The sequence below is a fragment of the Anabrus simplex genome, chromosome 4 (assembly GCF_040414725.1).
Source record: "Anabrus simplex isolate iqAnaSimp1 chromosome 4, ASM4041472v1, whole genome shotgun sequence".
In the NCBI taxonomy this organism is placed as follows: Eukaryota; Metazoa; Arthropoda; class Insecta; order Orthoptera; family Tettigoniidae; genus Anabrus; species Anabrus simplex.
Genome location: NC_090268.1, coordinates 373,241,590 through 373,385,768, shown reverse-complemented (window position 1 = coordinate 373,385,768; position 144,179 = coordinate 373,241,590). Strand labels below are relative to the sequence as shown.

The 144,179-nt window shown below is 38.3% G+C and overlaps 2 protein-coding genes across 3 annotated transcripts; one reads left to right on the top strand and one right to left on the bottom strand.

Moving 5' to 3' along the window:
* Nucleotides 1–47,590: 47,590 nt before the first annotated feature.
* Nucleotides 47,591–51,180, bottom strand: mEFTu2 (mitochondrial translation elongation factor Tu 2). Its single transcript, XM_067145819.2, has one exon. The coding sequence runs from the start codon at nt 51,178–51,180 to the stop codon at nt 49,741–49,743; it is 1,440 nt and encodes a 479-aa protein (XP_067001920.2). The 3' UTR covers nt 47,591–49,740.
* Nucleotides 51,181–51,466: 286 nt separating this feature from the next.
* Nucleotides 51,467–143,413, top strand: PIG-O (phosphatidylinositol glycan anchor biosynthesis class O). Of its 2 annotated transcripts, XM_067145817.2 has the most exons (5): nt 51,467–52,340; nt 75,196–75,266; nt 77,195–78,967; nt 110,999–111,396; nt 140,830–143,413. In XM_067145817.2, the coding sequence occupies exons 1-5, from the start codon at nt 51,514–51,516 to the stop codon at nt 141,025–141,027; spliced, it is 3,267 nt and encodes a 1,088-aa protein (XP_067001918.2). In that variant the 5' UTR covers nt 51,467–51,513; the 3' UTR covers nt 141,028–143,413. The 2 variants fall into 2 exon arrangements, with proteins under 2 accessions (XP_067001918.2, XP_067001919.2); XM_067145818.2 differs by lacking the exon at nt 110,999–111,396 and having other exon boundaries at nt 140,830–141,004.
* The last annotated feature ends 766 nt before the right edge of the window (nt 143,414–144,179 follow it).

The following is a 144,179-nucleotide window of genomic DNA, read 5'->3' as shown; positions in this document are numbered from 1 at the left end:
TGTTTTCAGGGCTATTAGGCCATGGTTCGGGAGCATGTGATGGTCCCAATGTTTCACCAAAGACTGCGCTCTGCATTATCAAGGGTTCCAACTGACTTCAATGGCAGCGAAGCTCGCAGTGGAATGGACTGGTGTTGCAATTCCACTTCATTATATTGTGGCCGAAGACCAGCCAATCAGTGACCACCCCTCCAACATTGCAAACCAATAGGTGAGCAGCGCATCTTAGCCTGCCACCTTCTTTGCCCCAGGGGCTCTCAACTTGGGAGCGTGGGTTGGCAACTACAGGGCCCTTAGCTGAGTCCTGGCATTGCTTCCACTTGCCTATACCAAGCACCTCACTTTCATCTATCCTATTCAACCTCCCTTGGTCAACTCTTGTTCTTTTCCTACCCCGACGGTATTAGAGCACTCGAGGCCTAGGGAGTCTTTCATTTTCATGCCCTTCATGGCCCTTGTCTTTCTTTGGCCGATATCTTCATTTTTTGAAGTGTCGGATCCCTTCCTTTTTTTTTCTCTGTGATAAGTGTTTTATAGAGGATGGTTGCCGAGTTGTACTTCTTAAAACAATAATCATCACCACTTGCCACCTCCCAGATTCTCACTCCCTACCACTGCTCTGGTTCACCTCATAGCACTAGAGTCGGAGGCCGGGGAACAGGCAACACCCAACCTGTTCCACTGCCAGTATTTCGGCAGGCCTAAGTCCAAAAAAGTGAAAATCCTTCAGATTTTTAAAGGTAATGTTTAAGAACTTCACTCGCAATATATTACCACAGGAAAATACTTCTGAGCTCAACTACTTTCTGAATTATCACAACATAAATAAATAAGCACGAGAAAACAACACACACTACACTTTCAATGCTCCGGGACAGAACAGGCCAACTCTACAACTTCCAATGCATTTGAGAAACCTCGTATTCACTTGGGCTGACTACCACCTCCCAGACTCTCACTCCACACCTCAAGCATTGCCAGGGAGCAGCAAGAGAAGGAACCTAAAGGCAAAGACATCATTCAATTTTGTATAGCAGTGTGTCTGCAAATTATAGCTTATTTTGTTTTTTAGTATTGCAGAATAAAATATATTGTCTGTTAGAAGCAATGTAAGGAAGCAGAGATGCATATATAATTCGTTCAGCATAACACGACCATTATCCACATTTCTAATCCTACACTTCTTATCACATATCTACACCAGTCATGTTATTTCCACTGTACAAGTACTAAAAACATTTAGAAGAAATATTCCTGTTCCGTCTGTTCTATGGAGGAATCACCACTTTAAAGAATCCCACATGTACTGAAAAGTTTTTGCTAGATATTTGTGCAGTGTAAGTGGTGTGTACTCTGCTACAAAAGAAGGATGACTGTGAAGCTGTACTTTGTGTGGATAAATGTTGCTACAATGCTGTAGTAGTAAACCTCCCACGTGCGTAAATATATTTTCGAAATGTTTTTAGTGTTTGTACAGTGTAAATAACATGACGGATGCAGACGTGTGATAAGAAGAAGTGGTAGGAGTAGAACTGTGGATAGTGGTCATAAATGTTATGCTCAACGATTTATGTATGCTTCTCTGCCCTACATAGATATGATTGCTGGGCTGAGTGGCTGAAACAGTTGAGGCTCAGGCCTTCTGACTCCAACTTGGCAGGTTCGATCCTGGCTCAGTCTGGTGGTATTTTGAGGTGTTCAAATACGTCTGCCTCATGGCACATAAAACAACTCCTGTGGGACTAAATTCCGGCATTCCAGCGTCTTCGTAAAAGTAGTTAGTGGGGCGTAAAGCAAATAACATTATTATTATTAGATACATGAATAGATGAGGTGAGTAATTGTGGATTTTTTACCCTGTACATCATTTCAATCAATTTGTATAAATATATAATAAAGTTGGTTGGAAATTAAGAGATATGGTATTATAAAACAGATTACCGAGCTCGATAGGTGCAGTCGCTTAAGTGCGGCCAGTATCCAGTACTCGGGAGATAATGGGTTTGAACCCCACTGTCGGCAGCCCTGAAGATGGTTTTCCGTGGTTTCCCGTTTTCACACCAGGCAAATGCTGGGGCTGTACCTTAATTAAGGCTACGGCCGCTTCCTTCCCAGTCCTAGCCCTTTCCTGTCCCATCATCGCCATAAGACCTATCTGTGTCGGTGCGACATAAAGCCAATAGCAAAAAAAAAAAACTGATTGGAACATAGATATGTTAGGATTTAAATGCCCAGTGAAAGCTCCTCCCGCATCCAGTGAAATTCCGATTTTTAAATGCCCCTGCTCAGAGGAGTTAACACATTGCAGACCAAGTGCTCATCACACTGCGCAACCCCTGTGCCTGGCCATTTTCTGTGTAACGTATTGCTACAGCGCTTGAACATAAATATATGAGTCTAGCTTCACTAACGTTGTACTGATTATAGTGAAATTTACAGGAGACCTTTGGTAAGAGTCCTAATAATGTTTCCTGGTATGGTAGGCTGTGAAGCAATGACCTCTGCAAAGGGGCACACAGCGAAATTTGAGGGGATCAGTTGACCAGCAGTCTTTCCAATGTGACCTTTTTTTACTTGTCCCATCAATATAAACAAAGCAAAATTTTTTTTGCATCTCACTACTAGTTACATCAGTCCACTTCAAGCTCTTAGTGGATATTTTCTGTGATGAAGCACTTTGCTAGTGATACAAGTTTGTCTGCTCGGCAACAGTTCAAAGAAATCATCACAAAAATCCAATGATTTGAGGTTCATCAAGTCCTACTGCTATGCCTTTCTGGGAAATCCTCTAAAGTCGGTGATCTATTATTTTCTGCCCATTCACCAGAAGAAATTGATATCACTTCCAATTATACTCTCATCACTTTCAGCCCCGTTCTTGACCACCACTGCTTCACTTAATTTTGGAGGGCGTATATCATTATTATCACCCGAGACACTTTTGTCAGAATAGCTTTCAACATCAAACTCACGATGTCAACATCACTGGGGCAATCCAAATACTTATTCACACATAATTAATTGAAAATCTCGTCTGCATTTAAGCTTGTGTTCAGTCTGCGAATCGCCATCTTACCCACCACATGGCTGCTTGAACGATGTAAACTGAGCTCAGAAAACTTAGGAAATGGATCGTAAAACAGAAGAAAAATGTAAAGCAAAGCTAGCATGGAATAATCAAAAGTTTCAATACCGAGATCCTAGTAACCTTGACCGCCAGCTCGTTTCAGAAGTTTTGACAGATGTTGTCGAACGTTCCAATATCGTGAAGACGAGTTAACTTGTCTCCCGTCCGCAACGCTCGGCCAGCCAAATACGAGTATACTCGTCTCCCATCCACAATGTGTTAACATTGTTCTTATCCGACCCCTCCCCCCCCCCCCCCCCCGGCGGTATTATAACATTCAAGGCTTAGGGAGACTTTCATTTTCACAACCTTCGTGGCCCTTGCCTTCCTTTGGCCGATACCTTCATTTTTTGAAGTGTCTGATCCCTTCCTTCTCTCTGATCAGTGTTATATGGAGGAAGGTTGCCTAGTTGCACTTCCTCTTAAAACTATATTCACCACCACCACTGACAAGTTAAGTATTATAGGGCAGAATTATGATTTCCTATGTGCATTTTTTCACATTGCTGCAAACCTTTCTCGGGACAGGTACAAATATCTACAGCACTTCTTTTAAATTTGCCTCTTTCATTTTCTCTTCATTCAGGGTAGAATGGCTCCAACAGTTGAGGTGCTGACCTTCTAACCCCAACTTGGCAGGTTCGATCCTGGCTCAGTTCATTGGTGTTTAAAGGTGCTCAAATACGTCTGCCTTATGTCTGCAGATTTACTAGCACGTAAAAAAAAAAATCTTGCAAGACAACATTCTGGCACCTTGACGTTCCCAAAAACGTTTAAAAATAGTTAATGGGATGTAAAACCAATAACATTATTTTTTCTCTCATGAATAAAGTAAACCATGTACGTATGAAGTAAATACTGACTGAGCTCGATTTATTACTTTTCCCCATTTGTTTCACTCTCATTGATTGCGAGAAATGCACACTAAAATTGCACTCTTCTCCCTCCCCCCCTCCCACTTATCCCTACTTCTGCATAAATCCCAGCACTCAACAAACGTGCACATACAGTACTCAGAAGGGCCTTTTTCCTAAAATTTTATGGACGAAGGTACTCTTCAGAAGCAATATGAGATTTCTTACATTTCTCCTTCAGAGTAGTCTCCTCAAGCAGCAATGTGGTTCCAACGGTGATTAAGGTCATCAGAACAGTTCTGCAACTCCTTTGGTGACAACCACTGTCTATCTTCCTTGTCTTGGTTATCCTTGAAACTTTTCACCTGGTTGACCAAATTTCAAAACCCTCCTTTCCCATTAATTTACAGCTGGATTTGAGGAGTTTAATAGTTCATCAAGCCAGGAACAATTACTAGAGAAGGATGAAGGTTGTACAGAATCTGTGGTCAAGTATATATCACTCTTGATCTTTATGTATTTGCTGTTTTCCTTTTCACTCTCCTCAACCATCCACCTTTCTACTATTGCTGGAGAATTGATATGTGAATAGATAGATGACTGCTTAACAGTTTCAAGTAAACAGTCATATAATTACCAAGCTCGATAGCTGCAGTCGTTTAAGTGCAGCCAGTATTTGGGAGATAGTGGGTTCGAATCCCACTGTCAACAGTCCTTAAGATGGTTTTCCATGGTTTCCCATTTTTGCACCAGGCTGTACCTTAAGGCCACGGCCTCTTCCTTCCCACTCCTAGCCCTTTCCTATCCCATTGTTGCCATAAGACCTATCTGTGTCGGTGTGACGTAAAGCAACTTGTAAAAAAAAAAATCATAAAATGACATGAGAGAGATAGAAGTTAATTTTCTAATGCTTATAAGATCAAGAAGTATAAAATTCCTTATGCTCAGGCAGCTATGACTAAACAAACCACTGGTTATCCCTAACTTGTTAGAGGAGAGATCCTCACCGGGACTATGTTTAAGTAGGGTAGCATACGGAGCTCAGAATATTTTAAGCAAGCCTCGGAGTAACGGAGCTACACTTCCAATTGACAGGTGAAGGTAGTCCTTGGAAACAACTTGGCAAATGAAGTGGAATTTGATGGGGCTTATGGAAGAAAGAAAGTAGACTGACTGAGTCAGCAAAGCGAATGCGTCCGGATGTGATAGGAGATAATGATATTTGGGTAAGGGGAGATAACGAGAAGAGAGATGAGATTTTATTAAGGCCATGGCTGCTTCCTTTTCACTCCTAGGCCGTTCATATCCCATCATCGCCATAAGACCTATCTGTGTCAGTGTGACATAAAGCAAATTGTAAATAATAATGAGATGAGATTATTATTATTATTATTATTATTAACAGGTGTTAAATAGGGACGGGCAGAGTATGGGGCAGGACTGTTTCATCAGCAATACTGTTTCACGCAACATAGTTTCTGTTAGGTATGTAAATGAGTGAAACAGGTGAGTAGATTTAGCTGTTGGTAGGAGTTAAGACAAGAATTGTCTCATATGAGGGTGAAGTTGACAGATTTTACGAGGCAATGTGACATCGTAGTGAGGGTCAAGAGCAATGATAGGATAGTACTAATGGGCGATTTCAATGCGAGAGTTGGAAATGGAACTGAAGGATATGAAAAGATGATGGGTAAATGTGGGGAATATATGGAAGCTAATAGGAAGGGGAAGAGTTTAATGGACGTCTGTGCTTGTATGGGATTAGCAGTTATGAATACACTCTTCAAGCATAAGGCTAATCACCGTTACACAGGGGAGATCACCAGATCCATAACACACTTTGAATTCAAGAAATCTGTTGGACATGTGGAGGTATTCTGGAGGTATTTAGATATTACCAGTGTTTGATCTGTAGTGACCTAAGACTCTCTCTAGACCTAGGATAGAGTAAGTAACGAGCTCGATAGCTGCAGTCGCTTAAGTACGGCCAGCATTCGGGAGACGGTGGTTTCGAACCCCACTGTCGGCAGCCCTGAAGATGGTTTTCCGTGGTTTCCCATTTTCACACCAGACAAATGCTGGGGCTGTACCTTCATTAAGACCACGGCCGTTTCTTTCCCACTCCTAGCCCTTTCCTTCCCCATCGTCACCATAAGACTTATCTGTGTCGGTGCGACGTAAAACCACTAGCAAAAAAAAAAAGATAGAGTAAGTGAAATCTGTCTGCAGACGAACAAAAGTAGGGAATCTCCAAGATGAGGAATTTAGAAGTACGTAAGGACATGATAGTGAGAAGTTCCAAACAGCAGACACTAAGCATGTTCAGGATATAGTAAGAGAATGGGTGGTGTACAGGGATGCTGTAGGTGAAACAGCAAGGGATTGCCTAGGAACCACTGTATGTAAAGATGGGAAAAAGATATCATGTTTGTGGAATGATAAAGTGAGAGGAGCTTGTAAACGTAAAAGGAAAATATATCAGAAATGGCTTTAAAGGAGGACTGATGCAGATAGGGAATGAAAGAAACAGAGCGAAATAAATAATTGTTGAATCCAAGAAGTCGATTTTTGTAATAACCTGACAAGCATACGTCAAGTGGTAGGGAAACTTATCAGGACAGCAATAAAGAATCCTAGAAAGCGAGAGGAAAAGGAAATGAATACTGTAGTTTTGGGTAAATCAGGTGAATCAGCAAGGAAACAGGAAGGATTGTAACAACTATCAAGGTATTTCACTGATCAGTATACCAGGCAAGGTGCTGATGTTTGCTGTATAAAGGGGCCTAACAGCTAGGTCATCGGCCTCTAATGGAACAAGGAGAAATGAAATAATAATTAATAGATCCCAGAGATTCACTGGACATGTAGAAGGAATATTTTGAAAATCATCTCAACGTAAAAGGAAATATTTCTGGTGATGTTGCTAACAGCATAGCCCATGGGGAGGAGGACAATGAATTTGGAGAAATTACACTTGAAGTGCAAAGGATGGTAAATAAACTGCATCATCATAAAGCAGCAGGATGAAATGAAATCAGACCTCAAATGGTGAAATATAGTGAGAAGTCGGGGATGAAATGGCTTCATACAGTAATAAGATTAGCAATGAGTGTTAGTAAAGTACCTCCTGATTAGATGAAAGCAGTAATACGACCTATCTATAAGCAAGGGAACAGGAAGGATTGCAACAACTATCAAGGTATTTCATTGATCAGTATACCAGACAAGGTGCTGATGTTTACTGTTTAAAGGGGCCTAACAGCTAGGTCATTGGCTTCTAATGGTGCAAGGTACAACGAAATGAAACAATAATTAAAACTTCAAAATGTATCCACTGACTAAAATATAAAATGAATGATGATGATGAAAAAATGACCATGAAACCAAAACAATCAGTGGATCCAATTCACAATGCCTTCTTTTCTGAGATGGTGCTTGTTATAAAAAGGAGTCCAAAATCCAGGTCACCGGCCCCTCGTAACAGTATTAATCACAGGTAACGTAGAAGATAGGAAAAACTAGAAAGGTTCTACCTTTTCAATACAAAAATGTTATAGGTTTATTTATAACATGTATTTGCACTTGGGACTAGTTTCGACGCTGTGTTGGCGTCATCATCAGCCAAAAAATGGGAAAATAGGCCAGTGTGTAGGCATTCATATTACACAAGGTGTTACATTAAACAATACAAATCTTGCAAGGAGATAAAAACATGGATGAATATAGAAACAAATGAATCGTTGAGAAAGCAAAAGTTATACATGTTAAAAAATAACCTTAACCACACATCTTGCAGTGCGAAAATATTCTTCTTGAATGATTCTTGAGTATAAAACACACGCGCACACATTTCTGAAGAGCCAGCGGGCAGGACAAAGTAAAGTGAAACCTTAAGAGATCTTCTGAGAAGAGTTCATCATTTTTCTATGTTCCGATTAAATAATGAAGTCTCCCTTGAGTTCCTGATAAACATACACAACAGGAAATTCTCCTTCACTCTCAACAATAGCTATAAAGACCAACGGTAAATTTCATTTTTCAAAGACGTGAAAGCATGATCTTGAACGTGATGTAACTCCTTTCATTTAACCCATTTTTACACTAGGTGTTACATTAAATAATATATCTCACGAGGAGATAAAAACAGGGACGAATGTAGAAACACATGCACCGTTGAGAGAGCAAAAGTTGTACATATTAAAAATAAGCTTAAACACATAACTTGCAGTGCGAAAATATTTGAATTTGAAAGATTCTTGAATAAAAGACGCACGCGCACACACTTCTAAAGAGCCAGCAGGCAGGAAAAAGTAAGGTGAAACCTTAAGAGTTCTTCTGAGAAGAGTTCATCATACTTTCAATGTTCCGACTAACTAATGAAGTCTCGTTTGAGTTCCTGATAAACATACACAACAGGAAATTAAACAATATACATCTTACAAGGAGATAAAAACAGGGAAAGTTATACATATTAAAAATAGTCTTAACCACACGTCTTGCAGTGTGAAAATATTCGTCTTGAATGATTCCTGAATACAAAACACACGCGCATACAATTCCGAAGAGCCAGCAGGCAGGAAAAAGTAAAGTGAAACCTTAAGAGTTCTTCTGAGAAGAGTTCATCATTTTTTCTATGTTCCGACTAGCTAATGAAGTCTCCCTTGAGTTCCTGATAAACATATACAACAGGAAATTCTCCTTCACTTTCAACAATAGCTATAAAGACCAACGGTAAATTTCATTTTTTAAATATTGTGCAGAGACGTGAAAGCATGATTATGAACATGATATAACTCCTTCATTTAACCCAATTTTTAACACAAGGTGTTACATTAAACAATACACATCTTACGAGGAGATGAAAACAGGGCCGAATGTAGAAACAAATGCATCGTAATGCGTATTAAAAATGAGCTTAACCACACAACTTGCAGTGCGAAAATATTTGCCTTGAATGATACCTGAATATAAAAACGCACGCGCACACATTTCTAAAGAGCCAGCAGGCAGGAAAGAGTAAGGTGAAACCTTAAGAGTTCTTCTGAGAAGAGTTGTATTTTAAATACTGTGTAGAGATGTGAAAGGATGATCTTGAACATGATATAACTTCTTCATTTAACCACCTATGAAAGTCTCTCTCTATATTACATAGCTTCAATAACAACCATTCTGTAGATGCACAAAATAATCTTGTAATCTTCACAAGTCCGGTATTCAGCTTGACAGGAATATAAAATTGGTATTCAGGAATACGTTTTTGAGAGTTTGGAGGTTGACTGTGCCAGTATTTGTGGTGTATTGTTGCAGCATTACGTGTAGGGGGGGGGGGGGGGAGGTTTCTGTGATGTTTATTGCGGGACATGAGGCGGAAAAGCTATGTCGCGAGATGAAGAAGAAACAGAGCGTGTTGTATAGTTTAGGTCTGGGGAGCGGCCATTGTTGGATTGGGAGGGGTGGTAGGGGAGGAGGAGTGGAAGGAAGGGAAGTATGGAGGGTGATGTGGTGAAAGTGTGTGGCGTGACAAAGTATTATGCATAATCTGAAAGACCGATCTGTTTTTCGGGATATTCATGTTTTTGAAAAATTCAATGAGAAAGTCGAATAGGATCTTTGGTTTCTCTGAGATATCATTTAAGTTTAGGTTGGGATTGAAATATTGGTCTAAATGAATATAGAGGTTTTCAGTGACGTCTAGGAGAGAACCTTTGTTTAGAATATCTAGTACCTCAAGATCTTGATTTATTTCAGTAAAGTTGTGCTTAAATTCTTTTATATGTAGGCCGACCGCGGAAAAACGGTTGTGTTTTATGGCATTGACATGTTCTGCATATCTGATTTTAAAGCTGCGTCCTGTTTGCCCTAGGTAAGAACTTTTGCAGTCTTGGCAAGAAAACCTATATACACCTGATTTAGAAAAAGGACTACTTTTATTTATTGATGAAGAGTTGTGTAGAATCTCTGTGCTTCTATTGTTAGTACGAAAGGCTATTTTAACGTTGTGTTTTTTAAGGACGTTAGTGACGTTGTAAATTTCTTTATTGAAGGTAAATGTGGAAAACGTGGCAGTGTTAGTATTGTCTTTTATTAGGGTGGTTTTTGGGCGGTGTCTGAATTTATTGATTATTCTTTCAATAAAGGATTCATTATATCCATTGAATTTTGCTATAGAGCGGATGGTGTTCAATTCTTTATTTAAGTTTTTTCTTGACATCGGAATTTTGAATGCTCGGTCTACTAAGCTATTATATGTAGCCGCTTTGTGTGTTTGGGGGTGTAGTGAGTCATTTCTTATAGTAGTGGCCGTTTGAGTGGGCTTTCTATAGATACTATATGTGAACGAAGAGGGGTGCCTATTGATTGTTAGGTCTAGGAAGTTGATGGAGTTGTTTGTCTCTGATTCTAAGGTAAATTTAATGTCATGATCAATGTTATTAAGGTTTTTGAGGGTGGATGGTGCGTCTATGGAGCGTTCATCTAGGATTATAAATGTGTCATCTACGTACCTCGCCCAGAATTGGATATTAGCAAATTTGATGTTATTGTCGATGGCGGTGTGCTCTAGGAAATCAAGGTAGATCTCTGCTAAAATTCCTAAGGCTGGTGAACCCATAGCCAAACCATCTTGTTTGTAAATGATCTTATCGAATGTGAAGTAGTTATTGTTAATTAGTAATCTTAGTATGGTCATAAAGTCTTGAACTTCTAGTTTACTTAGTTGATTGTTGGCAAGTAAGTTCTTTTCGATGATCGGGAATAATGAGTTGGTTTTTATACTGGGATACATGTTGACTATATCAAAGGAGTGCATTGAATGATATGGTTGAAGCTTGAAACTGTTTAGTTTGTTCACTAATTCTATAGTGTTCCTGATAGATTTATTTGATGAGAATTTATAATGTTTATTAAGAAACTGTTGGATAAACTGAGATAATTTATATAAGGGGCTTGGTCTGTAGTTTATTATGGGTCGAATAGGGACACCGGTTTTGTGGATTTTGGGTAGTGCTTTAGCTGTTGGTAGGCCTGGGTTCATGGTAATTAACTTTTGTTTTTCTTGCTCAGTGAGGAGAAAAGATGTGCTTTTTAGAATTTGTTTCAGTTGCCTTTGAATTGATTGTGTTGGGTCCTTCTTAACTATCGAAAAGGAGTCATTATCTAAGAAAGTTTTGGTTTTTTGAATGTAATCTGTTTTATCCATAATGACTGTTGTGTTGCCTTTGTCGGCCTTTGTAATGATGAGGTGGTTGTCTTTGACTTTCTTTTTAAGATTGAGAATTTGTTTTCTTTCAGTACGGGAATCTTTATTGATTTTGGTGATAGGGGTCGCAGTGCGATTATTTGAGAAAAAACTTTTGTTTAATTGTTTTTTTACATCCATTCTGAGTTCGTCTTGTAGTTCATGTGGCATTTTGCTGATAGCAACTTCTGATTCAACTACGAGTTTGGAGGCTGTAAGGGCCGAGTTGAAACAAGGCCAGTTGTGCTTTGGACCTTTTGGACCTTGTATTGAAAAGGTGGAACCTTTCTAGTTTTTCCTATCTTCCATTCTCAGTTCAATACGGACCAAAAATGAAACTCTTATGTTTAAATGAAGCAGCCAACCAGGCAAAGTCGGTAGCCTATCAATACTTGGGCTTAAAAATCAAAATTGGGAAAATAGGCAAGGATATAGTATTCATCAAACAATGCATTACACAGAATTTAACCCCTAATTTTTTGAAACGCGTCACGAAACAACGTTTCGTCCCTCCCCATCAACAGGATGTTCAGGTTAGGACAAACAAACTTTGGTTAGAAAATGAACTAAAATTTCTCTATAAGAAAAAGTCGTTTTTAAATCATCGATTATATGAAACTCACTTAGAGGCAGCCACCTTACTCTCAAATGCTCAATGGAATCTTTTTCAAGACGAAGTCCAACTCAAGTTGCTCAATATTTTGTCCAAAAAACAGACAACACTAGAGAAAAAACTTGAAGCACTTAAAAATAAGGTAAAACACAGCAACTCCCCTCCAAAACCGAACAGCAAGCCTAACCTCGCTAATGACACTCTACAACAATTCCACCCACCAGTAATTAATCTTTCCACCACCAACTTAGATGAGGACGATATAAGAATTCTTTCGAAAGGTCCAAAGCACAACTGGCCTTGTTTCAACTCGGCCCTTACAGCCTCCAAACTCGTAGTTGAATCAGAAGTTGCTATCAGCAAAATGCCACATGAACTACAAGACGAACTCAGAATGGATGTAAAAAAACAATTAAACAAAAGTTTTTTCTCAAATAATCGCACTGCGACCCCTATCACCAAAATCAATAAAGATTCCCTTACTGAAAGAAAACAAATTCTCAATCTTAAAAAGAAAGTCAAAGACAACCACCTCATCATTACAAAGGCCGACAAAGGCAACACAACAGTCATTATGGATAAAACAGATTACATTCAAAAAACCAAAACTTTCTTAGATAATGACTCCTTTTCGATAGTTAAGAAGGACCCAACACAATCAATTCAAAGGCAACTGAAACAAATTCTAAAAAGCACATCTTTTCTCCTCACTGAGCAAGAAAAACAAAAGTTAATTACCATGAACCCAGGCCTACCAACAGCTAAAGCACTACCCAAAATCCACAAAACCGGTGTCCCTATTCGACCCATAATAAACTACAGACCAAGCCCCTTATATAAATTATCTCAGTTTATCCAACAGTTTCTTAATAAACATTATAAATTCTCATCAAATAAATCTATCAGGAACACTATAGAATTAGTGAACAAACTAAACAGTTTCAAGCTTCAACCATATCATTCAATGCACTCCTTTGATATAGTCAACATGTATCCCAGTATAAAAACCAACTCATTATTCCCGATCATCGAAAAGAACTTACTTGCCAACAATCAACTAAGTAAACTAGAAGTTCAAGACTTTATGACCATACTAAGATTACTAATTAACAATAACTACTTCACATTCGATAAGATCATTTACAAACAAGATGGTTTGGCTATGGGTTCACCAGCCTCAGGAATTTTAGCAGAGATCTACCTTGATTTCCTAGAGCACACCGCCATCGACAATAACATCAAATTTGCTAATATCCAATTCTGGGCGAGGTACGTAGATGACACATTTATAATCCTAGATGAACGCTCCATAGACGCACCATCCACCCTCAAAAACCTTAATAACATTGATCATGACATTAAATTTACCTTAGAATCAGAGACAAACAACTCCATCAACTTCCTAGACCTAACAATCAATAGGCACCCCTCTTCGTTCACATATAGTATCTATAGAAAGCCCACTCAAACGGCCACTACTATAAGAAATGACTCACTACACCCCCAAACACACAAAGCGGCTACATATAATAGCTTAGTAGACCGAGCATTCAAAATTCCGATGTCAAGAAAAAACTTAAATAAAGAATTGAACACCATCCGCTCTATAGCAAAATTCAATGGATATAATGAATCCTTTATTGAAAGAATAATCAATAAATTCAGACACCGCCCAAAAACCACCCTAATAAAAGACAATACTAACACTGCCACGTTTTCCACATTTACCTTCAATAAAGAAATTTACAACGTCACTAACGTCCTTAAAAAACACAACGTTAAAATAGCCTTTCGTACTAACAATAGAAGCACAGAGATTCTACACAACTCTTCATCAATAAATAAAAGTAGTCCTTTTTCTAAATCAGGTGTATATAGGTTTTCTTGCCAAGACTGCAAAAGTTCTTACCTAGGGCAAACAGGACGCAGCTTTAAAATCAGATATGCAGAACATGTCAATGCCATAAAACACAACCGTTTTTCCGCGGTCGGCCTACATATAAAAGAATTTAAGCACAACTTTACTGAAATAAATCAAGATCTTGAGGTACTAGATATTCTAAACAAAGGTTCTCTCCTAGACGTCACTGAAAACCTCTATATTCATTTAGACCAATATTTCAATCCCAACCTAAACTTAAATGATATCTCAGAGAAACCAAAGATCCTATTCGACTTTCTCATTGAATTTTTCAAAAACATGAATATCCCGAAAAACAGATCGGTCTTTCAGATTATGCATAATACTTTGTCACGCCACACACTTTCACCACATCACCCTCCATACTTCCCTTCCTTCCACTCCTCCTCCCCTACCACCCCTCCCAATCCAACAATGGCCGCTCCCCAGACCTAAACTATACAACACGCTCTGTTTCTTCTTCATCTCGCGACATAGCTTTTCCGCCTCATGTCCCGCAATAAACATCACAGAAACCTCCCCCCCCCCCCCCCCCTACACGTAATGCTGCAACAATACACCACAAATACTGGCACAGTCAACCTCCAAACTCTCAAAAACGTATTCCTGAATACCAATTTTATATTCCTGTCAAGCTGAATACCGGACTTGTGAAGATTACAAGATTATTTTGTGCATCTACAGAATGGTTGTTATTGAAGCTATGTAATATAGAGAGAGACTTTCATAGGTGGTTAAATGAAGAAGTTATATCATGTTCAAGATCATCCTTTCACATCTCTACACAGTATTTAAAATACAACTCTTCTCAGAAGAACTCTTAAGGTTTCACCTTACTCTTTCCTGCCTGCTGGCTCTTTAGAAATGTGTGCGCGTGCGTTTTTATATTCAGGTATCATTCAAGGCAAATATTTTCGCACTGCAAGTTGTGTGGTTAAGCTCATTTTTAATATGCATTACGATGCATTTGTTTCTACATTCGGCCCTGTTTTCATCTCCTCGTAAGATGTGTATTGTTTAATGTAACACCTTGTGTTAAAAATTGGGTTAAATGAAGGAGTTATATCATGTTCATAATCATGCTTTCACGTCTCTGCACAATATTTAAAAAATGAAATTTACCGTTGGTCTTTATAGCTATTGTTGAAAGTGAAGGAGAATTTCCTGTTGTATATGTTTATCAGGAACTCAAGGGAGACTTCATTAGCTAGTCGGAACATAGAAAAAATGATGAACTCTTCTCAGAAGAACTCTTAAGGTTTCACTTTACTTTTTCCTGCCTGCTGGCTCTTCGGAATTGTATGCGCGTGTGTTTTGTATTCAGGAATCATTCAAGACGAATATTTTCACACTGCAAGACGTGTGGTTAAGACTATTTTTAATATGTATAACTTTCCCTGTTTTTATCTCCTTGTAAGATGTATATTGTTTAATTTCCTGTTGTGTATGTTTATCAGGAACTCAAACGAGACTTCATTAGTTAGTCGGAACATTGAAAGTATGATGAACTCTTCTCAGAAGAACTCTTAAGGTTTCACCTTACTTTTTCCTGCCTGCTGGCTCTTTAGAAGTGTGTGCGCGTGCGTCTTTTATTCAAGAATCTTTCAAATTCAAATATTTTCGCACTGCAAGTTATGTGTTTAAGCTTATTTTTAATATGTACAACTTTTGCTCTCTCAACGGTGCATGTGTTTCTACATTCGTCCCTGTTTTTATCTCCTCGTGAGATATATTATTTAATGTAACACCTAGTGTAAAAATGGGTTAAATGAAAGGAGTTACATCACGTTCAAGATCATGCTTTCACGTCTTTGAAAAATGAAATTTACCGTTGGTCTTTATAGCTATTGTTGAGAGTGAAGGAGAATTTCCTGTTGTGTATGTTTATCAGGAACTCAAGGGAGACTTCATTATTTAATCGGAACATAGAAAAATGATGAACTCTTCTCAGAAGATCTCTTAAGGTTTCACTTTACTTTGTCCTGCCTGCTGGCTCTTCAGAAATGTGTGCGCGTGTGTTTTATACTCAAGAATCATTCAAGAAGAATATTTTCGCACTGCAAGATGTGTGGTTAAGGTTATTTTTTAACATGTATAACTTTTGCTTTCTCAACGATTCATTTGTTTCTATATTCATCCATGTTTTTATCTCCTTGCAAGATTTGTATTGTTTAATGTAACACCTTGTGTAATATGAATGCCTACACACTGGCCTATTTTCCCATTTTTTGGCTGATGATGACGCCAACACAGCGTCGAAACTAGTCCCAAGTGCAAATACATGTTATAAATAAACCTATAACATTTTTGTATTGAAAAGGTGGAACCTTTCTAGTTTTTCCTATCTTCCATTCTCAGTTCAATACGGACCAAAAATGAAACTCTTATGTTTAAAAGGTAACGTAGACTCACGGTGTTCCTTGCATGGTGGTACTAATCACAGGTAATGCAGACCCATGAGAGGTCACACATAATGGCAATACAGACCTATGGTGTTCCTCACTTAAGGGCACCACTCGCAAGCAATGCAGATCCATGATGCTCCTCACATAGTGGAACTAATCACAGGCCACATATACTCTGTGTTGCTTACCTGGTGGTACTAATCATAGGCAATGCAAACCTACGGCGTATCACACATTATGTAACAAAAACTTTTCAGTCTGTCAAATACACTGCAATTACAACATAAATTATAACACTATAAACATACATGTAAAATACACACTATTATACAAAGAATGACATGTTTTGTTCTACAAGAACATCCTCAGATTCTATCAAATCACTTAAAACATGCTTATATATGTACAGTATTGTTTACGTTGCATAAATTGCCAATGATAAAGAGTTTAGTGATAACATGAACCAGCAATGACAAAAAGTAGACTGCCGATGCCAAGTCCATTGTCACCAAACACTATTTCAGGACTGTGGTCATGGAAAGTTTTGGGTCAAGCACACTGCTCGTGGAGATGGGAGGGGAGGTGTGGTGCGTCTTGGATCTCTCCTATTGGATGTTGAAATCTAGTATAATGTACCGTGGAGAGGAGAGGGGGAAGTAGGGTGCAGCGAGTGGAGTGCTGTGGAACTTCTATCAACACTGGAGAGGGGAGAGAAGATTATTAACCTACTTCATGTTAAAATGTACTTTTATGTAATATGGATGAATGCAAGTTAATGACTTTAGGTGAAAAAAGTAAGGAATTCAATAGAGACTAACTATTAAATGTTATTATTATGATAAAAGCTAATTTAATGAGTAAGTGTTGTCCAGATGTTATGTGAGTAGAGCGAAGAGGGGGGAATTGTTTAACTGTGTATGGTCATTTAGGTTAGTTACATTAGCATTTTTTGCAATGTAAATTTCAATTGCTTCCTTTATATTCAAAGATTTACTTTTATTTTTGATGCGTAAAATGTTTAGATCTGTGTTGATGTCAGTGAAATGGTCTGAACAGTCGTATATATGCTCCCTGAAGGCTGAATGCAGATCATATCTGATCACGTTTTTGTGTTTTTTGTATCTTGTGTGGAAATTATGTTTCGTGTGACCTATATACATATGTGGCATTGCAGTTAGGTACTTTGCACTTGAGCTCATATACTCCTGACTTTGAGAAAGGGTCTTTTTGTTTAGTTTGCACTTGCTAATGTGTCTCTGTAGTGTGTTGTTCATTCTAAAGGCTACTTTTAAACCTTGTCTCTTGAAAATATTAGCTACTTTGTATGTGTTTTTGTTAAGTAGTTGAGAACCACGCATTTTTCTTTGTCATGTGTTGTGGTTGTCCAGCAATATTTCTTACATTTATTTAATAGTTTATCTACTGTGCCTGGAGGGTGGTTGTTTTCTTTCACGATTTGTTAAATGATTTGTATCTCTTCATTGAAATCCGTTATGCTCATTGGTATGGAAATAGCTGCGTGTATCGTATTATTCAGTCCTGCTATTTTGTGTATGTATGGGTGGTTCGACTCGTTGTCAACAGTGTGCGACGTCTGAGTGGACTTTCTGTATACTTTGTAAGATAGGTTGTCATTCCTGTTGATTGAGATGTCTAAATAGTTTATTTTCTTGTTAGTTTCTGGCTCCATTGTGAAAGTGATGGACTTGTGTAAAGAATTTAGTGTGTTTAAGAACTGGTGTGCATTAATGATGTCCTTATCATATATGCATATGACGTCATCCACGTATGAAATAAGTAGGTTTGGGACCTTTTTAACCAATATAAACATACCAATATATACACTATATACAGTATATACATTAAATACAATATATACAAACATTAAGGAACTCTTAAGATGGGTAACATAAGTTAATACAGTTAAGTTTTTTGGTCCTAATCTATCTAATATGAAAAATGTCCAAAACTAAAATGGATCTTCTTTTTGGTAAAGTGGATTACATATCGGGGTTTATGTGACCCCTATATCATATCATGTTCTTGACGTACCATGTCACGAAAATGAAAATCGTGGGTCAAATAAGCCCCAGTTTTAATATCATCCTTTCTCAAGACTTATTGATAAAAAAGAAGATCCATTTCATTTTATTTTTGAACATTTTAAGTTAACCAGAATAGAACTGCCAAGTTAAAACACATTTAATTTAAATTTATATTTTCAATCTTGACCAACCTACAATCAACAATCAGTTCAAATCTCCACTTATTGTTGACGACACATCCTGTCAACAGACATACTCTTCCATGTTTCACTAAAATTTGTATGGCCACCAATTATGCTTGACATCATGTTATCCTTAGCTGACTTCTTTGCTAGATTCAATTTCCTAGTAAGTTCCTTCAATTTCTCCTTAGATCCACAGACATTTCTAACTCTATTTCTTTCCAACCTGCACCTCCTTCTTAGTCTCTTTACTTCCCTGTTATAAAATAGTGGAACTTTACCATTCCTTACCACCTTTAAAGGTACAAACCTATTTTCACATTCCTTAACAATTGCTCTAAACCCATCGCAGAGTCTGTTTACATACTTATTTACCGTTTTCCACCGATCATAGTTACTTATTAAAAACTCCCTCATGCCTGTTTTATCAGCCATATGGTACTGCCTAACAGTCTTAATTTTAATCTCTTCCTTTCTTTCACATTTATTTTTAACTACCACAAAAACAGCTTCGTGATCACTAATACCATCTATTACTTCGGTTTCTCTATAGAGCTCCTGTGGTTTTACCAGCACCACATCTAGAATATTCTTCCCTCTAGTTGGTTTCATTACTTTCTGAATCAGGTGCCCTTCCCATATTAACTTATTTGCCATTTGTTGGTCATGCTTCCTGTCGTTCGCATTACCTTCCCAATTGATATTTGGTAAATTGAGATCACCCGCTGCAATCACGTTCCTTTCCTTATCGTTTCCCACATAGCTGATTATCTTATCAAATAATTCTGAATCAGCATCTGCACTACCCTTTCCTGGTCTGTAAATTCCAAAAACATCAAGTTGCCTATTATCTTTAGACATGAGCCTTACCCCTAGAATTTCTGTTTGGTCATCTTTAACTTTTTCGTAGCTTACAAATTCTTCTTTCACGAGAATGAATACTCCCCCTCCTACCATTCCTATCCTATCTCTACGATACACCCTCCAGTTCTGTGAGAAAATTTCTGCATCCATTCTATCATTTCTCAGCAATGATTCAACTCCTATTACAATATCTGGTAAATATATATCTATTAAATTACTTAATTCTATTTCTTTAAAATACTTTTACAGTTGAGCACTAACAGTTTTACGTTATCCCTACATGATTTCCAGTTCCCTGTTCTTTTAACACCGCTCCCTAGGCCACTCTGTTTCCCTGAATGTACCTCCCTATAACCCTTCTAAACAAATTTCCGTACTTGTATGTACCACTGTGGTTTAAATGAAGGCCATCTGAGCGCAGATCCCTATCTCTTACCCACCCATTAGGATCTAGAAATCTCACTCCCAGTTTCCCACATACCCACTCCATAGTCTCATTTAATTTAATTCCCCAATCACCTTCCAGTCAGGATCCCTCCTAAGCAGTATTCCAATGATAACAATCTCTGCTTCCTTAAACTTCACCCTTGCTGCATTTACCAGATCCCACACATCCCCAACTATGTTGGTACTTATACCTGTTTGTCTTACATTGTTAGTACCAACGTGAAACACTACCACCTTGTCCTTTCCCTTCGCCTTCTTTTCTACTTTCCTCAACATCTGCCTTAACCTAATTCCTGGATAACACTCTACCCTGGTACCCTTTCCTCCACACACTTTCCCGACAAGTCTAACGATAGAATACCCCATGACCAGAGCCTCAACCTTACCCACCTCATCCTCTCTCCTCCTGGTCAGTCCTATCTTTCCTGATAGCTGCAGAAGCTACTTCCTCCTCCCTTTTCTCCATCCCATGACCCTTTCCACCTGTCTTTTCCTATCCACTACTCCACATTTCCCTTTCCTACCTCTTCTCTTTCTCCTGCTTTCACACTTCTCGGCAACAGTTCCCTGTAATAAATTATTATATTTATAATATATTTGAAGAACCACCTTTCCAATACACAAAATCCTTATGTTTAGGATGAAACCATTAAATCACAAATTGGACATGTTTCGCTCAATCTTAGTGAGCATCATCAGCAACAGAAAACCTACAACATTGGTAGGTCAGGGCCCTGATCCTGGTGTATATCACAAAAGAATGTCTAAAATACATTGGTAAAATGTATGAATTTAACACTAAAAATAATCAATAAGATTATTTATGTCTATTAAAACAAAAATTAATCATTCAAATTGTTTAAAATGTAAAACGGAATGGATGGCTTAAATGTTAAAAATAGTTTATAGTAATTAGATGTTCTTAAAAATCGTTGTCCAATATATCTATGTTCGATTGCACTAAACTGTTTATGATAAAACCAGTTTTTTATATCTGGGTGAGCTCTTATTATAAACTATGTTGCTGTTTTTTAAAAAATAAACATGATGAGAAACGCCAAAAATCACACATAATGGTTGAAAAACGAAGTCCACTGGTAACAAAACGTTGTGTAGATCTGCGTAAATTAGCCCTTATGGGATTCCTTGCGCTGTAATTTCAGCCATTATTTTGTGTAGTAATGTGTTGATTGTTCTCCTAACGGAGAATTACATCTAGTATGTGAAATTAAATCGGATGTATCCCGTGTGTGAACTGGTCCCTTGGTTGTTTATTGAGGTTTGATGGTAACTGGCTTACTGCTGCGTGTGTTGTACGAATGCGGTCGTGTGTTATTACTCTGAACTCCAATACGGTTGAAAAATGAGATTTATAACTTGTAACAGTTCCCCGTTCCTCATATTCCCTCGGTTGTTCTACCTGCAGTGACTCGTACCGATTTCTCACCAACACCTGTCCTGAATTTTGATCCTGAATGGATCCCTTCGCGTGCAATCTTAAAACATTAGACCACCTGTCTTCTACAAATCCCCCCTTTCCTTCCCATCCCTCTATTACACCTGCTGTATCCTGTACATTGTTTGGAGGCCTACTTTCCTTCTTGTCCTCTGAGAGAATCCTAATTATCTCCCTCAAGCTCTCCAACTCCTCCCTCATACTCTTTAATGCCTGGCCACACCCACAGTTCCCACACCCGCACTCCTTAGCCATTCTTTACTAAATAATGAAAAGAAAAGGAGAAATAAGATAACTTATTCTGTGCAAAATAAAAATGAAAGGAAAGAAATATTGTCTAGCTTAGTTCACAAAGATCACACGACACTAAGTTAATTAATATAGGCTACTACTACACTACAATACTACTTAATTGTATGATTTTTTATTCCTACAGCACTCTAACAGGATGAAAATTGCAGTTAATTACTGGAAACAGAGAACAATAAACAAGAATTACACAGTTCTGAACTGCAGTTAAGTCTACCCTAATTACAACAACAGATTTTTAGTAAGAGAGTTACTACAAATACCACAGAAACAGTACTATAATACACTATAATAATTTTAAACTATGTTCAGATAAGTACAGATACTACAATACACTACAATAATTTTAAACTACGTTCAGACGTATTCTAATTACAACAGGTTATTACAAAGCAAAAACAGAAATGATAATTACCATTAAAGTTCAAAATTCGCAAAACTACTCAAATATAGAATAGGCACTCTAATTTCTAATAAGTTACTATATTACACTACAATAATGTCAAAACTACGTTCAGACATATCCTAGCTTACTAAGCACAAATAGAAATGAAAATTCCAATTAGGCCTAAATTTAGATATTCGCAAGAACTACCGGTAGGTACTCAAAGATTACCAACAAAGTTAAACACGTATACAGATTAATATTAGTACTACTTTGTTCTACTATGCTGTAATAGAAATGAAACCTGTCGCTTGCACAAAAATACACACAAATATAACAGGCAAGATACTATCTGTCTTTCCAAATGTATTCTGCCTGTTCTTGTAGGCTCTATCATCATCACATGCCCATACCACCATAGTCTGGATGTGCCGATTCGGTCTAATAGGGATTCTTTATTCCAGCTTCTTTCCTCACCTCCTCATTTCTTAACTTGTCTATCTTGGTCTTCTGGATGGTGGATCTAAGAAATTTCATCTCTGATGCTTGCAGTCTTGATGAATCTCTTTTTTGTGAGGGTGCACACTTCAATTCCATAGGTCAATACTGGTATGAAATAGCTGTTAAACATCATCAATTTGACTGGTTTTGGAATCATGTCATCCCATAAAAGTGTTCTTACTTGTTGGTAGAATTCTGATCCCTTTTGCACTCTGTTTGCGATTTCCTTTCTGACCAAATTATCACTGGAGATAACACTTCCAAGGTAAGGAAAACACACTCTTGCTGGTAGTCTTCTAGTTTTACACTTGCTGGACGCCCTTCTCTGTTGACTGCCATCACAATTGTCTTGGTCGTGCTGATGTTGAGGTTATATTCCTGGAACTGGGATTTCCATACATTGAGTCTGGTCTGTACTTCCTCTTCTGTTTCACCCCAAATCATGATATCAACAGCAAAGGCCAATGCATTCAGTTAACCTAACATTTCCTTGACGTTCTTCATTATATTGTCCATAACAGTGATGAACAGTAGTGAGGACAGTGCACTTCCTTGTTGAACTCCACTCTTGGTCTCAAACCATGATGGCCGATCGACCTTCCCCAATTTCTACACAGCTAGTACAGTCCTTGTACAACATCTGAATTTTCCTTACCAGTCCTTCAGGCACATTTCTTTTCCTCAGGCACTCCCAGATCTTATCTCTTATAACACTATCATAGGACTTTTCTATATCCAGGAATACAATGACCAGGTTCTTGCCTTTCTCCCAATACTTTTCCATCAGCATGCGGGTGCTAAAAATGAGATCTATTGTTGATCTGTTACTTCTGAATCCATATTGTTCCTCCTCTAACTGTGGTTCAATGATTGTTCTCAATCTCCTTTCTATGATCATCGCTAGAATTTTTAGCCCATGAGACAGCAGCATGATTCCTCTATAGTTGGTGGGTTTCCGTCTGCTGCCTTTCTTAAACAGGGAAATTATAATGCCCTTGCTCCAATCTGCAGGTATTTTGTTGTCTGTCCATATGGAATTTAGTACTCTGTGCATCCATTATATACTCTGGATGCCTGCTGCCTTTATCGTGTCCGCATTCACTTCATCTGCACCTGACGATTTTCCTTTAGGCATAGATTTTAAGGTTGTCTCAGTTTCTGTCCAGGTGATGGGAGATTCCTCATTGTAGGCTTGGATTTCCGGTTCTGTATTTTGTTCTTAAACTGGTCTATTCAGTAGGTGGTCGAAATGGTTCCTCAGGACTTCTCTCATGTCACTTTCTGTCGTAACCAGATTTCCATTTTCATCTTCAAGTGCCTTTATGGTATTCATTGGTTTCCTTTTACCTCTGATAACACTATACAGTTGTATCTTGTTGCCTCTGCTGTCTTCCTCCAGTTTCTGAGTGAATATATACCATGCCTTGGACTTTTCTTCTGTAACTATTCTTTTAACAATCCAGTTTCTTGTTTCGGTATAATTGTTCAAGGTTTCTGATCTTTGCCTCGTCTCTAGTAAGATCCAGTTTATTTTTCTCCTGATCCCTTTCTTTCCGCAAGAGATTTCTTTCCCTGATTGCTGCTTTCACTTTTTCATTCCACCACGATGTATCCTTCTCCCTAGTTTTCATACTTGTCTTTCCACAAACTTTGGTTGCTTCCTTAACCAATGTGTCCCTTAGTCTGGTCCATTCTGCCTTTCACTTCTTGGTAACTGGGTTTTTATCCAGTTCTGATACTCAGTTCTCTTATCTGTTTTCTAGAGTTCCCATACTTTGATTTTTGGCATTTTCCTGTTCTGTACTTTTGGCACATAGAAGTTTCTCAGGTCCGCTACTAATATTCTTAATACCACTCCATATGAAGTTTACAAGAAAGCATTGCAACACCAAGGACACTGTGACTCCACATCACAACAAGACGCTGTGCTCAACCCACCTTACTATAATAGAGAAATAAAGAGACTAAGAAGGAGGTGCAGACTGGAAAGAAATAGAGTTAGAAATGGCTGTGGAAGTAAGGAGAAATTGAAGGAACTTACTAGAAAATTGAATCTAGCAAAGAAGGCAGCTAAATATCATGATGGCAAGCATAATTGGCAGTCATACGAATTTTAGTGAAAAATGGAAGGGTATGTATAGGTATTTTAAGGCAGAAACAGGTTCCAAGAAGGACATTCCAGGAATAATTAATGAACAAGGGGAGTGTGTATGTGAGGATCTTCAAAAGGCAGAAGTATTCAGTTAGCAGTATGTAAAGATTGTTGGTTACAAGGATAATATCCAGATAGAGGAGGAGACTAAGGCTAAAGAAGTATTAAAATTTACATATGATAACAATGACATTTACAATAAGATACAAAAGTTGAAAACTAGAAAAGCGGCTGGAATTGATAAGATTTCTGGAGATATACTAAAGACAAATGGGTTGGGATATAGTACCATATCTGAAGTACTTATTTGATTATTGTTTGGTCGGAGGAGCTATACCAGATGAATGGAGAATTGCTATAGTAGCCCCTGTGTATAAAGGAAAGGGTTTTAGACATAAAGCTGAAAATTACAGGGCAGTAAGTTTGACATGCATTGTATGTAAGCTTTGGGAAGGCATTCTTTCTGATTATATTAGACATGTTTGTGAAATTAATAACTGGTTCGATAGAAGGCAATTCGGTTTTAGGAAAGGTTATTCCACTGAAGCTCAACGTGTAGGATTCCAGCAAGATATAGCAGATATCTTGGATTCAGGAGGTCAAATGGACTGTATCGCGATTGACCTGTCTAAAGCATTTGACAGGGTGGATCATGGGAGAATACTGGCAAAAATGAGTGCAATTGGACTAGACAAAAGAGTGACTGTATAGGTTGCTATATTTCTAGAAAATAGATCTCAGAGAATTAGAGTAGGTGAAGCTTTATCTGACCCTAGCTGCCTCTGTGGATCAGCGGTAGAGTGTCGGCCTCCGGATCCCAAGATAGCGGGTTCAAACCCGGCAAAGGTAGTCGGATTTTTGAAGGGCGGAAAAAAGTCCATTCGACACTCCATGTCGTACGATGTCGGCATGTAAAAGATCTCTGGTGACACATTTGGTGTTTACCCGACAAAATTCATTAAATCTCAGCCATAGACGCCCAAGAGAGTTTCGGTTTACTCGGTCTGCCATCTAGTGGGGGCCTAGAGTAAAACGGAACGTCTAAATTGACGAGCAGACAGCCAGATGGCATCAAATTGAAATGTCTGCACACGGTAGCTGAGGCCATACGATTATTATTATTATCTGACCCTGTAATAATTCCTCAAGGCAATATTATCGGACCTGTATGTTTTCTTATATATATAAATGGTATGAGTAAAGGAGTGGAATCAGAGGTAAGGCTTTTTGCAGATGATGTTCTCTATAGAGTAATAAATAAGTTACAAGATTGTGAGCAACTGCAACGTGACCGCGAAAATGTTGTGAGATGGACAGCAGGCAATGGTATGTTGATAAACGGGGTTAAAAGCCAGGTTGTTTCACAAATAGGAAAAGTTCTCTCAGTTTTAATTACTGTGTTGATGGTGTGAAAGTTCCTTTTGGGGATCATTGTATCTAGGTGTTAATATAAGGAAAGATCTTCATTGGGGTAATCACATAAATGGGATTGTAAATAAAGGGTACAGATCTCTGCACATGGTTATGAGGGTGATTAGGGGTTGTAGTAAGGATGTAAAGGAGAGGACATATAAGTCTCTGGTAAGACCCCAACTAGAGTATGGTTCCAGTGTATGGGACCCTCACCAGGAATACCTGATTCAAGAACTGGAAAAAATCTAAAGAAAAGCAGCTCGATTTGTTCTGGGTGATTTCCGACAAAAGAGTTGTGTTACAAAAATGTTGCAAAATTTGGGCTGGGTAGAATTGAGAGAAAGAAGAAGAGCTGCTCGACTAAGTGGTATGTTCCGAGCTGTCAGCGGAGAGATGGTGTGGAATGACATTAGTAGACGGATAAGTTTGAGTGGCGTTTATAAAAGTAGGAAAGATCACAATATGAAGATAAAGTTGGAATTCAAGAGGACAAACTGGGGCAAATATTCATTTATAGGAAGGGGAGTTAGGGATTGGAGTAACTTACCAAGGGAGATGTTCAATAAATTTCCAATTTCTTTGAAATCATTTAGGAAAAGGCTATGAAAACAGCAGATAGGGAATCTGCCACCTGGGCGACTGCCCTAAATGCAGATCAGTATTGATTGATTGATTTTAATTCAAATAGACCTTATCATATTGTGTTTTATTGTACATGACAAGATGGGTCTTCAATCTTTTTATATGTTACATTGTAATGGCCATAGTTTTAGATTTCTTAACTGGGGGCCCCCCTCTTTTAATAGGTCATATTGTATACTGGAATTTTAATTCAACTAGCTGATGAAGAGAATGTACTAGACATGTACTAGACGGAATGTTGAGGTGAAAGGTAAATAAAAATCAATATATAGTATTGACTAGTCGGATCATTTACCTACATATTTGTTGTAATAGATGGTGGTCACTGTCAAGGCTCTCGCTGGGTATTAATCTGACATCTGTTACCATTCTGTTCCTTTCTTCACCTGAGATGACATAATCAATTACAGTCTTTTGTAGTCCATCCCTTATAGCTCTGTCTCTTCTTGAACCAACTATTTTTTACCACCAACCCATTCCTCACACAGAAGTCAAGGAGATGTTCACCCTCTATATTTCTTCCACCATATCCATGAGGTCCCATTATGTTCTCATATCCTGTTATATCTGTACCAATCTGTGATTCAGATCTCCTATAATGATTACTCTCTCTTCACTAAGAACTTTTTCCAAATGATCAAGGAACTGGTTCTTATCCTCTTGACAACATCCAGTTTGAGGTGCATACACCTATACCAAAGATAGTTTTTTTTTTCTTTTTCCTAAATGCACAGTCACCTTTATTATTCTCTCACTAACATACTCAATATCAGCAACTCATGATGAAACCAACACCGTTCCTCATCTCTCTGTCATTTCTATGCCAATACTGTGTATACTGTTTTCTTAATTTCTTCATTCCTTTCCCTCTCCATTTGGTTTCACTCAGCCCCAGTATCATTAATTTCCTCCTTTCCATGAGGTCCACTAGTTCTTCACATTTTCCTGTGAGACTGAGTAAGTTGATGGTGCCAATCCGTGTTAGTCTGCTCCAGGATTTTTGCATTTTTGCAAGACCCTGTCTATCATCAGGCCATAAACCATCATTCCGGACATGAGTCTGCTCATGCTGGCTTCTTAATTTGGTTGATAAATGAATTTTGAGACACTTATGCATTTTGAAAGCAACTACAAAGAAGCTCTTTTACTGGCTTGCTAGGCCTAACGTAATTGAGGATTTTCTTTTGGGGTTTACTCCCTTAGCCTTTGAGAATCCTTCCTCATCCCATCCTAAGTTTAATTAAAGGTACTTTTCCGAAACACCCTTTCTTCCACACCCTTCAGCTCCATCTTAAATTCCCCCCCTCCCCCAACAAATCCACTACCACTCTGCCCAATCCGCATGCGTCTGCCCCTCACCTTCCTCCCCTCCCATAAATCTCCTTCCGCCACCAGTTGCACACTACCAGCTAAGCTGCACACACACTGCCGCACAAGGTGAGTGTCCATTCGCTTTGTTGTTATCTATTCTACTTTCCGCGTACTTTGTGTTTTTACTGGCTTCTTTTTCATTTTAATAGGTTCCATTTGATCCGCCATGAATTGAGAGTTCCACCCATTCATATCACCACGCGCAGTGTCTACTTACAACTCCAGGAGTTTTTCTAAAACTTCATATTCAGTCTGCACATTTCCAACAATCAATCCTGTCGTCATATGAACAAGGCTTGGTTACCTAACACACCAAGTATCAACATTTCTGCTTAAGCTGATACAGTGTTAATCAACTCATCACAGATTCTTCTAGAGAGAATCATGTACACATTTGTTACTCAAACATAGTACATACTTGTATACTTTTGTTATATTGCGTTCAGTCTTGACACCATAATGCTCGGTCCACAACCATAATGTATTGCCAGGACCTACTGAATTCTATCTGAAACACCATGTATTAAAAAAAATTTGACTCAAATTGATCCACAACATAGAGCATCTCATTTGTACTTCTATACCCAGACTTAACATATTTGTGTACTTGTATTATATATTACTCACCTATTGTCACATGTAATATCTCACTTTCATATGCAACATTTTTAGCACCATAGCACTTTGCCTAATTCAACCACACATCATAGTGCTAATTGTATATTTGTTCCATACTGTTCTTACTGCTCATTAGAAACATGTTTGGGATTTCTTCAAATATTGTGTATAGTTTAAATATGGCTGATGATGACCCCGAGTAGGGTTGAAACTAGTTGCATGTAATGTAAATACACGCAGTGTAAATAAAACTATGTATTGAATAGGTGGAAAACTTTCATGTTTATAATTTATATGTCATGCCACAAGGCAGTGGGTTCCACCTGTACTACCCCCAGAGGAATGGGTTGCCTCATCCGCCAGCTCCACCATACCAGATCATATTCTCCACTTTTGCTGCTGTTGAGGTCTTCACTCGTTACCCTTAGCTGGGACATTTTACCAGATGTTACACTCCATGTCAGTGTGCTCTGGGGCTCACATAGGCAGGGGCACCACTCCCTGGGCAGGGCTGCCTCTGAGAGGGTCTCTACCTGTTACTAGCAATAATATATGCTTAATAATGAACATCATCATTGTTACCATGTCACTGGTTTCTTTCACAGAGGCTTGCAGACCGAATGCTGAAAGGCATAACAGTCTTTAATGATAATGTATGTGTGTGTGTGTATATATGTATGTATGTATGTATGTATGTATGTATGTATGTATAATGAACATTTTGAAAAAGAAGGGAAAAAAAAAAAAAAAAAAAAAAAAAAACAAGAACACCAAATACCTCAATGTTAGGACAGCACATCCTAACTTTTTAAAATAATAAATAATATTAATCAATATTTACAAGACAAAATAAAAATCTATGAGTGTGGTGTTAACAATACATACATAATCAATGTGACATCAATATATTTTTAAGACTATATACTAGATATTAAGAACATTTACAAGTTAATAAGTAACAGCATCATTACCAGCACTTCATCATGTATTCTTTTGTACTATAGAAGCAGCTACTCAGCAGGAGATTTTTTAAAGCTGTGGCAAATGAACTGATGGGACTAATTTCTTTAATCTTATTTGGAAGCTTATTATATAATCTGATTCCAAGGCAATGTGCTTGATAAAAATATTATTTCTTTTTCACGTCTGGTAATTGTGATTGTCAAAATTCTTTCTGAAGTGATTTTTTTTTTTTTTCACATGTACAATGCATTGCATGATGTATATGCTTGGTACTGGGAGTATCCTTAGTCTCTTAAATAATGGTCTGTTACGTCTCGATATAATTCTGATACCGGTAGCTCATTTCTGTATTCGAAAAATAACATCAAGATTTGATTTGCGGCAGCCCCAGAGACCAATAGCATAAGAGATGACTAAATGGAAATATCCGAAATATGCTATTCTAACATATTCTTCACTACAACTATTAAACAAAATCCTTAAGGCAAAACAAACAGAAATCAGAGACTTGCCTATTTTTTAATATGACAATCCCATCTTAATTTTTCATCTATATGGACACCTAAAAATTTTGTGGTCAACATATTTTCAAGTGCATTTGCATTTAGGTTTGTTTTTTTTTTTTTTCAGTTTTGTCATGGTAGTTAGATGCCTTAAATTCCATGTATTGGGTCTTTTTGAGGTTCAGTGTTAATTTGTTTTTTCTGAACCATGATTCTAACCCTACGCCGGCCCCGTGGTGTAGAAAGCCAAGAATAACGGACGAGAGGATTTGTCGTGCTGACTACACGACACCTCGTAATCTGCAGGCCTTCAGGATGAGCAGCGGTCCCTTGGTAGGCCAAGGCCCTTCAAGGGCTGTAGTGCCATGGGGTTTGGTTTGGTTTTATGATTCTAACCTAGACAGGACTGCATTTGCTGCAATTTCTATAGACACAGGATCAGGATTATTAATAATTATGTTTGTATCATCAGCATACAGAACTGCAGTTTCTACTTGATTATTGCGAGGAAGATCATTCACATAGATCAAGAAAAGAACAGGCCCCTAAAATACTACCCTGCGGAATACATTAGTCTATGTTCTTCCCCTGAGAGTGATATGTCTCATTATGCCCTTTACTGTTACAATATGTAATTTCAACAAACTGGGATCGTTTATCCAGGTATGATATAATTTGTGCAACAATATTTCATGATCAACAGTATCAAATGCTCTGAAAGGTCAAAAAATAGTCCGATCACAGTTTCATCATTATCAAGAGCATTTATGACCAACTGTGTAAAATGTGATAAAACGGACAAGCTCTGAACCTGTGTTGTGCATGATTTAACAAGTTGTATTTTATTAAAAATTTAGTAAGCCGATCTTTCATAGCACATTCAAATATTTTTGAAATAACAGTAAGTATTGATATTGGTCTGTAATTATGAAAATCATGCAAGTTTCCACTTTTTTTTTTGCTAGAGGTTTTACGTCGCACCGACACAGACAGGTCTTATGGCGACGATGGAATAGGAAAGGCCTGGGAGTGGAAAGGAAGCGGTCATGGCCTTAGTTAAGGTGTGAAAATGGGAAACCATGGAAAACCATCTTCAGGGCTCCCGGCAGTGGGATTCGAACCCACTATCTCCCAGATGCAAGCTCACAGCTGTGTGCCCCTAACCGCACGGCCAACTCGCCCGGTGTTTCCACTTTAAAAGACTGGGATTACTTTAGCTATTTTTAAGAGGACCACTAGAGAATGATTCATTGATGAAATAAGTTAAAGGCTGTACCAGATAAAGAGCGTATTGGTAGTTGCCACAAGAGAAAATACCTCATAACCCTGTGACTGTATGGATTCTGGTGCTAGGTATCAGGCCTATTGTATTCGTATTATGTTAACAGATCTATCCGTTTCAGTACCTTGTGTGTAATATACTGTAGTTAAATATCTACAATATCCACGGATCTCCATTCGCGGATGTGCCAATGCGTATAATATTTTCTATATCCGCGCAGGGCTCTATCCATGGGGTACCCTGTCATATGCTTTTTCAAAATGTAGAAAGGCCATATGGACCGTTATTCTCATCTCTCTGTACCTCTCTGTCAGCAAACAGACAGTATGGATAGCATCTGTTGTTCTGGAGCCCTTAACGGGGTCACATTGATTTGATCGCACAGTGACTATTCTTCTAGGCGTACGTCAATCACCCGCTCAAAGATTTTCATGGTGTGGCAAGTGATTAGAATTGGGCGGTAGTTGGAGCAGAAAGTAAGATCCCCCTTGCCTTTCCAGAATGGCTTGGTGATACTGGTCTTCCAGGTGGATGGTACATCATTGTTCTCAATGCATTTGTTGAATAATTTTGCTAGTAATTCAGTCCTACATTGCCCCATCTCCTTCAAAACTTCAACAGGAATGCATCAGGTCCAATTGCTTTGCTGTTTTTCATTACGTGAATAGCAGCTGCAACCTCGACAGACATGATGGGTCTGCACTCTGCACTGGATTGGCTGTGAGGATAGTTGGTTGTGGGAACTCCTCATTACAAATGGCATCAGTATCCAAGTATACACACTGGATTTCGATGTCCATGCTCGTCCTTGATGTGGATGACATGACCAATATCTTCAGTGGCATGATGAGATCTGGTGATCCTATAGACGGACAGCATTGGCTCCTCTGGGTTGATCTAATTATTCATAGAAGTCACGAAAATAATTGTCCTTATTGGTTGCTACTATTCATTTGGTAACAAATTAGAGTTCTCTATAACGGACCAGATCGATGTCAGTTTCTTTTTGGCAGTCTTTTTGGACTTGACTGCACACTGAATCTTGCCATTCCACCACCAGACTTGTTTGTTCACTAACCTCTTCCTAGAATAGTCACTGTGCGATTAAATCAATGTGGCCCCGTTAAGGGCTCCAGAACAACAGATGCTATCCATACTGTCCGTTTGCTGACAGAGAGATGAGAATAACGGTCCATATGGCCTTTCTATATTTAGAAAAAGCATATGACAGGGTACCCCATGGATAGAGCCCTCCTATTTATGCTTGGCAAGGACTTTCTCACTCGACCTTGGCCGCCAGTGACGGTTCAGTTGCTGGCTACCGCGCGTGTGTATGTACGGCAGAATACGGTGCTCAAAATCATTATCATGCATTTTATTCATATGCATTATCATGCATTTATCATACATTTTACTCACCATTTTTACAATTTATGCTGAAAATGTTCCCCATGCACTGCCAAACATAATCGGCATCTCCTAATGAAGTTTTCGGTTAATCTACCAAGTTCTTCAGCACTGATGGATGCAATTGCAGCTCTTATATTGACTTTTAAGTTCATCTAGTGGGCGAGGGTTGTCCCCATAAACTACATTTTTTTAACATTCCCCACAAATAAAAATCACATGCCATTAAATCTGGGCTGCGAGGGGGCCACAGATTTTTACTTATAATCCTTGTACAAAAAACGCTTCAGTAAGGAGACAACGACCTACACGTCTATTTTTATTGTTTACTGAACCTGTACATTTGAATCTCTTGGCCAGCTGTTTATTGTCCGATTGATAGGAATAGGTCTCCATGGAAATTTCGCTCGAAACTTTTGTCTTGTCCTAGCGCACAATTTTCTGCACTTAATGTAAGTATTGTGCAGATATACACGTTCACATAACAAATATTTCACATACATTACAGCACTATACACAATCACAATAAAACACTATACAGTACGCAGTAGCTTCATTGAACACTCTACTATCTCGGAGCTCAGCTCTCAGCAACTGCAGGAAGTGACGGAAACCGCGCACGCCAGCGGCCTGTCATCGGCGGCCAAGGTCGAGCGAGAAAGTCCTTGCCAAGCATAAATAAAGACCCTATTTTTCTTTTGCATTTGATTGAATTCTTGCAGCGATCACATTCCACATATCCTTCACGAGGCAAACAGTATTCAGAAGTTGACAGATGGTGTCAATTAGCACATTGCTGCTTTTTCATGAAGCTTTCAGCACTTGATGCATTCTGGGATGATGACAGGTAGGAATGTGGGCAAAGGTGAAGCTAAAATGCAAGAACCAGGAGTCTGTGCTGAGGAGCGATATTGTCTGATATCACTTTGCAGTCCACTACTACTTGCAGATCTTTCCTCTTCACCATCCAGTAATTCATATGCGACTGTGACAACCTCTCCTATATGTGATAATGAGGACAGGCATTTCTTGAAAAACATGTATACATTTGCCAAGTCGCATTTTAAGTCACGTTCACCAGCTTCATTATGCATGACAAACTCGAATCCACTATGTACTCATTTGAAACCATCATTTGAGTAGCCAGTATAGTTACTGGGGTTTGCACCAATTAACAAATGTTTGCTGATGTCAATAGAGTGGAGGTTTAATCCAATTCTGTCCAAAATCTATCTTCTTCCTCTATTGAACATCCTACCTGTGGTACACATGAAGGGATGGTGCGTACTATTCTTCATCTGGTAACAACTCTGGTGCCAATCAAGCGATCGGATATACAGTCTACGGAGGTGATGTTATCTCACAATGTCTCGGAGACAGCAATTGCATGCTATTTTGGCAGAATGTTTGTGAGCTTGTATCTTTCACCAATGTCACAGGCTTTCACACCTTTCTATTTGATCTACTGGGTACAGGCAATGTCTACCCGACGTAGCTTGAGTGATTCGGCCAGCTTGCAGCTGCATCCAGTCATTACCCCCATGTTAATCATGCAAATCAGATAATTTGGCCTTGCTTTTTTAACCTGCTCCAGGCTTGGGCAGGAAGCCCTCGCACATTTCTCATACAGATTAGGCGGCATCAGATATCTGAAGGCTAAAAGAAAAAATCCTCAGCACCCCACGTCGTACAATGTTATGTGAAGGATATCTAATATCACATTTGGTATCTACCTGACAAAATTCATTAAAAACTGAGCAATAGGCCAACCAATAGAGTTTCTGTTCACTATTGTGATCTGGCAGAGTAAAACGGAACGTCAAAATTGACATGGAGGTAGCCTAGACAGTGTTATCTCAATATGGTGGCTGAAGCCATTCAATAATTATTTACTTTAAATTTACTGCTATTTGCTAATATAGTAGATATCGGGCCAGCTAGGAAGATGTCTGGGAGCACATGCGCACATTGGACAATCCTGCGTAGCACATCCCCTCCTAACAGAGCTCCTGCTACAAGGACAGTTCAGTGCATAAGTTTACACTCAGCTGCCGCTCGCTGCTTTCTAATTTCTTGTTGTGTAGTAACTGTGGTTAGTGGTGGTGTGCGTTAGGCCTATCTGTGACAGTATGTAAGGCGCTAAAAGTAGCCTGCATCGTAAGGTGCTAAAGAGTCAGACTCGTGCAGCAATCTTGAACGTTATAGGCTTTATAGAAAGGGAGGCAATGGAAGAAAAGTTTGTGATAGATTGTAAGGAAGTGCAGGAAAGAGTAGCAGCAGCTGTTGGAGTATCAGAAAGTTCTGTGGCACGGATTAAGAGCGAAAAACTAAAAGCGATAGAATTAGGAAAACCTATGGATAGTCTGTTGAAACACCAAACAAAAACAGAATGCGCACAAAGAATATTACTGGACTGGACGACTTTGACAAAAGTGCTGTACGTCGTATTGTTAACAATTTTTATTTAGATGAAAAATATTTACCTACAATTTCAAAAATTTGTGCAAAGTTAGATAAAGACTTAAAGTTCAAAGGATCCAATACTAGCGTCAAGTGAATCCTTCGATCATCAGGATATCATTGGGGAAAAACTAACACTAACAAGTGCATCCTAATGTAAAAACATGACAAAATACAAAATATTTATTTCAAGAAAAAAATTGCCCAGTATCGGACGGAGGATAGGCCTATAGTGTACACGGATGAAACCTATATGCATATGTCCCATGTATCCAGCAAAGGCTGGTCTGATAATTCAGTATCCGGTATATCAGCGCTCATGTCAAAAGGAAAAAGACTTAGAGTTTTACATACTGGCGGTGAAATGGGTTTCATCGAGAACTGTCTGTTAATCTGGAAGTCTGGCAGCAAGAGTGGCGAGTACCACGATGACATGAAGAGTGACAATTTTTTTAAGTCGGTGAAAGATATGCTTACTCCTAATCTTCCACCGCATAGTGTTTTTGTGATTGACTATGCGTCATATCACAAGGATCGTGCTCCAACCTCCAGCTCACGTGAAATGACAATGACCTCCTGGCTAGTGAATAGGAACATTTCACACCGTGAGACAATGTACAAACACGAGCTTCATGAGCTTATCAAATTGCACAAGCCGGCACTCAAAACCTATGTCCTAGATGAACTTGTGGGACAGTACAGACACTCGGTCCTTCAACTGCCTCCATATCACCTTGAATTAAAGAGTATTGAAATAATGTGGGCAAAAGTGAAGAACTGGGTAGCTCCTCACAACATCAACTTCACTATCAACGATGTACAGAAACTCACTAGACAGAAATTCATGTCAATACACGCCGAAGACTGGAAGCGTAAATATGAACATACAAAGAAGGTGGAGAAAGATTTCATGAGGGATGAGGAACCTCTTGACATTATAGAGTCCTTTGCGATCCAGCTGGGAGCCGACGGCACGTCATCCGGTGATGATGACAGAAGTGATGACGGAGGACTCAGTGGAACTGAAGAGCTGTAGTGGACATTATAAAACAAGTATGTGCTCATTTTGTGAATATAATGTCATTATTTTTATTATTTATTATTTCAAGTGCCATTTAAGTTCCTTGTATACATACGTTGTTGCCTTTTGCTCACCATTTATAGACCCTTTATGGTGTTTCTTTTTACGAATTATATTTTGTTTCTGTATCTGAGAACAATTATATATGTCATATCGTTAAGTCACATTTCTTATTTTACAAGAGAGCAACAAAATATTGATATTAAGGAGCTAGGGATGAACGATCATATAGTCTAACACTGCTTTCTCGGCTTATAGCAAAAGTACTTATTATTATTTCGTTTCACCCTCTTTGGGGTACGTTGAATCAATTCTTTTTCTGTGCGTTTTTCTTTTCTTAGTGCCCAGTATTTCTTCATTCTTTCTGATCTTCGTTTCCGCTTGTCTTCTGAGATAATAGGTTTGGCTTTTAATGTAGATTTGTTTTGGAACCTTATATTTTTCTTCTTTAGTTATTACTTTAGCTGTTCGACCAAATAGTGAATTTTCTGTCATTTTTAATTTTACCAAGTCTTTTTCAGTTTCTTTAAACCAGTTTGGTTTTGTTTTGGGTTACGGAAGAAGTCAAAGATTTCTTCGGTTAATCTCTTAAGAGTTCATTCTGAGGAGAGGATGACCATAAAAAATTATCCTTCTTTGCATGGTATCTGAGAGTTTTTCAATGTTCTTGTAGTGTGTTTCATTCTTGATGTATATTATCTTATTTTTATTGTCATTATTATTATTAATATTATTATCGAGTTATTTTACATGATGTGGCTCAGGTTATGAAGCCTGGTGTTATAGCAAACCATATTCTACACTGTACATCTACAGCATCGTAAAGTTAATTTTATATCAAATTATAATTTAAAAAAGGACTACGCAAATTGACATACGAAAACGATTTTGACAGCTACTATAATAAGAGGTTAAATTATGTTCCAACTCCTTAAATCTATCATCTGTAACACTTCTAAATACATTCATTTCAGCTAGGTATATCTGTAATTTACAGCTGGAAGGGAATTCCACTAACTGAAAATCTGCGGAGTGTTACATGTCAGTTATAACAAATATTTCGGGTCAACTGTACGTCGCCACAACACTGAGCGAGAAGGGGAAGTCAGTGCTCTCGCTCCCATGGCTCTGCTTTATCACTCGCACACTTCGCTTCACCGGGTATCTTCCTAGCTGGCCCGATCTCTATATTGATTGACTAATTAATGGATTTACTTTCTGGTGTCTAGAAGTACTTTCAAACACTTTCAAAGAGTAACCTTAATTATATTTTGGGATTGCATGAAACTAGGGCTGATGGTTGAAGTTGTCCCCCACCCCCGAAATTTTCCCTGGATCCGCCCCTGACTATTTGCACTAAGATCATAAAAATAAAACAATCTGCCATTGAGATTTCAAACTTCTCTACTTTTATTTTCTTAGTATCAATAAAACTTTGTGCTCAAAAACAACTTTCTGATTATTGCCGGGAGCTCTGTGTGGGCTACATTTGTGAATAATGTTAATAGATTTACATACCACTAATTGCTTTTACAGTTTGTTTTTTTTCTTTTTCTTTTTGCTGGTTGTTTTGCGTTGCACCGACACAGATAGGTCTTACGGTGACGATGGGACGGGAAAGGGCTAGGAGTGGGAAGGAAGCGGCCGTGGCCTTAATTAAGGTACAGTCCCAGCATTTTCCTGGTGTGAAAATGGGAAACCACGGAATACCATTTTCAGGGCTGCCGACAGTGGGGTTCGAACCCACTATCTCCCGAATACTGGATACTGGCCACACTTAAGCGACTGCAGCTATCGAGCTCGGTTTTTACAGTTTTTCAGAGACATCAAAGTGTTGGTAATGTTATCTCATAGGGGTTCTTTTACATTCCAGCAAATCATACTGACACTAGGCTGGCGTATTTGAGCATCTTCAAACATCACTGGACTAAACCGGGATCAAATCAGGAAATTTAAGTTAACATTTCTGAAGTATTTGTGATGGTAGTTTTAGGTAATAATTCCGTGTGGCTATTTCTAGCCGAGTGCAGCCCTTGTAAGGCAGACCCTCCCATGAGGGTGGGCGGCATCTGCCATGTGTTGGTAACTGCGTGTTATTGTGGTGTAGGATAGTGTTATGTGTGGTGTGTGAGTTGCAGGGATGTTGGGGACAGCACAAACACCCAGCCCCCGAGCCATTGGAATTAACCAATGAAGGTTAAAATCCCCGACCCGGCCGGGAATCGAACCCGGGACCCTCTGAACCGAAGGCCAGTATGCTGAGCATTCAGCCAACGAGTCCGACGTAGTTTTAGGTGATCATCCTGTACATTTATGTTACAATTGGTAAGAGATTTTTTTGTTAACCAATAGTGCATGTTTCTAAGTGTGACTAAGTCATGATATGTCAACATTACTTCATTGGTTATTTGTTCAGCTTATTGATTTTAGGGTATGAGGACAAGTTTGGCACAGAGAAGATGCCTGGACGATTCCTTGTGGTGGAGGTTGATCAGACGAATGGAAGCAGGACAGTTGCAAAATGAAGTGACCAGATGGCTTAATGTGCATTGGTCTGTTGTTTTTTGGACGTAGCACCAGTGTTTAGAGTCCGAAAATCAGGACAAGGATGACCAAGAGCGACATCCAAAAGAGAGCAGTATTATATGGCCATAAAGGTGAGGCAGTACAACAGTAGAACTGCACAGCAGCCACTGCAAATTGTGTTCAGAAAGCTTAGACAAATAAGCCTTTACTGTCACCGACCAGCTGTATGTGAACCCGTAACGTGTGCACACAGACAACTTGTAGAGCGGAGTCAACATATCACCTGGACAGCCAAACAGTGGGCCAATGTTCTGTTTGTGGACGAGTCCCAATTTGGTCTTCAGAATAATTCACAATGGATTCACATCTGGCGAGAACCTGGAACACTTTGGGCCCTCCAACATTGTGAAAAGGGACCGGTATTGAGGTGGATCAATAACGGTGTGGGGAAGTATTATGATATCCAATCAAACACTTTTCCATCAAGTTGTATAGGTAAACAAGCAAGATTTGATGGCTGTAAAGTATCGCAGCGAGATCTCGGTACCTCATGTTCGTTTGTTTCGAAGTACTACGGGCCCAGATTTTGTACTGATGGACGACAATGCACGCCCTCATAGAACACAGCTGGCTGATGTCTTCCTGCAAACTGAAGATATTGCTCGTATGGTTTGGCCTGCTTGTTCTCCCAACTTAAATCCAATAGAGAATATTGGGGATGCTCTCAGGAAATTATTGCTTCACATCCGACTCCACCTAACACTCTCCAAGAGTTAAGAGTTGCTGTACAGGAAGAATGGGCATTAATACCACAAAATGACAGGGTATTTCAAATAGTAGTTCAACGGTCCCACCTATCACGAAGGTAATAACTTATTTAAATAACGCGATACTGTTGTAAATTTTGTTTAAAGAAAGGATTTAAACAGAATAGACAGTATTTCACTGGCGAAATAGTTAACAGTTGTAATTGTTATTGATTATTGTCGCTCTTCGTATTCAAATATTGGCATTGTTGGCTACAGTCATGAACAAAGGGTGTAGTGCATCAAGAAAATAAACATTTCAGTATTTATGAGCGGTTAGCTAATAATCAAGTTTCTACATTCAAACAATTGCAATTCAAGTCCCCGGCATAGTTTAGACAGAAATACTTTTGGAAATTATTGTAAACAACCTCATATTTTTCAGCATTTAAAGACACTTTTATTCTCCGTCCCATGGAGTAGGGAAAATAATAGTAATCCACCATCTGTAACATAACCACATTTCAGTTGAGAATTGTAGTGTAGATACGGTAGATTGGATGGTATCTTGCCTGTTATATTCGTGTGTATGTTTGTGCAAACGGCAGGTTTCATTTCTATTACAGCATAGTAGGACGAAGTACTACTAATATTAATCTGTCTATGTGTTTAACTTCGTTGGTAATCTTCGAGTACCTACTGGTAGTTTTTGCAAATAATTTAGGCCTAATCGGAATTTTCATTTCTATTTGTGCTTAGTAATATGCTAGGATACGTCTGAACGTAGTTTAAACATTATTGTAGTGTAGTATAGTAACTTATTAGAAATTAGTGCCTATTCTATAATTTTGAGTAGTTTTACAATCTATTACTGTGAAGTACTGGTTTTTGTAGTGTAGTACCGTCTCTGTGGTACCTTTAGTAACTCTCTTACTAGAATATTGTTGTTGTAATTAGGGTAGACGTAACTGCAGTTAAGAATTGTGTAATTCTTGTGTATTGTTCTCTGTTTCCAGTAAATTAATTAACTTACTGTCGTGTGATCTTTGTGAACTAAGCTAGACAATATTTCTTTCCTTTCATTTTTATTTTGCACAGAATAAGTTATCTTATTTCTCCTTTTCTTTTCATTATTTAGTAAAGAATGGCTAAGGAGTGCGAGTGTAGGAACTGTGGATGTGGCCAGGCATTAAGGAGTATGAGGGAGGAGTTGGAGAGCTTGAGGGAGATAATTAGGATTCTCTCAGAGGACAGGAAGGAAAGTAGGCCTCCTCAAACAATGTACAGGATTCAGTAGGTGTAACAGAGGGAATGGGAAGGAAAGGGGGGAATTGTAGAAGACAGGTGGTCTAATGTTTTAAGAGGAAGGAGATGCAGGCTAAGGGCTCCATTCAGGATCAGAATTCAGGAAAGGTGTTGGTGAGAAATCAGTACGAGTTACTGCAGGTAGAACAACCGAGGGATGATGAGGAACAGGGAACAGTTGCCGAGAAGTGTGGAAGTAGGAGAAAGGGAAGAGGTAGGAAAGGGAAATGTGGAGTAGTGGATAGGAAAAGACAGGTGGAACAGGGTAATGGGATGAAGAAAAGGGAGGAGGAAGTAGCGTCTGCAGCTGTCAGGAAAGATAGGACTGACCAGGAGGGGAAGGGATGAAATGAGGTGGGTAGGGTTGAGGCTCTGGACATGGGGTATTCTATCGTTAAGACATGTTGGGGAAAGTGTGTGGAGGAAAGGGTACCAGGGTAGAGTGTTATCCAGAAATTAGGTTAAGGCAGATGTTGAGGAAAGTAGAAAAGAAGGAGGGAAAGGAGAAGGTGGCAGTGTTTCACGTTGGTACTAACAACGTAAGACAAGCAGGTATAAGTACCAACATAGTTGGGGATGTGTGGAACCTGGTAAATGCAGTATGGGTGAAGTTTAAGGAAGCGGAGATTGTTATCAGTGGAATACTGTGTAGGAGGGATACTGACTGGAAGATGATTGGGGATTTAAATGAAACTATGGAGTGGGTACGCGGCAAACTGGGAGTGAGATTTCTAGATCCTAATGGGTGGATAGGAGACAGGGGCCTGCGCTCAGATGGCCTTCACTTAAACCGCAGTGGTACATATAAGTTAGGAAATTTGTTTAGAAGGGTTATAGGGAGGTAAATTCAGGGAAAAGGGGTGGCCTAGGGAGTGGTGTTAAGAGAACAGGGAACTGGAAATCAAGTAGGGATGACATAAAACTTTTAGTGCTCAACTGTAGAATTATTCTAAAGAAAGGAATAGAATTAATTTAACAGATATATACTTACCAGATATTGTAATAGGAGTTGAATCATGGCTGAGAAATTATATAATGGATGCAGAAATTTTGTCACGGAACTGGAGGGTGTAAACTCTTTCAGGATTAAAATTATTGTGTCCACCTTTTCAATACAAATATATATTTTTAGTGTTTAAATTCTACATGAATTAAAAACACCAGTTCGGGACGTGTTTCGCCCTAGTTATGGGCATCTTCAGCCTATATTAATCTTAAGGTCAAGAATTAAAACTATAAACATTGGAACTTATAGTAAACTAACTTAATACTAAATACAATTGTCTTATGCTATTTACATAGTTTACAATATGTACAGTATGTACAATATGTGCATTAACTTTGCCAGAATTTATGAACAATGAATTAACTTATTTTATAATGACTAGACTTTCAATTGTGGATTGGATTGATCACAGCGTGAATTGGGATTTCTCAAACTGTATTGACTAGAATTTATCACTGCGTGAGTTGGGGTTTCTTCAACTTTTATGGTTGCCTGAGTCGTAAGAATTTTTATGCTTATAAGCATAACCATGCTTCTTTCTAAAAGAATATTCAAACTGATTCAAACCCTAACATGAACGACTTTAACCAAGGTTCCGGTTTTGTAAAAATTGATTATATAGGCTGAGGATGCTTGAAATTCAAGCGAAACATGTCCCTATAAAGCAGTGTTGTAGCATTATGATCTAACAACATAAAACCAATTGTATTGAAAAGGTGGAATAAAAATTCACAACTTTGTAAGCATATTATAGCAAATTCAATACGGGTCTAATCATGAGATTAGTTACATGTAAATGGTATGTTCCGAGCTGTCAGTGGAGAGATGGCGTGGGAGGACATCAGTAGACGAATAAGTTTGGGTGGTGTTTTTAAAAGTAGGAAAGATCACAATATGGTGATAAAGTTGGAATTCAAGAGGACAAATTGGGGTAAATATTCGTTTATAGGAAGGGGAGTTAGGGATTGGAATAACTTTCCAAGGAGATGTTCAATAAATTTCCAATTTCTTTGCAATCATTTAAGAAAAGGCTATGAAAACAGATAGGGAATCTGCCACCTGGGCAACTGCCCTAAATGTAGATCAGTAGTGACTGATTGAAATGAGATTGATGACATTATTCACAGCATGCCACGTCATCATCAGGCCTGTATTACTGCCAGAGGTGATCACATGCCCTATTGAGATGGAGTAACCCAGGTTCTGATGCTTGTGACAGTGAATACATTTTGCAGCAAAGGAGACAGTGGTAGTTTGTGACTGTTCTTTCATCAACAATGAATCACAAAATGATGTTACAGCTATTACTACAAAAGACAACCCTAACTTGTAGATCTAGAATACCTGGCAGTAAAAAAGCCAGTATAATTTGAAAAGATTTAAATATCACAATCTGGTTGTTCATTGCATAAAATGACTCCCTTTATGTGTATGTAAGAATGTAAGATGGGAGAGAAATAGAACCCTTCGTAATTGGGAAGCAAAACACCAAGAAACAATGTTTTTTTTAAATAAGTTGTTTTACATCATACCGACACAAATAGGTCTTATGGCGACGATGGGAGAGGAAAGGGCTAGGAGTGGGAAGGAAGCGACCGTGGCCTTAATTAAGGTACAGCTCCAGCATTTACCTGGTGTGAAAATGGGAAACCACTGAAAACCATCTTCAGGGCTGCCGACAGTGGGGTTCAAACCCACTATCTCCCGAACACTGGATACAGGCCGCACTTGAGCGACTGCAGCTACCGAGCTCAGTGAGAAACAATGTTAACTGGACTGATATCTAAATTTAATGTGCATTCACATCTGGGTTGAAGATGTTTCTCCCAGATTAGGAACCATCATTTCATCACATTTAATAACTGTAAATTCTTTGTTGTAATTCAAAACACTTTCTAAAATATATTCTGAAACAGAGATTTGGGAGACACATCAAGGAAGAGAAAAGAAGACCAGAATCATGAGAACGAAGGACTTGGAGAGGAGAGGTACAAGAGAATAAAATGGACGCCACTGATCCACAGCCCAACTCAGGTTTCTGGACACGGATGACAGAAGAAAGAGAAGAAATTCTAAAAAAATATACATAGTCCATAATTTTTAAACATTTTTCTATAATTCTCTTCTTTCTGCTTGCTTAATATGTATCTACTACAAGATTACATATTTGGACATGAGCTACATGTTGACAACATAACTAGGAAAGAAGTAGGTTAAAATGCCATACTTGGCCATTACTGGAAGTACTTTTCTGCTGCTTCCCACTTCAACTTCAGACAAATGCAGAGATGGTACATAATAATAGGCCATGGCTGCTTTCAATCTTAGCACCAATTGATTATAAATACACCAGTACAAAAAAACACATTAGCACCAGTTTTGACAATAATTCACATACCAGTACTAATTAGTAATTACACTGGACTATGATCACAATGTCCCAGCCGACTTTCAGAAATTATTAAGGCAGCATGTTCTTCATAAGGTGTCTGGTCCTAGCTCCAACCTTATCTGCAATTTCAGCTTCATTGAAATAAGTCATATCTAGCCAATACAAATCGGAAACTTATACTAGTATGTTTTACCAAAAAAAGTACCATAAAATTAAATGTGCCTTAGTGCCTCTATGCAAAATGAGTGTGGATAAATCCAGGGAATTCCACATTTAATATAGTCAGCACAGGGATACTGACTGATTTCTGAGATACAAAATGAAGCCTATGTGCCTGCTTTACAAGTTATCTTTACCCTGCTCCTGTAAGCATAGGCCTAATGCAGTGAGAAGAACGGTAACTTAATGGAGGGTCGCTGTCACAAAGCCTTTATACGAACACCCAACCGCACAAAAATTGGTCTTCGCAGGAGATAACTTTCTTTCAAAATGGCTCATCTACTGAAAGGTATAAAGTGGCAGGGAGGGATTCAGTTAGGTGGAAATGTAGTAAACAGTTTGGCCCATGCCAACGACTTGGTCTTAATGGCAGATTGTGCTGAAAGCCTGCAATCTAATATCTTGGAATATGAAAATAGGTACAGTGAGTACAATATGAAAAAATTGAATCAACGTGCAGAAAAGCTAATGCAGTGAGCTTGCAGTTGCGATAAACAGTATTCTGTAAGAAAGAAGTCGGCTCCCAGATGAAACTATCTTTATACCGATCTGTTTTCAGACCAACATTGGTTTACAGGAAAGAAAGCTGGGTGGACTCAGGATATTTCATAAGTTAGAATTAACAGAGATGAAATTAGCGAGAATGATTGCTGGTACAAACAGGCAGGTACCGGTGGGTGCTCAGAATGAGGAGATAATGGCTAAGTTAGGAATCATCTCAACTGATGAAGCTGTATGCATTAATCGGCTCCAGTACTGAGGTCATGTGAGGCAAATGGAGAATAATGGACTCAGCCATGGAGGTAAGAGAAGTAGAGGGAGACCAAGATGGCAGTGGTAGCAGTTGATTTCTAATGATTTAAAGATAAGAGGTACAGTATAGAACTAATGAGGCCAGAGAGCTAGTTACAAACAGGACTGTGGCAGTATTTAGTAAATGCATGGAGGTTTGCAGACTGACTGCTGAAAGGCATAACAGTCTATAATGAAGATGTTTGTATGCATGTTGAAATAGGATGAACATATTTTGCAGATGGTAGGATTCCAAATATAATCTCTTCGACCACCAGCTTTCCACAATTTATGAATATCCTTGCGTTTCGAGAATATAAAAAATGTAATATTTCTTTGCCAGCCAATTTTTGTGCAGTTCAGTGTACAAGGCATAGCCTACTGAAAACGTGTTTAAGAATGTTGACATACTATTTACACTGTTTTAGCATCCTTTTATCAACCAGGTTTTTAAAAAAGATAAGAGAGTCAAAATTTTGCCTCAAAAGATATATTTTTTAAATGACAGTGAATCTGACACAGGTCTCTCTTATTTTGACACACTCTTATCCAATGATCTTAATAGCAAAAGATGGTGAGGACATAATCAGCTACACTGAGAGTAAACTGATCAATGTTGATATTTAACTAAATTCAAGTAATTTTCAACATTTTCAAAATGCTTTTATCCAATTCAAATTCCAAGTCAGGCACTTTGAAAGGATTTTCAATTTTAATTATAATGATATAAGCTTCTTGGTAACATGAATTAATAATGATGGAAAGCTACCAAGATGTGGTGGTTCAGACCTCATTTCCATCCAACTGAAATAAAAATGAGTAGAACTCGCTTATATGCATCGCAGGCGAGTTGCTATCAACTGTCAACAAGATGTCTCTTAGTGACAATCCATTAGTCTAGACAGACCTGGCTCTTAGCAACATTCCATTGGCACATATTTTTTTTTTTTTTTTTTGCTAGGGGCTTTACGTCGCACCGACACAGATAGGTCTTATGGCGACGATAGGATAGGAAAGGCCTAGGAGTTGGAAGGAAGCGGCCGTGGCCTTAATTAAGGTACAGCCCCAGCATTTGCCTGGTATGAAAATGGGAAACCACGGAAAACCATCTTCAGGGCTGCCGATAATGGGATTCGAACCTACTATCTCCCGGATGCAAGCTCACAGTGGCACATAATTAATAACCATAGAAGCGATTGAGGTACGGCTTTGGTCTATTCATTTGTCACAGTTAGCAATCACACCTTCCTGTACTGAATTCTGGGAGCAGAGCCATTCTATTATAATTTTCGATCAATGGAAGTGACTGTTAATTTGGGAAGAATGAAAAATGTTGAATATTTTTTAATAGTTCCCTATAAAAGTAAATATATATTTTGGGCGACTTGGTAAAGAACACAACTCTCAGACAAGTACTACAAGGTAAGATTTATATGATTTACCTTTCAAAATAATGTAATTTGTATGTAGTCAATGCAGTCAAAAGGAACAACCAAAACACTGTATAAAAAAATATATATCAGGGCCTCTCAAACGCCCAAAATCTCACGCATGCAAGAGGCACAGAGGTTCTGTGCACACTGCATCGATCCGACTCGGCCCTGTTCGGACCAACGTTTTGTCTCGGCGTGAATCAGCTAATCTCTGCTTGGATTGTGGAGCGCTGCAGAGCAAGTGAGGTAGAGGGGAGACAGGCGGAGCAAGCGAGACAGACACAGGGAAAGAGAGGAACAGCGCTATTGATCAAAATCGAAGATTAGGGGTCTGTGCTTTGGTCAACCTAGCCAAGTCGTCTTTTGCACCTTGCACTGTGCAATGCACTGGTGCATGCACTCTGAGAGGCCCTGATACATATCTACGCTGATGACATGGTCTTTACTTCTAATGGACCTGCAGGATGCATTGGAAAATCTTGCAACCTGGGCAAACCTACATGGCCTACACATACACTAAATAAGGCCAAGGTGTTCAGAAACATTGGAAAGCTAGGACTTCACGATAAAGACATATCCTTAGCAAGAGAAAAACTACAGGTAGCCTACAATCATCCTGCAAGTATCTAGGTATAACACTGCAACCGCTTATAGAATTATTTACGACGCACCTGAAAGAAAGGATCACATGTGCATTACTGGCCACGAACTTCCCGCGTTTATCCCTGGAAACAGCTATGCAGTTGTTCTGATTAAAAGATTATCCCTATATCATGTCTGTAAGTACGGGCCGTGAAAGCATCAATGGCAAGATTATCCCTATTATCACCTATGGTCTAACACTGATATGGGGACACCTGACAGAACGCAACATGGAACATACTGAAAAAGAAGACTTCTGTGAAGAAAAAAAGCACTATGCATATCAAGATTATCAGACTTAGTGGATAGATTACCTGAGGAACAACTTGGTTTCCGGAAGGGTCGTTCAACAATCGACGGCATAAAATGCCTACAAAATGATGTTGATAGATCATTGAGACTAAAAGGTGGCAAATTACATGCCATATTTATTGACTACTGCAAGGCCTTCGACCTGGTGATCAGAAAACTTATAATAGAGAAGCTAAAATCCCTAAACGGACCTCAAAACTACATATCAATGCTTATAAGGAGTATTCTTGCGAACGTGGTCCAGATCGACGACAACAGATCAGTATCCAATGTGTTAGAACAAACGAATGGTATATTGCAGGGCGACCCACTAAGCCCCCTACTGTTTAACATAGCTGTTCTGGATGTAGTATAAGTAATTAGCATGAACAACGTCACAATCTATATGTATGCGGACGACATGGTTCTAACTTCGGAATCGATTGAGCAGTTACAAGTAGCCTTTGACAAATTACTGAAATGGTCTAAAGAGAATGGGCTAAGGATGAATAAAGTGTAAACGGTCATGATGACCTTCAGAAAGGGAGGGAGACTAGCTACAAAACAAGTTATTAAATTAGAAGGGACAAACTTGCAAATAGTGAACAGTTTCAAGTATCTGGGTCTGACATTCCAAACCCATAGCGATATCTTTTCCATACATATTAAGGAGAAGGTAGTGTCCGCAGTGGCTTCAATGAGTGAAATGAAGAATATCAGTCAACTTTCGCTCAAAACGGCTATGGACCTATTTAAGCTGAAAGTGACACCCGTCTTGATGTATGCTCTGGAATGCATATGGGACCACCTGAAGAAGAAAGACCTGAAACTATTAGAAAGTGTCAAAGCATTTGGAAAAGGCTATGAATCTTTCAAAATTCACCCCTTCCCGCCTGGTGTATGTTCTGGCTCGGCAGGAATACTACATTGAAGAACTTCGCATGCAGTTGCATCTGCCATCTACTGAGGCCTATCAACAATTATTGCACAAGCTGCAAGAGAAACGGAAGGAAATATGGGACGATTTCTATGCGACCGAAGCAATGATGTCGACTGACTGGATGGATAGGCATAGATATCAAGGATAATTAAATAAAAAACCACCTATTCAATACTTTCCACGTTTTATGTGGTTATTATCTACATGATTTTATGTAGACTTATTTGTGACTGGATGGACTCGAACTACGAACTTCGACATGTAGTTACCCGCCTTGCAGTCCATGGGTTTCACCATAGAGTATGTAGCATGAAGAAGTTCCACGTCCCGGATATACAGTGTCTGTGTGAACTATGCGGACGGCCATGTAACAGATATCACGTACTGTGGTGTAATCGACGCGGTTCCTCTCTAAGAAAGTTCTGTGAAAATTAATTATTCCATGCACATTGTGCGAAATTCTGTACTATTATTTTTATATCAAAGATCACCCTATCTAATCTAGACTTGTATATGTAATGGTTAAAGGAACCTTTTTCCTAGAAGATCTGAAGAATCACCTCCAGCTACCAGTAACAGCAACACAGGATCAAATGATTCAAGGACAAAAAGAGAAATTGACCAGTGTAAACCTAGAATGTTATGCTTCAGATACCACGTTACACCAAGACTGGACTAGAGTTATGAACTAGTGATCAGATTAAATATCCATGGTTTTCAACAGAAATTATATACACTTAAACTATTCCATGAACCCACCAGCAAGTGCATATGTGAACTATGCAGGCGAGAATGTGGAAAGTATCACATTCAATGGTGAACAAAAGTGTCAAAATCAGTAACAGCTTACAATACGGAACTGTAAAATAGCAAATGCACAAGACAGTCCATAATAAATTATTGGTGTAAAGTTAAACCATTTTTGGCCATTGGCTACAATAAATGATTTTACTGTTTATGAGCAAGTTTCATCATGAAAATGGGTTCATGTTCTGGCAGAAAGCCAAAATGATCTGCAGGAACATGACACATTAGTACTGTGGACTGAGCACATATTTTTTCCAGTTGGAAGTACAACACATTAAATATTGACTTATTTTGGGAAATCACATTTTGCCTAGAATAAGGGTTTAGTCATTCCCAAAAGCACTACAGTGACACAGATTCTCCATGAACCAACATCTGATAGGTTGTTTTGAGCACTAGAAAATTATACATTAGGTACTTGTACTTTAATTAATTTCATATTTCCAATCTGAATTCTATTTAATACTTCTGTTATTATTCCTGTAATAACAGTGGAGTTATTTTCACGAATTGTAAATGGTTGCCCTCTTGACATCACCATTGATCTGAGTAAAGTAAGGTATACTGTTCCATGTTCGCCTGGCATAATCATTCCAACATCACTCTCCAAGTCAACACGACATTGAATATTCCAAGTTTTACTAAAGAGCTGCTGGATAAATTTGGTTGTCAGAGGCTTACTCCGTCCACCCTCTGACTTTGAAAGACAGTATATCTTAGCTTTGAAGTGATTACTTAAAGTTTCACTACCACTTGCACATAAAAGCATACCCCGTTTTACAGCATCTATACGAATTCCTCGAAGCAGGGCACCTAAATTATCACCAGCTTTGGCACTAGGGACAGATTTCTTGAAAATCTGAACATCTGACACAGTTGTCTTCAGTTTTATATCAAAACCAAGAAGTTCTGCTTCTGCATTCTTATTCAAGATTCCTTGTTTCAAAGTTCCAATTACTACAGTACCTCTACCAGGGACAGTGAAGGCGTTGTCAATAGGTAACATGAATGGTGATTTGAAATCCCTTTCAGGAGTGGGTATATGTTCATCAATTGCATCCAATAACTTCCTAATTGCCGGTTCACCAAATTCACTTGTATCTCCTTGTAGAGCTAATAGTGCAGAGCCACATACTACAGGTGTATGAAGACCATCAAATCCAAAATCAGTCAATAATTCTCGAATCTCAATTTCAACCAGGTCTACCACATCATTATCAACTAAATCTACTTTGTTTATAAATACCACTATCTTCTCGATACCTATTTGCTTAGCCAGCAACAAATGTTCCCGAGTTTGGGGCATCTGACCATCAGTGGCAGCTACAACTAGGACTGCACCATCCATCTGAGAAGCACCAGAGATCATATTCTTGACAAAGTCAGAATGACCAGGACAATCTGTATGGGCATAGTGCCTGCTTTTCGTATTGAATTCTATGTGCGTAACATTAATAGTTATTCCCCGAGCTTTTTCTTCCGGAGCCTTATCAATTTCGTCGTAAGACACATACTTCGAAAAGCCATCTTTATTAAGGACTTTCGTTATTGCAGCAGTGAGAGTGGTTTTCCCGTGGTCAACATGCCCAATTGTTCCAATATTGCAATGTTTACGTTCTCCCGAGTCTTCTCGAACCACTTTACTGGAACAGAATAAACGTGCCGCAATTTTGAGGATGTCATGTCTTTTGAACAAATAATTTATGAAATGAAGCTGTGAATATGAATTAACATGTCCAAAACAACTTCCTCTAGTCGTTGCGAAGCTCTTATTTTCTTCTAACCTCCAAAGGATAACACCAATATTTCTAACGCGGGACACCGCATATACTCGAAGCGCCATTTCTTTCTCAACTATATGAGCTATGAAGTTCAAGGAAAGATATATCCCCAGATCCCCACCGTTATCTAGATATAGCAATCTATTTTTAAATAACGTAAATCATATAATAATATAACTTTATAATTAATAGTGTTTCATAGTATTTAACAAATGGAGCCATTTCATGCACGACGAAATTTGAGCAGTCATATAAATGATGAAAGTTTATATAGTACAGCAGGTGGTGTAACTTTTATCCTGTTATCTTTGCCAGCAATTGCCCCGCCTCCAAATTCAGCATGGATGCTGTGTACATGTCATGATAGTGTGTAGTGTCGAAAATGTAAATGAAAAATGGGGAGACATTGGAAATATTTTTTCTTGTTACTGTGGTTTTCTTATTTACTTGTGTCTGGAGTTCTATTATTTGCTCGTGGATTTCTACTCAGTCGAATATCTCTTCCATATAATGCGACATGTATAGCTACTGATATGTGCAGTATTGTGGACACTCATTCTTACGACTTAAATACCACGAAATTAACATCACAGTGTTTGAACGATGACCAGTTTAGTGCTACGGACAGTGAGGTACGATGTGCGCCAAGCAGAGCAAAAGTGATTTTAATTGTTATAGATGCTTTAAGGTACGATTTTGTTCTGTATGATGAAAGTGCACAAGATTCTCAACGATTTGCGTACCAAAATAAACTAACTGTTGTTAATGATTTGTTAATTAATAAGCCTAATAACTCAAAGCTTTATAAATTCGTTGCTGACCCTCCTACTACTACTATGCAGAGACTCAAAGGTATTACGACGGGGAGTTTACCAACGTTCATCGACGTTGGGTCAAATTTTGCTACACCTGAAATAAACGAAGATAATATAATTGATCAGTTGCAGAAATATAACAGAAATGTTGTCTTTATGGGTGATGATACTTGGGTTGGACTTTATCCTTCGAGGTTTGTTAGAGAATTTTCATATCCATCATTTAATGTCTGGGATTTGGATACTGTTGATAATGGAATAAAGGATCATCTTATACCTGAAATAAAGAAGAGCGACTGGCAGTTGTTCGTTGCACATTTCTTGGGAGTGGATCATTGTGGACATCGATATGGACCCTATCATTCAGAAATGAGCAGAAAACTGAAGGAAATGAACAATGTTATAAGGTAAGAATTTATTGACATGCTGTTTGAAACGAGTTCAACAACAGACATAAAATAGGCTTGAAAAATAGGGATTTTTTTTTTTTTTTTCACAATCAATTTGCCTTACGTCGCACTGACACAGATAGGTCTTACGGTGACGATGGGACAGGAACCGGCTAGGACTGGGAAGGAAGCGGCCGTGGCCTTAATTAAGGTACAGCCCAGCATTTACCTGGTGTGAAATGAGAAAGCACGGAAAACAATCTTCAGGGCTGCCGACAGTGGGGTTGGAACCCACTATCTTCCGAATACTGGATACTGATTCACAATTAAGTATTTATTTTCCACCTAGTCGATACAATGATTGCTTAAGGCAATTTTTAATGGTCAAAAGTGGTACATGTTTCGTATATTATCAACATCTTCAGCCACATAACACTGTTTAGATGAAAAATGTATAAAATTGACAAAGTAATGCTTTAGAGGAAGTGTCCTTAAAATTAACATCTATTAACAGCTATTAACAGCTATCGAGCTCGGTAAATAAGGATTTAGGGGTGGGGACGAACGGTAAAATTCTCAAACAGTAAGCTAAGTGCTACTGGCTACCCATCTCTGCCTTAGGCAGTATATTTTTAATACTGGGCACGCACACACTCTCACCCACTCTCTTTCTCGGTAAAACTCCAGCCCTAGAGACAAGATATTTCTAATGTTATAAGTAAGTTGAAATTAATGAAATCTTACTTGGAATGCGTCTCAGAGGAGAGATGTGTTCATTGCGATGTCCAGGAACCCACCATCCTGCCCCAAGAACTAATTTACTTTTATAACCTAATGAGTATTGCACGCCATTTTCATTTCTGAAGTAGCTACTTGCATTCCTATTGGCCATTCTGAAGTGGCACGTGATCTCATTCCTGTCAGTAATGTTAGTCGTAATCTGTTACCAACCCCAGCACAATAAAAGCACAAGGATATGTAACATGTTAAGGAAACAATGTACAATACAGAACAGCAATAAAGTTATGTGAAACTTACCTTAATGTAGAGGAGGGTATAGCGTTGCTACAGCCTTCAGGAATTCGTGCACCTACACGAAACTAGAGACCTAGGGCCGTTTTTACGGCTTCCAACCTGGAGGCTTATGCCCCCAGACCGTCTTTGCTTGTCTGTATGTCACTGGTCTTGTCCAGGTCCTATCCTAACCATCTGCATGGCAAGAACAAGTCCTCACCAATCGTGTAACAATAATCACCACCACCACTTGTCGTGATAGACAGGATTAGAGCTTGTAGGAGAATGTCAGATTGGTTGGATCGTTCCCGAGCGGATGGAGCGTTAGGGTTGGGAAGTTTCAACTAAGGTACAGAAAAGAAGGTTAGCCAATGGAGTAGAATCCCACGATGATATTTTATTCTCAACTGAAGTAATTACAAGTATGTACACTTATGTACAAGTATATTAAGACTTAACTCTGGTAAGTCTTGAGCGAGAAGTTTTCAAACGGCCTTTCTGTTCAAAGTTAAGTTAAGAGAATTATTATTATTATTATTATTACTTGCATAAGCACTCTGTCGACCGACGGGAGTTCCGACTGCAACTCATCCGCGAATTAGTGGTAGACGCCCTGAATAACGGCTTCTCTGCCCTTATATAGCCTCTGTGGCCCCACCCAATGTTCTAGAACCTTGTAGATTATCTTTCTGCGTGACTACCGAACTTTCTGTAGTTCTGACCGATCAGATGCCTGTATTCTCTGTACATTTCCTGCACGTGTTAGCATTGCTCATGGCCTGACCTATGCACCGGTCAACATGACTCGCGTCCTCGTGCCTGTGATTCTATGCGTATGACAAACTTCTCTCGTACAATATTAAATAGATGGAAGGATCCACCTTTCAATACTCCGTTTTTAAGTTGAACCAAATAAGTTACAGCATGTTCATTTGGGACCGGTTTCAACACATTTGAAGTGTCATCATCAGCCAATTAGCAAAGCAGTGCAAAAATTAAGGTATAAAGGTCTGCTTGCTCACAGTCAAATGGTTTTGCTCACTAACCAGACCTAACCAACCCAAAACAATGATTTTGACACTAGCCGGACCTAACCAATCCAGAACAATCTCTTTCTCACTGACCCAAAATATAAATTAATTCAGCTTTTCCACACTGTGTAATATAGAATGCGCTGCTATCAGTCCAATATCACTAGTCTTATTTCCCAAATGAACAGATTGGCAGCATTGTTAGATCATCCAAGCACGAACTCACGTCCTCAGTGAGAAGACCGCGAGAAGTAAACTAACGACAGTCATTCCACGCGCAGCTGAATGTAGTGAGTATTGGGTGGTGCAGCGTCAACTAATGATCTGCAGTCACTTAAGTGTGGCACCACTCAGTATTCGGGAGATGGTTGGTTCGAACCCCACTGTTGGTAGCCCATGGTTTCCCATTTTCACACCTGGCAAATGCTGGGGCTGTACCTTAATTAAGGCCACGGCTGCTTCCTTCCCATTCCTAGCCCTTTCCTGTCCCATCGTCGTCATAAGATCTATCTGTGTTGGTGCGACATTAAGCAACATGAAAAAAGTAATGTGGAATTGCTTTTAGAAGAGAGCTGTATACATTCTGTTACCAACCAGCTAAGAATAAATGTGCAAGTATATAACTTTTATAACTTATGGCTGCGGCACATACTGTCCACATGGCAAGAAAAGAGTTCATTTAGTAGCATTTACCTATATTTGTGCTCGTCTTAGTTCTTAAGTAGTCAGGTTTGCAGCCTTGTGCACCATGCGATCACGTTGTCCACGAGAAATAAACATACGACAGTCATACCGCACCTAGATGTTGGCGATGCAAGTGGTGGCCCATGGTAGTAATGTTGCATTAACTGGGCTGGAATTATGCCCAATCTTTTGTTAATAATAAGAGAGAAAAGCACACAACGTGCATAGGGATTCTATAGTTGAAGCACCGCACAGTTCAGTTATTGATATTAATTGTTTTGTGCATTATTATTATTCTCGTGTCAGGAACATCTAGAATATACAGTTACAATTACACTCGGTCACATTACACACATTTTGACCATAACTTTGCTACAACAAGTGCATTCTGTGTGCCTTGAATTAATAGTAGTAGTAATAATAATAATAATAATAATAATAATAATAATAATAATAATAATAATGTTACTGGCTTTACGTCCCACTAATGGTTTTCGGAGATACTGAGGTGCCGAAATTTAGTCCCGCAAGAGTTATTTTATGTGCCAATAAATCTACTGACATGAGGCTGACGTATTTGAGCACCTTCATATACCACCAGACTGAACCAGGATCGAACCTGCCAAGTTGGGGTCAGAATGCCAGCACCTCAACCGTCTGAGTCACTCAGCCCGTCAGTGTGCCGAATTCATCTTCTGGACAGGAGACATTGAAGCATGTGCTGTAGAGTATGGTCTGCCCCACATTTACACTTGATCTGTTTACCATCAGTGTAGGACTAACCCCAACTCGTCACTTAGGATCTGCCCACACCTGATCTCAGCCTAGTCAGGGATTTCTATGTTGTCCAGTTCTCTTTGTAGCCAGGTGATAAGCATTCAGCTACTGTTATCTGTGCAGGGATGTTGGGAGATCTTGTTATTCATGGCTGTAATCTTGCTGGGGTTGTACCTTAATTAAGGCCATGGCCGCTTCCTTCCCATTCCTAGGCCTTTCCTTTCCCATTGTCGTCATAAGACTTATCTGTGTCGGTGCGACATAAAGCAAATAGCATCTATGCTATTCGACCTCTCTTGGTCAACTCTTGTTATTTTCCAACCTGACGCTATTAGGTTTGTGAGGGCTAGGGAGTCTTTCATTGTCACGCCCTTCGTGGCCCTTGTCTTCCTTTGGCCGATATCTTCCCATTTTTCGAAGTGTCGGATCCCTTTCATTTTTTCCCTCCGATTAGTGTTATATAGAGGATGGTTGCCTAGTTGTATTTCCTCTTAAAAGAATAATCACCACCACCACCCCAGAGAGTAGAGTTGGAGGCTCGGTTCTGGCTGATACTCTTGTGTTGTTATTTCATGAGTGTGTTGATGCTGAGTGATGCTCTGATGCTCTTTTGTTGTTAGTTTATGAGAGTGCCATTGGGAGCGTTGTTAGGTGCTACCAGCTGTTGAAGAAACTACATGTTTATTGTGCAAGGGTGCCAACACCTATTGGTTTGCACACATCCTGACTGATGACAAAAAGACGTTGGTTTCTGGCTGATGACAAAAAGACATTGGTCTCACATGTCAGAGTGTTTAGCAGAAAGCCTCTCGAAGGGCACGGGGCCTCTGTTTTGTGTCGGCCAGTGGCCACGAGAAATAAATTATGTTTGTTGTGCGAGGGGGCTGACATCTAGTGGTTTGCACATGTCCTGGCTAGTAACAACCAACCATTGTTCTTAACATGCCAGGCGTGCTTAGCAAAAAGGTTCTCGAAGGAAATGAGTCCACACTGTTTCATTTTAGCCATTGGCCCACCCTGTCGGTGGCTGCGATGAATTCAAAGTTATAACTTTCTTGTTCAAAAGATCCAGTAGCGAGGTAAAGTTGGCTATTACCTCTAACTGCATTGAATTATATAAAATGCATCCAATTGTAGTGAGTGTTCAATGGAGAGTTATGGGTAATGCTGCAAAATTTCTCTGTATTTAATTATAAAAGCAAGTTTCTTCTGAGGGCAGGATGGTGGGATTTGATCATTGGCAATGATCACACCTCTCTCTATAAGCATTTTCAGGTAACATTAATATTTATCATCTCGCACAGTAATGTGTAAGATGCTGGGGGCTCCTGTCATAAGATTCTACCCTCCTCTGAGTGACTGCATTCATTGTGAAACAAGGGATGGTAATGATGTTATCGATGAGCTTCTTTCTTGTCAGCTCCTTGTTTCTATGGGTGGTTGCTGCCTCCTGCTGACAATCCTTCGTCAGTTGGCTGCATTGCCAGCAGATAATTCCTCTGGAGCCTCGGCACTCCTAACTAACCTAACCCCATGGCATTACAGCCCTGAAGGGCCTTGGCCTACCAAGTGACCACTGCTCAGCCCGAAGGCCTGCAAATTACGAGGTGTTGTGTGGACAGCACAACGAATCCTCTTGGCCATTATTCTTGGCTTTCTAGACCGGGGCCACTATTTCACCGTCAGATAGCTCCTCAATTGTAATTACGTAGGGTGAGTGGACCTTGAACCAGCCCTCAGATTCAGGTAAAAACCCTGAACTGGCCGGTAATCAAACCTGCGGCCTCCGGGTAAGAGACTGGCACGCAACCCCTACACCACGGGGCCAGTACAGCCTCAGCACTCCGGTGGAGATGAACAGATCTCCAGGTTCACCCTTGACTGCTCAAACCCTTGCCAAAGGAGTCAAAGTTGCTGTCATCTTCGCCGCTTCCATCCTCAGGGTGATGGTGAAGGCCTCCTTAAGGCAATGCTCCCCACTTACCAGCAGTTGCTGGTGGATCGTGGCATCACAAAAGCACGTCAATGAAGGTATATGCAGCCTCTCCTTGTGTATGCTCTAGTGCCTTATAGGTTTCTGTTCTACCTCGGTAACGAATTCCTGCAGCAACTCACGCTGTATCCTCTTCTTCAGTTGGATTCTGTAGACAGCTGCCAGCTGATGGTCACAATAGTGTCCCTCAAGCACACTCGCATCTTCTTGGTACACAGCACCCGCCTGGACACTGTAGCACCTCTGCCACTCGTCCGTGCAGCCTGGCATTTAGCCTTGATTTTCCCACGTACTGTACACTTATGTAGTCTACTGCACAGACTACTTTCCAGCTTCTACATATTAACACATGAATTGAATAATTCGCAGAATAGACGTAGTCTATGTAGGCCTAAACTACACTAGTGTCCGAAAGTTAAGCATAATCACTAAACGAGGCCATACCGCCTGGTAGGAATGTCAGACAGATTGCTGAATCACACACCATGTGTCACACAACTAGTCCAGAAAACAGTGTCAGGAAGGTTCTGATAGCTAAGGTACACCTTTGACTACAAATAACAAAACTTGGCATTGTCTTCCACAACGAAAAATGCTGTTAATAGTGTGTATGAATACCCACATGCTTCACAGAGATGTGGCATGCTCTCTATTAGATGGTCCAAGAGCTTTTGTGGCAGTCGATCCCGTTCCTCCAAAAGGGCAGTGCGAAGGTCTTGGAAGGTCGTTGGTGGAGGCTGACGGGATGCAATTCACCTCCCCAGTGCTTCCCAAGCATGTTCTATAGGATTCAGATCCACAGACCTCACTGGCCAGTCCATGCAATGAATGTCCTCCTCAGCCAGATATTCATCCACCAGAGCAGCACGTGCAGTCGGGCATTATCGTCCATTAAGAGGAAGTCTGGACCAACCGCACCTTTGAAGAGTCGAACATGTGAATGTACTTGCTCTAGGTATCTTACAGTAAAACTGCGCCCTGTTTGCCTGACATAAGTTTTTTCACATTGATGTACTTCAATTTGTAAACTCCTGATTCTGAATGTTTGTTTTTTCCTAGGGAATTAACACTATTGTAAATAAAGAATTTTTGCTTTGTATTATTGCTGGTTGAGTACGCGATCTTATAGTTATATAATCTAAACAAATTCATTACTGTATATAAGTTAGGGTTATTGAACGTGAACTTGGCATATTTATCTTTCTTTTTTATTTCGGGTGTTAGATTAGTTTGTAACTTCTGTTTGAATTTTCCAATTATTTTGTTTACCATTTTTAGTTCAAATCCGTTGTATTGGGCTTGTTTACGGATAAAGAGCAGTTCTTTTTCTCGTTCCGTGTGTGTGTAAGGGGTATTTTAAATGCTCTATATATGTAACTGTAGTAAGCTGACCTTTCTTGTGATTCCGGATGCAATGAGTAGTTTTTTATTGTAATGGGAGTAAAAGTGGGTTTCCTGTGTATCTTGAAGACAAACTCTTCCTTTTTCCGTGTTATATTTATATCTAAAAAATTTATGGAACCTTCTTTTTCTTTTTCTACTGTAAACTTTATTCTAGAATCCAGTGTATTTAATTTATTAAGGATATCATCACTGTTGTTCACTCTTCGGTCTACTACTATAAAAGTGTTGTCTACAAAGCGTATCCATAAATTGAGACCTTCTATTTGTCCTATTATTTTGGTATGTTCGAGGTAATCAAGATAAATATTGGCTAAAATGCCCGAAGCGGGAGCACCCATAGGGAGGCCTTGCTGTCTATATATCTTCTTATCGAAATTGAAGTAATTGTGCCTCATAACGAATTTGAGTATATTAATAAAATCTTCTATTTCTGGTAGGCTGAGTTGGTTGTGTTCTATTAGATTCTTCCTGATAATTTTTATTGTTTCATCCACTGGAATATTTGTATACATGTCCTTGATGTCAAAGGAACATGTTACTTGATGTGGTGTTAATTTAAAGTTTTTGAGTGCTTTGCAAAAATCTGCAGAATTTTTTTATTGGTGTCTTGTTGTAAAAAACGTAATGATTGGTTAGGAATGTATGTACGTATTGCGATGTTGTATAAGTAGGACTGCTGCGGAAGTTTATTACTGGTCTTATGGGTATTCCTTCTTTATGTAACTTGGGTAAGGCCCTTGCAGTTGGAAGACCGGGATTCATATTTATCAGTTTCTGGACATCTTGTTCACTTAAAATGAAGGTTGCATTTCTTAATAATGTTTTTAACTTTTTCTGAGTATTAGTTGTAGGGTCTTTGGCCGTGCGCGTAGAGGCGCGCGGCTGTGAGCTTGCATCCGGGAGATCGTGGGTTCGAGCCCCACGATCGGCAGCCCTGAAGATGGTTTTCCGTGGTTTCCCATTTTCACACCAGGCAAATGCTGGGGCTGTACCTTAATTAAGGCCACGGCCGCTTCCTTCCAACTCCTAGGCCTTTCCTGTCCCATCGTCGCCATAAGACCTATCTGTGTTGGTGCGACGTAAAGTAAATAGCAAAAAAAAAAAAAAAGTTGTAGGGTCTCGATCTATTTCCGAAAAAGTGCCATTGCTGAAAAAAGTTTCTGTTTTCCTGATATATTCCTCCTTATCTAAAACTACTGTTGTCCCCCCTTATCAGCTTTGGTAATTAATATTTTCTCTTGTTTTATTTTATGTGATGAACTTAAAGTGGGTTTATTTCTGTTTTGGGAAACTTTTAAGCCTTTTACAAGGTACGGAATTTTCTTCTTTACCTCGTGTCTGACGTCATTTTGAACTTCGTTAGGGAGTTTTTGTATAGCCGTTTCAACGTCTGCAATGGTAGTTATTAGATCTTTTTCTTTGTTCTTTCTTATCCAATTGAAATTAGGGCCTTGACTTAGGGTTTTCATTTCCTCCTCAGTGAAATTAACTTTAGAAATGTTCTTAACGGGAAAGGGGTATTCTTTAAATTCTGTTTCTGAATTTGAAGAGTTAGCCTTGCCTTTTTCCTTTTTTTGTCTTGGCATTTTTTAACGATATTAATATATTATTAAGTGTTTCTTGTTTTTTGCTTAAAATGTTATCCATTTCTTCATGGGTGTATCTTTGAAACGAATCCCACTCCAAGGGCAACAGTAATATTGGACTTTTGAGATGTGCCAAATACATTTTACCATTGAGAAATGCTTTCTTCCTATAAAGGTATTTTATTTCGTTTTTTAACCATATTTGAGTAACTCTTTTTTTGTGTTTCATAGTGGTGCCTAGAGGGTACGTGTTTCTTTTAGGTTTTACTTAAAAATTTTGGAACTAGGTTATCTTCGTGACAATTCTTTAAGAAATCTAAGTCCTTAGTTATCTTAGCTACCTTCCCCTTTAGATTAAAATAAATGTTGGCTTGTTTATTTGCCTGGTTGGCCTTAAGATTGCAAGTAATCAGCTTCATTTTCCGTATCAAATTCTAATCACAGAGACTTACAATAATTGAAAATCTTCCAACTTTTTGATACTTTTTATCTGCTTTTTAGCAAATTATTAATTATAAACAGTACATGTTTCGTTCTCACTTGAGAACATCTCCAGTTGTTGTTAAGCTTAGGTGAATCGCTGAGTTTCTGAATACATTATTTTCAGGTACATTGTTCTTTTTAAAGACTATTTGAATATAAATTAAATTAAAATTAAAATTAAATTAATCCAATTGCAAAATGCACTTGATTCACTATCAGGTTGGTGTACTACATGGCGTCTTAAACCTCATCCCTCCAAGTGTTCCACCATTTCGTTCACACTTCGTAAATCCCCCGTTCTACAAGGATATCACCTACTGAACCAACCGATTGCTCTTGTTGACAATCAAAAAGACTTGGGAGTGCATTTTGACAGTAAATTGTTGTTTGTCTCGCACATAAACAGGGTTACCTCACGTGCTATGTCACTCCTTGGTTTACTCTACAAGTTTTCTGACATCACAGATGTAAATGCCCTCAGAGCATTCTACGTCTCCTGTATCTTACCTATTGTTGAATACACCTCCCCAGTCTGGTCCATTTCTGCTTCTTCAAACCTCAGCCACCTTGACCGTGTACAATCTTTTTTCTGTGCTATCGTCAGAGCCAGGGTCCCTGCATGTCGCAATCTAAGCACTATCCAAGTGCTTGGGAAACTGAACCTCAAGACTCTTTCTGCTCGGAGGAAAGTAGCCGACCTAAAGCTGCTATACAAAGCAGTTAATGGTCTGTTTAGGTCTCCAGATTTAGCTTCCTTATTTCCCCTCCACGTCCCGTCCCGTAATACCAGAATGAAGACCCTATTCCATACTCCTTACTCCCGGCTTTCTCTCACCCAAAGGTCCCTTTCGGTACGTATTCCAGCAATGTTTAATACATTATCTATCAACAACAACCTAGATCTCGTCGTAACGTTTCCTTCCTTCTGTCATGATATTTATCATATAACTTAATTTTCCTTCTTGTTCTTTCCCGTTCTGCTCCTGTATTTACTGTAAATGTACTTTTCTTTGTTAATGACGTTGTTTATGTAAATATGTATTATATATGATTGTACAGTTTTTATTGTGTATATTCGTGTCCTTTGTGAGTATTTATATATCTTTCATTTTAGATTCATATCTATTGTACATAGCTCAGATCGTTGTAATTCGGCGTTATGCTGTTGCTGATCCTGAATAAATAAATAAATAAAAAAATGATGTTAAAACAATGTGGGGGTTAATGGGTTGATGAAATGAGACAGGATGAATACATAGTTAGCCCGCTTAAAAACTATATCTATTCATTGGAATAGTTGTTAAAATTTTCAACTCTGTTACACTAAAAATATCTATTTGTCTCCCAGTTAAAAGTTTTTTTTTTTTTAAATTTAATTTTATTATTTTATTTTATGATTGGCTTCTTGACACTGTTCTAATTATTGTTGAAGGTTCATTTCTTTTTCTCCTTCCAGGTAGGCTGTTATTTATTTTGAGCTTGCTTAATGTGCCCTAAATTGAGTCTAATGCGGAACTTTGAAGCTGATTGCCGGTCACTTTTTGAGAAGGAAGCTTCGTCTCAATTTCTGAAATGAAATGAGGAAAAGAGGAATTTGGTTTTTTGTAATGAAAACATGTGTCTTTGATAATAACCTAATATATAAAATGGTTCCATACCTTACTGTTGTTAGACTCCCAATTCTACTGTGACCCTGGAGAGGGAACGTTTGAAGCTGCTTTACATCTAGTATAATAATGGTGTGTGTGTTTCATTGTTTGCTCCTCCTTTTGGGGAGGCAAGGCTGCGGAGAGGGGAGGAGGCGTGTCGCTTACTGTCACGGCTTTGGCTTTAGAAGGGGTGGGGAGAGTGGTGGATGTACAAAATGGCGGAGGCTTGTTCTTATTTATCCTTTTATTGTCTGTCTTGTTTCTTTTGCCTAAAGTTTCAAGACTTGATAATATCCCTTCGAATATAGGGTTTCTATTGTCAATTGTATCATTCAGGTTATTGTCCTGATTACTTTTTTGTTCTAAATAAATATATAGATTTTCTAATGTATTTAGAAAAGCTCCTTTGTTTATTTTATGTAATATAGTTAAATTCTGCTCTATAGTTGTGAACTGATGTCTGGTTGTACTCATGTGTTGTCCCATCGCAGAAATTTTTTTATGTCTTTCAGCATTGACTTGCTCTAGGTATTTTACAGTAAAACTGCGCCCTGTTTGCCTGACGTAAGTTTTTTCACATTGATGACATTTCAATTTGTAAACTTTAAATTAACACCACATCAAGTAACATGTTCCTTTGACATCAAGGACATGTATACAAATATTCCAGTGGACGAAACAATAAAAATTATCAGGAAGAATCTAATAGAACACAAACAACTCAGCTTACCAGAAATAGAAGATTTTATTAATATACTCAAATTCGTTATGAGGCACAATTACTTCAATTTCGATAAGAAGATATATAGACAGCAAGGGTGCTCCCGCTTCGGGCATTTTAGCCAATATTTATCTTGATTACCTCGAACATACCAAAATAATAGGACAAATAGAAGGTCTCAATTTATGGATACGCTTTGTAGACGATACTTTTATAGTAGTAGACCGAAGAGTGAACAACAGTGATGATATCCTTAATAATTTAAATACACTGGATTCTAGAATAAAGTTTACAGTAGAAAAAGAAAAAGAAGGTTCCATAAATTTTTTAGATATAAATATAACACGGAAAAAGGAAGAGTTTGTCTTCAAGATACACAGGAAACCCACTTTTACTCCCATTACAATAAAAAACTACTCATTGCATCCGGAATCACAAGAAAGGTCAGCTTACTACAGTTACCTATATAGAGCATTTAAAATACCCCTTACACACACACGGAACGAGAAAAAGAACTGCTCTTTATCCGTAAACAAGCCCAATATAACGGATTTGAACTAAAAATGGTAAACAAAATAATTGGAAAATTCAAACAGAAGTTACAAACTAATCTAACACCCGAAATAAAAAAGAAAGATAAATATGCCAAGTTCACATTCGATAACCCTAACTTATATACAGTAATGAATTTGTTTAGATTATATAACTATAAGATCGCGTACTCAACCAGCAATAATACAAAGCAAAAGTTCTTTAATTACAAGTGTTAATTCCCTAGGAAAAAACAAACTTTCAGAATCAGGAGTTTACAAATTGAAGTGTCATCAGTGTGAAAAAACTTATGTCAGGCAAACAGGGCGCAGTTTTACTGTAAGATACCTAGAGCATGTCAATGCTGAAAGACATAAAAAAAATTCCGCTATGGGCCAAGACATGACTACAACCGGACATCAGTTCACAACTATAGAGCAGGATTTAACTATATTACGTAAAGTAAACAAAGGAGCTCTTCTAAATACATTAGAAAATCTATATATTTATTTAGAACAAAAAATTAATCAGGACAATAACCTGAATGATACAATTAACAATAGAAACCCTATATTCGAAGGGATATTATCAAGTCTTGAAACTTTAGGCAAAATAAATAACAGAGACAATAAAAGGATAAATAAGAACGAGCCTCCGCCATTTTGTACATCCACTCTCCCCTCACCTTCTAAAGCCGAAGCTGTGATAGTAAGCGACACGCCTCCTCCCCTCTCCGCAGCCTTGCCTCCCCGAAAGGAGGAGCAAACAACGGAACACACACACCATTATTATACTAGACGTAAAGCAGCTTCAAACTTTTCCCCTCCAGGGTCACGATAGAATTGGAGTCTAACAACAGTAAGGTATGGAACCATTTTATACATTAAGTTATTATGTAAAGACAGTCCCGACTCATTGGCTGAATGGTCAGCGTACTGGCCTTCGGTTCAGAGGGTCCCGGGTTCGATTCCCGGCCGGGTCGGGATTTTAACTTTCCCTGGTTAATTCCAATGACCCGGGGGCTGGGTGTTTGTGCTTTTCCCAACATCCCTGCAACTCACACACCACACATAACACTATCCTCCACCACAATAACACACAGTTACCTACACATGGCAAGTGCCGCCCAACCTCATCGGATGGTCTGCCTTACAAGGGCTGCACTCGGCTAGAAATAGCCACACAAAATTATTATTATATAAAGACACATGTTTTCATTACAAAATAAAATTCCTATTTTCCTCATTTCATTTCAGAAATTGAGACGAAGCTCCCTTCTCAAAAAGTGACCGGCAATCAGCTTCAAAGTTCCGCATTAGACTCAATTAAGGGCACATTAAGCAAGCTCAAAATAAATAACAGCCTACCTGGAAGGAGAGAAAGAAATGAACATTCAACAATAATTAGAACAGTGTCAAGAAGCCGATCATTTAAAAAAAAAGACCTTTTAACTGGGAGACAAACAGATATTTTTAGTGTAACAGATTTGAAACTTTTAACAACTATTCTAATGAATAGGTATAGTTTTTAAGCAGGCTAACTATGTATTCATCCTGTCTCTTTCATCAACTCATTAACCCCCACATTGTTTTAACATCCTTTTAATTTAATTTATATTCAAATAGTCTTTAAGAGGAACAATGTACCTGAAAATAATGTATTCAGAAACTTAGTGATTCACCTAAGCTTAACAACAGCTGAAGATGTTCTCAAGTGAGAAAGAAACATGTACTCTTTATAATTAATAATTTGCTAAGAAGCAAATAAAAAGTATCAAAAAGTTGGAAGATTTTCAGTTATTGTAAGTCTCTGTGACATACCACTTAGTCGAGCAGCTCTCCTTCTTTCTCTCAATTCTTCCCAATCCAAAACTTTGCAACATTTTTGTAACGCTACTCTTTTGTCGGAAATCACCCAGAACAAATCGAGCTGTTTTTCTTTGGATTTTTTCCAGTTCTTGAATCAGGTAATCCTGGTGAGTGTCCCATATACTGGAACCATAGTCTAGTTGGGGTCTTACCAGAGACTTATATGCCCTCTCCTTTACATCCTTCCTACAACCCCTAAACACCCTCATAACCATGTGCAGAGATCTGTACCCTTTATTTACAATCCCATTTATGTGATTACCCCAATGAAGATCTTTCCTTATGTTAACACCTAGATACTTACAATGATCCCCAAAAAGGAACTGAGAGGACTTTTCCTATTTGTGAAACTCACAACCTGACTTTTAACCCCGTTTATCAACATACCATTGCTTGCTGTCCATCTCAGAACATTTTCGAGGTCACGTTGCAGTTGCTCACAATCTTGTAACTTATTTATTACTGTATGGCAGCGCTGCCCAACGCGGCGCCTGCGGGTACCATGGCGCCCGAAGTGCCCTTTTATGGCGCCCTTCGCTGTTAACTTCCAAATTAAATTTTACTTAATATTTGAAAATAATGCTTTTGGATTTCCATAAATATTCTTACTTTTCTCTTAAAAATACCGTCCTCAAAGTCAGGAAATTTGTTATATCCGTACCTCCAAATACACAAAGATCTTTGAGTAAGCCATAAATGTGATGGCACCCGAAGTGCCCTTTTATGGCGCCCTTCACTGTTAATTTCCAAATTAAATTTTACTTAATATTTGAAAATAATACTTTTGGATTTCAATAAATATTCTTACTTTTCTCTTAAAAATACCGTCCTCAAAGTCAGGAAATTTGTTATATCCGTACCTCCAAATACACAAAGAGCTTTGAGTAAGCCATAAATGTGATCTAGGCCTAACTGACTCGTGTCCGCAATAGTGAAGAGATAGAAGAAAGGTTCAGAAAAAGAGCTATTCGACATATAAGTAGTTGCGAAAAGGGAAATCCTCCACAAACCTCTCACTGTGGGGGGGTTAGCGCCAGGTATAAGGCCCTCTCTACTCACAGAGCCAAATATAGCCGCGTATTTATTCTGCCAAACAGAACCGCTTCCTTATGATTCACTTGATTGCAATGCCATAAACTACCTACCATGACAGAGTTTTACCAGGACGATAATGGGATACCCAATTTGCCCACAAAGGAACTTTAATCCCAACAAGGCTGTGCCATAAACAATGAACAAACGATTTATGAAAGTCTTGCAGTTGGAATGTTCCCAGTTCCTAGCTTTCAGGCGAGCATTCAGTATTACTTGTGAGCAAATGCAGGGCTTATGGAATACGTTTTGAGTGCCTTGTGTTGTGATAAGTTGTACATTCAACATGTTTCGTGTGCTTTTTTCATTACTATTTAAACTTTAAATTATTCAGTTTATAATCAGTTATATTTCATTAAACATAACTTTTCTTAACATGGCTAAAATGCAAAGAAATTATAACTTTAACAGTGAATGGGAGGACCATTATTGCTTTATTGAAAACAAAGGAAAGTCTGTGTGTTTATTGTGTAATGCTAGCGTGTCTGTTCCTAAAAGAAGTAATGTACAGCGACATTTTTGATTAATCACAAAAAATTTGACAGTGAATTTCCTGTTAATTATGAACTAAGAAAACACAAAGTGAAAGACCTAAAATCTAAATTAGCATTGCAACAATGTGCGTTTAAGAAACCAGTTCAGCAAACGTGTAATGTGACAATAGCTTCTTACAAAGTTTGTTACGTCCTAGCTAAAAAGGAAAAAAGCTTTCAGTGATGGGGAAGTAGTTAAAGAAGCTATGCTAAATGCCGCTGAATCTCTGTTCGAATCTCACAAAGATAAATCTGAATTGATATATTCAATCAAAGGACTTCAGTTGTCTCACCATACGGTTGCTAGGCGGGTTGAACAGATTTCTAATAATATGGAATCTCAATTACATCAGGATTTGAAATCGTGTGAACATTTTTCTCTCCAGTTTGATGAAAGTGCTGATATGTCTGACACTGCTGAGTTGTGTGTATTTGCTAGAATGGTTTTTAATGATTTTACAGTAAAGGAAGAATTTGTCAAGCTATTGCCACTTCATGGACGTACTAGGGGAGAAGACATATTTAATGCTTTCGTTAAATTCACCAAAGAGAGTAACTTACCACTGTCAAAGCTTGTCGCTATAACTACAGATGGGGCACTGTCTATGACTCGTAGAAGTAATGAATTTCTTTCTCTTTGCGCTAAAGATGAATCATTTTCAAAATATCTTTCTTATCATTGTATTATTCACCAAGAAGCTTTATGCGCAAAGGTTTTAAAGTTCGATCATGTCATGAAAATTGTAACTCATGTCTTGAATTATATAAGATCGTCATCTACTCGTCATCGATTGTTCAGAAATATTTTAAGTAGGTCAGATTCGGAGTATGGTGAGGTCATCCTTCATGCAGACGTAAGGTGGTTTAGTAGGGGAAAACCCTCGAATGGTTTTGCTGCCTGTTGGATGAGATACGAGACTTTATGAAATCATCTCCTGGGAAATATCATGAACTTGATGATATACCTTGGCTAATCGAATTAGCATTCTTGGCAGACATCACCTCAAAATTTATTTATTTTTATTATTATAATTTAAAAAAATAATAAAAATAAATAAATAATTTTTTTTAAATGAGTTAAAGCTCGAATTGCAAGGGAAAGGTCATAATATTTCAGGTATGATAAGTATTGTCAATGCATTTGAAAAGAAACTTTAGGTATGGATTGTCCATTTAAATAGAAATTTCCCTTCACATTTTCCAAATTTGAAATCTATAGCAGATACAGTAAATGTCAGCAAGCGTGATTTTTTATCTCTTGCTAAACATCTTGAAACTCTTGGGTTCGAATTTGGTAGCAGATTTAGCCAGTTTTCAGTGCTTGAACCATTGATCACGATTTTCAATAATCCCTTTGCTTCTGTTGACGTTTGTGAGCTTGGATGGAGGGTGTGTGAAATATTCGAAAATTATAATCCTGAAGAATTAGAAATGGGAATTTTAAGCCTTCAGTCAGACCTTTCTTTGAAATCCTCCTACGCAACATGTGGCAATTTCTGGACTCTGGTGGACGGTAAAAATATCCCATTACCTGCAGTGTTGATCTGAAGATTCAATCTTGTTTTGGTTCAACCTATCTTTGTGAAGTCGCGTTTTCGACTATGAACATGATAAAAAACAAATACCGATCCTGCCTGACAGACTCACACCTGGATGACACGTTAAGAGCAGCCTGTTCCAGTTACACACCAGACTTTCCTCAACTTGCAGCAAGCATGCAGTGCCAGATTTCACATTAATTATGTGAGTAAATATATATTCATATAATTTTTAATTCTAGATTTATAATAATAATAATAATAATTATTATTATTATTATTATTATTATTATTATTATTATTATTATTAATATGCCAACGGCCGTAGCCGTGTTGAAACACGGGATCCCGTGAGATCTCCGAAGTTAAGCAACATTGGGCGTGGTCAGGAGTTGGATGGGTTGCCACGCTGTTGGTGGGGGGTAAGGGAATGGAGGAGCGGAAAGGAACTAGCAACCCTACCGCAGGTAAACTCTGGCTCAGGAACACCTCTGCGGAGGTTCAAACCTGCCTTCGGGCAGAACAACCCTTAGGCCTACATTATTATTATTATTATTATTATTATTATTATTATTATTATTGTTATTATTATTATTATTATTATTATTATTATTATTATTATTATTATTATTATTTTTATTATTATTATTTATATAGTCATTGTAACATAAGGCAGCAGGAATAGATGAAATTAGACCTGAAATGGTGAAGTATAGTGGGAAGGCAGGGATGAAATGGCTTCATAGAGTAGTCAAATTAGCGTGGAGTGTTGGTAAGGTACCTTCAGATTGGACAAAAGCAGTAATTGCACCTATCTACAAGCAAGGGAACAGGAAGGATTGCAACAACTATCGAGGTATCTCATTGATTAGTATACCAGGCAAAGTATTCACAGGCATCTTGGAAGGGAGGGTGCGATCAGTCGTTGAGAGGAAGTTGGATGAAAACCAGTGTGGTTTCAGACCACAGAGAGGCTGTCAGGATCAGATTTTCAGTATGCGCCAGGTAATTGAAAAATGCTACGAGAGGAATAGGCAGTTGTGTTTATGTTTCGTAGATCTAGAGAAAGCATACGACAGGGTACCGAGGGAAAAGATGTTCGCTATACTGGGGGACTATGGAATTAAAGGTAGATTATTAAAATCAATCAAAGGCATATATGTTGACAATTGGGCTTCAGTGAGAATTGATGGTAGAATGAGTTCTTGGTTCAGGGTACTTATAGGAGTTAGACAAGGCTGTAATATTTCACCTTTGCTGTTTGTAGTTTACATGGATCATATGCTGAAAGGTATAAAATGGCAGGGAGGGATTCAGTTAGGTGGAAATGTAGTAAGCAGCCTGGCCTATGCTGACGACTTGGCCTTAATGGCAGACTGTGCCGAAAGCCTGCAGTCTAACATCTTGGAACTTGAAAATAGGTGCAATGAGTATGGTATGAAAATTAGCCTCTCGAAGACTAAATTGATGCCAGTAGGTAAGAAATCCAACAGAATTGAATGTCAGATTGGTGATACAAAGCTAGAACAGGTCGATAATTTCAAGTATTTAGGTTGTGTGTTTTCCCAGGATGGTAATATAGTAAGTGAGATTGAATCAAGGTGTAGTAAAGCTAATGCAGTGAGCTCGCAGTTGCGATCAGCAGTATTCTGTAAGAAGGAAGTCAGCTCCCAGACAAAACTATCTTTACATCGGTCTGTTTTCAGACCAACTTTGCTTTATGGGAGCGAAAGCTGGGTGGACTCAGGATATCTTATTCATAAGTTAGAAGTAACAGACATGAAAGTAGCAAGAATGATTGCTGGTACAAACAGGTGGGAACAATGGCAGGAGGGAACTCGGAATGAGGAGATAAAGGCTAATTTAGGAATGAACTCGATGGATGAAGCTGTACGCATAAACCGGCTTCGGTGGTGGGGTCATGTGAGGCGAATGGAGGAGGATAGGTTACCTAGGAGAATAATGGACTCTGTTATGGAGGGTAAGAGAAGTAGAGGGAGACCAAGACGACGATGGTTAGACTCGGTTTCTAACGATTTAAAGATAAGAGGTATAGAACTAAATGAGGCCACAACACTAGTTGCAAATCGAGGATTGTGGCGACGTTTAGTAAATTCTCAGAGGCTTGCAGACTTGAACGCTGAAAGGCATAACAGTCTATAATGATAATGTATGTATGTATGTATGTATGTAACACCGATAGCAGTAGTCGAATTAGTGGAATCGTACCTGGCGCCCGCATACCCTTAGTTATCATGTGAATGTGCTTGCGTAGAAACGAACGTTAGACAGCCCTGCTCTATAGAGAGTAACATCATCCACAAAATGCCTTACCTCTGATTCCACTTCTTTACTCATATAATTTATATATATTAGAAAACATAAAGGTCCGATAATACTGCCTTGAGGAATTATTCTCTGAGATCTATTTTCTAGAAATATAGCAACCCATTCAGTCACTCTTTTATCTAGTCCAATTGCACTCATTTTTGCCAGTAGTCTCCCTTGATCCACCCTATCAAATGCTTTAGACAGGTCAATCGCAATACAGTCGATTTGACCTCTTGAATCCAAGATATCTGCTATATCCTGCTGGAATCCTACAAGCTGAGCTTCAGTGGAATAATCTTTCCTAAAACCGAACTGCCTTCTATCGAACCAGTTATTAATTTCACAAACATGTCTAATATAATCAGAAAGAATGCCTCCCCAAAGCTTACATACAATGCATGTCAAACTGGCCTGTAATTTTCAGCTTACCGAGCTCGATAGCTGCAGTCGCTTAAGTGCGGCCAGTATCCAGTATTCGGGAGATACTGTAGTGGGTTCGAGCCCCACTGTCGGGAGCCCTGAAGATGGTTTTTCCGTGGTTTCCCATTTTCACACCAGGCAAATGCTGGGGCTGTACCTTGATTAAGGCCACGGCCGCTTCCTTCCTACTCCTAGCCCTTCCCTGTCCCATCGTCGCCGTAAGACCTATCTGTGTCGATGCGACGTAAAGCAACTAGCAAAAAAAAAAAAAAAAAAAAAAAAAAAAATCAGCTTTATGTCTATCACCCTTTCCTTTATACACGGGGGCTACTATAGCAACTCTCCATTCATCTGGTATAGCTCCTCCGACCAAACAATAATCAAATAAGTACTTCAGATATGGTACTATATCCCAACCCATTGTCTCTAGTATATCCCCAGAAATCTTATCAATTCCAGCCGCTTTTCTAGTTTTCAACTTTTGTATCTTATTGGCTACCCTACCGCATGTAAACTCCGGCTCAGGAACACCTCTGCGGAGGTTCGGACCTGCCTTCGGGCAGAACAACCCTTACCTTATTATTATTATTATTATTATTATTATTATTATTATTATTATTATTATTATTATTATTTATATAGTCATTGTAACACCGATAACAGTAGTCGAATTAGTGGAATCGTACCTGGCGCCCGCATACCCTTAGTTATCATGTGAATGTGCTTGCGTAGAAATGAACGTTAGACATGTACATTTTAATACTTATTTCGCTTTAGTCTCCTCCTCTATCTGGACATTATCCTTGTAACCAACAATCTTTACATACTGCTGACTGAATACTTCTGCCTTTTGAAGATCCTCACATACACACTCCCCTTGTTCATTAATTATTTCTGGAATGTCCTTGTTGGAACCTGTTTCTGCCTTAAAATACCTATACATACCCTTCCATTTTTCACTAAAATTTGTATGACTGCCAATTATGCTTGCCATCATGTTATCCTTAGCTGCCTTCTTTGCTAGATTCAATTTTGTAGTAAGTTCCTTCAATTTCTCCTTACTTCCACAGCCATTTCTAACTGTTTCTTTCCAGTCTGCATCTCCTTCTTAGTCTCTTTATTTGTCTATTATAATAAGGTGGGTCTTTACCAATCCTTACCTCCCTTAAAGGTACAAACCTGTTTTCGCATTCCTGAACAATTTCTTTAAACCCATCCCAGAGTCTGTTTACATTTTTATTTACCGTTTTCCACCGATCATAGTTACTTTTGAGAAACTGCCTCATGCCTGCTTTATCAGCCATATGGTACTGCCTAATAGTCCTACTTTTAAGACCTTCCTTTCTATCACATTTATTTTTAACTACGACAAAAACATCTTCATGGTCACTAATACCATCTATTACTTCAGTTTTTCTATAGAGCTCATCTGGTTTTATCAGCACCACATCCAGGATATTTTTTCCTCTGGTTGGTTCCATCACTTTCTGAATCAGCTGTCCTTCCCATATTAACTTATTTGCCATTTTTTGGTCATGCTTCCTGTCGTTCACATTTCCTTCCCAATTGAGATATGGTAAATTCAGATCTCCCGCTACAATCACATTTCTTTCCTTGTCGTTTCCTAAATAATTCTGAATCCGTGTCAGTGCTACCCTTTCCTGGTCTGTACACTCCAAATATATCAAGTTACCTATTATCTTTAGAAATGAGCCTTACACCTAGAATTTCATGTGTCTCATCTCTAACTTTTTTGTTGCTTACAAATTCTTCTTTCACCAGAATGAATACTCCTCCTCTCACCATTCCTATCCTATCTCTACGATACACACTCCAGTTCCGTGAGACAATTTCAGCATCCATTATATCATTTCCCAGCCATGATTCAACTCCTATTACAAAATCTGGTAAATATATATCTATTAAATTACTCAATTCTATTCCTCTCTTTATAATACTTCTACAGTTCAACACTAACAATTTTATGTCATCCCTACTTGATTTCCAGTTCCCTGTTCCCTTATCACCGCCTCCTAGGCCACCCTGTTTCCCTGAATGTACCTCCCTATTACCCTTCCAAACAAATTTCCTAACTTACACGTACCACTGCGGTTTAAGTGAAGGCCATCTGAGTCCAGATCCCTATCTCCTACCCATGTCTTAAAAATATAGGATAAATAATCAAAAGATTATGATTGAGGTGGAAAGGTGGATTTTTTATTTACTAAGTTGTGATTATACATACTATATATCCAGTACAGACCAAAATGAAATTTATAAACTGGCTAACCATGGCATCATATGCTATAGGCTTGAACTTTAATGATTATGGCCACTAGGCAGGCACCTAATATATATAAGTAAAATAATATGTTACCATTCATGGATTCATTCTCATCTCATCCCGTTAATAAGTGTTACGGATAAAGCAAGTACCTTCAGCAATCAGTTTCCAATGATATAATGTTATATGACTATCAAAATGCAGATTAAAAATTATTCTAATACAGCTATTTAAAGCCTGGTCAAGTTTCTCATTTCTATCTTTGCATTATTTCCATTAATACAGTATTGCAATAGTCAAGCACAGGTAAGATGAGGGAGTGAACAAATTTTAAGACGTACTGGAAAAAATAGTTGATAGCATTTGTGAATTTTATTATGGGTTCTTGTTACATGTTCATTCCAATTTAAAATATTGGCTACATTGGTTGCTGTAAATGCTAGCCCTGCAGTTTGGGGTAGCGTGCCTGTCTCATACCCAGAGGCCGCAGGTTTGGTTTCCGGCCAAGTCGGATTTTTACCTGGATCTGAAGGCTGGCTCGAGGTTCACTCAGCCTACGTGATTACAGTTGAGGAGCTATCTGACGGTGATATCGCACCCACAGTCTAAAATGCCAAGATTAACAGCTGAGAGGATTTGTCGTGTTGGCCACACAACACCTTGCAATCTGCAGGCATTTGGGTTGAGCAGCGGTCACTTGGTAGGGCATGGCCCTTCGGGGCTATTGTGCCAGGGGGTTTGGTTTAGTTTTTGTTTGCTGTAAATAGAAGGTTCTGGAGTTAACGTTCTTACTTATAGACTGAATGCCCTGAGAAGTAATTGCCTGTTTAATAATAGGAGTGTTATATGCATTATCATTGATTTATATATTGATATTCTGTGTTAATTTTGAACTGTTTAACTTAATAATGAAGTGAATGTTTATATGTTCCAGAGATGTAATAGATTCAATGGATGAATCCACAATGCTGTTTGTAATAGGAGATCATGGAATGACTTCTACAGGTGAGTAGACTGGTAATCCTGTTATCTTAAATAATCCACACCCTCATTCTAAGAAAGTTGGATAAAAACCACCGTATTCATATTTAACCTTTTCCTTTGTTTATCTGCTTTTCTTCTTATCTTATACTTCCCTGATTCTGAAGACCTTGCTTGATGGCCCCTCAGTGAGTGTTGAAGCCTGCCCTTGTGATGAGGCTAGGAAGCAGAAATGAGCTTGTCGGAGGCTGAGAAGAAATGAATGCAGAAGAACTAGAGTTGAAATATAACGTATGTTGAGAATTTGATTTTTGTCTGTAGAGCAGAGTTATGCAGTATGAGGTAACATAGACTTATGTTCCATAAATCCAATACAGTGTTCAACCATATCACTCACTTAAGCATATACAAATGAATACACATGGGAAAAAATAACATATTTTAAATTTATCATTTTTTAACCTTATAATTTAATCTCTTAACATAATGTTCTGTTAAATATAAAACTTGAATTAATATAGATTTCTCTGCATTGAGTTGGTTTATTTTAGTTTAAATAGAAACTACAGTGCTCCAGCTTCAAGTACTTAAGCATATCTTGCAGATCCTTCTTTTTCTCCTTGTAATTGATAGACCCCCTGTGGTTACATAGGAACTAAGTCAGAAATTGAACATTTCTAACCACTTACCACATTTCTTGGTGATAAAACTGCATAATATTGGAATGGAATTGATGTGTTTTGAGATTTCTTGCTGTGTATGCCAAGTTAATTTTCCATTTCCAGCATTTGTTTTGCGTCAGTCTATGCAAATCTCTTCTTGACAAATTTACGATCACCACTCATCTGATTGCATGCCATTCTGTTAATGAGAAATATAAAACAACTTACATAATTCACTGCTGGAAACATCATAAAAACATCATAATAACCTCTTAACTTGAGTAATCACAAACAGTTGTTTTCAATTTACATCCCTGCTGTCATAGCTTGCATGGGAAGCAAATGTAGCGTAGGCTTTTGTCCCAGCATTTTTAAAGTGCATTTCACTTCAGAATTTTGGGTTACTGAGGCCATCTGCTTCAGTATCCTCAAATTAAGTGCAATTATAGATCAAGAGCACATCATAGACTTTTGTTCCATAAATGTAACATAAACATTGTTTATGCATATGGTTCGATTGATGAGGAGAATCCATCTAAATGGAGAAGGTTTTGCATGAAGATGCAGAGAATTTCCTTGTCCTTTTGTGCTTTCATATTTGGTCTTGTCTGCTCTTTCTGTTGCTCCCTCTTTCCACATTGACCTGTTGTTTTGTTTATCCTATCATACCTTTCTGTATGTATGTATGTATGTATGTATGTATGTATGTATGTATGTATGTATGTATATCTTGATTTGTCCCTTGTTTGTTCCTATCTATTACTCCATGGCTAAATGGTTAGCGGGCTGGCCTTTGGTCAGAGGGGGTCCCGGGTTCGATTCCCGGCGGGGTCGAGAATTTTAACCATCATCGGTTAATTTTGCTGACACTGGGGCTGGGTGTATGTGTCGTCTTCATTATCATTTCAACCCCATCACGACGCGCAGGTCGCCTACGGGAGTCAAATTAAAAGACCTGCACATGGTGAGCCGAACATGTCCTCGGACACTCCCAGCACTAAAAGCCATACGCCATTTCATTTTCTTTCTTGAGTGATGTATAGTGTAGTTGCTACTAGGGTTAATAAATGATATCAATCTGTAGATCACAATTGTTAATGAGAAATTAATTAAACTTAAATAATTCACAGCTGGAAACATCAGAATAATCTATTAACTTATGTTACAAAGGCTCTTCAGTTATAATAGTTAGAAATTCAAGTAGAATATCATGTTCTTTTTATGCAAACTAGGAAAAGATTATATTAAAAGTGCACTCCTTTATTAAGTTCTGACTTTATTTGATTTCAGGTGATCATGGTGGAGACACAGAAGCAGAAGTGTCAGCAGCTATGTTTGTTTACTCTCCAAAGCCTCTTATACCCCTTGACTATATGTCTCATTCCAATGTTGTGAACCAGGTTGATTTAGTTCCGACGTTAGCCTCTATATTAGGTATTCCTATCCCATTTTCAAATCTCGGGAGTGTTATCTTGGATTCATTGCCATCTTCTTCTGAGAAAAATGATTGGAAATATGCACTTCATTCCTTGTGGAACAATGTTGAGCAAACTACAAATTACATTCGTCAGTATTCTCAGAATAACAACCAGTTCTCCAACGACAAGTTGGTTCACCTGTACAAAACATACAACAAACTCCAGGACCAAGTACAAAGTGTTACTGATAAATTTAAATTTAAGAATTTTGCTTTTAGAGCAAAGGAGTATTTAACCTCCCTGAAACATATGTGTGAGGAAGTGTGGGTGGAATTTGATCCTATGGCAATATCTCGTGGTCTCTTGCTCACATTTCTTACTATCTTTTTAAGCTTCTTGATTGTTGATGGATTACCAAGTGATGTTCTGAATAGTAGTTTTCTGATTGTAGGTTATTCTAGTGTGGTTATTGCTGCTGTTGTTTGTATAGTTTGTTATATTGTAGAATTGATTCAAAATTTGGAACAAAATCTTTATTTTGTTACTGGCATTGCATCCTTGTTCTGTATGTCCTTAGTTGTTATCCAAAATTGGGCTCCCATTGTTAGTAATTGGTATATACAGACCAAAAGTAAAGATTGGACAAATATATCCAGTAGACTTCTTGTAGTACTGAGTTTGTTTGGAATGTTTTCAAATAGTTACATTGTTGAAGAAGCTTATACACTCTCTTATTTCCTCCTTACTCTTACATGGTTGTTAGTATACAACTTGAAAACAAGAACTGAAGGAATATCCAAAAGTAGATGCAATGATAAGAGTTCTTCTGGTTGGTCAAAAACACTGCTGACTCCTATGAAAGTGAAAGTATTATTAATAGCTGTTTTCTTCAGCGTCTTGATCAGAACTTCTCGGTATTATTGGCGTTGCCGGGAGGAACAAGTAGATTGTGAATCATTTGTTACTCATAAGCCACACTCGTCTGGTACCCTCATTGAAGGGAAGTATCGGAACGCAGAGTGTCTCTTCACGTTAGTGTGTTTGGCCCTCTTTGTCACCGTTGCCCGAATCTGGTTGCGCAGTTGTGGTAACCTGGTTGGCTTCTCACCAACAGTTACTCTGGCCAGATACTCACCAACTGTAATTGTTGTCTGCACTGGAGGTTTCTGGATACTTCATGGATTACCTAGGGATCTTAAATCAAAATTCTTTTTGCCCTGGCAGCTTCAATTTCTTCCTTTGGTTATTTATGGAATCATGCTTGTTGTTTTTATTAGTCTTTTTGCTCAACCTCTATGTATTTACACACTACCCAAAGTGAAGGAGAACCTTGCCTCTGTTTATGGACAAGAAAATGCTATTCCACAATTGTTTCACCAAATAAAGGAGATGATTGCAAAGCACAATAATTTATCCAAAAGGGGCAGCGGAGATGAAGCTCAAGCAGAAGATAAGTTTCCTGTGATATATGGTTTGGCCACTGTGTATAGTGCAGCGTTTGTTATCTTGGGAGTATTTCTCTGCCTGCTTGTGGCACTACTGCTGGGAGATGTATTGGCCCCAGCTTCTGTACTTATGATGTCTGCATGTGTCGCGCTCCTTGCACTGCTGTCATTACTGCAGTATGAGAAATCTTTACTAACAGGTAAGTTTATCATTATTCTAGCTTTTACCCACCACTTCGCCCACATTGATCATGAATATGTCCTTTGAATTTTTTAAAATATCTTGTAAGTGAAACACAAAGGTATTCTAGTTTTAGCTATTGCAGTGAAATGGAATTATTATTTTTTTAGTTTATTAATATTAGCTTTTGTGTTGGACTTCATTTACATGGAAATACCTAGGTAATGATTCATCCACCGGGCAAGTTGGCCGTGCGGTTAGGGGCGTGTGGCTGTGAGCTTGCACCCGGGAGATAGTGGGTTCGAATCCCACTGTCAGCAGCCCTGAAGATTGTTTTCCGTGGTTTCCCATTTTCACACCAGGTTAATGCTGGGGCTGTACCTTAATTAAGGCCATGGCCGCTTCCTTCCAACTCCTAGGCCTTTTCTGACCCATTGTCGCCATAAGACCTATCTGCGTCGGTGCGACATAAAGCCATTATGTAGGATGCTAAATGGTTTATTTTGTCACCTATTCAATACATATAAATTTTACATTTAGGAATTTATTCTTAATTCCGCTTGAGACATGTTTCGCCCTTCATTGAGGGCATCATCAGTCAAAATTATCTCCTCAAGGTAAAAATTAGGTACCTGATTAGTATTTAACATGCACAAATTAATATACATTACAAAGGGAAAATTATGTAGAGAAACTCTTGTACAATGCTGATGGTTAAACAATATAAGTTTAAAGAATAAGAAATTGGCATCAATGCTTAAAATTATTGGGTAATTATAGCAGAGTTCAGCAGTGGTGCTCTGAAGAATAATTGATGCACTCGTAGGAAATTATAAATTTTAAAATTATTTACAGTATGACAGTCAGGGGGAGAAGGGTATAGTGCTCGGCGTCAATGTTTTTAACAAAAATTACTGCCAATGGTTATTATTATTATTATTATTATTATTATTATTATTATTATTATTATTATTATTATTATTATTATTATTATTATTATTATTAATTTATTAATTTATTTATTTATTTATTTTTTATTTTTTTTATTTATTTATTTATTTTCCTTAAGGGGTGGTAGATGGAGAAAGGGCAAGCCCCACATACACGGAAGTGCCTCCATCTCCACATGTATATATAAACTCTACTGAATATTTACATACAAACTTATGTAGACAATTTTAAATTTACATATTTACACTACAAATACTGTATCCTTAGAATAATAATTATCTTGATTATTATCCTGAAGATATTAGTGTAAAAACACCCAGCCATTTATACTCCCACTCAGACCCCTGTATACACACTCATTCACAACCACTCCCACACGTGCACGCATAAACATTCGCCCACATACACCTATACTTGCACCCATCCTTCGTGCAATTCTAATTTATACAAGTTATATACATCACATATGGGTTTCTGTTTACATATACATTTTCTTTACTTCGCGGAGGAAGTGAGGAAGAGGAAGTAGCTTTACCTTAGATGGTATAAGGTTCCAGGTACGAGCAGCCCTTGAGTAAAACCCATTTAAATATGAGGTTGTTCTAGCGAAGGGAGGGACAAGAGTAACTCCTTGGCCTCTTTTAACAGAGCGGTAATTGAGCTGCAGGCGGTGGAAAGGGGAGAGGTGTGTGTTATCTGTCAGGGATTTCCTAAGGAAGGCTACATCTATTTGTGTACATAACGAGTTCACTGGTGGCAATGACCTGGCTGTGTTTAAGGGGATGTGTTTGTTAATTAAACGTTCTGCTCGTCGGTGGATACCTACTAGTTTCCTCATATTTTCCGTTGTAGTTGGATGCCAGGAAGGAAGGCCATATAATAGTATGGGCCGCACAAGGGAAATATAAGCCGTTCGTAGGGATTTACTTCTTCCTCCCAAGAGATATCTACGGACGAAACCTAGCGCCCGGTATGCCTTACACCTCACTTCCTCCACGTGTTTATTCCATTTCAGATTGTCCGTAATGTGAATACCGAGCAGTCTGATGGAGTTAGAAGTCGGCAGTTGGATTCCACATAGAGTAGGTTGGTTCTGGAGTGGTTGTTTAGCTCTGCTTAGTCTTATATATTTACACTTCTTAATATTTATATGCATTCTATTTACCTCACACCACAGAGCTATACTATCCAGATCCGATTGGAATTTTGCAATATCATCACTGTTTTTCACGGCTCTGTAAATGACTGTGTCATTGGTATACTGCGCCATGGTCAAATTTACACAATCCGGGAAGTCGAGAGCATAAATCGTGTACAGGAGGGGCCCTATCACACTGCCCTGAATTACTCCAGAAGTAATTATGGTTTGGTCTGATTTGGCTCCTCCGTACACAACACATTGCGTTCGACCCACCAAAAATGACCTCAACCATGACAGCAGTTTACCCTAAATGCCGTAGTTGCTAAGTTTTAACAGAAGTCTTTGATGTGACACCTGGTCAAAAGCTTTGCTCCAGTCCAGAGTCACACAGTCTATTTGTGAGACATCAGTCTGCTCCAAGGAGAACTGCCAGTCATCAATGACTTTTGTTAGAAGTGTTGTGTAGGATTTTCCCGGAATGACGCCGTGCTGGTTTGAGTTCAGCAGGTTTCTCTCCTTGAAAAAATCCAACATATATTTAGCAACTAGACGTTCCATACATTTACAGACCCCTGATGTTATAGAAACTGGGCGGTAATCATCTACGTTTTCCTTATCTCCATCTTTGAAAACTGGCACTACGTTGGCTTCTTTCCACTCCAAAGGTACAGACCCGGTATTAATGGAATAGTTGAAGAGAGCGCAAAGCGAGGGCGCCAAGGCAACTGCACAATTCTTGAGAATTCTTGCTGGCACTCGGTCCGGCCCGGTCGCGGCATGAGGTCTTGTTTTCAGAAGGCTCTCCTTTACTTCATTTGTTGAGAAATACAGGTTGGTTAGAGGGAAGAGAGGGGTAGATGTTGTCCTTGAATATAGCATGTTCTCTTCCTCAGTAGGTACGGAGAAGTTACTTTTAAATTTCCTGTTGAAGGTGTCTGCAATTTCTTGTGGTGTGGAGACTGCCGTACCGTTATGTTTAAATACAGATAGAGCTCTGTTGCAACCTTTACTTCTGAGAAGAGCCCAGAGTTCCTTGGAGTTGGTGTTGAGACTGTGGATGTAAGAATCGTAGGAATCTCTGATAGATTGTTTAGCCTTGTTCCTAGCCAGCCTGTATTTCTCCCACTCATAATCGGTTGGATTTCTTTTCCATTTCTGGTACAGGCGGTCCCTTCTTCGAATTTCTCGCACTCTCTCCTTGGTAGTCCATGGAGATTTCCGTCTGCTGGTTAGATTTACTGTTGGTGTGGTTTCTTCTACGCATTGAAAGAAAATTTTCTTCCAGTCGTTCCATATCTTGTTTATGTCAGTACTGCCGGTGAAATCTGAGGTGAGAACAGGGAGGCGGTTGGATAGTTAAGTTAATAGATCGTTCCAGTTTGTTCGGGAAAAATTATAAACTGTTCTGGTATGGAGTTTGGGGGATGGTTTTATATGGGTCAGTGTTGCGAGAATTGCCTGATGGTCACAGAATCCAGGAATAGTATTAAGAGATTGGACGGACTGTGGTATATTACTTAGGAAAAGGTCAAGGGTTGAGCGTGTTGTTTGCGTAATACGCGTGGCTTCAAACATTAATTGATGAAGGAATAAATCATAGAAAGCGGAAAGGAATTTATTGGCGAGGGGGTTATTTGGAACAGGTGCAGCATTTCTGGACCACGTAAATTCCAAGTTGAAATCACCAACAATATAAATGGCATTGTAATTTTGTTGTACATGTTGCACACGCTCGAGAGAAAGGATTAGTTCATCGTTCATTTCCAGCGACGACTTAGGGGCGCGATAAATTGATCCAATAAGGAATTTGCGTTTGTTGCACGTCACTTCCACCCACAGTGCTTCAGCTGCTGTCTCCAGGTGATGAACTCGAGTTGGATTACATTCTGGCTTGGCTGCAATTAGAACTTCCCCTGCAGAGCGGTGGGATCGGTCCTTACGGAACAATATCAGCGAGTCAGGGAACACTTCTGAGTCATTAATTTTGCTGGACAACCACATCTCATTGACACATACGATGGTCGGATCAAGGCTTTCAAGCGATGCGTGGATATTTTGTAACCGTCCAGGTCGCATAATACTGCGCGCATTGAAGGCAAAAAGTGATATATTTTTATTTACATATGTACATTTAGAATTATTTACTAAGTCGCTGGGCGTATCACTGGTAACTGTAAAGAACGAGTCTGATAACAGCGGCATTTCACACTTCCAGCATAACCATGTACAGGAACCGTTCTTTATTTTTCTGAATTCAGACACTGAGACTTTTGCGCAGGTTCTATGGCCTTTTAGCGAGCAATTATTACAGTGGACAAATAATTGGTTCCACCTACCACTATTTCCGCAAATTGTGCACTGTTGTGGTTCTGGATTTAGTTCGATGTCCCCACTTAGGGCAAGTGCCAAGCACAGCAGTGGCTGATTATCTACAGGCAGTCTGACAACACCACTCCCGTCCCTTCGCCGAAGCCGACCTATGGCTGCCATCCCGAGACTTTTAGCACTGCACCACTTCAAACCGTTAAGAGTACATTTTTCACTCACCAATAGTTTTTCCAATAGAATTATGTTTTCCAGGTATCCAGGAGGGTTATCTGAAGCGATTGTAGCACTTTTGGAGTATTGCACTGCACTCTTTACCACCAAAAATATAATAATACTGCGCATAACACTCAGCGTCACTTCTGCACACACCGCCATCTTGAAAGTTCAATGGTTGGTTACTATACAGTAAATTTACATTATCCAAATGAACAGTTGAGAATTTACAGTTTATATACATATTTGCAAGAGAGCAGCTTGGTGAGCAAGGATATAAAAAAGTAAATTACCAAGTGCCTCCAGTTGCTTTAATCGTTGGAAGATGATTGTAGCATTGTCATATCAGAAATATGCAGAGTGGTTTAATCTTAGTTAATGATCACCACCACTATTGCAGAAATAGAATCCAACATTAGTAAACAGATCACCACAGAAAAACAAAATGACATCATACACGAAATAAAAAAGAAACTGCCCTCCCTAGTTAATGAGTTAAAAACCAGCAAAAACACTACCCTTTCAAAACAAATCCGTGCTTTAAAGACCAAAATAAACACCAATAACGTCATAGTAACAAAAGCCGACAAAGGTAACACAACTGTACTTATGAACTAACAGGACTACGTCAATAAAATCGAAGAATTCTTTTCCGACATAACCTACACCATCATCAACAAGGATCCTATACCAAAAGTACAACGCAATTTGAAAACCCTTCTCAAAAATTCAACTTACCTCCTAAATGACCATGAAATCTTTAAACTAGTCAATATGAATCCAACCTTACCCACAGCCAAGTCCTTACCCAAAACCCACAAAAAAGACATCGCCATCCGACCAATTATCAACAGTAGAGGCAGTCCAACATACAAAACTTCAAGATTTCTACACTACTTTCTCAAAAAACATTACAAATTCAACAACAAAAACCCCATTAAGAACTCAATTGACCTATGTCAAACCTTAAATAAATTTACACTGCTACCAAACCACATTTTATGTTCCTTTGACATCACTAACATGTATCCGAACATCCCAGTTCTCGAAACCATCAGCATCATAAGAAACAACCTCTCCAAACACAGTGGACTAAGCAAAATAGAAATTGAAGAGTTTATTAAAGTACTAACCTTTGTATTAAATAATAATTACTTCACTTTCAACAACAAGATATACCAACAAAAGGGCTTAGCTATGGGAGACCCTATTTCTGGAATTCTAGCGAACATCTACATGGACAACTTAGAACACAGTAAAACAATAAATTCCATCAATGGTATTCATCTTTGGCTCCGCTATGTCGACGACACATTAGTCATCATCGATAAACAGTGCAATAGCAGCGACAACTTCCTCACATTCCTAAACACTTTAGACAACAATGTAAAGTTCACAAAGGAGGATGAGAACAACGGCTCTATCAATTTCTTAGACATCATCATCACACGAATGGACAATGCTTTTGAATTTCGGATACACAGAAAACCCTCCTTCATTCCGCTAACAATAAACAATAATTCTTTACACCCCAACTCTCATAAACAAGCCTCGTACTACAGTTTATAGAGCTTTAAAAATTCCCCTTGCACCTATCAATCTAAAAAATGAACTTGATTACATAAAAGAAATTGCCAAGTTCAACAGCTTCAACACCAACATGATCAACAAGATCATCAACAAAGTAAAACTAAAATTAACAACACAACTTTCCCCAATAAAACCCAATAAACCCAAATACACAACTTTCACATACACTAATCCAGTCATCCACCAGATAGCCAACCCCCTAAAGAAGCATGAAGTCAACATTGCTTTCAAAACGCATAACACGAACAAGAGCATATTTTGCAACCAGAACTCTGTCAACCCATGGAAAAATCACTACACCGGCTCAGGTATTTACAGACTCACCTGTTCACAATGCAATGTCTCGTACATCGGACAAACTGGCCGAAGCTTCCAAACCCGTTATTTAGAACACTACAATGCCCAAAAACATAATAAATTTTCTGCAATGAGCACCCACATGAGGGACATTGGCTACCACTTCACCACAATAGAACAAGACCTAAAAATCCTAAAAAGAGTTGAGAAAGGTAAACTAATGACTGAGTTTGAGAACCTATACATCTTTCTAGACCAACACTTCAATAAAGACAAAAACCTCAACGAGATAATAGATATTAAAAAAAACCTTTATGAACAAATTCCCACCTTACTACAAAAAATGAATTTTCAAGGCAACAACTTGTCTAAAATCTTTAATACCACATTAACTAACTCACCCAGCACGTCAACAGTTACACCCGTCCACCCCACCTCCCCCATTCCCACCAATCCCCCCACACGCAATGACAGCAAGCCCATACCTCCTCCCACCCACTTCCCCCTCCACTACGACCCCATCGATACAACACGAGAAATAAAGCCACTCGACCAACAGAAATACTACAACACCCAACACAAACGAATAACATTCAGCCGCATTAATAAAAAGACATCAATACTATCCACGTAATTTTTCGTGTCTGTACATTCCCCCTCCCTCTTTTTACAAACCAACACTTTATCAACCAGCACTCCCAACACACAACAAGCTCACCCCTCCACTCTACCTTCCTCCATTCCCACACCTCACCATGGCGCATGATCTCCGCCCATGCTCCTCCCTCCCAAAGCTCCCCACCCTCTCCCGCCGCCATTGCCAACCACATGTGCGTATTACCGACTGTGCCTCCTTCATAGTCAGCCAACATCTGTCAACAAATTGCCTCTCAGCGACACATTAGGTATGTAAAATAACATTTACTCTTCATTACTTACCATGATCTTTTCTTACACACCAACTAATACTATTAACATCTCGATTACAGATAACTTCCACTTCATACAACACAACTGCCAACAACACGCTGGAATTCCAGTGCACATCGGCACAAATATGGCGTACCACTACGGCTCCTCTTCGCAGATCAAATGAAGGGATGCCTCGTCCCAGCTACATCGCTCTGACTCTATAGTTACCGTATATTTTCTAATCTCTCCACTGCAGTTCATAGCATAAACAACTCCATTCTTTTTCACTAGACCAGCAACAAAAAACTGTAACTTCGTCCCGAGGTCCTTCATACATTCATTCACAAAATATCTATTTACGCCTCACCGGCATCTCACACCGATGTTTTCACACATCATTCCAAGCTACAAGAAATCGACTAAGAAAAAGCGAAGGATTCAACCTGCAACACATTCCCAGTAATACATTTACCTACAAATAACTGCCATCATTGTTGCCATTCAAATGCACTGTTTACTCAATGACTCCCATTGAGTCTCCGTCCACGCTGACAAGTTCACCGTACCGAACCCGGTGCTTCAACCAGACAACCTTCTGTTTGATGCCTGTAGAACCTCATTTGGCTATGGAATATTTTCCCTGCCCCCTGTGATCTTTAACTAAGATTAAAACACTCTGCATATTTCTGATATGACAGTGCTACAATCGTCTTCCAACGATTAAAGCAACTGGATGCACTTGGTAATTTACTTTTTTATATCCTTGCTCACCAAGCTGCTCTCTTGTAAATATGTATATAAACTGTAAATTCTCAACTGTTCATTTGGATAATGTAAATTTACTGTATAGTTACCAACCATTGGCAGTATTTTTGTTAAAAACATTGACGCCGAGCACTATACCCTTCCCCCCGACTGTTATACTGTAAATAATTTTAAAATTTATAATTTCCTATGAGTGCATCAATTATTCTTCAGAGCACCACTGCTGAACTCTGCTATAATTACCCAATAATTTTCAGCATTGGTGCCGACTTCTTATTCTTTAAACTTATATTGTTTAACCATCACCATTGTACAAGAGTTTCTCTACTTAATTTTCCCTTTGTAATGTATATTAATTTGTGCATGTTAAATACTAATCAGGTACCTGATTTTTACCTTGAGGAGATAATTTTGACTGATGATGCCCTCAATGAAGGGCGAAACATGTCTCAAGCAGAATTAAGAATAAATTCCTAAATGTAAAATTTATATGTATTGAATAGGTGACAAAATAAACCATTTAGCATCCTACATTCAGTATCTTCAATACGGACAACAATGATTTTTATCACTTATAAAGCCATTAGCAAAAAAATAAATAAATGATTCTTCCCCGTTATTATTGTAAAACAGATATTCGCAGACTTATTTGGTTTACACGGGGGAAGATGTGGAAAAACGTAGCTATGTAGTTGAGGGCTTCTTTTTACACAATATTTCTAGTTTTTACCATTAGGAGCTATAGATCATTCCATGTTAAGAAAACAGAATTGCTCTTATGAACCTACAAGAAGCAAACATACCCCCTCTTTGTCACCCGTTATTTCTCATGATTAAGGAATATTATAACAAGAAGGTACTATAATAAAATGATGAGGCATTTTTTGCCTGTATGTTATTAAAATAACTAATTAAGATTTTCTGTTTCATAAATACATCAACAGGGAGGAAACACAATGGCAGGAACAGCCATTGCTTTGTTGCCTTCCTACATTTCCCTTCTGTGCCGCTGTGGTAAATGCAACACGTAATCCGTTACTCTGTGACTTGCTGGCAGCTTGTCACTGTTGTAGAGAAGTCATCTATTTTTGTGTTCCAAATTTATGTGCTGCTGTCGTCCTATGATCCTGTTGAGCAGAGCCGTTCGATGTGGCAATCCTGTTGTCATAAGAACAATGCTGTTTTCTTAACATGGAATGATCTATAGAATGTAGATTGCAGGGTGAGCTGGCACATGAGAAAGCAATTGTCCATATGAAAAACAGGGCATGTTCATATTCATCCCAGCGATCTGTAAATTCCTCCCCCGGGGTTTATGTATACCGTAGAACCTCGATTATACGTTCCCGGAAACTACACTTTCCCATATTATTTGTTCAAATTGGGTGGTCCCGCGTGCATCCTAATTAAATAACGTTGTAAAAATCCTGCATTATCCGTTCCTTGAAGAAACGATTTCCCGAATCAACTGTCCAGAAATTTCAGTCCCAACAACGCTAAATCCTCGATCACGCATTTTTCAAGAATCTCACGAAAGGATATCAACGGCATACTTACAGATCTTGGTGTTAACGTCCCATCATTGCGATAATTTGAGGAAGTACTGTACTGTGCAGGAAAAGTTATCGGCGGTGAACTTAACATAAGGGACCATCTTAGCAACGCATTCGGATGGTATTATTTAGAGAACCCTCGGAAATCATAAAGCAGAGAGTGTCCACAACAATTGGAAGGAGACAGAGCGTATTTCGACATCCCTACTTGAAGACCGAACGAATTTCGTCAAATGTTCGTACTTGCAAAATGTCCAGGGTTACATGTTTTTTGTTTTTTTTCCCCCCAAGTGTATCGCCAAACAGGTTTCTGGCATTTCTCTCAGGGCACTGGATAGTCACTAGGCTTTCAGACAGGAATCAAAGCTGCTCCTTCTTAAGTAACAAATTTAGTATTTTAATGTTATCGAGACCAGAACAGATGTTGCACCTTGCATACATAAAGACATGGGAGGTTTTGGGACTGCCTATTACTGTTTTGGTCCTAATATGAGACCGGGAATTTCATGTTTTTGTGTTAAAATGTTATAAGAACTGCAGTCGTTTTATTTGCGCATGTTACATTTAAAAACGTTGCATCATTTCACAGTTGTCACGACTTGTACAGCAAGCACGCTTTTCAGCTGAGCTCAAGGTCATGAATAACAGTAATTTCAGAAGTGCTAATGATATTTTTTCTCTTTCCAATTTGATTGTGATTAGCGATGGGCAGAATTGAATATAATGCATTCGATAACTTGAGGATCGATACTCACGTTCCAAACCATATTCTTGAGTTCAGCATAACCTTTAAAAGTCGATGTAGACCTAATTTATTTGGTACAAGGTACAAGATTTCCATAAACTAAGTTAACTACAAACAGTATACCGGTGACCTAAATTACAATGGAAGATTAAAAAAAGGGGGAATTTCGGCATCATGTTGGGTGTTTTTATATCTAATGTGCTTTATTTTATTAGATTAGAGAATTAACTACTTGTGGTCGATTGTTGTTTGGCTTGCCACAATGGGTATTATATTTTTCAAAGAGTTTGGCAGATCAAAGTTGCTGAACTGAACGAAGTTTTCGCGGTAAAACTAAATATAAAGTTTTGAGATTTTTAAGTCACGTACCCATAATTAATGTTTGAAGCCGGCCCCGCATTCTAACTTGCCTGCCTCTCATCCAGAGGGCCCAGGTTCAATTCCCGGCAAGGTCTGGCATGTTTACCTGGATTTGAGGGCCGGTTCCAGGTTCACTCATTCTACAGTTACCTTTAATTTGTCACACTGACCATGTGTCATCTCGTAATCTGCAAGCCTTCAGACCGAGCAGCGGTCGCTTGGTAAGTGGAAGGTCCGTTGGGGCTGTAGTTTGATTTGGTTCAGGGGTGTCTGCAAGATTATAAGTGTACGTATTTCATTTTTGTGATGTTTAGCCAAATTGTTGTGGTTAATTCATTCCCGGATTTTTCAGTCTTCCCGTGTTGTACAATTATTATTTTTTTTTTCCGTGGTCCCTCCCAAAACAGAGAATCGAGGTTCTACTGTAGTCATAGCAAAGCAGGTCATACAGAAAACTGAAGCTACCTGTTAATTCTTACACCTTTGATTTGAAAGTATCTTGAACAGCTAAGACAGCATTCAACCAAACCTCTGGAACTCATACCTACTACAGGATTTCTTCTGTTAACAAGTGTATAAACTGTTATTGTGGGCAACCTTTTAAAGAGAGGTATGTGGTCCCACAGACTTTTTGGTAGTTCACACTTTTTATGCTCTACAATTCTTACACATATAACTTGTGGGTAACTTCAATAGTTTAGGCCATGTAGGCTGAAAGTGTTTGAATTTTGTCATTTTCTTTGAGTTGTTCACAGAAAACACTACTGCTCAGCTTCTTTTCATCACAGTTCAGTATTTAAAACACAGAAGCTTTACTGGGAGATTTTCAAGGCAACAGCAAAAATCCAGATTCTTCTGTGGTTGATGCATATGTTTAAATGTAATATAACCTGTGTTAGATTTAGTGGCATTAAGGATCTTCCAGAGAAGCTTCCAGTTATAGACAGGGAAGATTGCAGGTCTAAAGAAAAGTTGAAACTTCAAAACAAAAGTGCAAAGGAGATCTTCGGAAATAATTTTTATGCTTTATTAAACTGCAGTATCTGGTGTGTGGATTGAATAGCTCAGTAGTTGCTGTTGCCGCTCCCCAGCCCGGAAAAAATGGGGGGTTGGCTTGAAGCTGTAAAATTACAGCCAGAAAATAAACATCTTGAGGCAATAAAGGGCACGATGGTTCCACTTGTTAGTGGCGGTACCCCAGCAGCGTCTGTTTCACATGTTAGTGGCGGCTGAATTATCCTCTGCAGCTAACAACTGTAGTTGTAAATTGGAGCTTGCCCCAATTAAGGTTAACCTTTGATAGATATGGAAAAGTTTTTTTGTAAAAGAATTCCACCATCTAAGGATGGAGAAGACTATATCGGATTTGGTGGGTAGTCACCAATAACATACAAACATAGAATCAAACATAAATATATTAACTACATTGCAGTGCACAAACTCCTTACTGAAAACCGTAAAGCTCAAGAACTTCACAAATGAATTAGATAGGCAAAATATTCTTGTGGTAGGGCTCCAGGAAATGAGAAATTTAAAAGAAGACCTGTTATAGAGTGTACAATGGGAAGCCAGGCCAAAGGGTCATGAAACATTGCCCCCAATTTGGTACCGTACAGGATTTATAGTAAAGTTGAATAGATTCCGTAATTGATTTTAAAGCCATCTCACCAAGAATTGCAATTCTAACTTTACAAACCACAAACAAACTTTACACCATCATAAATGCTCATGCCCCTACCAATGAAAAAAATTTCCTAACAAAAACTCTGTAAGAAGTCGATAATTTCTGGGATCTCCTTGATCAGACACTGAATAAAATAAATATGAATAACATCAAAAAGTTTGGAAAGAGTTTGGGCAAAGAGTTGCAACACTCTCTAACAATGATAATGAATGAGCGTGCGTCATAGGGACGTGTGCACACAAGACAAAAATAAACAAGGAGCAAATGAAACCAAAACAGGAAAATAACACATCAAAATAAAAGGTAGCAAGGAAGAGTGCTGGTACCTACCCATAAAAAAAGGATAGAGGAGGGTATCCTAGGAATCACGAGGCAATTCACCTCAGAATGACACCAGAATTTTCAAAAATAAAATAAAAATATAATTAATAAATAATGGTTACAACTAGTGATGGACAGAAAAACGCCCAACTGTTTGGAGAAAACAGTTTTCGGGTGGAAAACGAACAAACTGTTTTTAAAAGTCCCACCAAATAGTTTTTCCTTCAATACAGTCCACAGTTTGTCTTTCACTGTTCACTAGTGAGTAGACACTGATGTAACCTTGAACCTACCCGCGCGTTCGGAGCTATTCGGCCTGAAATCGGCATTGCTCAGTACTTAACCACTCCCATTCCCTCGCTGTCAAATCGACTGTTTGTCTCGTATTTAGTTGGCAGTGAGCCAAGAGCTGTTTAGAAAAGCAGTTTTTAGCCGAACAGTTCTTCAACGTTTTCGCTTATTGCTGGTTGCGGGCTATTGGCGGGTGATGTACCGGTGTTCTCAAACCAGTTTTAAAACGGAGCGGTGTTAAGTTTGCCGAGTGCTGAGCGAGGCGAGTTCTTTTATAACATGTCAAAATGAAGCGAGGTGTGGAATTATTTCACGAAAAGTGACAATGGTAAGGCGCTTTGCACTATCTGCAAGCAGCTTATTTCTTACAAGTCAACTATTACAAATTTGAAAGGACATTTGCAAAGAAAACATATAGCAATATATACTGAGCTAACGTGTCATAGTGTTAAGGAAATACCTTCAGTGGAAAAACGACCAAGTAGGCCTACAGAGGATAGAGAGGAACCTAGTATTAGCACTAGCAGGCCTGATAGCGAAGCATCGACTGCTGATTCATGTGTTGCGCCTAAAAGACAAAGATTAATTAGGTCTTACGTCACTAAAAATGTTTCATCTGCCCAAAAGAAATTAATTGATCGTGACTTACTTGATTTATTTATTTTAGATTATCAGCCCTTTAGTATTGTTGAGGATAGAGGGTTTTCTAAACTTATGAAGTGGATCCCTGGCTATGAATTACCTGGTAGAAAGACTATTTCAAATGTGATGATTCCAGCACTCTGTCATCAACAGTTTTCTTTAATAAGAGAGACAGTGACGAATGAAGCAGTGAGTGTGTGCATAACAACCGATTTTTTGGAGATCGTTAGTTGCAGAGAGTTACATTGCCGTAACAGTGCATTACATTACGAAAGAGTTTTCCTTCAAGACTGTTTTACTGAAGTGTTCTAGTTTTTCTGGAAGCCACACGTCTGTTGCGTTGTCAAACAAAATTAAGTACATACTATCCGATTGGAAGCTGCATGACAAAGTGAATTTTTCAATTTCTGATAACGCTAGTAATATAACAAACGCGTTTGAGGAAATTCTGAAATGGGAATACTATGGCTGTTTTGCTCATAAATTAAATTTGATTGTCCAGGGTTCTCTTCAGGAAATGCAAGTCACCATTGAGAAAATAAAAAAAGTTGTCAGCTACTTCAGGAGAAGTTCACTAGCAAGCGTAAAACTACTGAAGTACCAGATATCAAGTGGACATACAGTGCCTAAACACCTTTCCCAAGACGTTATGACTCGCTGGAATTCAACTTTTTATATGTTGCGTCGATTTGTAGAACTCGAAGAATCTATCAGGGCCACTATTGCTCTGCTAGATAAACATCTGCCCGTAATAACTGGCGAAGAGTGGCAAGCTTGTCATCAACTTTGCAATGTGCTAGCTCTGTTTGAAGAAATGACTAATTCTCTGAGTGGAGAAGCATATATGACTGGAAGTTCTGTGATTGTGGTCGTCAGGTGCCTGAGAGGTATTTGCGAAAAACTCAGGCAATCAGCCGAGTTCACAGGAGTGAGGGCCGTAATTGCTAGCCTTACTAAAGGGTTAGGAGAAAGGTTCAAGAACGTTGAACACAACAGCACCTTCGCCTTATGCACTTTATTAGATCCACGCTATAAAGACCACGTTTTTCAGGACCCTGCGGCACTAGATAACGTCAAAAAGAGGGTGCGTAATTTAGTAGTGGACCTAGATAGAAACGGCCAGACCAGCGAGAAGCAGAATATTGACATTCCATCCTCCTCACTTCCATCTACAACTGGTGCATTTCAGCCCTCTTGTCCAATAAGCGCTTGGAGCATTTTCAACGACATTATTGGAGATAAACGTCCTCAAACCAGCCCTCTGTCACAAGCCAACAAGGAACTGGATTTGTATTTGAAAGATGACATTTTACCTCGTGTAAATGAAGCAGGGGAATCTAATTGCCCCTTAGATTGGTGGAAAAATCACCAACATGTGTTTCCCAATTTAGCACAAATATTCATAACAAAGTGTAACATAGTGGCCACTTCAGTGCCCTGTGAAAGACTTTTTTCCCCGAACTGGACTGATTGTTAATGGAAGGAGAACAAGGCTGTCATCAAGAAAGGTAGAAATGTTGATGTTCTTCAATGTAAATACGAAGAGTTAGTGCTTGAGTATTTTTCATAACGGGTACCGTGTGAACAGAATAATAAAGTGTAGCATAGTGATCACATCAGTGCCATATTGAAGACCTGCTTTCCCAAATTGGATTGGTAATTAATGCAAAGCTCTCACAAAAAGAGGTCGAAATATTAATGTTCCTTAATGTAAATATGATAATTAATTTTTAAGTGCTTTCCTAATATTGTGCATCTTATGAATACTCTCGTTTTTTGTGTGTGTATTTATCTCTCTTATCTATAACATTCTGTAACTTCTATTTTTTACAGTAGTTCTCGTTGAACATTAATCTTATAATGGTATATGATGAACATAGACACTGTATAATAATACTGCTATAGATACTTCACTCATAACAGACTGGTTAACAAAAACTCCGGGCGTGTGGAACCGTATCGATGAGCAGACCGCCGCGATCACAAAACACTAATGTCAGTTGATAGCCTACTGATAAATAAATGTCTTTACAGACAGTATCCTTTGCTTAACAGTGGAGTCTTCACTCGTCTTATCGTTCTTCCCGTGTATCCTTCATACAGGTATTTCGTCAGCCTTCAGCTTGTGCTGCCTGCCTAGACATTACGAAACAAGGTAGATTGAAAGGTGGTGAAAGATCTAATTTCCTATCCCGCAGCCCCCTTGTGCATGTGACTCACTCGTCCTTCACAGTCTCGTTATGAACAAATGACCTGTTGTATTCAAACTGTTTGGGAAAACAGTTGTTTTTAACAAACAAACAGTTCGTTGGCGTTTTCCTAAAACAGCAGAAATGACCACCACTAGTTACAACTATACACCAAATTTGAAAAATTAAATAATTCTGAGGAATAATAAAAAGTTGCAACCGGGCGAGTTGGCCGTGCGCGTTGAGGCGCGCGGCTGTGAGCTTGCATCCGGGAGATAGTAGGTTCGAATCCCACTATCGGCAGCCCTGAAGATGGTTTTCCGTGGTTTCCCATTTTCACACCAGGCAAATGCTGGGGCTGTACCTTAATTAAGGCCACGGCCGCTTCCTTCCAACTCCTAGGCCTTTCCTATCCCATCGTCGCCATAAGACCTATCTGTGTCGGAGCGACGTAAAGCCCCTAGCAAAAAAAAAAAAAGTTGCAAAAAAAAACAAAAAAAAACAACATAACATTAAGGATTAAAATGAATATTCATTAAATATGACTTGGTTGTAAATAAAATAATATCCCTAATAAATAGTACCTTTCTATCTCCCAAAAAATGTATATACTGATGCATCAGCTTAGCTTAACAATTACCTATGATAAACACATGTTTGAAGTATATTAATTTTAAATGAATTTAAAATTTAACACAGAAAAAGGAAGTGTTGGATTGTAAATCGAGGGCTTTTGACAGCGGAAACAGTGGAAACTGAAATCCCACCAAACCACATATTAATGAAGAAACCCGACATAACACCATTAACACAGAACACAGCAAATACCGACCATAATGTCGTCACAGCAGACACGCCCCGAAAATAAAAATACAATTAATAAATTAATCACCGAAACATAATTTACAGGATAGAACCAGTTCACATAACATCACCGAGACCCAAAAAATAAACACACAGATTCAGAAGGAAACAAGTCATAATAATATACACGGAGCAATCCATAAGATGCTCTTATCGCGCCGGCGATAATTCACAATATCCCAAATAATTGTAAAAGGTTACGTAACCGTCGGGCACGAAGAAATGACACAACAATAATCAGGAGCGATAAGTAGGGGCCTTAATAAAACTGTTGATTTCGGTGTTAAAACTGACACTATTTCGGTAGTTATTTCGTGAAATAAATTGTTACACTGATCGATGTTTCTTGCGAAATCTTCCTTGTAGTAGCGTATGGGGTAAATGTAACTAACTTTGTGATAAGGGGTTTTAAAGTAAACTCTTGTAATGTATCATTGTTATTAAATCTTAGAAAAACCAAATATACAAATTGTTATAAAAATAAATATATAAATCACTGATACTCCGAAATGAAGTTAGGTGATCTGCCCTTTGATATACATTTATACATAGCCTACATTTTTAGATGTTGATTTACTTGTTTCCAAAGTACAAAATAAGCATGGTTTCAACATTATCAGGATGCAGAGTTGTGCGACAGAAAGTGTCTTTGTGTAAGCAGAGAAGCTCCTCTCGCTGACAACATTAGATATCGGAAACCATAATGCTTGCGAACACTTTGATGCAAATTCACTGTGGTCTTTTAGAAAACCTCCTAAAACTTTGCTAACACTGTCTTCTTTCATTTTCTCAACCAGATGTGCTTTCATTGCATTTTGCAAAGTCATATAGCTCTGGAAGATGTTCATGGATATGCTCTTTTTCCCCAGTCGTGGATGAGTAGCTCAGATGGTTAAAGCGCTGGCTTTCTGACCCCAATTTGGCAGGTTCAATCGTGGCTCAGTCCGGTAGTATTTGAAGGAGTTAAAATACGTCAGCCTCGTGTCACTAGTTTACTGGCACGTAAAAGAACTCCTGCGGGACTCTCGGTGTCTCCGGAAAACGTAGAAGTTGTTAGTGGGACATAAAAACTGTTGTAAACAAGGATAAGGTTTACCAGAACACAACTTATTTATTTGCTTCACATATAAATTTACAGGAATAAACATAAAAATGTCTTGAAGCAAAGTGGATAATTACGCTTGAGAGAGAGTTTCTGTCACTATACACTGTGTACACTTTGAATGTATTTACAATAGCTTCTATCTTGAAAAGATAGTTCGTAGGAATGTTCAGTTCATGATAGTCAAAAACTATCAGTTTCACTAGCATTGAGTAGCTAATAGAGTTCCTTCTGACTTGAAGTGTCTGAGTTTATGAACTGGCACTAAATAACAGCTTTGTTCACCATTAGAGAATCTAATGTGTGTGTCGGAGCCTGAGTGAGATTGGGGATGTGTAGAGTACAGCATCGGGGCTCGACTGGAATGAAGGAACGGGAAATTGGAGCAGTGACCTGAGGTGAAACCTCATACTACCAGAATTCAGTCCACCTGGTCGAGACACATTTTTAAGAGGAGTAGCCTCGGTGTTCGACGTACAGTGTATTCTGGAGCAGGACACCGGGGAGAATCCTGGAGAGTGACAGGCAGGGAGCTCGTTTTTATAGTGCACTCGACGGTACAGGCACGCGCACTGAAGGCTGCGCGTCGAGTCTCGAAATATACACGCTGGCGTGCGTGCGGCAGGCTGGCGCTGAGCGGAGAGAGCGGAGGACATTCAACAAAAACAATAACATTATTACTACTCAAACAGGCGATTTATTTACAATAGACCTACCAATACCATCATATTTTACAGTAAAGACAGTATTATTTATCTTTCCTTTTATATTCATTCTCTTCCTCATGCCAGGATTATCCTATTTTTCTAGAGGAATGTTGGCATGCATGAATGCTTTTTTGTGCCTATTACAAATTGCTCACTATAATTTTTCAACACCTTTACAATCTGTAAAGTATCACCTATTGTTATTTGCTGCTTAGAATTATATTCATTTGCTTCATTCTGATTCTCTGCAGTGTATATCGCACGTTTCAACTTTACGAATATTACTGGTATACTATTGATACATTAGAATCTTTCTTGCAGCATCAGATACATAGAACCCCTCACTGTTGTATTCTTCGGCCCTCAAAAAACCTGTTGTGACTTCAGTTTTTGGTATTTTTATACTTAAATGTTGGACATTTGCTGATAAATGTTCGTAAGTAACGAACTCTCATTGCACGCTGCTGTATCTATGACCGGTCTTGTATCTTGTTACGACCACAACGCTATTTGCTGTAATCGATAACAGATATTGATTTTTATCGACTGCCTTAGAGATTTAAAGATAAAAATTTCATTGTTCCATATTGAAAAGTATCGAAGTTAAATTGAAATAATAAATATGGTAGTTCAACCTATTCAATACAAGTAAATAAGAGATGTAGAGATTACATTCTTATTTAATTAAAAGTGGAAATGGTACCGGTTTGTGCCTGACGGTGTATGCAGTCTGGCTCATTTAACTGTTCTCTGCTTTTTGTGAACATTGTAAGACAGTGCCAAACATTGCATGTGCCGTGCTGGTGCTCGGAAGATTACGCATTACTTCTTTTAAGTGACTTACATTCCACTTCGTCTGAATTTTACAGTGCCTACCTCCGTCATTTTTATATCGCCTCTTCAACTGATATTGTGTGGACTTGACTGTTAACTTCTTTCTTACTTATGCATTGTTTTTCGAGTTATAATCGGCTGATGATGACCCAGACTGGGGTCGAAACCGGTACCATTTCCACTTTTAATTAAATAAGAATGTAATCTCTACATCTCTTATTTACTTGTATTGAATAGGTTGAACTACCATATTTATTATTTCAATTTAACTTTGCCTTAGAGATCGCGGAACTGAATACACATACTTTCGATACACAGTACGTACCACTTTGTGTGCATTTGTGTGGAGAAAGACAGCGCTATCAAGCAAATGAGAAGGAAACTACGATAGTCAAGTTCTCAGAAACATTTAAACATTTTATTGAGAGCTCTTTCGGTGCCATTTCACATTTTTTGCACCGCGTGGTGTATATTTTGTGATTATTTGTGCAATTCGTGCAATAAATAAAATTTTGCGATATTTCGTGAGTTCATTTTGCTAAAACACTGTATTTTTAGTACCTGGGAAGTCATATATACACAAGGAAGAAGATATCAAAAAAACTCGTGCATATCGTTATTACCAAAAAATACAGCCCCTAGCAATAAGATAAGGACCAGCCTCCGCACTAGGGGTATCCAAGCCCTCGATTAAATGGACACGTTACAATGACATTGTGGACAAACGTTAATATAAATGCGGGTTTACAGAATAATTAAAACAAGGATCTCGTTAAAAGCCCGCAATAGGGATGAAAATAAACTAAACCCAAATAAATATTCCCAGAGAGAGAATTTTTTTTTCAAATTAACGAAAATAATAATAATAATAATGAACCCCAAAAAAAAACCTTTAGAAACTAGTGTAAGCATAGTGTTAGTTCGAACACGGGCAAATGAAATGCCTAAACACACAGAAAGATGTACAAAAAATTTAGATGAGAATCACTACAAAATCACACGCAGGAATGTGTACCAAACACACAGCACGACCGCAAAATTTTCAAAATATTCAAAATAGTAACGGCACACGCATCAAACAAAGGCCATAATCACATGCAAAAATACAGAAAACAAATAAACCAAAGGGAAAATCAACTTTCAATCAAGGCGGAGGAGAATTTTGAAATTACCTAGGCAATAATGGCATACTTCGTTACAAACAGAACACACAGAAAACATGACGTCTTACCACCAAACTAAGATGTATATTTAAATCATAACGGACACACGCACCAGCATATACAAACTTACACAAGAAAAAAAATATTAGCACAAGGAAATGATAACGGCGTACTTACTTTAATCCATATATGCCTAGGTAAGGCAACCGTGTTTTCAACTATCACTACAACTCACCAGTAAGAAATAAACATTACATATCCACATTCTTACAACTACATTTTTACACTATAAGAACTATAGAACAAAATTACACATTAAAAAAAAACATAATTCCCCAGGTGGGAAGGTTTTAGGGCATCAGCCTATACCAGTCTGCAGACACATAGTATTGGCAGCGGTAATGTAAGCCATTGCTCCGAGATGTCTGTCTTCAAACACCTTCAGGTGTAGACCAGTGCACTTCCAAGTTCCCTGCAAGGAGCGACACGGACTAGACCGATACTCGCCCTGGTGGGCGCTGTCTAAACACACACTGTAGTAGCAACTTAGTCTCATAGATGGCGTAAGAGTACGTGTAGCCGTTCGCAATTCAATAATACCCTTAGAGATAACAACACACAGTATAACCATGTGATAAAAGGTTCACTTTTCCACGTATAGACAGAGTAGATGACCAGTAGGCAAAGAGTTCACAGTGCTTAGGCACAATTTATCCTAATCCACCAGATACAAGGTTTTATTCATCCAATACTTCAAATATAGTAGAATTCCAGTCTTACATAATCGTGGTAATATCACAGCTCCGTACAATCACTAGGCTGTGAATACAAGGTCCATAACAGAATGAAATCATTCACCAAAATTACAAGTGCCGATGAGAGAGACAATTTAAATATATGTCATGTAAAGAGTTGATTGTCCAAAGTATATGACATAACTAGCGTATTTTGTTAAATAACGCTTCAGAGTTTAAAGTTAAAAACTTCATTATTGTTCCGTATTGAATAGAGAAATAAGATGTACAATATAATAGGTTAGGATCCACCTTTCAATACTCCGTAATAAGATGGTAAGAAGTAGTTACAACCTGTTTAATGGGACCGGTTTCAACACATTTTAAGTGTCATCATCAGCCAATTTTCGAAGATCTTAAAACAACTAGCACATTGAATACAGGCAAAAAATTAACAATGTATCATAACGTAGCAATTCAGTAAATGTTCAAAACACAATAATCACAGTCAAGAGAGTAAACAGAACATCACTATCTTGCGCCGAAAACAAATATAGCTGAAGTTCATAAGCAGGTCAAATATTCGCTTATGTAAAGTCGTTGCTAGGCAGGTCTTGTAGGCATTTGTTTTTCCGGCCGAAGAGCAAAAGGTGACGTGAATGAAGTCTTAGGAAAACAGTATAGGATTTAATTTCGTCAAATTTCAAAGTTGAACCTCGTTTTTCTTTCATTATTTCTCCCTATTTTTTTTAAATATATTTTTATTTGGCTTTATTCTTTTTTAACGTTTTAAATTATTTTATAAAACCTATATATCCACTTTGAAATTTGACGAAATTAAATCCTATACTGTTTTCCTAAGACTTCATTCACGTCACCTTTTGCTCTTCGGCCGGAAAAACAAATGCCTACAAGACCTGCCTAGCAACGACTTTACATAAGCGAATATTTGACCTGCTTATGAACTTCAGCTATATTTGTTTTCGGCGCAAGATAGTGATGTTCTGTTTACTCTCTTGACTGTGATTATTGTGTTTTGAACATTTACTGAATTGCTACGTTATGATACATTGTTAATTTTTTGCCTGTATTCAATGTGCTAGTTGTTTTAAGATCTTCGAAAATTGGCTGATGATGACACTTAAAATGTGTTGAAACCGGTCCCATTAAACAGGTTGTAACTACTTCTTACCATCTTATTACGGAGTATTGAAAGGTGGATCCTAACCTATTATATTGTACATCTTGCTTCAGAGTTTGGAATGAAGATAAACATTGGGAAGACTAAGGTGATGAGAATAGGAAAGGAGGATATTGCTCTTAATATAACACTAGCGGGAAAGAAATTGTAACAAGTAAAGTCATTCAGATACTTGGAAAGTTTGTTGACATGGAATGGAAGCTGTACAGAAGAAATAAGAAGCAGAATATCTATGTGAAAAGAAGCCTTCGGAAAGGTGAGAGCGCTTTTGACATCTAAGGCAATCCCTATTGATTTAAGAAAGTGGTTTGCAAAGTGTTTTGTGTGGAGTGTAGTATCATATGGAACTGAAACATGGACATTAAGAAAGAAAGAAACAAAGTATTTGGAAAATTTTGAAATATGGTTGTGGAGAAAAATGGAAAAAGGTGAAGTGGACAGTTAAAGTGAGAAATGATGAAATGCTAAGAAGAGTAGGAGAGAAGAGACACCTGATGAAAATGATAAGGAAGAGGAAAATATCCTGGTTGGCTTACATACTACATAGAAATTGATGGAGGGAAAAATAGACGGAAGAAAAGGAAGAGGAAGAAGAAGGTTTGGAATGTTAGCAGATGTCAAACAAGGGAGATGCTATGAACAACTGAAGCAAGATGCTCAGGACAGAGAATCATGGAGGCTGTCCAGTTAATGCCTGCCTCAAGTCAGATTCACAGAAGAAGTAAGAGCCTGATTGACACCACAATCTGGTGGGACAATGACGTAAAGTAAGTAGCAGGCAAACAGAGATGTTGTACTGCTGAAGGCCAGGAGGATTGGAGAGGTGTACACCCCATAGTGCGTCTCAAAAAGCTGATGGGAAGGAGGTATTGCGTACTCAGTTGTGTACAGTTGTGCTTAATGTTTTCTGAAAAGTTTTTCTATCACTGAAGGTTCCAGGATAATCTTCAAATATAAAAATTATAATTTGTAAAAACAAAATTTCACACAGACAGAGTCGCTGGTACTGCTAGTTTATTGTATTTATGTTTGGCTCCTTTGCTGAATGGTCACCATCAATGGCTTCAGTTCAGAGGATTCCAGGTTCAATTCCTGGCCATGTCAGGAATTTCAACCAATTCTGGTTAACTCCTCTGACTCAGGAACTGGATGTTCGTGTTTGCTTCAGTACATGTCTCTTCATGTATACACAACACACTACACCACACCACACTATCAACCACCACACATATATGCAGCAGTGAATCCATCCCTTCACATAGGGTCGGCATCAGGAAGGCTTGTAAAAGAAAACTATGTCTGCTTGTGCAACACAGTTCACACTTGTGACCCCACCAGGGTGTGGAAAAATTAGAGTTAGAATGAGAAAAAGGTCTACCATAGGTCTCACTTTTACAAGAAACTGTGCAAGTTGGCCATGCGGTTAGGGTCATATAACTGTGAGCTTGCATTTGGAAAATGGTGGGTTTGAGTCCCATCGTCAGCAACCCTGAAGATGGTTTTCTGTGGTTTCCCATTTTCACACCAGTTAATGCTGGGGCTATACTATAATTAAGGCCACAGCCGCTACCTTCCTAATCCTAGCCCTTGCTTTGCCGAAAACCTTTGATGTGTTAGTGTGACTTTAAACCACTAGAAAAAGAAATTTACGATAATGATGCTCTTTGAAAAGTACCAGAAGATAAATAATAAATTATAGCCATATTTCTCAACATTGAAAAGTATATGTCCATGTATATATAGAAATAGAAGTTGTTTGTCCCCAGTTCTCTTCATCATTATTATGGAAGTGGTAAAGCAGTTAAAAGGAAGGACCAGACAATAAATGCCGGTGGTGTCATGGCCTGGGGTGAAATGGAAGCTGATATATAAGCCAAACTGGACCTTAGACAGGAAGAATTTAATTTTTTTTGCAAGCTGCTTTACGTCGCACCAACACAGATGGGTCCTATGGTGATGATGGGATAGGAAAGGGCGACAAGTGGGAAGGAAGCGGTCGTGGCTTTCATTAAGGTACAGCCCAAGCATTTTCCTGGTGTGAAAATGGGAAACCACAAAAAACCATTTTCAGGGCTGTCAACAGTGGGGTTCGAACCCACTATCTCCCAGATGCAAGCTCACAGCTGCGTGCCCCTAACCGCACAGCCAATTCGCCTAGTAGAAGAATTTAAAAGAATGGGACTGATCATCAGCGGAATAAATACATTTAGCTTGGTGATGAGCAGGAATTTTGAAACAGTCCATTTGAGAGTTGGAAGTGATGAAATAGATAACTTTCTGTCAACAATGTTGAATATTTAGGTACCTTTGTTTCCTCAGACTATACCATAAAAACAAGACATTGGCAATAACACAAGCAGCTTCCTAGTTCTAACACTCCATTCGTCAAATGCTGTGGGATGAATCATTTCCACAGCTATCCAAAATCACTCTGTACAAAACATATCTGGTACGGTACCAATCTTGACTTTGTGGACTGGACATAGCAACATTGACAGGACAGGACTAGCCAACAGTTGTCTCCAGGCAACAGAAATGAAGTTCTTCCATTCTTGTCTACAAACAACATTAAATGATAAAATAGAAAATGAAGGTATAAGACAGCAACTTGGATTGCAATGGAGTCTGAAACACTAGAACTGAAGAGATTACAGTCCTGCAAAGAGAATGGCTGCAAATAGGACCCCACGAGCATATTTTGAACAGACCATCACAGCCAAAGTATCTAGAGGAAGTCGTCATGATGTTTGAGAGAAATAAATTTCCAAAGACATCGAAAAGCAATGTGCGAATTGTCACGATCTAATGGACCAACAACTATGGATAGACGGAACAAAATGAAAGAGGCTTGTGTACAAATGCACCCATCTTGCTGGGGCAATGAAATAATGATGATCATGATGGTGATGGTGGTGGATCCCCTTTCAGGATAAGAATTATGATTGTTTTGCTAAAAATGATCAAGCAAATTCTCTTGGCTTAGCAACTGGAGCAGTTTCAACTAGGCTATATGGATCATCATTTTTCAGTAGTCTTAAATACAGTAAATGAGAAATATTTTGAGTATGTGCAATTGTGTGCGTATACCCTGTGGGTCTCTTCATTCCTCATTGGATTAAAATTATTTACAGTTCTGTTAGCAGTAACATAATACTCCGATACATTCCCGCATGATGTCCTCGGTCCCCCAGAATCCGATGACCGAGAAAACCTAGTATGAATACTAGGGCCTGGGGTAGTAGTATCATTAACTGACGTTGCCATCATGCTAGTAAGTTGAAGATAATGGGGAGATTGATCTTTGTCAATCTCATAGTTACAACTAAGGTATTGAGCCTCAGAGGTTGCCTCAAGATGTTTTCTGGCTGTGCCTGTTTTTGGTCCGCGAGAGGTATTTTATTTCCCTCAAGCCCTCCGGACAAGTCTGGCGAGCCCCCCGATCCGCCACCTGGGACGCGCCCGATAGGGGAACAGGCAAAACGAAACCATTCAAGATAGAATGAAATTTAGAAGCTCAGTAAACAAACATAAATTTGCAGAGAAACCAACAAGAAAAAATACAGGCTGGACAGAAACACGCAGAAAGGAACACAGTGAAAAAATGAAGAGATATTGGGAAGAAAAGAAGAAGAAACATTGTGCAAAATAAGTTCAAACGTGCTCCACAGCTGGGCACAACGAATCAAAAAAAAAAAATTTAACATTATTGGTTTTACATCCCACTAACAGTTTTTAGAATTACTGAAATGCCAGAATTTTATCCTCCAGGATTGCGTGCCGGTATATCTACTGACTCAAGGTTGACATATTTGAGCACCTTCAAATACCACCAGACTAAGCCAGGATTGAACCTGCCAAGTTGGGGTCAGAAGGCCAGCGCATCAACTGCCTGAGCCACTCAGCCAGGCTGGCAGTAACATGTAACAGGGAATGACATGATGACTTTGTTCTTTTACGGTCCAGAATGTATTTCTGTAATAGAGTTTGAGCAGAATTTGGATCTGATAATACCAGATATTCAGTAGGTACCTGGTTTTATTTTGTAATGTATCAGTGTCCATACATGTGATAGTTATTAATCCAGACTTGGATATAGTATTTGGCTCTTTGGAAAATCAAACCTAAGGTTGAAATCATTGACAAATACAGGGAGATAATCTATAAGCTTCATTTCCGTATTGATTGTAGCTACAACATAAGAATAATAATGAAGCCTCCACCTTATCAATACATTTATGTATATACTATTAGTTACAGTAATCTCAGTACCGGTTTCGACCCCTCGAGGGTCATCCTCAGCTGTCATATACAAATATAGTTATTAAAACATCACATAAGGTGTTGTACATACATGAAAATTGACCAATTTGACAGGTCGTTTAAAATAAATTATATGTTAAAATGGTAAAATGAGTCCTTTCTTCTTCAATTATAAAAGATTACGTAATGTAAAAGACAAGTCCTTATAATGTTCTTGTTGATTTGATAAGCGTAAATTGAGATTTGTACTATTGTGTATGCACAAATGTTCTTAAGGTAATCACTATTTTACGTTAAATCTTATGATTAATTATTAAAAACATTTTGAAATTTTATTCTTCTGGTAATTATGTTGCTGATTTCACAATGTCCTTCAGTTGGTAGTATGTGTATCTTGAAGTGATCTGGATACTTTCTACGAGGAAATAAGTCGTCGTTTAATGTTCGGTTCGATGCATTGTCTATGTACTATATTCACAGTATATACTAAATGCTGAGTTAATAGTAATGCATATTGTAAGTATAAAAATTTGTTTAGCTTGCGACGTGCACCTTAATATGACGTTATATACTATGTCAGGTGTCAAATAGTTTACATTTTTTAATGTCTTAAATGATAGCATGTGGGCTTCTTTCTATATGTTGTAGGCTGTGATATCTGTAAGTAGAAATGAAATGTATAAGAAACGGCGTTTACTGGATTTGTAAAGAGCAAAGTTGTGTGTATTATACTTACTCTGGGTGTTGACACTATGTGCGTTGCACGGCAGCATGTCGAGTACTGTTACGTGTTAGTCTGTGGCTGCTGCTCGCGGCTGTAGAGGGGAAGTTAGGAGGGGTAGGAGGAGCGGCTGTTGGGGGAGTGGGATTAGAGTGGGAGGTGTCTTCGGGCGGTTCTTTTATATGTATCGGATGTTGTTTCTTAACTCTTTTTAGATAATTACTTTTTAGGAGGGGAATAACTGCATCAAAAACGATGTTGGTTTTTTTCTGTAATTTCATTCAAGTTAAAATATGGATTGACGTAGACATATCTATAACCAGGCTCGATGACCATTTAACATATAAAATATATAGAAAACCCACTCACACATCCAATACAATAAAAATAGACTCTACCCACCCTAACGCACGCAAGAAAGCTGCATATTATAGTATAATATTTAGAGCTTACAACATACCACTAACAAACAAAAGAACTAAATAAAGAACTTAATTTAATCCATGAAATAGCCAGACAGAAAGGATATAAAAAAGAAATGATCAATAAGATCATATACAAAATAAAAAATCAACCCTAATCCAAATTAATCAGAACTGAAAAAAACCAAAAAGGACTACGTAATATTCACCTATAACAACAGCTATATACATCCCATAACGAACATCTTTAAAAAACGAGGCCTAAAAATAACTTATAAAACCACACGCAACAATGCCAATATCTTACATAATTCTAAATCTGTTAACAATATAAATCGATACAACCACTCAGGAGTCTATCGCATGAAATGTAACGACTGCGAGGCCAGTTACATAGGACATACTGGGAGGAACTTCCAAATACGATACAACGAATACATAAATGCAATAAAACATAGATATTTTTCAGCCATAGGACAACATATCGAAGACCATAAACACAAATTTACAAATATTGAAAATGACATGCAAATCCTAAGTACCAACCCCAAGAGCCCCTTGCTCAGTATCATGGAAGAATTTTACATAAACCTAGACCAATACGTCAATCCAAATTTTAACTTGAATGAAATTACAGAAAAAACCAACATCCTTTTTGACGCAGTTATTCCTCTCCTAAAAAGTAATTATCTAAAAAGAGTTAAGAAACAACATCCAATACATATAAAAAAAACGCCCAAAGACACCTCCCACTCTAATCCCACTCCCCCAACAGCCGCTCCTCCTACCCCTCCTAACTTCCCCTCTACAGCCGCGAGCAGCAGCCACAGACTAACACGTAACAGTACTCGACGTGCTGCCGTGCAACGCACATAGTGTCAACACCCAGAGTAAGTATAATACACACAACTTTACTCTTTACAAATCCAATAAACGCCGTTTCTTATACATTTCATTTCTACTTACAGATATCACAGCCTACAACATATAGAAAGAAGCCCACATGCTATCATTTAAGACATTAAAAAATGTAAACCATTTGACACTTGACATAGTATATAACATCATATTAAGGTGCACGTCGCAAATTAAACAAGGAGAAGAATAAAATTTTGAAATATTTTTAATAATTAATCATAAGATTTAATGTAAAATAGTCTTTTTATAATTGAAGAAGAAAGGACTCATTTTACCATTTTAACATATAATTTATTTTAAACGACCTGTCAAGTTGGTCAATTTTCATGTATGTACAACACCTTCTTATGTGATGTTTTAATTACTATATTTGTATATGACAGCTGAGGATGACCCTCAAGGGGTCGAAACCGGTACTGAGATTACTGTAACTAATAGTATATAAATAAATGTATTGATAAGGTGGAGGCTTCATTATTATTCTTATGTTGTAAATACAGGGAGAGTCAGCGAGAAGTTACGGCACTATGCAGAAGACATTGGGGGGGGGGAACGGATCACACACAATCCATTGCCAGACTGACCGGTAAGCTGTAGCAGTGCGGATGGATGTTCACTTTCATTGTGGTAGACCTAAATTATTACTTACCGAGCTCAATAGCTGCAGTCGCTTAAGTGTGGCCAGTATTTGGGAGATAGTGGGTTCGAACCCCACTGTCAGCAGCCCTGAAGATGGTTTTCTGTGGTTTCCCATTTTCACACCAGGCATATGCCTTAGTTTAGGCCACGGCCGTTTTCTTCCCACTCCTAGTCCCTTCCTTTTCCTTTGTCGCTATATGACTTATCTGTGTCAGCATGACATAAAACAACTTGTAAAAGAAGTATATTAGTTACAAGTTAATGAATGAACTTGAAAATTTTGTAAAAAAATATATTAGTTACAGGTTAATGAATGAAGTTGAAATCTAATGTAGATCTTACCTGTCATCAAAACATCTATTTAAAATGATGTCCATTGTTCTCGATACAAATGTTGCTTCAGTGTAAAGAATTCTGAAACATTCATGTATCTTCGCCTCGTCCTGTTTCTCGCCATTTCCTGAATAACTTAGTTGTGTGTTGTCTCAGAGGCATTGCAGCGCCATGGAAACGATGTAGAAATTTGCAAACAGTTCTATCATGTGATTTCTTCTTTGGAAGAAATGTCTCAACTAGAAATATCTGGTGTCCAGTACTGTACATCACAATATTGATAGCTAACACAAATAACGTTCAACAACAAGTGTCGAATTGCAGCGCCAATAACGTGTGCTCAACAAAAACTCCCTTCCTGTACTAAACATTCATTCTGTATGCTTACCAGTAACCATGCGCACTGTTCTGCATGACTGCGCACACTATCCTTTTCACCCAGGAACATAGCAAGCATTCCCCAGACCGCCTGCATAGCAGTACCAGCTAAAGTGGCAGTAATTTTTTTGCTGCCTCTCCCTGTAACATTATAATGTGTGAGTAGCTAAAAGAAATCAGACTATCTGTGGACTGAAGATCTTGAGTACTGTGAACACCCTCTTAACTGGCTGACCTAGTGAATTTTATCATTTCCAGTTTCCCACTGTCAAGAACGCTAGTACTAACTCCTTCGCTGCTCACAGAAAAGGTGTAACTTGTTTCATATTGCTTAAAATAGTGGATGCCATTTTTTAGTTAGTTTGCTAATTTATTCAGTGCAGTGAGCAGGTGTTCTGTTTTAGTGATCCTAAAATAGGTGCTGGAGAAAGAAAACAAAATGTTTGAAACAGTACAACATGATGGAAGGTTATTAGTAAAGGTGAATCTGTGAAGTTAATTTGTAGTGAACTAGAAGTCAGGAAAAGTACAGTAAATGAACAGTAATAGTACTATAAATTGCTGAATAGACCCTTTATTTTACTACTGTTGGTTTAATCAGCCATTTTGTTATCTGGTCAAGGTTCTGGTTCTGAACAGGTGGCATAATTGTAATAAGTGATTTTCCTATATTAATTTTTATGCAAAGAAAAAAATATTTGTGAGGAATGATTGGTCTATCACAGAGCTACAAACTGTGATTAAATAATTATGCAAAGTATAAAAATAAATGTATTATTCTACGAGGGCTGTAAATTAAGTAGTGGCAGTATTGATAAATGCAATATTTCATGAACTAATGTACAATTGCATTATGTAGTGAGATTTCATGAATTACCAACTAATTTAAACATTTGATCTATGTTGGTTCCATAATCATTTAAATTCTTGTTTCAGTGTAATACAGTTCTTGTCCAGAGAGTTTCAAGATATAGGCTATGATTGTAATGAGCATTAGAATTAACTAGAGATATTTTTTCAGCTGATGGTACAGTACCCTGTAATTTAAACTGACCCTTGGCTGCAATCCATCAGGTGACAGGGTGGCGCTTAGTAATACAGGTGTCTTTGCTGTGGTGGTATTGTTGTGTGAATGCTGATAGAGTATGGATGTGAAGATCGAGCAGCGTGTGAAGTTAGGAAAGGCAGCCACGGAAATATGGGACCTTATCGAGCAACCTTGTGGTGAACAGTTGAGATGAGTTCAAGTGTTTCATTGGCACGCACATTTTGTGAATGGCAGGGAGGTTTCCTCGGCTGTCTTTAAACTTCACATGCTGCTTGATTTTCACATCCAAGCTCTATCATCACCTAAACACCAATACAGCAACAGTCAGACACCTGCGTTGCTAAGTGCTGTTCTGCCACCTGGTGGAATTATACAGAATCATAGCCAAGGGACCGTTCAGTGTCACAGGATACCATACTCCCTGCCAAGTAAGCATCTTTAGTTAATTTTCACTACAGTTACAGCCTGCATCTCGGAACTCTCTGGGTGAAGATTGTATTTGAATGCAACACTGTATACACAGTTCTGGAAAAAAGAAAAGTACTGGTATATTTGGATAACGTAATTTTTGAAAGTACTCATCAGTATCAGGATCATCCTGTACTACGATACAGAGATTAGAATATAAATTACTCACTGAATTGACCTAATCTCACAGTGATTATTTGTATGTGGGCATGAGATCCTGTTTGGAAGATTACTGTGGGATACTTTGGAAGATTACTTTGGGATACTTTGTTTCAGCTCAGCTGTTCAATGTGCCTTGGTACTCAGTGGTTTGCTGGGGCTTTCTCTCAGTCTACTTTTTCTACGGAACTGGCCATCAACCTACGTTTCCTAGTATTCAGTGGGATGCTGCATTTGTAGGCACCGGTGGCCAGTTCTCCAATCACATCATACCTGCATTGCTGATTGGCATCAACACATTCTCATCCCATCTCATAATGGGATTGTTGTTGCCTCTGCTGCTTATTGTGCCATTCACTCTTCGGGTGATGTTTCCTAAGCTGTACACTGCCACCACAGATAGCAAAGCTCTAGATTCGAAGAGAGGTGAGCTTGTTTTGGTGGAAAGAGAAGAACTGTTTTTCCGAGGAATGTTCAGCGTATCTACCAAGTACCTATTGTTTCATGGAATAAGGGTAAGACATTACTATTTATTGTTTATATTAGTGGAATCCCACCATGGGCAATAAAATACAGCAAATGTAAATGTTTTTATATTGACCCAAATTTGATAATACTTTGCATTGAAAGCGAGTGTCATTAGTTCTGTCTATGCCATACAGGAATGTATTTTATTATTTATTTATTTATTTATTTATTTATTTATTTATTTATTTATTTATTTATTTATTTATTTATGTTTTTATTTGTGGCGAAGTTAGGGCTCTTGGCCCTCTCTTACACTTAACCACAGTATGCGGCTTGATAATGAATACAAACTAAATATTAAAACTTAATACACTGTACAGTATATAATATAACAATATAACTCAATACAGACTAAAACTAAAAGATCTACATCTTAAGTCTAAAATGAGCAAAATAAATTCAATATTAACTACTCTCCATGAAATTCATATAACAGTAATTTATGTAAACTTTTGGGAACTATTTACTCAAGACACTCACACATTCACACATAACTACATAATATAGCCTACGTATTCAAGAGGAAATTTTTAGACTGTCTTTTGAAGTTAATTAATGAGGAACAATTTCTAATTACAGGGGGTAAAGCATTCCATATTCTAGCGCCCGACACAAGGAAAGAATTACTGAAGGCAGATGTATGATGTGAAGGTATTGCAATTATTGACCCAGAACGCGTGTCACGGTCATGAAAGGAAGATAAAAAACGGGAATTACTGGAGAGATATTCAGGTATATTTTCAGTCAAGAGTCAATAGATAAGGGTTGATACATGCTGATTTCTCTACTGCTCTAATTTTAACCAAGAAAGTTGTGCATTAAAAGGGGATACATGCGAGACAAAATTCAATGAAAAATTAAATCTAATGTAGGAGGTTAAAGCTCTCTGCAGTTTCTTATTTTGTTCACTGGTAGCATCCAGCAACACAACATCACAATAGTTAAAAATTGGAAGTATCAGTGTTTGAACCAGTCTTATTTTTAAGTTGAGAGGTAATACAGTCTGGTGAATCTTAGGGGATGAAGTGATGAATGAACTTTCCTACATACATTAGTGACATGCTCATCCCAGTTTAAAGTTTCATTTATAGTGACTCCAAGGCTTTTTACTGATTTATAGAATGGGATAGCAACACCATTTAGTTGAATAACTAGAAGTTGTAGACTGTGTAAATTGGTAAGCAGTTTTCTCTGCCCTAATATGATGGTTTGTGTTTTTGTTGGGTTGATGGCGAGAGAATTCTCAGCTGCATAACAGCTGATCTGCTCTAAGTTTCGGTTCATATTTTCAATAGCTGCATTTACGTCATTCACTATTCTGTGGCAGAAAATTTGAAGGTCGTCGGCATAGAGATGGTAGTTGCAGTTTTCCAACTTAGAAGAGATGTCATTCAAATATAAAATAAATAACAGGAGGCCGAGTATAGAACCTTGTAGCACACCATTAACTTTGTACTTCCACTCCGTTCTCTTTTCATTCACGACAACACACTGTTATCGGTTATGGAGGTAGGAAGCAAAGAAATTGAGAGCAGCGTGGCTAAGATGGAAGGAATGCAATTTTGCTATTAATATGTCCGTACTGATAGTGTCAAAAGCACTACTGAAGTCTAGGAGAATTAACACGGTCACTTTACGTTCATCCATTGCTTTTCTTACGTCATCCGTAATTTTTAGAAGAGCAGTAGATGTACTATGTCCTTTTTTAAATCCAGATTGCAACGAATGGTGCATCAAATACTGGGGCAATTGTTCATGCATGAGTTTTTCTAAGACTTTTGAAAGTGAAGAAAAAATACAGACAGGCCGATAGTCAGATGGAGAATTTGCTAGAGATTTTTTTGGTACTGGAAAAATTAAAGCATCCTTCCAAACAGTTGGGAAGTAGCCTTCTGAAAGACATGAGTTATATATGTGGGTTAAAATTGGCAATACTACATCTATCAAGGTAATGACAAAGGATATCAGGATGTCGTCCACTCCGATTGCTTGTGAATTGATTGATGTTAGTTTTCTCCTTGCATCAGTTTCATTTACTTTATGAAATTTGAAGAAAGGTCATTGTGGTAATGGAGTAGATTGAATAGAATTTATTGTTGTTTGTATAATATGAGGATGGGTACTAACTATTTCTCTAGTAAAGTGGGCATTTAATTCATCTGGATTTATGTCATGCGTATTGGAGTTTTTAGTTTGCCTCCCAATACCTACGGATCTGAGTTGTTACCAGATACTTTTTGTGTTCAAGTTACTGGCTAATTGTTGGAAGTACACATATTTTTTGTTTCTGATTATTTGTTTAACTCTATTTCTAAGCACATGGTACTTTTCAAAATCGTTAGTTGATAATGTCTGCTTGTAACATCTGTGTAGTGCATCACGTTCAGCCATTGCGGACTTAATGTCATTTGATAACCATGGAGCAGCTTTGCGAGTCACCCTAGCAGTACGTTTTGGTACGTGTTTGTTATACAATCCCAACAATAATGTGTTAAACCTCTTTACTTTTTCATCATTGTCAGTCAAGTGCAGTATTTCATCCCACGGGCAGAGAATAACGTCTTGTATTAATTGTTGAGGATTTAACTTTTTCATGTCTCTGTAAGTTATCCACTTCGGCTTTGTTTTGGGAACTTCCAAAGAATAAGCTAAATATATGAGATCGTGTTACGATATACCAGGTACAGAAGTTTGTTTGTTTTTTAGTATTTTCTGAGGATTGTTTGTGATGAGTAAATCTATTAGAGTGTGTGTGAGGATCAATTAGCCGTATGTATGTGGTGAGTAGGGTTAAGTGCCAATACTGACATGTTATAAGAGGTAAATATGTTCTGTAAACGATTTGCTTCAATGGAGTCTATTAACAGGTTTGTGTTAAAAGTCACCAAATATGAGTACATGTTCGCAGGTAGATTATGAGTCTTAATAAATTTTCTTTGAAGTCGGTGAAGTTTCCTGCTTTTGGTGGTTTGTAAACAACTCCATAAGTACTTTAGTCTTATCAACAGATAGTTCAACAAACATATATTCAGTTAAGGTGTCAGTAGATAATGTCAGAGTTTGTATAATCTTCCCCATTAAATTGTTTTTGTAGTATAGAGCTACTCCTTCTCCACGGCGCTTCGGTCTATTGTGAAAAACTGCATTAAATCCTTCTGTATTTACCGTGTTTAGAGGGACCGAGTCCTTCATCCAACTCTCACTAATTGCTACAACATTTACCATGCTTCCTTCAAAAATAGCTTTCAGCTCAGTGTGATGGGCAATTATAGACTGAGCATTGACATGGGCACACAGTAATGAGCGGGGGAAAGGACGAGAATTCTCTCTCCAGGTGACTGCGGGCAGGGTGAGAAGGAGTCAGGGAAAGAGAAGGGTGGGAGGGTTCAGTATCAAGGTGAAGGTCGTTTACCCTGCCCAGGGAGAAAGCTACATTACTACCTGTGTTAGCCGTAATAAAAAATAAACAGAGGACAAGTTACCATGGTTTCCTCTTGTATACGTAAGCCACTTGAATCATTTAAACATTCACTCACACTAAACTTATAATAAAACCACTTATAATTAAAATGTACATCCATGAGTCATGCACTCTACTAATCACCTAGCCCTGAAATAACAGCGTTTAGTTCTGCTTTAGTGGTCACTGTAAATTTGTTTTTGTTTTTGCCTTAGAACTATGATTCTTCCTTCCTGGGTCCAAATGTTACGCACTCCGAGCTGGTCTCAGACTCGATTTAACAGATCTTTTCTTGTAGCAGTCAGTGACTCCGTAACCAATAGTTTGGTGCCTTTGAAGAGTTTCTTAGCGTCAGACACGATTGCGAACATGAAACCGGACGAATTTAACTATAATCAACCTGTTTCCCGAGGTCACGACTTCCGCAGCTAATCTGCGTAGAGGTTCCAGTCTATGACAGCGATCGATTTCATCCATCGATAAGTCCACTTGCAGGTTAGATTTTACTGTCTCTATCACTTTGGCATAGACATTCTCAGCTGGTTCTTCTTTCACCCCATGTATTAGACAGTTCCGCCTACTGTATTGTTTGGCTTCGTCAGCCCGGGCTTTGTGCTGGTCAAGACGCTGTTGCACAACTAATAACTCTTCCTTTACACAAGAAATTTCGCCGAGATGTACTGGCGGAAGTCTTTGAACTCAGAACAGAGGGAAGTCAGATTTTCATTGGTGCGGTTGTTAGCGTTATCAGCCCTGCCGGCACCGGTTGATGTCAACTGTTCCAAGCGAGCTTGAAACTCATCCATCCGTTTAACAAACTTTGCTTCAAAGTCTGACACATGCTTATTTACACTTTTTACGGACATGTTTTTGCTAGAGCTATAGGTCTTTTCTACTCTGATGGTGGGTGGCCTAAATGCTGTCAGGGGAAGCGGGGAGCATGGGGCCGACCAATCCAGCATGACGCAAGAGGCCGTTAAGGGAGAGAGACAGAGGCCACTACTACAACACTGCCAGGAGCGCCCGCGCGCGTTAAAGTTGTGTTGAAATCCACATAAGAATAAAATACAGAGCTTCGTATGTTATAGTTCGAGTATGGCCCGTGGATGAGTTTTTTATTTATTTTATTTTTTGTTTATTTCTATAATTTTCTTATATATTCGATGTAGTATGATACGAGTTACTTAATAATGCATATAACAAGTGCATTGACAACAGACCGAAAAACAATTTGTTCAAAAGTACAGAGTTACACAACACATTTTCTTATTTTCTTACTTTATCTTACCTTATTCCAGCTGAAGGATCCATGTTACAGCACCCCGACACTCGCCATCGTCACCAGAGCTGTCACCGGAAATATCCTCGTCACTTGACTCCTCACTGTGGCTGCCGTCTCGCAGATTTATGATGATATCGTCTATGACTGTGTCCAATACCACGTCCCTGTTGTAATCGTCCTCTTGAAATTTTTCAGCATGTGACACACAAACCTTCCACTCCTGTTCAGTTACTGTATCCAGCTCCTCTTCCATTAAAGATTGGAGGTCAGTAAGTTTGAACGTTTTGTTCCTTTTCTCTACAGCAGTTTTAACGTTTCCCCAAACCAGCTCTATGGGGTTATATTGACAGTGATAGGGTGGCAGGCAAACAATGGTATGACCCTTTCTGTCAGCAAGTGTATCAATTTCGTACAATTTTGCCTTTGGCTTGAATTGTTTCACAAGAGACAACAGTTCGAGTCTGGTGTGATTGCTGTCATGAGGAATATTCCTAGCAGATAACCACGATATAATATCAGCTTGTTTGTTGTAGGAATTTGTTCTAGCTGTACTGAATGGTAGCTGGCATTGTCTATTACAATCACTGCGTCTTTGATGTTTCTTTCATCAAGAGCGTCTAAAAACTTCAAAAACCACTCTTTAAAAACCATAGCGTTCATATCAGTGTGGTAGTCATCACTGGTCGATTTCACCTTTGGCCTGAAAACCAATTTACATTCCTCTAGAAAACCAGTGTGACTGGAACCTGTGTGACAAACAATAAATCATCCACCTTTCCCCACCCTCTTTATCTTGCCAGATTTTTGTTGGAGCGTAATTCTGTTGAATGCAAGTCTCATCTAAATAAAATATATGGGGCGATGGGTCCTTATTCCTCAGGAGATGCATTTTTCTCAAAATCGTTCTCTGGCTCTCTCCATTAAAAATCTCCCGTCGTTGCTTTTTTTTATACTTGAACCCCATATACTTCAGTATCCTCCACAATGAAGTAACTCCCAATTTAAATTGTATATCTCTTTCTAAGTCACCAGGTAATTTGTTCAGTGTCGGTTATTCACCCTTTACGTAATAACTGAGGAGAGTTCTTCTAATTACATCTTTATGGAATCCGTCGATTGCCTTTTTATGCAATTCCTTTTGATTCGTTTGCGCGGTGATTGAAATGAGATGGACCAGATAACTGGGTACTGTCTTTACCTTCCTTTACTATACGCTGAACGGTTCGCGTACTAACTTGACAAGCTTCCGACACTCTCTGCTGCACTTTATACACACTCACTAAAGGGCCATTATTTTCTGCTTCCTTTTGAAAATATTCATGAACATTGCTGATCATTTTTCTACCCTGGCTCCTTATCTCCTTCCTCTTCGCCATTGTAAGATATATAGTGCACTTAATATATACAAAAACAACACAGAGCAACGCAAATAGAAACAACAGAATAGAAACAAACTAACGTCACATCACATGCCACGAAACGTTAATCGAAGAATGCAGTAAAGGACGCGGCAAGAATTACTCGTAAAACAAGAATAATCCTAAAACAAACCCGTCAAACAAGCTCTTTGTAATACCCAACGCACACTGTAAGACTACTCAACAACACAGCAGTTCATGGAGCAAAGTGAATGGGGCAAACTCCCCGGGCGACTGAATAGTTCTCAGCGCCACCGCTAGGCGACCTTTTGTCTGATTTGGGCAGTGACATACTGCCCACACCCCACTTCCCCTGACAACATGTAGGCCGCCCGCCATCAGAGTAGAAAAGACCTATTGTCTGGTGTAATTATTGACACACACTCACTGGACCTGTCTGCTAAATATCTTGCTAATTTGGGCTGGTAACACAGAGCTCTCGTACACAACACACACCGCCTGAAGATATTCTTTATGAAATAATAAAATCTGTTTCCAGTCACAAGTTTTATGATTTACTCCAATATGCATTCCAGGTGGTGAAAATGATCTGTAAATCTCTAGAGTTTACAAAATATTCAGTTTTATCCCTTTTGGATGTGTGTTAAAACTAAGAGAATTCCATACATATTTTTTTATACTTCATGTCCTGTATCATGTAGATGTGAAGCAACTTATTTAGCTTATTTAGCCAAAGTGTTGATGAGTGTTCTTGAAATCTGATGTCAAATTGTCTTCCAGTTTGTCCAATGTAAAAACTTTTACCATTTTTGCAAGTAATTTTGTATACACCAGTCTGTTTGAATTGATTATTTCATAAAGAATTAATTCACTGCATATGAGATTGAATATCCTATCCAGCTGGAGGGAAGAAATCTTAACATTTCCTTTCAGTTCATCCTTTCATGATCTGGAATTCTAGACATTATAACTTTTGAGTTTATATCATGTAAGAGCATATAAAATGAGACAGTGTATGAAGATGTGGAGATCTTTCTTGTCCTTTTTGTATTGCTATAAATTGCCCTAAACACAGGATCAGAAACACAGACCACTGAGTGAGTTGGCTATGTTGTTTGGGTCACGTAGCTCTTAGCTTGCCTTTGGAAGATAGTGGGTTTGAACCCCATTGTCAGCAATTCTGAGGAGGTTTTACATTGTTTCCCCATTTTCACCACCAAGCAAACACTGGGACTATACCTTAATGTAAAACAAATAGCAAGAAAAAAAGAAACATGGACTGTGAAAAATGGAGAGGAAATACCTGGAGAGTTTTGAAATTTGCTGCAGAAAGTTGGAAAAAATGTGGACAGACTTGGTGTCAGATGACGAGGTCATAAGAAAAGTTGGCAAGAGAACAGTCCTTGACACAGTTCTTGGGAGGAAAACCCTGAAGGATTTCATCTTTGCAGAACTATTTAAATATGCTGGTGAAAATGTGTTTGTAAAACTAGAGGAACTTTTTGTCAATATTTGGGAGACAAAAGTATGTAATTCCTTGTAAATGGAAAAATAGACTTGTTTACCCATTGTGTAAGAAGAGGGATAGAACTAATGCCAACAACTACAGAGGTATTTCCCTTCTTTCCTTTGCATGTATAATCCTCTTGAAAGGCTGCAGCATAGAATTGAAACTCATCTGGATGAACGATTGGGTGAATATCAGACAGGTTTCAGGAAAGGATGCTCCCATGCAGAATAAATATATATCCTCTGGTCTCTAATTAAGATAACAGCCATGAGAAGCCAATCATGACCGTTGTAGACTTCAAAAAGGCATACAGTTCAATAGATCCATAAAGTACTGCTTAACGTCCTTCATGAGTTTGGTTGAGATGATAAAATCATCATGTTAATCAAGGAAACCTTGACAGACACCTTATCTCAAGTTTAATTCATGGTTGAAATTTCAGAAACATTTGAGATAAAAAATTGAGACAAGGGGACTGCTATTCACCACTGCTGTTTAACTGTATCCTGGAAAAGGTCATCAGAGATTGGGGATCAAGTATGACCAATACGGAACAACAGAATGGAATAAAATAAAGATAGGATGTGGAAAAGGTGTGATTGTATTTGACTGCCTAGCTTTCACGTGTGATGTAGTACTCCTCTCCAACAATCTACACTCAGCCACAAAATAAGCAGAGGAATTACAAAATGTGGCTGCCAAAACTGGTTTATCTTTTGGATAAACGTGCATATACAGACTTAAAGAAAACAGATCTTACAGGCAGAATCAAAGGGAAATCACCCGTGTTCAAAAATTCCTGTACCTGGGAGAAATTCTCACTGCAAATGGAAATGAGAAAGAAGCTATGAATAGAGGGGTGGAAAAGATGGAAATGGCTTTCAGACTGTCATGGAACTTATAAATCCAAGTCCATCTAGGCAGAATTGAACATTAGTGTATGGTGATCAGAGCACAGTGTCTATATGTGGCAGAATCCATGACGAGCACATCGGACCCAGTCATTGAAAGAAAAGGAAAGGAGATTCCTTAGGAAAATCTTAGGTCCAAAAAAGTCACTAGATTCACACCCATGGTCTGATGGAGACCGAATCGAGAATTTTTTGAATAAGTTGAGAAGTATGAGGAAGAAAGACAATCATTTTATAGGCATGTTAAGAGGATGAATCCAGTTAACAAGAAAAATAGAAGGCACAACCTTTATGGCATAAGAAGATTCACAAGGAATTGGAAGAAGTGGGGTTCCAAGTGGGAGATTTACAGGAAAGAACAACATTTAGGAAGAAAATTGCAGGAATGAGGGATGCACCAGAGAAACTCATCAGGTTAAGCAACATCTCACTTGAAGAGCGACAAAGGAGAAGTCACTTATGAACATCCGGAAGGAGTGCAAAGAAAAGGGAATTAGTTACAGAAGACCTGATGAATGATGTGATGTTAATATGGTCCATAAAATAAAATATTATAATAATCACTATCATCATCACTACTTGTCACTTTATTAACATAATAGAACTATGCAAGTTTGTTGGCAAAATGTATATATTGTAACAGTTCGTGGGTGGTTTGACTAAGGGTTCGAAATAATGTAGATACGCTTCGGCTGGTGTCAGCGGAGTTTCACAGGCATGGACATTCAACGAGCACTGGCTACAATCCATTTCTATTCAACATCAGCCTCTTTAATATAATGAGAATCCATTCCACTTAACTATGTAAAGCTATGCTAATTCTTAACTTTTTTTTAAAATGAGAATATCGAGAATTTAAGTTTCTTTGGAAGAATATCCCAATTTAAACATTTGTAAAAGAAATATAACAATAATAATGTTTGACATGACAACATGATTAGAAAATAAGAAAATTAAATTAACATTATATGCTTTGTTGGTTCTGATCATCATAAAATTAATAATATGTTACCGAGCTCGATAGCTGCAGTCGCTTAAGTACGCCCAGTATCCAGTGTTCGGGAGTTAGTAGGTTCGAACCCCACTATCGGCAGCCCTGAAAATGGTTTTCCGTGGTTTTCCCATTTTCACACCAGGCAAATGCTGGGGCTGTACCTTAATTGAGGCCACGGCCGCTTCCTTCCCACTTCTAGCCCTTCCTTGTCCCATCGTCACCATAAGACCTATCTGTGTCGGTGCAACGTAAAGCAACTAGCAAAAAAAAAAAAAAAAAAAAACTAATATATTGGCAATTGAAACTAACTCAAATTTCTATAGTTTGTAAATCCAATACGAAACTTACTGAAGGCTTTATTATCAAGAAAATTTAAATTCTTGTACTGTCTGCCAATAACAAAATAATAAACGTTTAATTTGTTCACTCATATTTGTCACTCATTAATCCAAGATCTTGTCCTCCCATATTCCATCAATATCATAATTCATCGCCTGAATTAATTATCTCTTTGACAACTTGAGTATCCCATAATAACCTACGTCCAATGTTATCGCTTCTTATATATGCTATTCAGAGAAACTGTAGTTAATTCTAACAAATAAATTCATCATATGACAGAAACAGCACACTCCTAGAATCCTATGCTCTGTCGCACTTAAATATATAACATCTAGCTACTAACATCATTAAGAGATAAGAAGATTTTGAACCGATCCCACAGCATCTGGCCTCATTCAAAGATTTTCCTGAAAAGTATGAATATCTTCTTTCCTTCATGGGGCCTCTAAATATTAGTTCCTAATTAGCGTCGACCTCTAAGATCTTTTGCTAGCGTATTTTTCCTTCATTCCCACCTAGATATACCTGTTCCCTTCACAAAGCTGCAGGTTGTTCTTATTGGGTCTTCATGGATTTTTTTTCTCTCTCTTCACCTGGTAATTCTAGAGTGGAGAGACTGATTCTACCCATCACCTCACATTCGAAAAGTGTGTGTCAGCTGATTCATCTTCTTCATTGCATTTCCTACATATATTGTCTCTTATTACTCCAATTCTGTGTAGGTGTTTTTTTCAGATGGCAGTGTCCTGTCAACAGTCCTACTATCCATCTTATATTTTCTCTGCTGAGTTTCAACAGTTCTTTGGAATGCTTCTTGTTTGGTCCTCATATCAGTTCCTTTGCAAGTCTGCATCCTGGAGTATTTTTTCCAGTTCTCTATTTGTTTCTTTTGTATCAATTTTCCTATGTAGTGTCGGGCTTGTCCATAGGAAATCCCACATACAGGTTCTGGGCCTACAAAATGTGTCTCTGCCCCTTTCCTGTCCAGTTTATCTGCCTTTTCATTTCCTTCTATACCTGTATGCCCTGGTACCCATATTATTTTGACAATGTTGTACCTTTGAGAGCTTCAGGAGAAGTGAGTGGCATTACCAGACAATTCTGGATATTATCCAGACTGCTTCTAATGCCTTAATGGCCACTTGGCTGTCCGTAAAAATGAAAATGTTTTTATTCCTATAGTTCATTTTCAGATTTTCTTCAAGACATGTTGTGATAGCTATCACTTCTGCTTGAAAGACTGTAGTGTGTTTGCCCAGGCTCATCTGGATTGATCTCTCAGGTCTTCCCCTGTTGATCCCTCCTCCGGTGCCATCCCCACTCTTTGAACCATCAGTCCACCACACTATATCTTCTTTTTCAGTATTTCATTTGTTGATATCCCAGTCTTCTTTTTTTATTATCTGGTCTCAAACGGTTTTTCAAAGTTGTACTTTGGTATCATATGATCAGAAGGCATGTGTAGAACTTCCTCTGTTATTACTCTGTTAATTTTAGTGTCCTAGATTGGGTCTTTATGCATTTCCGCACTCTGATAGTGCCAGTCTATATGAACTCATTCTAGCCTGTCCTTTTATGAAAAATGAATGAAATGGCTTATGGCTTTTAGTGCCGGGAGTGTCCGAAGACTTGTTCGGCTCGCCAGGTGCAGGTCTTTTGATTTGACTCCCATAGGCGTCCTGCACGTCATGATGAGGATAAAATGATGATGATGAAGACAGCACACACACCCAGCCCCCGTGTCAGCGAAATTAACCACTGATGGTTAAAATTCCCGACACTGCCGGTAATCAAACCCGGGACCCCTGTGACCAGAGGCCAGCACGCTAAACATTTAGCCATGGAGCTGGACCCTGTTATGAAATTGCATAGTGATGGGAGGCCTAGTAAAGTATTCAAGGCTTCTGTCGGAGTAGTTCTCATAGCCCTAGTTATGGCTATGCATGCCATTCTCTGTAGGCTATCCAGTCTACTACTGACTTTTCCTTGGCTTACTTTCTGGCACCAGATGATTGCAGCATAGGGCATCAATGGTCTAATGGTCATTGTATATATCCAAATTACCATTGTTGGTCTTAGGCCCCATGTCTTCCCGACGGCCCTTTTACGTGCATACAGCAAGTTCTTGGCCCGGGTTATGTTCCCTTCTATATGTGGATTCCAGGTTAAATTTTTATCTAACACTACAGCTAGGTGCAGTGCCTGTTCTTCCATATATATATGAGGCGTTCAGTATCAAAACCGGCCAAGTCACTGAAGGCATATTTTTCAATATGGATGAAAAACCTGTAGAGACAAAACAATGATAGTCACAAAAGATTTTTTTCATAGTTATATCCTTAATGGTTTGATATTGAAGTTTCACTGTTTTGAGAAATCTGACTTACAATGAACCCATCTTTTTTGTTAATGTAAATTTTGACTTGGCCATTTTTGTTGCAATTTTGTATAATTTTAGTTTTTTTTCTAAAGCTGTATTCAATTTAAATTTCAAACCCTTGTAAAACAGGCAATTGAATGAAAATAAAGTGATATTGTAATTACTTTTCTTCATTGCAATTTAAAAAGAAGCTCTTCAGCATAAATGGGTTAAGAATATGTGAAAAAGAAAATCAGAAAGCAGAGGAGAATACAAAATAGGATTTCTCTCACTAAAAGTTCATAGTTCACTCAGATCTTTAACACAGTAAAATAAAATGATCAGCAATAATAGTCACTTATATTAATAGAATCATTATTAAGATAGGTACTGTTCACACATACTAAGTAATATTGTTGTTTTAAGTCTTCAGTTTGCTCTTATTTATAATACATTGTCAGGCATTTCACGTGGACTATTGATGCAGACTTCAGAGACGGTGTTGGAACTCTCATGACCAGTGAAAGCTGTTTCACCTGCTAATATTATAGCTTTATAAAACTGCAGTGATGTTGAGGCCATGTTGAGCCAAAGTGGTTCTGCAGGAGATTTCTTTTTTATATGTATTTTGTTTTAGAGACAGAAAGAGTAATGCCTTTTATCACTGTGTGAGGTGTCATTTGAGTCAGCAATTTTCCTCTTTTCCATAGACTTCAGTACTTCCCAAGATCATCATTGTAAAATACCTCACCTTTTACATAAATAGAATTTTTTGCAAGAAACTTTGATAATCTGTAGTAAAATAAAGTGAAATATTATTCTTACCACTTTTGTTTTCGTTGTTGTGATTTCCACTGTGATGTATCTCTTGTTCTCTTTCTTGCACTTGATCTGGGGGTTTCATCTATTGATGTCTCCATTAGGTAGGACAAGGTATGAAAATAAATTTTTCAGTTCACCACTTGGAAAAATATACACGTTATACTACACAATAATGACAAAATACGAGCACACAGGAAATAGGATTGCTTTTGCGCAAATGATGGTAAGAAGCCTCCGAATATGTAAATCAGTGTTGCAAATGAACAAAATGCAAAATATTATGTCTGTGTACATTTATTTACCTCAGCATATACGACACTAATATCGGTCGTTTTCGATTACTTTTACATTTCAACCTCTCCCTTTGGGCTGGGAGGAGTGTCCTGCCCCTACACTATTTGATAAAAGCAGAAATAAGTTTTATGGAACACATCATAATCTTCACATACTGTTGGGTAGGCAACCTGCTGATCGGACTTGTCTTGCGATTTGCTTATCTTCCCCTCTTTAATTTTTCACCCCTTAGTGCCGAACTACCAATCAGATTTCGTTCAAACCACTTTATAATCCCTCTCAGATTTAATCAGAACAAACTGTGAAAATTTCAGCGAAATCGGTCCAGTAGTTTTTGAGTTTATTAGCTTCAAACATACAAACATCCAATTTTATATATATAGATAAGGAACAATTTTATATAAGAATTTATTGCTGCAAGATGGCCATATAATGGGATACAACAATAGGTTTCAAGGTTACAAAGTAAGCATGAAATTGTCACACTACATACTGCGATTCACAGATGCTCGAGGCGGTTTAGTCTTTGCTACAGTCAACTATGCTCTTTTCCCTTTTACTACACAGTGTTATGTGGTATTTGTCGCATGGATTCTCACACAAAGAACATATACATTCTTTGTTCGGTTCATGATATTTTATGTTTTTGCAAATTTTGTAATGGAAGCCGTGTACGGCGAGTCTAGTGATTACGTTTCTAAGTTCCTGATTTTCCTGTGTCCATCGTCTATCGGTCATTGCTTCCGTTGCGTAAAAATCCAGTGGTATGTCCTGTTGTTTCAGATGCTTCTGCTCAAGTACCTTGTCCATTTGCAGGGTAGATGGCAGGTGTAGTTTGAATCAGAGGTCTTCTGTATAGAAAGGTTCCCTTGCTAATTCATAGATTAGTCTGGACGGTGACGATCTTGCCACGCCCAGTGCTCTCTTAAGGAATTGTGCTTTCACTTTTTCTATCGTGGTGAGGTCTGTTGTGGTTAGCCTTTCCCATATTATCTCTAGGCCATATGAGATAGTGGAAGTTATTTTGGCGTGGAAGAGTGTCATTGCTGTTCGTAGTGAGAGTTTGGTTATGTTCTTCAGATCGTATTAGCACATTGTTGCGTAATGTAACAACACAAGATTCCAGACAATAATGCTGCAACATGACATGCCCGGTTATGAATTCACTGCCTGCATGACTTGGCCCATTTTGTTGCACGACCAAGAATTCAGTGCTCTGTAACATGAAGGCATGGATGATTTTAAAGCATGTTCTTGTTTCATGTGATAGTGCTATACTTCTACTTCAAATTGATAACCATAACTCATTTTTGTAAATTTTGTCACTTGGCCTCATATCTTGCCCAAAGAGCTTCAGTGATCTTTCCCTCTAAATTCCTCCTTCTTGTAAAAGGGACCAGAGTTATCTTGTTCGGGTTGACTGATAGGTGTTCTTTCCGACACCAGTTCTCCACAAGGTTAAGTGATCTTTGCTTGAGGTCCAGGATAACACTCATCACCTTACCTCGTACCACAATCACTAGGTCATCTGCGTATCCTTGCGTATAAAAACCTTGTTCATTGAGCATAGCTATGATTTTGTTCACCACGAGGTTCTACAGCACAGCCTTCGGTGGCCCTAACTGTCAGTGTTTCTTCAAACAGGGTTGTTTTTATCTTCCTTCCGTCTAAGATTTAATCCAATTGACGACGGTTTTACTTGCCTTGTTCTCTTCCAATGCTTTGATCATAGAGTCATAGGTTATATTGCGGAAGGCCCCTTCTATATCTAGAAATGCTGCCAGTGCAGTTTCTTGATATTCTAGGCTTTCCTCTAGTTTACAGACCAACTGGTGGAGTGCTACTTCAGTGTATCTGCCAGGTATATATGCAAACTGATTTTCATGTAACGTTGAGTTCAGTTGCACCGTTCTTCAAATATATTTATCCAGAATTTTCTCCATTACTTTCAGTATGAAGGAGGTTAAACATAATGGTCTGTATGCTTTGGCTTAGGCATAATTTGCCCTTCCAGGCTTAGGTGTGAATACTGCTTTAGCTTCAGACCATGATTTTGGCACGTACCCTAAAGTTAGACTAGCTCTGAAAAGGTCCGTCAGATGAGTATCTCCCATCCTTCCTGTAGGAGTATCTGGCCCTGGAGTCTTTAAAGGATGAAACGTGTCAATTGCCCATTTCACATGGTTATGTTTTATTATTCTGTTGGCACAGTTCCAGTCTGCTCTTCGAGCTCCAGTCTCTGTTCCAACCTGTTCTTCTGCCATCTCCTCAGCCTCAGGAAAGTGACACGCCATTAATATCTCCAGCATGTCCCTCCCCACCTGAGTAAATGACCCATCTGGTTTCTCCAGTGTCCCCACTTGATTTATATGGATTGCTTTTAGAACCTTCTGGAGTCTTGCTGTTTCAGTGTGTGATTCCACTTCCTCACAGAACAGTCTCCAAGATTTTCTTTTTGCTTTCTGTATCTGTAGGTTATACTCAGTGAATTTTCTGTGATGTACATCCCACATACCATTTCTAGATGATATTCTATACAACATCCTAACCTCTTTTATTCATTTTGGCTAGTTTGTTGTTCCACCACATTACTTTTTTGGTGTTTTTCTTTTCTTTGAGAGGACAGTTTTCATGGAATTTGTCTATAATGGCCTCTTCTAATAGTTACACTGCCTCATCCAATTCTTTCTGTCCTCTAACGTTAGTTGGAATTTTTTGTACAGCCTTCCCTAGAACTTCTCTGTGTCTGTCCCAGTTAGTTCTTTTTGGGTCTCTGTACATCTCAATCCCACATAGTTTCGCATCTATTGCAAATTGGATGTGCTGGTGGTCTGCCAATGATGGTTCCTCCAGCACCTTACAGTCTTTAATAAAGTTTGCAATATGTGTAGTGCTTTGTGTAATGTCTATTACCTCCCTACGATTTTTATTTATAAATGTAGGCTTGTTTCCTATGTTTAGTATCGTCAACTCAGTTCCAATAATAAACTCTAGTAAACACTCACCTCTTGCATTGCAGTTTGTGCTGCCCTATGCCGTGTGGTGTGAATTTGCATCTGCTCCAAGGACTAGGTGTTCGCCTTTCCTCTTTGCGTTGAAAATTAGGTTCTCAACTTCTGATGGGGGCAGATTAGTTGAGTCATATGGGAGGTATGTAGAACCTATGGTTAATTCTCTGGGTCCCTCCCAATTTCCAAATTTAATCTTGGCCACAGTTAAGTCCCGTGAACAGTGTTCCTGCAACATAAGACATTTTAATTTCCTGTCCACAAGAAGACATGTTCTGGGTATTTCCGACGCATCGTACATCAACTTAGCTCCAGATTCTGCCAGTCCTGCTACTCTGCCTTTGACTACCCATGGCTCTTGAATAAGGGCTACGTCAATAGCCTCGGACTTGAACTTCCTGGCGAAATTGGCCACAGCTGCTTTTTTATTCTGAATATTGGCCTGAAGGACCTTCAGCTCCATCTTTATCAACATTGGGTTTCATTTTTCCCCTGATAACTTGAAACTTGATCTGCCCAAGTCTGAGCTTAGCCTTAAGGGTTTTCTTTTTGAGCTCTTCAAAGTCTCTTTCACCAAGGGCTAAAACGACTGTCCTTGTGTTAGAAGTTAGGTATCATGCTGATTGATTCTGACAGCAGTCTGCTCTACTGGAGCTTCTTTTGCCATTTCTTGTTTTGAGTTAGCAACAGCCTGTACAATTGGGACTTCTGTCTCCATTTTTTCATCTTGGGCTTGCTCCCAGATCTGCTCTACTGGAGCTTCCATGGCTTCCCTTGATGTCGAAGTTTTTGAAATTGGTTCTTTATAAGCATCCATATTTCAATCAATCATAGGATTTTTGCCCTTTCTAGGGTACTGACCATCGGTCTCACCATCCATGGCGAGGTACACAGCCAGACATTGTCCTCCCGCAACTCAGGCTCTCCGTAGCAGAGACCACGCCCATCAGTCATCCCTCCAATGATCCACCCCTGGCCCGAACCTAGCCAGGTTTGTTCCCCCTTCAGTAGGCCTACTCACGTTGTTTCCACTTGGCATTATCATGACTGAGTTCACAGCCATGACTTTTCCCCTATGTTGGGATCGCCCCTTTCCCAACCCACGGCTCATCCAGGCAACGTAGAGCAAAGTGATGTGTTGGTTCCAGCACCCCGCAGTGAGCCTTCACTTAAAGATAAAAATTTCAAGATGTTCCGTATTGAACTGTATCACAATTAAATTGAAATAACAAATAACGTAGTTCAACCTATTCAATACAAGTAAATAAGAAATGTGGTGTTACATTACTATTTAATTATAAGCGGGAGCGGTACCAGTTTCGACCCCAATCTGGGTCATCATCAGCCGAATAAAATGCAAAAAACAATGCATAGGTAAATAAGAAATTAAAGAATGAATCTTTAACAAAAACAGTTGAAGAAGCAGTATAAGATAAGCACTGAGGGATTTTAAATCGTAAAATCTAGAAGAAGTAGAAGGTCAGTCACTTAAGCCGCAATCTTCTGAATAGTAGCACAACACACGCAAAGTTCGGCACTGTCTCAAAAAGTTAATGAGAAGCGGAGAACAGTTAAGTGAGCCAGCTTGCATATACTATCAGGCACAAAGTCACAATACAATTTAGTAAATATGAAGTCCCAGAATTGTGTAGAAGTCGAAGACGAGTCGCTTGATTGAAGCAAAATTGCTAGCTCCTGAAGATCAGCACAACATATTCAATGTCCGGCGCTGTGCTTTCAAATGTCGACGGAACTCGGTGAATAGCTTAGTGATCGACTACTGCCAGCTACAGCGATGTTCACTGTTTAGCTCTATACACATTATTATGCAACAGACTAAAATTAATTCTCCCTATAAATCGATTTATTATTGAAGGCAGTTTAAAGCTTACGCATCTCAGAAGTAGCGATGCCTAAAGGCAAGTCATATCGAAGTTGGTTGATTCGCCAGTGGATTGGTAACGATCCGGATTTTACTACAGATGGCAAAATTATATTTTGTCAAGTCTGCCAAAAGCAGGTAAGGAATTATTTAGCTTACCTCCAAAAAAAATTCCCATTACTGTAATGAAAAGTAAGTTTTATAGAAAATTATAAATGAGTTAACATAAATATTATGGGCACTCCTAAGACGAATGCTGCAAAGCAAACCTCGGATGAGTAATAGTACAGTAAGTGCAATTTTTTAGTGATACCTGTTTTTACGGGGGTGAGGAGTAAGGAGGGAGCTCTCCCAATTCTGGTAATACTGCCAAATTCAATGGAAATGAAATCTGAAGTGAATCGATAGTATGATCGATGGATATGAATTTTCTAAATCTTTATTATCTTAGCATGAATTCTCTGAAATATCACTTCTACAGTTGTCACTGCTACCTGCAGTACTATTAATTCTCAGACATATCACTTCCACCATCATCACTGCTATATGCAGTACTATTAATTACAATCTCGTCCATGGCTATTTCCATGACACCGTCGTGCCTCCAGTATTCCCCTTCCAGTTCTTTCAACTTTCTGCAGTACCCCTCCCAATCTGCGGCACATACTAAATAGAATGCCCCGATGGTCAGTTGTCATAAGTTAACTGCGGGCATGTCTCCCGTAATATTGCGTTGTTTGAATTTGCATTTTACTTTTGCCCATGTCAATTCAATGGCGTTCAGGTCATAGTTGTATGGGGGAAGATGAAGGACGACGTGACCTGTTTCATCAGCCATGACGTACTCATGTTCAATCCTAACCTATATTTTGGCTTTGCTGTGTAAACAACAACAGTACTAATACGTAAATAATATGCCAGATGTCTCTCGGCGATGCATAATCAATTCAGTTTGTGTTTCAAAGATTGCCAATACGAATCTCGAAGATAACCGAGGTCTACAGATTAAGCACTAGGGAGCCCAGGTATAACTAAAAGTTGTGCGTACTCTACTAGGAAGTCCACACAAAATGAAAAGTTGAGCGAATAGTACATACCTTGTGTCTACAACAAACTATAATTATTTTATTTACGTATATTTCCAGGTGGCATGTGACCAAAAATCACATTTTGTGCAGCACAAGGAATCTACAGGACATATCAGCAACAGTGCTATAAAAAAAAAAAGGAGCAATTTTCCATCGCACTAGCTACTAATTTCCAGTTTCCCTGGCACTTCAACAGTGGATAATTTTAATATCTGTTTATGCTAATTGCTTTACGTCGCACCGACACAGATAGGTCTTATGGCGACGATGGGATAGGAATGGGAAGGAAGCGGCCATGGCCTTAATTAAGGTACAGCCCAAGCATTTGCCTGGTGTGAAAATGGAAAACCACGTAAAACCATCTTCAGGGCTGCCGACAGTGGGGTTCGAACCCACTATCTCCTGATTACTGGATACTGGCTGCACTTAAATGACTGTAGCTATCGAGCTCAGTAATATCCGTTTATGTGAAGCGCTGGTTTCGGCAAACGTGCCGTGGAATGCGCTGACCATAGCTTGCACCGTCTAAGATGCTCTTCACATTCTTTGGCCAAGAGAAAAACAGGATGGCAAGTTTTTACTTCTTTTGAGTGATAGTGCGGCATATATGATCAAAGCAGGTGAAGTATTGAAGAGTTTCTAGCCTAACATGCTGCATGTAACTTGCATAGCCCATGGCTTACACAGATTGGCTGAAGAGGTTAGAAATAATTTTCCATGAGTAAACAGTATTGTTTATTCTGTGAAAAAGGTGTTTCTTAAAGCTCCTAGCCGCATTCTCACATTCAAGGAAAGGTTGCCTCAAACTCCTCTTCCTCCCAAACCCATCATCACTCGTTGCGTGACATGGCTCAGTGCAGCCGTGTACTATGCCAATCACTTTGAAGACATAAAAAATGTTATAAATTCTTTTGATGTCGATGATGCACTCTGCATAGCGAAGGCTAAAACAGCTCTCACGAACAAGAACGCTGTTTCACTTGCTGTCATTAGGGCACACTTCGCTGATCTTCCTGCAGCTATTGAGCGTGTTGAGTCAGCATCTTTGCCATTAAAAGATTCAATAGATGTTGTGGACTCCACTTCGAGGAAGGAAATACCAGGACCAGTGGGTGAAGCCTATTCACTCAAGCTCACCAAAATTCTACAGTGGAATCCTGGATTTTCAACAATGAACAGTGTGTCTGCAATACTTCAGGGAGAAGAAATTACTGGCGAGGTACCATGGGGACCGAGAGCTATTGTTTCAGTGAAGCTTGCTCAATGACTTCTTGTTGTGTGGAGTGTACATTTTCCTGCTTTAAGAATATTTTGAGAGATAACAGAAAAAGTTTTACTCTGAAAAATCTGGAAATGTATTTAGTTGTACAATGTAACAGCAAGTGAAAACTGTGTTCTGTGCTTCTGAATATGTTTCTTGATGCATTGAAAGTGACAAAAATTTAACATACATGAACCATTTATTGTATTTGCACATAAATATTCTTTGTTATTTTTAATTTCAGTTTGTATGATGTGTTTGAAATGCTTTCATTAAGCCATTCTGTCCCATATTTAGACAATATTTTGAAATGAGTTGTATAGTTTTGTACTAGAGGCGTGAAGATTACAGTAAAGTACAAAAAAGTTTGAATGAATAGTATAACTTTAGTAATGATTGAAATGATCATTAAAAACTATTTCAAGAGGATAAAAACTAAAAAAACTATTTTGAGCTATTAAAAATATTAAAACTTGGTTTTTAAGAACCTAAAAATCCAGGCCCTAGTTATAATATATTGTACCAGGAAAAGTTCTCCTTAGAAGAAGGTACAGGGAGGGAGGATTACAAGGCAAAATAATAGATATAATTTTCTTCCATTTATTCAATCTATGAAAAGTTGCCCTATTATATCGCTGAATTGTAGACATTTATTGGAAATTAAACCCCAATTCCAACAACAAAATATCGAAAAAATTATGCTGATCGTCAAAAATCCAACTGAATAATGTCCTTTTCAATCAGTTATGTCCATCATGACTTTCTTGGTATAAATTAATAAAGCATGTTGTAATAAGTTAATATTTCACTTCAGCGAAATCCTAAAATCCTTTCTATTATCACTTGTGATTTCAGAGTACGTTTTCTACGTAAATTAAATAAAGTAAATTTTATGATTCTTCTGGTGAACACCTCAAACTACTTATATTCAAATATAGAACACTTGAAATTAAATCCGATCTTCTGGAATAAAGTTCTAAGTATTGTCCTATTTTACGTAATTTTATCATACACTGTATGTGAATATTGCAAATTACGAGTTTATGGTACGCTTGCACTATAAATGAAGCACTAAATTGAAATTTTTAAAGTTCCAACAACTGAGAACATACGATATTACGAGAGCCCACTGTCATCTGAAAGTCTGTCTTTACTTTTAAGTGTTGTAAAGCGTTAATTTTCCAAGTTTACAAAAATATTAAGTGAGCTTTTGAATCGAGTTAATGTCCTTTGTCAGCAATGACACTGTCTATAAGAATTCTGTTGAAAGTCAGAATTATGTTACTGAATTAAAAGAAATAAGTTTCATAATGATAGATCCGTATTGAACTGTGATTACAATAGAGTAAAATAATATATTATTGGTCCACCTTTTCAATACAAAATGAAAATTACATAGGGACTAGTTTCGACCTAGTAATAGGTCATCATCAGCCTGAAGTAAATTAAAGCGTACTTGTGTTTACATTGTTTATGTTTTCTTCGATATTTACGCTTTAATTTACTTCAGGCTGATGATGACCTATTACTAGGTCGAAACTAGTCCCTATGTAATTTTCATTTTGTATTGAAAAGGTGGACCAATAATATATTATTTTACTCTATGTTACTGAATGGAAAGACACTTATATCATCTGACATACGTCTTCTTGTTGAGCTCGAACTGTTGAATACTGCTCTGCAGGCAGCAATCTGGAACTCAGCTAACAGCAAGCACCATGATGTTCCATAGTACCACGTCCCTGGAATTGTCCCTCGTAGTAAGTCCACGCTCCGCGTTGATCTGCATCAAATCTCCGTCGATCTACGTCGATCTCCGTCATCTCTAGTCAGGATTTCTCATGTTAATAAAAGAGTGGCTTTAACACGAGAAAGTTCATTTGACTAGGCCACTGATAAAGTGTCCTATATTGAAACGTGCACCATTTCATTTGTGCTGTTAGAACTGATTATAACTGTCTCAGAAATAATCACTATTCAGTAGATGAGAAATGTGTTGAAGCACTGTTTCTTGCTGTTAATAAACTTAACCATGATAGGTTAATATTGTGTTTGGTCCGTATTGACTGGTCTGAATGTACAATATAACTATTTATAATAGTTTATTTAAATCCGCCTTGATCAATACACTCATTAAATGAAAGAAACATTATTTATTAAACCATACATGTTTCGGGAAATCTCAACCATTCCCTTCATACTATTATCAGAAATGACTCCAATCATCCAGGTCAACATAAAAAGGCAACATTTTACAGTTTAATTAATAGAGCTATGAACATACCTATGTCTAAGAAGAATTATAATAGAGAGATAAATATAATCCATCAAATCGCTCGTAGCAACGGATATTCCAACAGATTTATTAATAGAATGATAAATAAAGTGAAAAATGAACCTAAAACAACTTTAATTAAAGAGAGAAAAGAGAAAAAGAAATTCATAGTTCTAACTTTTCGAAATAAGCACTCTTATCAACTGGCTAAAATTTTCAGAAAAAAGAACATCAATGTCACATACAAAACGGATAATAATACTAATAAGATAATTTTCAATTCAGATAAAATAGAGAATAAATGTATATTTAATAAATCAGGAATTTACAAATTAACATGCCAAACATGTAAACAACGATACATAGGACAGTCCGGAAGAAGTTTGGCTATAAGGTACAAAGAACACGTTAATGCGGTCAAACATAAAAGATATTCGGCAATGGGAGAACATATGGTTGAAATGAATCATAAATTTACAGACATTTCCAATGACATGAAATTATTACATTCGACCAAAAAGGGAAAACTAATGAATGTTTTGGAAAATTTAGAAATTTACCTTACACAAAAATGTAATTCTGAATCAAGTTTAAATGAGAAAAGTACAGAAGATAACCCACTGTTTAGGCTAGCATATAATCATTTAAGGAACAAAAAGAAGAAGAAAAGAAGAAAACTTGAAGATCATAAATTTGTATAGTGTTTCTCATTCAGTTCAACCAAAATTGTATGTATTGATCATTTTTATAATATTTCATAAGTTCTCTTTACTCTTTGACATGATGTATTGGGACACAATACTCCTTCATATTGTAAAACAAAAGATTGTGTCATATTATGTTATTCTTTGATCTAACCACTGATGAAGGGAATGGTTGAGATTTCCCGAAACATGTATGGTTTAATAAATAATGTTTCTTTCATTTAATGAGTGTATTGATCAAGGCGGATTTAAATAAACTATTATAAATCGTTATATTGTACATGCACTGTTTCTTCTCGTAAGTTGCAATAATTGGAAAATGAGAAAACACACTTTCATGCATAGTTCATTTTTACACTTACTGCACACCGTTAGTATTGTCAGAAATAACTCTCATTCGAAGCACAGTTTATCATGACTCGCTTTCACAGCAAATAAATAAATAAATAAATAAATAAATAAATAAATAAATAAATAAATAGCTCTCTCTCGTAATATATCGTAATGTTCCTTCTCACTATCACAGTTCCTCAAGTATGCGTGTACGAATCCTATAATTCACAATGTCACTGAATTATGAAGTATGTGTAATGTATTACGGCTTATTTACAGTTCACTATATAGTCTATTCACACAGGTTGTTTCAAATGGTACAGTCTGTTACGATGATTAGCGAAGTCTTTATGCACATGTTAAAGTGTTTTAGGCTTTGATACTACCCTAAATAGTCAATGTGTTGCAAACCTACACTCACGATGTTCTAAGTTGAAACAGTTCAAGACCATTGCAATTTATAGTACTCGTGCTAACTTCAAGTTTGTTAAAGTTATTCACATGAAAAATCGAGATATTTGGTAAGTTCAAATATTGGCAAAATATTACAAGTCTTATGACTTCGATGTTATACACACGTTAATTTCCAAAGTTCGAATGTCCCTGACGAATTGTAAGTCCAACAATTTATAAGTTACTCACTGGTGTTCACATAAACTAAGTGTCAACTTGCTGTCAAAATTTATATAAGTACTACAATGTTCCGGCAGAATGAACATTGAGTTTGACTTCACTTGTCGCGATCAGCATGACAGGCAAGCCAGCTGTGAAGGATTTGAACTTGAACTGGTTTGCTCTGCCCGGAGCCTCGGCTTATATTCCGTAAGGCTAAGGTTACTCACCACGTCAGTTAGGAAAAATGTGGCTTCTTTCCTCGCTTATGTCTCGAACGCCTTGATGGAATTTATTGAGATTGACATATGTTTGCCTTCAGAACACTAGCTACACGATGAAGCATGTCTCATTTCTGTATCTTCATCGGGTAAAAAGTTAGAAAATTTTATTTCCAATACATTCGAGAGAAAGGCATACAACATGTGGCGCTGACGTCACCCGCAGGTTCATCGCTCGTGACGTGTCCTGCTTGCCACAAGGAACTTTGTATCGAGTTCACATAAGATGTCGGGCACATGAACAAATATTATTGCCATCCTTTTCCAAATATTCCGGCAACTTTAAAATAATGTACCTGGCTAAAGCAGTTTCTGGTACTATATATATTTATTTGTTTTGTTTAAAGAATTGCTGTGAAAGACCACAGCACAGGTTAAGATTTACAAAGTTTTTTTCCGTACAAAATTCCACTCAGTTTTTATGCTCAGAAGAGTGTGAGTGTACACATTATCATCTACTGCTTATGAAAATGAGATAGAAGAGTTCCATGGACACTTAAAAATTATGTTTGTATAATTCCTTAAAGAGAGAATTTCTCATCACTTAAGGTGCTTGGGACCAGTCATAATATGGGAGAGCATCTTGTACAATTAAGTATAGACAGTGACATACTTATGACCAATAGTTTCTTCAGACATCACCTAGACATCAACCGATGTACTGGTTATGAGCAATCACAAGTTACAGTGTATCAATTCTGGTCACCATTCATTTGTAGTTGATACTTATAACCATGCATAAATCTTGTAACCTCCATCTTCAGATATGCTAGGGAATGGCAATAACAAAAGACTTCAAAAACTAATTTTGTAATCAAGATTTTTAAAACACCACCAAATTATATTTTTGTATGCTATTATTTCTGGAATGGAAACAGATCCTGAAAATATATCTTTCTCCCCTCAGATTAGAATTTAGCAATCACAATTAAATTTTTTTAGGTGCTTACATATTTTTATCTATTGAAAATGACCAGGTGCCTGGGATTTTTCCAGCCTTGATTTATACTGTATGGCTGTTGTGTTATCTAGGGAATCGTGTGGTGCAGATGAAAATTGTCAGAATGGAGGTAGGGCTTTATTAAAATCTGAGTTCTCTTGAAACTCACTAACCAACAGACTTTCAAATTTAGGAATGGATTATTTGATTAATGTCAACTAGACGACTCACGTTTAGAACAGACTAATTTCAGAATATGAATAAGACACATTACAGTGGTACCTTATGGTACCTTACTTGTGTTTTGTTACATCTTTTTCTCCCTTTTCATGTAGTAATTTAGTACATACATACATACATTATCATTATAGACTGTTATGTCTTTCAGCGTTCAGTCTGCAAGCCTCTGTGAATTTACTAAACGTTGCCACAATCCTTGATTTGCAACTAGTGTTGTGGCCTCATTTAGTTCTATACCTCTTATCTTTAAATCGTTAGAAACCGAGTCTAACCATCGTCGTCTTGGTCTCCCTCTACTTCTCTTACCCTCCATAGCAGAGTCCATTATTCTCCTAGGTAACCTATCCTCCTCCATTCGCCTCACATGACCCCACCACCGAAGCCGGTTTATGCGTACAGCTTCTTCCATCGAGTTCATTCCTAAATTAGCCTTTATCTCCTCATTCCGATTACCCTCCTGCCATTGTTCCCACCTGTTTGTACCAGCAATCATTCTTGCTACTATCATGTCTGTTACTTCTAACTTATGAATAAGATATCCTGAGTCCACCCAGCTTTCGCTCCCGTAAAGCAAAGTTGGTCTGAAAACAGACCGATGTAACGATAGTTTCGTCTGGGAGCTGACTTTCTTCTTACAGAATACTGTTGATCGCAACTGCGAGCTCACTGCATTAGCTTTACGACACCTTGATTCAATCTCACTTACTATATTACCATCCTGGGAGAACACACAATCTAAATACTTGAAATTATCGACCTGTTCTAGCTTTGTATCACCAATCTGACATTCAATTCTGTTGAATTTCTTACCTACTGACATCAATTTAGTCTTCGAGAGGCTAATTTTCATACCATACTCATTGCACCTATTTTCAAGTTCCACGATATTAGACTATAGGCTTTCAGCACAATCTGCCATTAAGACCAAGTCATCAGCATAGGCCAGACTGCTTACTACATTTCCACCTAACTGAATCCCTCCCTGCCATTTTATACCTTTCAGCAGATGATCCATGTAAACTACAAACAGCAAAGGTGAAAGATTACAGCCTTGTCTAACCCCTGTAAGTACCCTGAACCAAGAACTCATTCTACCATCAATTCTCACCGAAGCCCAATTGTCAACATAAATGCCTTCGATTGCTTTTAATAATCTGCCTTTAATTCCATAGTCCCCCAGTATGGCGAACATCTTTTCCCTCGGTACCCTGTCATATGCTTTCTCTAGATCTACAAAACATAAACACAACTGCCTATTCCTCTCGTAGCATTTTTCAATTACCTGGCGCATACTAAAAATCTGATCCTGACAGCCTCTCTGTGGTCTGAAACCACACTGGTTTTCATCCAGCTTCCTCTCAACAACTGATCACACCCTCCCTTCCAGGATGCCAGTGAATACCTAGCCTTCCTGTTCCCTTGCTTGTAGATAGGTGCGATTACTGCTTTTGCCCAATCTGAAGGTACCTTACCAACACTCCATGCTAATTTTACTACTCTATGAAGCCATTTCATCCCTGCCTTCCCACTATACTTCACCATTTCAGGTCTAATTTCATCTATTCCTGCTGCCTTATGACAATGGAGTTTATTTACCATCCTTTCCACTTCCTCAAGCATAATTTCACCATCATCATTTTCCTCCTCCCCATGAGCTTGGCTGTTTGCAACACCACCAGGATGATTTCCTTTTACATTGAGAAGATGTTCAAAATATTCCCTCCACCTCTCCAGTGATTCCCTGGGATCTATTATGAGTTCACCTGAATTACTCAAAACACTGTTCATTTCCTTTTTCCCTCCCTTCCTAAGATTCTTTATACTGTCCAGAAAGGTTTCCCTGCTGCTTGACCTAGCCTTTCCAGGTTGTTACCAAAATCTTCCCATGACTTCCTTTTGGATTCAACAACTATTTGTTTCGCTCTGTTTCTTTCATCTACATACAACTCCCTGTCTGCCTCGGCCCTTGTTTGGAGCCATTTCTGATAAGCCTTCTTTTTACGTTTACAAGCTGCTCTCACTTCATCATTTCACCAGGATGTTCGCCTTTTCCCATCCCATTCCCTTGCTGTTTCTACTACAGCATCCCTGAATGCCACCCATTCACCTTCTATATCCTGAACCTGCTTACTGTCTACTGTTCGAAACTTCTCACTAATCATATCCATGTACTTCTGTCTAATTTCCTCATCCTGGAGATTTTCTACCCTTATTCGTTTGCAGACAGATTTCACTTTCTCTACCTTAGGCCTAGAGATACTTAGTTCACTACAGATCAGATAGTGGTCTGTATCATCGAAAAATCCCCGGAAAACTCATACATTCCTAACAGATTTTCTGAATTTGAAGTCTGTTAAGATATAGTCTATTATGGATCTGGTACCCCTAGCCTCCCATGTGTAGCGGTGAATAGCCTTATGCTTGAAGAATGTATTTGTAACAGCTAAACCCATACTAGCACAGAAGTCCAGCAAACGCTTCCCATTCCCATTAGCTTCCATATCTTCCCCACCTTTACCAATCACCCTTTCGTATCCTTCAGTTCTATTCCCAACTCTCGCATTGAAATCGCCCATTAGCACTATTCTATCCTTGCTGTTGACCCTGACCACGATGTCACTCAATTCTTCATAAAACTTGTCAACTTCATCCTCATCTGCACCCTCACATGGTGAATACACGGACACAATTCTAGTCCTAATTCCTCCAACCGACAAATCTACCCACATCATTCGCTCATTTACGTGCCTAACAGAAACTATGTTCCGTGCAATGGTATTCCTGATAAAGAGCCCTACCCCAGACTCTGCCCTTCCCTTTCTAACACCCGTCAAGTTCACTTTATAATCTCCTATCTCTTCCTCGTTATCTCCCCTTACCCGAATATCACTTACTCCTAGCACATCCAGATGCATCCTCTTTGCTGACTCAGCCAGTTCTACTTTCTTTCTTCCATAAGCCCCATTAATATTGATAGCTCCCCATCGAATTCCATTTCGTTCGCCAAGTTGTTTCCAAGGAGTCCCTCGCCTGTCAAATGGGAGTGGGACTCCGTTACTCCCATAGGTCCGAGGCTTGCTTAAAATGTTCTGAGCTCGGTCGATTCATGAAGCAGGATGCTACCCTACTTGCACATAGTCTAAGTGTGGATCTCTCCTCGAACGGGTTATGGACCACCGGTGGATTGTATAGTCCTAGCCGCCTGAGCACAAGGAGGGCCACGACTCAGAATATGTCCGAGATGCCCACTCCCATTCCATAGCAACTGGTATCCTGACTCTCTGGACCACTTACTAGGCCACTCAGCCATTGCCCATGATTCACGAACTAGGACGTGACTACAGTAACCCACAAACATGAACCATAGTAATTTAGTAATTTAATCCTAATCCTAGTTTTTCATATTTTAATAAGACTGATAGATTCTGTTCTTTTCCTTCCAGGTATTTGCCTGCATGCTGGCTGCTACAGTTCATTGTAGACATTTGATGGTGTGGAAGATATTTGCTCCTAAAATGATTTTTGAAGCTTTAGGTTCATTTGTTAGTATTGCAAGTGTTCTAGTTGCTTACCTTCTGACAATACGTATTACTAGTCAGGTGGAGATGGTATTCAGTAACTTAGTTAAGGAGCATCGGTGATGTGTTGTTGTTAAGACTATTTTGATACTCATGTTCTAACATGATTTTGTTGTTAATACTTTTTTATAAATCTTTTGATGTATTTTGTTACAAGCTAGTCCATCATGGCAGAAGATTAAGAAGTACTGACAAGTACCTGTCATTATTCAAAGCAAATAAGAACTCTCCCATTTTTATTTATTTATTTATTTATTTAATTTTCATATTGTATATTATGAACTGTTGCATTGATATCATACTCTGAGTATTTCATATTTTCTGTTATTGTTATGTTAAAATCAAAGATGTTTGCAACTCTGAACTATCATCTCTTTATAGTGTGTGGAATTGGAGTCAAGGATGTATTGTAAATCACTTAAACAGTAAGCAAGTGGACAAACATTACAAGAGAATAATACAGTGCAAAAAGAAAAAAGCAAATGCAAAAAGCTCTTCAATTAAGAATACAAAGTTTTCTGTATATTCTAAAAAAATATTCAGACTAATATTTAACTGGTAGAAAAACAAGGCTTGTTTTCTTCCTTGCTGATTTTGTCATAGAGAATGGTGGAGAACTGTAAAGGATTATGTGAAATAGAAGAGATTTGGTGGTTTTAGACTGATAAACATTTTGTTCACAAGTGCTATTAAATGAATGATTTTGATATTTACATTTATACTTTGTCACAGATTGATAAATTTAGCAATAATAAAAAAAATATAATAGTGCTGGCTTTTAAAAAAACTTAGACTATAATTTCATAGAGTTCCACCTTTTTAAAATATCTGCTCCCCAGAAGATCTATCAACATTGATATCTAACTTGATGTTACCTGGTGAATTGGCCACGCGATTAGGGGTGCGCAGCTGTGACCTTGCATCCGGGACATAGTGGGTTCGAACCCCACTGTCGGCAGGCCTGAAGATGGTTTTCCGTGGTTTCTCATTTTCACACCAGGCAAATGCTGGGGCTGTACCTTAAATAAGGCCACGGCCACTTCCTTCCCATTCCTAGGCCTCTTTCCTATCCCATCGTCGCAATAAGACCTATCTGTGATGGTGCGACATAAAACAAATAGGAAAAAAACTTGATGTTATTGGGGTACCTAAAACACCTGCTACTTGAAGTTCTCCCAGATTTATTGAGTTCTTTCTATGCAACCTGTTTCTAGGTGTTATGATTAGAGATGAAAGTATGTAAAGGCTAGATTGCTAATTCATATAGATTATTTGGCCTAGATAAGCTATTAAATGTTACTTTTTCTCCATTTTTTGTCATCCCAATCATTTTTACTTTTCTCGGTCAGACATGTAGAAATGCTTTTCTTGTTAGCCACTAATTTCAAATAAGTTTTGCAGAAAATGTCTCAAGTCTTCAGGAAGAAAGAAAGATCCATAAAATTTTGAAATGATCCTATTTGTATCATATCGTCGTTGCCGGGACAAAACCTCCTATGTGAAAATATTTTTGGAGATATACTGACTCGCAGTGCATACATTATGAAGAGCGAGAATGCCTTGACAATATTCACACAATATTGCACCTTAGATGACAGGACCTTACCGGCCAAAGTTCTAAGCTAAAATATTTCACATAGGAGGTTTTGTCCCGGCAGCTACAATATAAATTTTTTTATTTTTCAAACTCCAGCACTGTTATATAACTGTATAAAGTATGTTATTATTTCTGAATATTAAGATTTATTAAACTCTTGTATCATATAAATAGAAGCTAGCATTTAATGTAGGAAAGTATCATATTTCATGTTGTTTGAAATAATTTTGGTTATTTGTTGAAAATTGAGTTCTATTTTATAGACCTTGAATTACCATGAACCAGGCCCGGATTTCGTGTGCAGACTCTGTGACCAACACTGTGAGAAGTATCATGCTTTACAGTGCAAACGTAGGCAACAAACGATCACCCAGCTTGCTAATGAATAGTGGACATGACAATTAAAAGTGCAAACAAACTTGGTGACAATAAGTGGAAAGATATTTTATTTATTTCTTATATGGCCATTGGCTGCAATAAATTTCTTATTATTATTTTATAGTCTTCATGTATCAAGTTGCATAAAGAGTGCTGTAATCTATCGTATTTGTGCCTAAAAGTCCTAGCTGTAATCATGGTCATTCATAGTCCAAGCATGTATGTACTGCTTTGGGAAATTCAGAAACTGGAGGAGAAAAGAGAACAGTACAGTATATGGGTAGTTCAATTGAAACATAGATGGGTGTTTAGAAACTTATGCTGTATGTATTGAACAACACACACTAATCTCACTTACCGTTCAGGCACCTGTTCTACAACCGAAAACATTTCTCTTTACCCATCACAATGAAGGACGCTGGTTGCTGTTTGCACCACTCTTCCGTAGCATCATGAACTGCTTGATAGTCTTCTTGACCTTCTTCAACAGACCAAAGACATGATAATTGCAAGGGAAGGGATTACGGCTGTAAGATCGTGGAAACCCCAGCAAAATTGGCATTCAGTGTCCATTGTTGTGTTGGCAATGTATGAGCGTGTATGGAGCAAAAACTCAGCTCATGACAGTTATCCCAGCCGAAGCACCTTCTGAGTTAAATAATACCACACTAAACTCCTTTGGATTACATACTAACGTTGATTCAACTTTGTTCTCTGCTTAACATTCACATGTGTCTGACTGACTACATTCTGCACTGTTACTATAAACACCAAGCCATACTGTTCTGCCACCTCCTGGCTTTCTCATGAAATATTTGCTGTGTTGCTAGCTCGTGTATGTGTTTCAATTGAGCAAACCATCCTTATGAATCTGTGTAAGGATCTTACTCCAGTCTTGGAAGTTACAATGGAAAGCATTGGTTATTTACCTTTTTTAAGCCTCTTTTAATCAATTTTGACAATAAAATAGGAGGTAAGGTGGGAAGATACACCCTATGATGTCATAGTTTACACTTTTGAAAGTTACATGAGGTAGGGGATCGTCCTCATCTCAGAGAAATTTTCTACAGTAAAGAGTTTAAGTAACTATCCAAGTAGATCATTACAGTATGCTTCCAATTGCAAGAAGGGTATTAACTACGCATTCTGAGGTTATCTATCTCTACCCACACATAGTCATAAGAGAAAGTGAAAGTGTAGGACAACATTTGGATGTATCTCACGAGTTCCATTAACTCTG

What these genes read in the sequence shown, in the direction of transcription:
- mEFTu2 (XM_067145819.2), bottom strand. Translation starts at nt 51,180, where the DNA reads ATGGCGCTTCGAGTATATGCGGTGTCCCGCGTTAGAAATATTGGTGTT.
- PIG-O (XM_067145817.2), top strand. Translation starts at nt 51,514, where the DNA reads ATGGGGAGACATTGGAAATATTTTTTCTTGTTACTGTGGTTTTCTTAT. An exon ending in GAAATGAACAATGTTATAAG is followed by an intron (nt 52,341 to 75,195) that starts GTAAGAATTTAT and finishes TATATGTTCCAG; the next exon opens with AGATGTAATAGATTCAATGG. An exon ending in TGAGAAATCTTTACTAACAG is followed by an intron (nt 78,968 to 110,998) that starts GTAAGTTTATCA and finishes ACTTTGTTTCAG; the next exon opens with CTCAGCTGTTCAATGTGCCT.